This window comes from Nelumbo lutea, chromosome 1, assembly GCF_056320005.1.
Source record: "Nelumbo lutea isolate HS-2025 chromosome 1, American lotus-T2T, whole genome shotgun sequence".
Taxonomy (NCBI): Eukaryota; Viridiplantae; Streptophyta; class Magnoliopsida; order Proteales; family Nelumbonaceae; genus Nelumbo; species Nelumbo lutea.
This window is the reverse complement of record NC_142684.1, coordinates 23024777-23146349: the sequence shown is the minus strand read 5'-3', so window position 1 is coordinate 23146349 and position 121573 is coordinate 23024777. Positions and strand designations below refer to the sequence as shown.

Genomic DNA, 121573 nt, shown 5'->3' with positions numbered 1-121573 from the left:
AGACTTGCACGATGTGACGGGCGACCTCCTTCACAAGTGGGTCATGGTCTTTGATTCCTTTAGGATCACGTCGCCATGTTGATGGAACTAACTCCCGTCCCGCCCGCTTCAAAGGCAACTGGATAAGCATTATCACTTTATGTGGAGTCTGTCTCCAAGCGTGAAATCGCCTCCGAACAAGACAGGTCAGTGATCTCGAATGCATTATGTGAAGCCCACAAAAACCTGCACCTAAATAAAGGCGTCCCATTCCTCAGAAAAGGTACATGCAACATAGCACTCATAGCTCTCTTGCATTCTCGTTTTTTAGCTCTCATAACTCTTCATTGACTTAAGCATCAGAGTGCTCACCCCAAGTAAAGCAACACAGATACTCTGATATTCTTCTCTTGCAGCTCGGCCAAGCAACCTCACCAGCCCGGCCTCCGAGCTATCATCCAACAGGGAGTGACCAAATTGCGCAACACCAGTTGCAATGCAAATAAATTTATAATGATGCAAAACCATGGTAGTGCAAATGACTTAAGTGTAAATTCTGACCTATTTTTGTTTCAAATTTTACCTTATTTTGTTTGATTGCAGTGCAAATGAATTAAATTAAGACATGAAGCAGAATAAAGTAAAATCCAAAACAAAATTAAACAATAATTTGCATTTTTTTCATTTGCACTCCCATGCATTTGTACTAGTGCAAATAAATTTGCACTTCAACTAACACAACCTTAATTATGGGAGCTAGCCACTGAGTTGGGAAGGAATACATATCTGAGTTAGGGGAACTCAAAGTCTTTGATGATTTCAAATGTTTCTCATTAGAGGTGCAAGTCGGGCTGGGTTAGGTTGGGCTGTACTAGTGCAAATAACATGTCTTTCAGCCCGGCCTAGTCAACCCTAACCCAAGTCCTACCTAAAATCCCTCAACCATCAGGTTGGGCCAGGCCCAACCTGTCGATCATCCTATTAAAAATCTAGTAAAATCTTTGGTGAAATTCTCTTAGGCTGCGTTTGGTAGAGGTGTAAATGAGAACCAGGGTAAACTTTACACCCCGATTCAATTTTGTAGGCATTTGGTAAAGGTGTTAATATACCTCATCAATGGGTATAAAAGTTCTTTCTTGTCAGTATATTCATCGAAAACCAGTGGAAAGTTTATATCGATAAAATCGATGTAAAATTTACCTTCATCTTCCTCTGTCCAAAGGTTACCTCATGTCTCCTCTATCCAACGGCTGCATCTCTTTGTTCGATCGAAGAAGAGAGTGAACCAATGCGACGGCGGCAGCGTATTAGAGTTTCGTCCAGAGAGTGAACCAGCTCCGACGTATCAATGAGCGGTGAGCAAATCAGAGTTCGATCAAAGAAGAGAGTATCAGTGAGTGATGAGCAGAGGCAGTGCATCAGAGTTCAATCGAAGAAAAGAGTGAACCAGTGCGGCGGCGGCATATCTAGAGGTGTAAATGGGGCCAGGCCACCCGCGGCCCGACACGGCACGAAGGCCCACGAGCTATGCAAGGCTCAGCACGAAGGTCCGTACGGTGCTGGGCTAGGGTTCGAGGTACGGGCCAAGAGCGGTCTGCCCGGAATATAGCCATTCTCCTTGCCCCCAATAGCTATAAACAACCATATTAGGGGGTATTTGTGTATTTTCCTTATGGGGGGTTGAAAAAATAACATAAATTCCCCCCCAACAGCTATATAACAACTAGTTTAGGGGGCCTTTTTGGGTAAAGTTATAAATAACTTTACAATGACCAAAATACCCCTCCCAACAACTAAATAACTACTAGTTTTTTTGGGTATTTTGGGTAGTTGAATTATGTTCAATTCCTATAAATAGCCCTATCCTCCACCATTCTCATCACACCAACTCAACAATTCTCTTAATCTCTTATCTCTCTTTCATACTCATTCATTCTCAATTCTCTACAATCTGAGTAATTCAGATTAACTGATTGTTTGATTCTACATTCTCCAATTCTCAAGTCTCAACTTTATTAAAGTTTCAACTTTTAACAAGAAGAAGGCTTGCTCAACTAGCTCAAGTATCTCAATTTGGGAGGCTTGGACATTGAAATCAAGTTGGGATTTGAACCGGCAATCTAGGTAAGTCGAATTAGATTAATTTTTATCTTTTTAGAATTAAAAAAAATGGCCGGTTCTTCTGAAAACCGATTCCCCAACATGTTCACCATTGATGATATTCAATTGCATCATGATAGTGTTAGCATTGATGCGATTGATGTCGATGGAAGTGGAACTTTTACCCCTGGTACTAATACTAGGGAAAAAAGGAGGGCCTCTAAGTTGAGTAGCCCAGTTTGGAAAATTTTCAAAGTAGAGGATATTGAGGAGAAGGGGAAAAGGGTCGTTTGTCAAAAATGTAGGAAGGACTTCAGTTATTGTAGCAAGGGTGATATGGGTCATTTGAGCAAGCATTTGCTCACACATGAGAAAGAAGAAGATGAAGGGAGAGAAACAACCCAACACAGATTGGGAGGGGGAGTAGTTTTGGTACTTTTAAATATACACAAGAAAAAATGAGAGAAGAACTTGCTAAGTATATTGTACATAACAACCATTTATATTAGCTGAAGATCCAATGGTAGAAAAATGATTGTGTAGTTCTGTAAACCCACAATATAAAAAAGTTTCTAGGAATACTATAAGAACTGATGCTTTAAAAATTTTTTATTCATATAAACAAAATTTAATTTCTTTGTTAGCAAATCTTAATTCTAAAGTTACAATTACTTCGGATGTTTGGACATCCAAATTTAATATTAGTTATATTTGTGTTACGGCCATTTCATTGATGAAAATTGACTTTTGAATAAAAGAATTTTAAGTTTTACTAGGTTTGAATTGCCACATAGTGGCCCAGCTATTGTTGCAAGTATTTTAAATACTTTGCATGCTTATGGAATAGAAAATAAATTATTTTGTATTAATTTTGATAATGCCAGCAATAATGATTTTACAATAAATATTTTAAATTTTCAATTAAGACTATGCTTAAATGGTAAATTATTTCATACTAGGTGTGCATGAAACATCTTGAATTTATGTATTCAAGATGCCTTGAATATTATTTCTACTCATATTTCAAAAAATAGAAATTGTATTATATATATAAAAAGTTCAAGGGCAAGAAAAGAAGAATTTAAATATTTATGTCACAATTATGGTTTAAAATATAAACATTTTATATTAGATGTAAAGCATAGGTGGAATTCTACTTATGCTATGTTAGAAAGTTGTATATCTCATAAACAAATTCTTTTTTAATTTTATAATTCAAAAATGTCTAATGATATGATATTTGAGGAAGACTGGGAAATGGCCATCTGCATAAAAGATTTTTTAAAACATTTTTATGATACAACTAATGAATTATTTAGAATTTATTACCCAACTAGTTGTAATTTACCTTATCAATTAATGGTAATTAGTGATTGTTTTGCAAAATATAGAAATAATCCATAATTTCAATGTATTGTTGAAATAATGGAAAATAAATTTAAAAAATATTGGGAGAACATTTCTCCCCTTTATTGTTTAGGTCCAATATTAGACCCTAGGATTAGGAAAGATTGTTTAGACATTTTACTTGAATCATATTGTAAAAATATAAATATTGATATAATAAATAAGAAAAATAAATTAATAATGTATTATTTGAAATGTACAATTTGTATGAACCTGAAGTTGTAGGAAATATTCCTACAACTTGTTCATCATCGTCTTCTACTTCTGATCTTAAGCCTAGTAATAGAAGATAAAAAACTTTTTTATTTAATAAGTAGAAGGCAGAAATCTGCTAGTTCCACAACAAGTTCATTTATTGAACTTAATTTTTATTTACAAGCAAATTTTTCTAATTTAGGTGAAGGATGAAATAATTTTTATATTATAGTCTGGTGGAGTGAACATTCAAAAAATTATACAGTTCTTTCCACCATGGCAAGTGATCTACAAACCCCTCCAGTGTCTACAGTTCCATCGGAGTCTTGTTTTAGTGCAGGTACCAAGGTGCTAGATGACAAAAGAAGTTGCATGAATGGTGAAAGTATAGAGATGTGCATTTGCTTCAAGGATTGGATAAATGCAGAAGATAGATTACAAGACAAAGAAGGGCATGATACTACACCGGATATTTCACCCGAAGCAAATGATGATACTTATGAATTTGACTATTTCAAATTATTGTTCTTTTTTTATTTAATTTATTTGATATTTTTTAATTGTTTAACAATGTAATTTTGTATTTTCAATTTGTAACCATATTGTATTTTTTATATTTTATTAATTTATTCTATTTTCATATTTCATTCATCCAAATATCCAATGATCCAATCATTTTATTTGTAATTTGTACCATTCAAATTTAAATGAAATAAAATTCCTATTTTTCTTCCAAATTTTTATTCCATCATTCTTATTTCAATTTGGTTAAGTATTTTTTTTCATTAATGTGTTGGATAACTTAGATTTCTCATTTCTTAATTTTTAAATAGTTCCCAATTCCCAAAGTTCAAAGGAAAGTTAAATATTTTAGTTTTACAATTTTACTTAGAAAAGAAATCAAAATTTTCAAAAAAAAAAACAATGCTACCCAATTCAACCCAGGCCCAAGGCCTGCCCTGTGGCCCAGCCTAGCACGGCTCGGCCCAGGTCGGCAGCACAACACGGCACGGGACCGCCTTTTGAGTGGGTCGTGGGCCGTGCTGAGCCGACCCCCAAAATTTCCACCGAGGAGGGCGACACAGCCCATGACAGCCCGCAGGCCAGCACGGCACGTCCCGCCTTTTGAGTGGGTCGTAACAACCTGGCTCGGCCCGGACCACTTTACACCTCTAGGCGTATCGGAGTTCCATCCAGAGAACGAACCAGCTCTGGTGTATCAGTAAGTGTCAATGTATTAGTGAGCAGTGAGTGTATCAAAGTTCGATCAAAGAAGAGAGTATCATTAAGCGGTGAGTGTATGAGTGAGCAATGAGCAGCGGTGGCGTATCAGAGTTCGATCGAAGAAGAGAGTGAACCAGCTCTGGCATATAAGTGAACGGCGAGTGGCGTATTAGAGTTCCATCTAGACCCAGTTCCAACATATCAGAGTTCTGGTGATGGCGAGCAGCGTATCAGTGCAAATCTTGTCAGTGTACGCATTGAAGCACTACATAAGATTCACTGTGTAAGCATTGCTTGTTCACCTTTTCCCGTCGAGACAAAGTTTGAAAGTTTACACCATAGAAAACCAAACATGATCAGTGTAAATTTTCAAAATCAATCAGCCCCAATTTCCATCGATCACTAAACCGGTTCACATTTTTTCTTGGTGTAAATTTTGAATTTACACCTCAAACAAATGCAGCCTTAGTGACTTGCTCTTTGATTAAGAGGCCAAAGCTCAACTTTCATGATCATTTATTGATATTTTGTATTGGTATTTGCTTGTTTGATGTTATTATTGGTTATTTTTGTATAAAAGTGAAAAAGTAAGGAATATTTCAAATGATTAGTCTATTTGGCATATATATATATAGCTTTCTCTCGGTGTGAATTTCATTTGTAGTGGTGTAAATGCATGAGAGCGCAGCAGTGGTGTAAATGGATGAGAGTGCAAATAGGCTGAATGTATATTCTCATTTCCTTTTGCTTCAGATAAATTTTGTCTTATTTGTTTGTGATAAGTAAAATGAGAAGTCAAATGATATGGTCTCCACTTATATGAAAGAGAATGGAGGTATAGGAGGATTGGTTATTGATGTAGCCGTTTCTGGCCACGTACCAATGTTTTGTGATGTAAAAATTTTTTGGCTAAGTACCTCGTTATTTCACCCAGTGGTGACGTGCCTTAGTGATGAGCTACTTGGTGGCGAACTGCCTAGTGGCGAACTGCCTAGTGGAGAATTGTCTGGATGCGAACTACCTGGTGACAAACTGCCTGGTGGCGAACTGTCTAGTGGTGAACTGCCTGATGGCGAGCTCCCTAGTGGCGAGCTCCCTGGTGGAGAACTGCCTGGTGGTGAGCTCCCTAGTGGCGAACTGCCTGGTGGAGAGCTACCTAGTGGCGAACTCCCTACTAGGCGGCCTTTGACTTAGAGAATGGTGGAGCTCCCTAGTGCAGCGCAACCCGACTGCCCTCAGCATGAGGTGGTCTTCTTTCCTTTGTAGGTAGTGGGAGATAAGGGACCTGCGAGAACTCCATCTTTTCTTCCTCTTTGTAGGTGGCGGGAGCTGAGGGACCTGCGAGAACTCCATCTTTTCCTCCTCTTTGTAGGTGGCAGGAGCTCAGGGACTTGCGAGAACTCCATATTTTCCTCCTTTTTTGTATGCGGTGAGAGCTGAGGGACCTGCGAGAACTCCATATTTTCCTCCTCTTTGTAGGCGGCGGGAGCTGAGGGACCTGTGAGAGCTGAATCAGAGGACCCGGGGGTATTTTCCTGGCGGGGGCTCTCCGACGCTTAAGTTAGCACTCTGATTGTAGAGAGCTTTGAGGATAATACTGGAGAAACGAGAGAGCTAGAGAGTAGGGATTACCTCCACCCTTTTTCTCTCCTCCCTTCCCCTTTGGGGGTGAGGTCTTTATATATCGGAGTCCTCGCGGGTTAGGTGGGTGAAAAGCCTCCAAACGGTAAGACTCGTCACATCCCGTCAGAACTGGGGTACGATGGTGAACTCCTCGAGGTCGTCAGGCTAGTGTTTGTGTCAGGCGGCCAGGTCGGCGCCTGGGCCAGGTTGTCAAGGCGGCGCCTGCGTTAGTCAGTGGGTCGGTGTCTGGGCCAGGTTGTCAGGTTGGCGCCCGTGTCAGTTGGCAGGTCAGTGTCTGGGCCGGGTCGTCAAGCAAGAGATCTTCCTACGATACGCCAAACTACTCATGTACCAAGCTTCTCTACAAGTGACGAGCTGCCTATGGGGAGCTGCCTGTGGCAAGCTCTGGCAGCTGCCTGTGGTGAGCTGCCTATGGCAAGCTGCCTGTGGCAAGCTCTGGCAGCTGCCTATGGTGAGCTTCCTGTGGCGAGCTGCCTATGGCGAACTGCTGCCTGTGGCAAGCTACCCGTGGCAAGCTGCCTATGGCGAACTGCTTGTGGCGAGCTACCTATGGCGAGCTGCTGCCTGTGGCAAGCTACCTATGGCGAGCTGCTTGTGGTGAGCTGCCTGTGGCGAGCTACCTATTGCGAGCTACCTGTGGCGAGCTGCCTATGGCGAACTACCTGTGGCAAGCTGCCCGTGGCAAGCTGCCTATGGCGAGCTACCTGGAGGCCATACTTAGTTGGCACAAGGTTCCATGTGTCACAATTCCATTGGAGGGCCAAATCTGCCCTCATCAATTGCCCCCACTCCTAAGATGAGAGTAACTTAGCGAAGGGAGTAGATTTCTCTTGGCCCGTAAGTCGACAAGCTAGTAAGTGCTGATCCAACTTCTAGTGTGGCCCGTAGGCTTTGGGAGTGACTCGTAGTCTACTCTTCTTTGACTTTTGCCCATACCGGAGAGGCGACTGGGTCTTAAGCAGTAATGTGGCCCGTAGGCTTTGGAAGTGACTCGTAGTCTACTCTTCTTTGACTTTTGCCCATACCGGAGAGGCGACCGGGTCTTAAGTAGTAATGTGGCCCGTAGGCTTTGGAAGTGACTCGTAGTCTACTCTTTTTTGGCTTTGCCCGTGCCGGAGAGGTGACCGGGTCTTAAGTAGTAATGTGGCCCGTAGGCTTTGCTTGTGAGGTGTCGAGCTATGATTGTGTTGCATCAGCTTCGTAATGCCGGTCACCCACTCCTACAAGAAGCTACTAGGAGCTCGACCTTCGATGCCAGCACTACCAACTTTAGGTCGCCAGCTCACACGGGAGCCTTGGAAGGCTCGACCGGTAAGGACGCCTATGTAGTCGGTTGGCCGCCAACTCCCGCGGAAGCCACGAAGAGATCATCTTTGTAGGGGGGACCTTGCAGAGAGGACTGATGAGGCATTATCTGAATTGAAAGTAAAAGATGTAAGCTAACTTAGTCCGTTAGCTCCTTGCATAGTCTTTGAGTTCATAAAAGATGTAAACTATAAAGCGATAGCTTCGATTTCTAAAAAGTGAGGATTTAGCTTTCTGGGAGAAGAGGACTTAGCTTTTGTAAGATGAGAACTTAGCTTTTTGTAGCATTTTCCCATAAACGGCGTCAATTGATGTAGCCGTTTCTGGCCACGTACCAATGTTTTGTGATGTAAAATTTTTTTGGCTAAGTACCTCGTTATTTGACCCGGTGGTGATGTGCCTTAGTGATGAGCTACTTGGTGGTGAATTGCCTAGTGGCAAACTACCTGGTGGAGAACTGCCTGGTGGTGAGCTCCTTGGTGGTGAGCTCCCTGGTGGTGAACTGCCTGGTAGCGAATTGCCTGGTGGCGAGCTCTCTCGTGGCAAACAGCCTAGTGGCGAACTGCTTGGTGGAGAGCTACCTGGTGGCGAACTCCCTACTAGGCGGCCAGTGACTTAGAGAATGGTAGAGCTCCCTAGTGTAGCGCAACCCGACTGCCCTCAGCATGAGGTGGTGTTCTTTCCTTTGTAGGCAGTGGGAGCTGAGGGACCTGCGAGAACTCCATCTTTTCTTCCTCTTTGTAGGTGGCGGGAGCTGAGGGACCTGCGAGAACTCCATCTTTTCCTCCTCTTTGTAGGTGACAGGAGTTGAGGGACCTGCGAGAACTCCATCTTTTCCTCCTCTTTGTATGCAGCGGGAGCTGAGGGACCTGTGAGAAATCCATCTTTTCCTCCTCTTTATAGGCGGCGGGAGCTGAGGGACCTGTGAGAGCTGAATTAGAGGACCCGGGGGTATTTTCCTGGCGGGGGCTCTCCGACGCTTAAGTTAGCACTCTGATTGTAGAGAGCTTTGAGGATAATGTTGGAGAAACGAGAGAGCTAGAGAGTAGGGATTACCTCCACCCTTTTTCCCTCCTCCCTTCCCCTTTGGGGGTGAGGTCTTTATATATCGGAGTCCTCGCGGGTTAGGTGGGTGAAAAGCCTCCAAACGGTAAGACTCGTCACATCCCGTCAGAACCGGGGTACGGTGGTGAACTCCTCGAGGTCGTCAGGCTGGCGCTTGTGTCAGGCGGCCAAGTCGGCGCCTGGGCCAGGTTGTTAGGGCGGTGCCTGCGTCAGTCGGTGGGTTGGTGTCTAGGCCAGGTTGTCAGGTCGGCGCCCGTGTTAGTCAGCGAGTCAGTGTCTAGGCCGGGTTGTCAGGCAGGAGATCTTCCTACGATATGCCAAACTACTCCTGTACCGAGCTTCTCTACAAGTGACGAGCTGCCTATGGCGAGCTGCCCATGGCGAGTTGCCTGTGGTGAGCTGCCTATGGCGAGCTGCCTGTGGCAAGCTCTGGCAGCTGCCTGTGGTGAGCTACCTATGGCAAGTTGCCTATGGCGAGCTGCCTGGAGGCCATACTTAGTTGGCACGAGGTGCCCCGTGTCACAATTCCATTGGAGGGCCAAATCTGCCCTCATCAGTTATCTTATCTGTTTTGGAGTATGAAGCAAGATAATGTGGTCCCAACTATATATGAGATAAAATTGAGGTAAGATGGTGCAAATTTTGCTTCAGTTTTTGGAATGCAAAATTTGCAATCAATGAGTGCAAATGAGACAATAAGTATAAATTTTGTATCCCTAAGGGTGCAAATCATAGTTACAAACAAACAAATGCAAAACTAATCAAATGGAAAATGTGTATTCAATTCAGATTTGACTGCGAACACATGAGCCTGGTGAATTATGATAGATCTATTGAAAATATAAAATCATAAAATCAATAATAATAAAACATAAAGTTGATACAAAAATCACTAAGGATAAATAAAAATAAGTGTTTAGAAAATTGAACCAGACCAACCGGTTGAACCAATTGAATCATGACGAGGCATTGGCTAGTTCGGTTCGGCTGGTTTAACCAGAGAACTATATGAATTGAAATTTCAAAATGACAATGGCAAGACTTGAACTCTTGACTTCTTATTTATGTGTATTGCCTTGTTATCACTGTTTAGGAAATTAGATTGGACCAGCCGGTCGTACTGATCGAACCAGGTCCCTATCCAGTTCGCTCATACCCCTAAATCTGAAAGTCATAAAAACTGGCCAAAACTGTTGACCTAGCTGGGTCAACCAAAAAACTGCTCCCGGTTCTAAAAAACTGGGAGACTTTTTTGTTTATTTAAAACATAAATGTGCATACTTACCTTGCCAAACAAATGTCTTTTTGGACCTCAAATCTCAAGTTCTAAAATTAAAAAATCAAACTAAATAAGAATATATGTTATAGCAAAAATGCAAAATATAATTATATATTTTGAATATATGTATATAATTAATATTATTATATATATTTAAAACCTCTTTCCATGCCTGGCCTAATTGTCTGAGCATTGCAAGGAAGATCAGCCTATGATTTACAACCTATGTGAATCTGTTTTAGGTTTTTGACTGGTTTGGTTTGGCTAGAGAGAAATGTTTCATCCAGGGGAGGGTTTTGGCATCCCTAGGGTTTTGGATATCAGGAATCTAGTGGTTTAGATCCAATTCATGGTTCAGATGCCATGATATAAAGCTTCTATACTTACCAAAAGGAAATTTTTTTCGAACAGTAGTTAAAACGGTTGGGGTTATGATTGAAAATGGGCCTTACCTTACAAAGTACAAACAGTGGGCCTTTTCTTGTACACATGACCTGACACTGGATCCAACTTCCAAGTCTCAACTAACTGACCTCATAGCACAATAGCATAGGTTCACCCAAAACTGGATACCTAGATTTCGACTAGGGATATCAGTGGATCGGGTTAGGTGTAAATCTGCACTGAACCAACCCTATCGGGTCAACATTGGTCAGCCTTAATTGAGTTTTCGGGTTTGGGTTGAGGTTAGCCCGTGATAAACCCCAACCCATGGACATTGCAGCATTGAAATATTTGTAGATACTAGTAAAAGTGTATGCACGTTGCATGTGGCAATATCAAATGGTGATAATGATAATAGTCAGCAACCAAATGATCTTATTGGTTGAACTATTAAGCTATTTAACCAAGAAAATGGACTATGATTAAGACATTAATTCATTTTTTTTCTTTGTATTTTAGCCATTTATATTTTTACTAACAACAATTCTTATTTTTCAAACATATTTTTGTTTAATATGAAAAATATATAATGCTAATGCATGTTCAAATTTTTCTATAAAATTTATAAAAAAAATTATATTTATATTTTTTATTTAATTTATAAGATAATAAAAATTACCTATTTACCAAGAGGAAATGCAATTCCAATATATTGTTTGAATGTTGGTTTTAAATATTGTGGTCAAATTATATATATATATATATATATCATTTATATATAATATATATGTTATTTATATTGCATTTTGTAAACTTCTTATATGATGAAAATAGTTCCAAAAAATACTTATATTTTTTGCTTTTCTTTATTTCAACTATTATACTTTCTTTTTCTTTTAATATTTTTTTTAATTAAATTGGACCGCATCATATTCAAATACCCAACATCTTGATCGGATTCGAATTCGAATCAATATTTATGAGATCCGATCAAATCTTCGGATCGAATCAATATTTGTTATATATATTGTTATATTATATATATAGTATTTGTTACTTAGTTATGACATCATAGATTGACCCATTTGACCCGGAATGTTAGATCATTGACCTACCTACCATTTAGATATAGAAACTAGTTTTAAATTTTGCACTTCATTTATATCATTGATAAAATAATTATTGTTTATCATACTTATTTTTGTTTATATTATTAGTATATAATATTATAGATGTGCCCAAAATTGTTTCATTTTTTTGTACTATTCTATTTTAAAAAATTTATTTTATAGTTATAATATCATAGATTGACCCCTTTGACCCGAAATGTTAGATCATTGAACTACCTACCATCTAAATATGGAATTGGTTTCATTTCCAAACTAGTTTTAAATTTTTTCACTTCAGTTATATCATTGATAAAATAATTATTGTTTATCGTACTTATTTTTTTGTACTATTCTATTTTAAAAATTAGTTATGACATTATAGATTGACCCATTTGACTCGGAATGCTAGATCATTGACCTATCTACCATCTAGATATGGAATTGGTTTCATTTCCAAACTGATTTTAAATTTTGCATTTCATTTATATCATTGATAAAATAATTATTGGTTATCATACTTATTTTTGTTTATATTATTAGTAATATAATATTATAGATGTGCCCAAAATTGTGTCATTTTTTGTACTATTCTATTTTAAAAAGTTTATTTTTAATTATACATCATGGGTTAACCTATTTGACCTGAAAGGTTGAACCACTAAACCATCCCTACATAGGAAGATGGTTTAGTTTCCCGTCGGTTTTAAATTGTATATTTGATGTTCATCATTAATAAAATTATGTCTATTTTATCATACTTATTTTTTTAATATGAAAAGTATATAATAATAGAAATGTGTCCAATTTTTTTAAAATTATTTTTTCTATATTTTTTTATTTCTAAATTTGTATTATTTATTTATGGCATCGTGAAGTTATCCATTTAACCCAAATGGTTGAAGTACTTACTCACCACTTATATGGAAAATATGAATTCATTTTTAGGTTTATTTTGAAAATATAAAGTTTCATTCTATTAATAATTATTGTGCATGTATTTATTAGTGGAATTTGATGATAATAAATAAAAGTATTTTTTATATTTCTAAATTTGTATTATTTATTTATGACATCATGAAATTATCCATTTGACCCAAATGATTGAACTACTTACCCACCACCTAGATGAAAAATATGATTTCATTTCTATGTTTATTTTAAAAACATAAAATTTTATTCTATTAATAATTATTGTGTATGGATTTATTAGTGGAATTTAATGATGATAAACAAAAGTATAAATGTTAAATTCAATGAGGGAGAATGTTATTTATTTTAGGACTTAAATATAAGACTTAATGAGAGGTAATTGAATGTACTTAATGGCATTCTTTTACTTATATTTTCTGCTCTTTCAATGAAGACGAACTAAATTCAAGAGGAAAAGTATTTTAGTAAAGAAAAATTCCAGAAGTCAATACCTCCTTATTCGCACTTTTATTAGTATAGATAGGCTTAGGCCGCTTGGCTAAGTAATGTGTACTATACATGGGACGGGGCAGGTCAGGTATCCTTTCTTTATTTAGACCAACCCAAAACCAAAAATGGGCTAAGTAAGCAGGATCCGGGCTTAATGTGACCCGGCCCATCACAACCAGGCACTTTTCCCTCTCTAATATATATGTTTAACCTGGAATGCAAGAGAACAAAGTACGAATTTGTCCCAATAAAATAATGCTGATCTACAAACAAGAAAGGCACGGGAACTTTCCCTCCAACCATGTGGAATGAAAGGAACCTTCTTAGGCAACTATACCAAAACCACTTTTATCATATTCAATGCATAGAAGAAACCCACTTTTAGGGTTTGACCCATTCATTGGCCTAACCTCTCAAGTGCCCCAAGTCCTATGTGGGGCTACCTTCTTGACTAATAACCACAGACTGTCTAGAGTCTCTAGACCAATAAGCATGTAAGCCACTGGATATTGTGGAAAAAAAAAATCATGTTGTGGGCTATCACCTTGCAATCCATTGAGTATTACTATTATGTAATCAACCCATTTGATGTGTTTATCCCTAAAACATGCCAATGAAAGTCAGTGGCCTACTACTGGTCCGGCCAATTAATGGGTCGGGTCAAGGACATCCAGTGACCCGGACCCGGATACACAAGAACCCCATCTTTTCCCTCTGATGCAAATTAGTGCTGATTCACCAGCATGCCCATCTTAGAGGAAGCAAGGAATGATTCCCCGAGTAATAACAACTGTGCAAATGCATGACTTAGAGTTGTTAAAAAGCTTTTTTAGAACAATTGAAATCTGAAAACCCACTGAAAAAGACAAGAACAAGGGATTGAAAGAAAGCAAATCCCCTTCAAATTCTTGGTCAGCAAGTAAGAACCCATCTCTCTCTCTCTCCACCGCAGAGAACGAAGAATCTAAACCAAAACCATCCTAACGAAATTACAAAGTGGGTCACACACATCAACTCTTTTACACTTTTTCCCTTCTCTTCTTATATATAGTTGTTGACGACAAAACCCACGTAGACCAAATGATCTACAACGGAAAACAATACCGCGTACGAAGCGAGTAGCTCTCAGCTCTCTGCTCTCGCAGTCGCGCGCAGACGAAGCTTCCGAATCAAACGCGTCTTCTGTTTCCCATCCCAGGTATTCTCTCGCCATTTTATTTTAGAATTTATCAGTAGATAAACAGATTCTGACTTGTTTCTTGTTGTGTTGCATGAAGGAGCAGAGTGATCTTACTGCAACCCATCTTTAATTTTGGCGACAAGGAAGAGGTTTAGACTTTAGAGCAAGATGGAGACGAGAGGGAGGACAGTTTTGTTCTTGGTGCTGGGTTTGTTGGTTTTTTCTGCAACGTTTCAAGATTGCTCTGCAGCATTCAATCCGTTCAACTGGAGAAAGCAAACAAGATCAGATGAAGCGTCATCCAGCACCAAGCATGGAACCCAGAATCGTCTCTCCTCCGTTGTGTTTCCAGTTCGTGGGAATGTTTATCCTGATGGGTACGTGTTGAAAAGATAGACGAAATTGTTGATGGGCTTATATATTATTCATTGATTTTGCTATCTTAAATAACTTTGATCCTTGTGTTGCAGGTGGTCAGTTGTTTCTTCCCTAAATTTGTCGTGTTTGTTTTGCTGTTTGATCCTTCAACTGCACTAGGCTTCTGTAATTTTGGAAACTCATTTTAGTTCCTTTCTTTGTTTCTTCTAGAAATTTCAGTACCCATTTTATTATCTGTGTACTATTCCTATCTCATAGTATTAGAAGCTTCAGTAAACAGTACTCTACCCATTTCTCTTAAAACTTGATTTCTCTCTCTCTCTCTCTCTCTCTCTCTCTCTCTCTCTCTCTCTCTCTCTCTCTCTCTCTCTCTCTCTCTCTCTCTCTCTCTATTTAATTTAAGAATTTCAGTACAAATTCCACCTTTCTGAAACTTGGGGACCCATTTTCCATTAAATTTGCCTCTTTCAGTCATTAAATTTGATTGCTTCTCAATTTCTTCAATTTCCAAAAGTTTGTTAAAAGAAAAAAAAAAAAACTTCATTTGCCTTAAATTCGATTCCTTCTCAGTTTATTAAGAATGCCTTCACTGCTTGGTTAAATAAAAGAAAGCATTGTTTTTAAATATATGAATGATCCATTCTCTTATTGTTTGTTTATTAATTCCCTAAACTTGACCAGCTTCCTTTGCATTTGCTTCAAAAAGGATTTGATGACATAGTTTCTTATCTGCCCCCCGCATTGGAGTTCAATTTGTGGTTTAATCCGTCAAGCTTCTCACTCTGCAGTTTAATCTCCTTTGTGGTCTCTATACAATCAAAACTTAATCAAGTTTGTTTTCTAGCTCATCATCGTGCAGAGTGCAGGCCACAGAGATTTTTTATTTATCTATTTCAATAACTAGTCTGTTATTCTACCTTGCAGGTTGTACTATGTTACCCTTTTCATTGGCCAACCGCCCAAGCCTTACTTCCTTGATATTGATACAGGCAGTGATCTCACATGGCTCCAATGTGATGCCCCTTGTGTCAGGTGCTCAAAGGTAAGTACATACAGATTAAACACAACCATGAATTGGAATAACTTCTACCTTTAAGTTCTAATATTCCTTTTAGCAGGTACCTCATCCTCTGTACCGGCCCAAGAACAACCTAGTTTTTTGTCAGGATCCCATCTGTGCCTCCCTCCACCACCCTGGGAATTACAGATGTGATAGACCAACTGATCAATGCGACTACGATATTGAGTATGCTGATAGTGGTTCATCCCTTGGTGTCCTTTTGAAGGATGAGTTCCCACTCCGCCTCACCAATGGATCTCTTATTAAACCCCATTTGGTTTTTGGGTATGATACATCAAAAAATTCCTTGATTTGAGTTGTAATTTGTTATCCTTGTTCTATTTTGAATGTTCACAAAATTGGTTCTTGTGGATCTTTTGTTTATAGATGTGGATATGATCAAGAGTTCTCTTCTGAATCAGTTTCTCCTACGGATGGAATGCTAGGACTTGGAACTGGCAAATCTAGCTTCATATCTCAGTTCCAAGATCAAGGTCTATCAAGAAATGTTTTTGGTCATTGTTTCAGTGGACGGGGTGGTGGATTTCTATTCTTTGGTGATGATCTGGTCCCATCATCAGGGGTAGTTTGGACACCAATGTCAAAAGATTACTCGAGGTAAGCACTTCTGAACCCTTAACACTTCAATGCTTCTTATTGTGATTATTTATCTATTTACCACTTATCCAGCAAACACTACTCTCCTGGGCCTGCTGAACTATTACTTGGAGGGCACTCTACTGGTGTTAAGGATCTGAAGACAGTTTTTGACAGTGGGAGCTCCTACACTTACTTAAATAACAGGGCTTACCATGCCTTGATTTCTTCAGTGAGTTAAACAAATTAGAGAGAAGTTCTCAACCCTTCTATCATTTTCTGTTTGATCCATATTGTACAAAATGTCATTGATGCCATGGTATTTTCAGATGAAGGGGGATTTAGCTCGAAAACCATTGAAAGAAGTGCCTGATGAAACACTCCCAGTATGTTGGAAAGGTCCAAAACGATTCAAATCTATAAGTGATATTAAGAAATACTTCAAGCCCTTGGTACTAAGATTTTCAAATGGCAAGAATGCTCTAATGGAAATACAACCGGAATCTTATTTGATCATCAGTGTAAGAACTTCTTTAATCCGTTTATTTTTCCTCTCCTTCTCTTGGCTTCTTGAACAAGTGGAGAAAAGGGCACCTGAAAATGAAGACCACATAATCTCATCCCATTTCTTTCTTTCCAGCCGTATGGAAATGCCTGCTTGGGAATTTTGAATGGTGCTGAAGTAGGACTCCGAGATAGCGATCTTATTGGAGGTAATTCTTTAAGAACCAAAATGCAATACTGATGAGTGATGTTTTCCCCACAGATGATAACCATTCTCTTTCTTCTGTTGCTCTTCACAGATACGTTTTTGCGTGACAAAATGTTGATTTATGACAATGAGAAACAGCAGTTAGGGTGGATGCCTACAGATTGCAACAGAATTCCCAAGTCTGGAACAGACCTCTTCTGATTTTCTTCCTTATTTATGACTGTCCAAGGGGCATTCTGACTAGGCCACTCTTTTCTCTGTTTATTTAACAGCAAGGACCATGACAGTGAAGGCTTTTCTCGGCCTTACGGGATCAACTTCGGTATCTTATCAGATCAATATCCTGCAACTTAAGCTTTTCAGAGATGAAGTTGAATAGCAGAAAAACTACAATGTGTAAAATAAAATATCAAACTTGTAGTTGTATTCTCTTTTTATGTTACAAATACACAAGGCACTGGGCCCTCGGGGGGTGCGAAGGGAAGTTCCAGTATATGTATACATAACCATTAACAAATTAATGTAAATGTTTCAATGTTTCATACAGTTTACAAAAGAAATATGCATTTCAGTTCTTTGAAATTGTTGCAAGTTAGACATGAGAGGGGGATGCATCTACATCTCCCTCCCTGTAAATGCCTCTCTCTCTCTCTCTCCATGAGTAATGCATGAAGATAACTTTTAACAAATTGAATTCATTTGAAGTTGTTTGTTTCAAACAATAAAATTATATACACTACATTGTCTTGGATGAGATTTCAAATATGTTTAATATAATGAGACACCAAAGAAAAATAGTACAGCAATCAATGAGAAATCCCTCTGGAGTTTATTCCTCATTAGGAGCCAAATTAAAGGCAAAATGCGTTTAAGCGTAAAAGTTGTGTTTTTTTTTTTTTTTTTGGGTAAAATTCCCCATTAGTACCATGTACTTTGGGCCTAATGTCACTTTAGTTCACAAACTTTAAAATGCAACAATTCAGTACTCTAACTTTTAAAACGTGACAATCAAATACCTGATGTTAATCAGCCATTAAGTGGTATTTGAAAAGACACAAATGCCCCTCAAGTGTTGTTTAATTTTCTTTATCAACCATCTAAATGTTGACAAAAAATTAATAGTCCCAAATCTTTGCCTTTTCCATTCAAGAAAGTTGAGGTCATGTTTGAGTGGACATTCTGGTGACCAAACTTTCTTGAAAATTAGATGACACTCGAAGGGCATTTGTGTCTTTTTCAAATGCCACTTAACGGTTGATTAACAGCTAATTAACATCAGGTACTGGATTGTCATGTTTTGAAAGATTGAGTACTAAATTATCTCATTTTAAAGTTCAGGGGATCAAAGTGGCACTAGACCCAAAGTATAGGGTACTAATCGGGAATTTTCATTTTTTTTGGTATTCGGTGCCATGCACCATAAATGACTTCCCTTGACCTCCTTCTTCCCCAAAGTGCTGGTTGTGGGATTCGATTGCGCATCAATGCTAGAACAAACCAGCTAATACACCAACGACTCAGCTCTCAATTGGTAAGTTGTTTATTCTTATATTCCCTACAGATCATCTTACAATTTTTTTAAATTGTTTCTTTTTTGTTTTTGTGGGTTGGGGCGTTTAGGTAATTGGGTCTTTGAACCCAAAACGTTCAGCCTAGTCCACTCACGAGTCACAAGGGTAATTGGGCCTTTGCACCCCTAATTAAATAGTTAAGAAGAGGTGATTGCAATTACCAAACATCAAGGGAGATTTTAAAAATTTACACTATTTTTATCATTAATTCTTATTCTCTCTCATCTCATTGTCTTCTCCTCTTTCATTGACTCAATTAGATTCTCCTCATCAAGTTTATCATTAACTTTTGTTCTCTCTCTCCTCATTTGGTTCACATTCGTGTTTCTAATACATATATACCTTTATCTCTAATCATTTAGGACTTAAAATGAAGGGTCTATTTGGTTTCCAAGAAAAGGTACCTGGAATCAAAATCAGAATGGTTCATTCTAATTCTTATTGTTTGTTTGGCAGGAATGGGATTCTCCCATATGGAGGAATGGTCATTCTATATTCCCTAGGGGATGAGATCCCATTCCAAAGTCCGTCAAGAAGTAAATAACTCATGATAAAAAGCCCCCAAATCCTATTATTAATAAAATAATAAAATATTATTAAATTAATAATAAGATGGTAATAATAAATAATAATATATTATTCATAAAATAGTAAAAAATATTGATGAACTATTAACAAAGTATTAGTAAAATAGTAATAAAACCATAGTACTGTAATAAAATATTAATACAATATAATTAAAGTAATGATAAAATAATAATAATAATAAAACATTAATAATTAAATAATAAAATATTATGAAAATAGTAGTAAGATAATAATACTAATAATAAAATAAGATTATATTAATAATTAAAATACCAATAAAATATTCATAAAACATTAATACTATAATAAAACATTAATAAATTAATAATGAAAAGAAAATATATTATTTATTAAATAATAATAAATTATTAACAAAATATAATAATAAAAATATTATTAATGTAATAATAATATAATGATATATTAATAAAGTATTCATAGATTAATGATAAATCCTAATTCCTAAGATATCAATTATTAAATAATAATAAAAAATACTAACATATTAATTGTTTAATAATAATAAATTAATTTTAAAATAATAAAAATTAATAAACTAATATGAAAATAATAATAAAATAATAACATAAATTAATGATAAGATATTAATTATTAAATACTAATAAAATAATAAATAGACTAATACAAAATTGAAAAGTTTTAGTTGACTCCAACTCCAACCCCCAATGAACTAAGAAACAACAATCAAAATCCGATTCCAATTCCTAAATGAACCAAACATGCATTAGGAATAGGTGATTCCAATTCTAGGGGATTTTAAAGAGATCATTTTAGCACCCTTCATATCCTTTGTAGGTTTTCTTTTTAAAGTTTTAAAATCAATGTTTTCAACCCACCGTTGACTCGATCAATTGAACCGTTCAAACTGTCATCCAGTCGAGTTTCCAAATCCAATTTGAGTAAAACCTGAAGGTCAAAAAACCATTAACTTGATCAAAAAACCGTCTAACCCAAACAGTTGAACCATTGACCCGTTCGACCCAGAAACCAAGTCGTAGGTACGATGTATGCAAACATTAGGAAACCATAACTTTGGACTCCGATGTTCAATTGAGGTGTTTTGTTTATTTTGGGTAACTTTTCGAGATTTATGCATCCCAAGTAGGGATGTCCATGAAAAATCAAAAAAAAAAAAAAGAAAAACCGAACCGAACCAAAAAAAATCAAATCGAAAAATGCAATTAACCAAACCGATCGATATATATTTATATGTATATTTTATATATATTTTTAATATGTCACACGTTTTCTATATATTATATATAAATATATATTCATTATATATATATATATATATATATATATATATATATTATTTATAATAATCTATTTATAAATATACCATATATTATATATTTTATAATATATTATACATATATTTATATAATATATATTATAAATATAAAAACCAAAGAACCAAATTGATCAAAAATCAAAACTGATAGACCTATTAACCGGTGGTACTGGTTTGGTTTATAGAAAAATATATTCATTATATATAAATATATACACATACTATATTTATAATAATCTATACGTAAATATATTATATATCATTTATTATTTATAATATAATATTATACATATATTTATATAATATGTATTATAAATATAAAAAATCAAAAAAACTTAAGAATCAAACCAATAAAAACCAAAATCGATGGACCGGTTAACCAATAGTACCGGTTCGGTTTCAATTTGAAGAAATGGAAAAACCAACAATACTAGTTCGGTATGCAAAAATAGTCCATGGTTCAAGTAACTGAACCGTGGACACCCCTTCGTTATTTTTTTCAAAAAATAATCCCTTTTTGGCCTCAACTTGCAATTTTTAATATTTTTTTACAAATAAAAATTTTAAAATTGAATTAAAGAAACATAAATTAAACATAAAATCTTTTATATATTATATGTAAAACATAATTATACATAAAATACATGTTTATACATATCCACACCAACACACCCACCCACCCCCCCACACACACACACGTGGCTGACATGACATAATCTGACCTATCCAACCCGGCTGGTCAAACTGATAACCCACAACCCATAGATAAAAACGGTTCGGCCTCCAGGTCAATTTTTAAAACTGTCAAAATCACTTACTGGCCAGTGTGTAGTCGGTATCCATTGGCAAGAGAAAACCAAACCAGGGCTTTTGTGGGGTTAACTTTGCATGCACTCATCTGGTCCAGCTCACCTTTGCGTGCCATAGCAAGATAAGGTCAAAACTCACAAGTACGGCTTTAGTGGGTTCTTTACCCACATATATTTCGGTGAGACAGAAAAATGCCCCTCACCACTGGAATTCATTCATCAAAATGACATGGTTGGAATGTTGCGACTTGTGTGGGGCAATTGACAAAGGGAGCAAGGACATAGGATCTCCAACCTTCTCGATCTTAATCCACTGATCGTAGTGAATATGGCTTTAGAGAACATGCTTAATGTTGCTTGCAAGAAGGGCCATGGCTCAGTGAGGGAATGCTCACCGAATAGCTACCTTTTGGATAGAGCCATAAAGGGGAATGGCATTCTTAACCTCACACAACCATATTGATATCTTAAACACTGTTGAGCAACTTAAGCCTTCCGAGAAGACAAAATAGATGCAGAGTACCAACATGTACATATTACAAAATGAACAGAAGATAGACTAGGACTTTCTCCTTATACTTAAAATACATACATGTATGGGAACACCTTGTTTTTCCTTCTTTTCTGTCTCTCTACAAGAGAAGATAAAAGTTTGTCAACTAGTACAACCTTCGATTACAGAAATTGTTTGTTACAAATAAGATGTTGTCTTACCAAGCGTTGATGTTGCTTCAAATTGGATATATGATATAGGATGAAAATCATCTACATCTCCCTCCAAAAGTCTGATGGAAATTGACCGCCCAAACAAATTAATTACTATGTGCATGAATGTACAGAGGCATCTCGAGGATCATGAAATTTCCATAACCTGGAGTAACATTAACATTCATCAAACTGAAAAACAGAAGCGCCTGTAAACAGCCATTAAGGGATTAAATGAACCACATGTGCACAGTTGCACACAATGCATAGATGGCAATAGGTGAAGCAAGTGCAAAATCACATAATTTCTCTTCCTTTTAACTTCTAATTAAAAATGGAATTCAATCAAGAATCTGATCTGAGACAAATACCAATGGATTCAATGAATAGGTCCAAAGAAGAAAATTTAACAATTCATTTTCATCAATTTAATATTTTCTGCTGATACAAAGATACTAGGTATTTCATCATTAATATTAAACCATCTGAAACTAATTAACTCTTCCTCAAACCAGGATACGAATGTTCAGAGGAAAGTAAAAACAAGTAAAAAAAAAAGAAGAAAATAAACACAATTGCTGCTTTGCTCTGATAAGAAATCATCATATTAATAAGATATGGGTGATACAATGAACTCCTGACAGAATAATGGGGAAATAGGTTGATTCTGAGTTCAAGGTATTGACGGGAACATATGGCCGTCAAAATAGAGAAAAGGTTGGGTTGGGGAGATGCAGAGATGTAAAAACAGGTCGTGCTGGGCCGCCCACGTGTGGCCCACACAAAGTGTGGGCCGGGCCGTGCCTCCCTCCCTTGGTATATTTTGGGGGATCGGCCCGGCATGGCCCACGTGGGCCTGGTCCGTGGGCCAAGCCTTGGGCCAGGCCAAAGTTATTTACTTAAAAATTTGAAAAAAAAAACTTAAAATTTTAATTTTATATGAATTTTGATGTATACAATTGCTTATATATACAATGATTAAATAAAATAGTATAATAAAATTGAAAAAAATGTTTATTTTATTAATATATTATATACTATATATTATTATATAATTATGATTTATAAAATATATAAATATTGTATATTATATATATGGGCCATGCAAGGCCAGGCCGGGCCGGCCCGCGGGCCACGGGTGACACGGCACGACAACGCGGGCCTTGCCAACCCGCCCTGCTGACCTCAAACCCCATACCTGACACGGCCCATCGGCCCATACAAATCATGTCGAGCCGCAGCACAACCCGTGGACCATCAGGTCGGGCCAAGCCAGCTCAAAATCATGCCAAGTCGTGGGCGGCACATCCCAATTTACACCTCTAGGGGGATGATTTGAGAAAGCTATGGAACTGTAAATGAAAAAGGCCCATAGTAAGATCATGAGGACTCAAAAGGGCTTACATATTGGGTATAAGCAGGAGAATTAAGATCTAAGGTCAGAATAACAAGTATGGTCATGTTGCTTAACATTTAGGATAGGGAATTATGAGTTGAGATAGGCATCAGAAGACTGAATTCTTAACAAATATGTCAAGAGATCAAAATAGAATGACTAAAGAGAGGAGATAGAGAGATAGAGAGAGATTAAAAGTAGGGTAAGAAAGGAAAGGTAGAAGAAAAAGATGGTAGACAACATTTGTATCATATAACCATGTTCCTAGCAGACGAAGTTCATGAAAAATACACTCCAAATTAAGTTGGTCATGGAGTAGCAAAAAGTTTTCCCATAGGCTTAGTCCTTACGAGTTGTTACAAATGATGACACTAAGCAAGCAAAGACTAGTTTCTCCATCCTTCCAACATATAACCTGTTGCAGCTCAAGAAACAACTAAGTATGGTTGCATGATTCCTATGCCATCAGACTCTGGTGAGGTTTGAAGAAGAAAAAGAGGGAATCTTCAATGAAAAAAAGTAGATCCAAGTAGGAATTAATAGACACTGAAAAGATCAAAGTGGCATATTGGATGAAGACAATGGAAATTTGTCAAGATTTCTCAGTGAATGATATAATAAGAACATGGGCTGAAGTGGCACAATCTTCTAAGGAAAAAAGATGGTTATGGAATGGGAATCTCCACTAAGCAATAATTAAAGCTAAATTTGGATTGGATGGTAGGGGGTTTGTTCAGAGATTCCTCAGGAAGGTGGTGGCTATGTACTCAAGACCTATTGGAGTGGGATACTCTCTGAAAGCTGAATTCTACTCAGGAAGGGTGGTGACTATGTACTCAAGACCTAAGATTAGCAGAGCATACTTGGAGATGGAAGATGATGGATAGAACTTCCTGCTATCTCTCAATCTCCTTCTCCAATCTCCATTTTAGAAATCACTGTGAAGAAAGCTTCCATTTTACACCCAGGTTGCCAGCCCAAATCTATGAAGACTCTTCTACTGCTCAGGTAAACCTTTCTCCTCTTTGATCTCTGAAGTATTTTCTATTAAGTCTTGACTAGCATTGGTCTGCACGAATCCGGAGCTACAAAGTCTCGCCTAAGAGATGGTTTCAAGTCTTTTGACAAATATGAGATGCGCACTTTGATCTTTAGCTAATCAGGTATGTAGATTGAAATATTGAGATTTCCTCTTCATCTTCTAGGTTTTCAGCTGTTGGAATTGATTCATTAGTTTTTTAGTTTGTTTCTTTAATTGAAAAAACCAAACCAATTAACCAGTTAACCAGTCAGCTGGTTAACTGACTGATTCAGCTTGTTTTCAGTTTAAAATCTTAAAAACCAAGGTTTGCAATATGCTCACAGTTCAGTTAACCAAACCGTGACCATCCCTACTGGATGGAGACTCAAAACCAATCATCACTTGGGCAGAAGGCATTTGCCAAGCCACTTGGATATACAGTGATGTTTTCAGTGAAATAGAATGTCTCTCAAGGGAGTTAAACACCTCTTATAATTGGGTTAGAAGAACATCAAATGGGATAGCGAATTCACTAGCAAAACAATGGCTTAATAGACATCAATTGTTTTGGACTTTAGTGTGAATCTCATGTATTTCAGGAGTTCGGCTTCTGTCATGGAAAGTCGGTGCTTGCACCATTCGAGCAGCCCCTTGCAACCTTGCATTGGGAATATCTTCCATGAAAGGCTGCTGTAAAGGCAGTTGGAACGGGCTTTGCCCTGACCGAAGCCGGACATATTTCAGACTCTGTTGGAATATGCCAACCTGTTGTTATAAACTTATTTCATTTATTTAATAAATTCTTCTTACTGATCAAAAGGAGAAAGAGAGAGAGAGTGAAATGAATTTTTAATGCTGCAAAGCCCACCTTTGCATATTACTTCCCTCGTATAGTTTCACATGAGATCACATGTTACATGATAGCAGTAACTAATTTTGTTTACATGTCTCGCAGTGTACAGGTATCTAATAGGTGGGCCTCTTGCACTGGAAGGGGCATAGTAGTAACTTGGGCTGGGCTTCTTGTCTTTCAAGCCTGGTTCAGGGCTAGTGCAGTAGTAACTTGGGCTTGGGCCTTATCAGACTCCATAACTAAAAATTAATATGGAACAGGTAAGCTGAACTTTTTTTTACATAAGCAAATCCAAATCAAGTTAATCTAGTGGCATTTGAATCAGCTCATTTCAAAATTTATGTACACATGAAACTCAATTTCAGGCATGACACATAGTAAGGCCAAATTTATGTAGGAGATTTACTTTAAAAGAATGCTATAGTAGCTTCTTTAAATAAATGTTATAAAGCATTTTTCATAAGCTTTCTTTGCATAAAAATAATGAACAGTAAACATATAGTCACCCATATCTATGCATCAGTACCAATTGACAACCTATTCACAATGATTAAAAATCTAATACTAATAGTACTCTTGTCAAAATATTAACAAATCTTCGTTCCAGAAAAAAGATCTGAAATTCAAAAACCTGGTTATTTCCTTTTAAGTGTATTGTATATTTGTACTAATAATTATGTGGCAATACATATATGGTTGTTGTATTAATAACCAAGCACAAACACTATAAGAGAAGAATAAAAATGATTTGAGTTATAGCCTTGGGAATTGTTTAAGTCCATCAAGCTAATTACCTTTATATTTATGCTATTACTGCCTTTCATTTCAAATCATGTAGATTAGATACTACCGAAGGCACTGGAATGCTGATAAGGGGAGATTGTTCCAACGAGTTCCACCCCTATTGCAAAAGCCCTTTACCAGCAATTATAAGAGAAGCCCATGCACATTTATTGGTAGCATCCATTCCCAGCCAGAGGTGGTCATAAAGTGGTTTCCATAAGCAGTAAATTCCTCCTATCCAGTAAAGGAACACCAATTTTCTAACACCCATCCACTGGAAATAAGATGGTTAATGGTAAATATTTCTCCAACACTGTCAACATATCCGTAAAGACCTCAGCTTCCTCAATCCTCTTCTTGTTTTGCATGGGTAAACATCTTGCATCTTGACAAATATCAGTATATAGTAAAACATGGAGTAAGATCCTCCACTCAATGATACCAACAAATTTCCACAGACCCTCTGATTCCAATATAAGTCACGATCAATAAATCTCTAGCAGTCCAAAATATGCAGTGAATCTGCCCCCTCTCCCACAGGAAAAAGAAGAAATGAAGAGAAAAGAAAATATAAGAAAGGAAAATTGGCAAGACTTTTTAAACACACTGTTTAATAGTTGTGGCTTCAAGACGTAAACTTCTTCCATCCTTTAGAACATACACCCAAGTCGTTCAAATATAGATATATGTAGACATTGACCCTAAGCTAATGCATGTTTGCAAGAACTCACAGTAAATTTAACATTATAAAAGAGCAACAGAGTTTATCCCAAGTTGCCAAAAGAGTTCATGAGATCAACAAAGTACCTCAATGACCAGAATATTATGTTATTTTCCGAAGTATTTGAATGATGAAGAAACCTTGACATGCTATAGAATACGACTTGAACACTACATTGAAAGATAAACAATAAATAGTTAGCATACATGTGTAACTGCTAAGGTATCAAGCAAAAATAACTCATAGTAGAAGGAAATTTCTATCATTTTGTTGACGAGTAATTCTGTGTATGTATTGGTAACTGGGTATGCCAATGTGCTTTGCAAAAGATATACAAAAGGGGTCCAACCTATTACAGCACTTCATATCTAATCCAGCCCCAGTAGTGAATAAGATTACAGCACAAGTTTTATTTATTTTTTTTATTGCAACGCAAGTTTTATTTATACTACACAAGGGAAACTCTATGATGCTGAAAATACATAATACTGGAAGAGGTTGACCAATCAAAACCACCCAAATTTTGATAAATACCACCTGATTAGTTACCACTTCTATGAATTATGATATAGGTTCATTGATTACAAGTTTTCTGGTATAATAGTCAAACCCTACACAAAAACCAAGGGTTTTTTTTTCTGCTCCATGGGGCTACACAACAGGGGTGGTAACTTACCAACTGAACCAACATCAGTTGATCACAAAATCCAATGCATGAACTTAGGAAAAAAAAATGCTTGGGTGACACAGGCCATTGAAGCCAAGGTACTTTATAAGTCAGGGTAGACCACTAGTGTCAAGGTTGTTCCAAGGTTCAAAGTATCGATACGTATCGGACGATATGTATCATGCCAATGGCTTCCCGATACACCCCTCCAGGGGTTGTATCAGGTCAGCCACTGGTTCAGAGGGTAGCCGGGCCTTAAACCAACCCCTCTGAACCGGTTTCAAAATAAATAAATAAAACCTTAAAATAAGTACTGATACAGGCCGATACACCCTCAATACTTTGAACCTTGGGTTGATCATCATATCCTCTTAAATCCCAATATCTGCTAACTTGAATGCAAACAAGATTTCTGGAGTTCTTTGGTAGTAACTTTATTTGGAGAATGCCCCTCAACTCAATAGTAATAACAGCACTACCTTTTTTGTTATTTACTATACTTTCTTCCCCTTTTCTCCGTTTCTTTCTTTCTTTCAGTTTCTTTTTCTTTTCTTTTCTTTTCTTTTTTTTTTTTTGTGTGTGTGTGTGTGGTTGGGGGGAGGGGGGGGTCTTGTCTTTGGCCTTTTGTTAGGCATGGCTGGCGGAACCACTTCAGAAGACTTAACACTTTACACCATGTGTCTTTTGCATTTTCTTTTTTGCTTTCTGTTATAATTATTCAATATCAACCGAAAGCTGCTACCAATAATGTAACACTCACTCAGGGAAAAAATGTACGACTGTCCAGTATGCAATTCAATTACTGTGTACCATTATATGTTAGTCAGTTTTAGTCTGACAATGAAGTTGGTTCATCACCATAATACCATGCTTCCCCATTTGGATACTGAGCACCATAACATTTCCTTCAAAATGGATAGCAGTTCCTTTACTTCAATAAGTATGGCTTTTCCATTAATTTAGTCATTTTACATAGAAGTTGTATTTAGTCATAGATTGGGGATCATGTAATTGAGAAAGTTTAAGTTGCAAAGTTTATTTTCACTGTCACAAATAGCATTGCTCTTCTCAACCACTTCTGATCTAGCTTTTTGTCTTTTTTTATTTTGTTTTTCCCTTTTTAAGTGTTTGGTAGGTCTTTAAGATCACATTCACCAGCTCCTTTATTTTCTACAACAATTATTCATACAAGTAATGGTTTTACATTAAATTAAAGAACTATCTTTTTACATGATTTATCCATGTAGGACAAGTAAGACTCATATAGGAATCCTACAATCAGATTACAGAGAGCTACATTTATAGAGTAAAATACCAATTAAACTAATATTTAGCATAGAATAGTCTATTTAAGCATTTACGCTTGCCTGAATTTCCTGAAAATACCTAAAACTTAAAAGAAGAGCAAAAGTTCTGAAAGAGTAGCTGAACTTTGAATTACCACTCAGGTTACAAATAGGCTTGTAACTGTAAGCAGTAACAAAAGATAAATGCTAAGTTTAAGGGTGGTAGATTTGGATAAGAGAGATTTTTTGTAAGACGGGTAATGAGATTCACTAACTATCAAGAAGAACAAGAAGAGAACAAGGGACCTAGAAAAGAAAAGAACCCACATCATAAACCTAAAAGAAAAAATCACCTTTGCATGGCATATCTTGGTAATTGCCTCTACATGAAGGTTCTGAAGCTCTTCAAGAGCAGTGATATCCAGACCAACAAGGTTCTCACTCTGAAGTAAAAATCAATGGATATGTAAGCAATAAACTGGGGAATATACTTATCAAAATGATGGAGAATATGCTAGTCCTAAAGAGAGAAAGAGAGAGATTACATAAATTTGATAAAATGTTAAACCCGTAGAAGGGGAAGACTGCAATATAAGATCCCTACCTTTAATCTGGAAATAACATTTTCCAGTTCCTTGCATCTTCTTCTTTCTTTTGCATAGCAAGCTCTTACTTCTTCCAATGTACTCAATTCATCCATGCTGGCATAATTGTCATCTATTTTAGACATCTTACTTGTATGACCATTGGATGAAGGAAAGCCATTTATAATTCTTGGCGATACATCAGGTATGTGTGCCCCCTCAAGCGAGGCTTCCACAGAATTGATGTTACTCTTCTTCATCTTAGCAACAAGCACCCACATATTTGCAAGCTCATTTTCTAACTCCTCTTCCCGCTTTTTTGCCTCATTTAGTTTTTTATGCAGCTCCTCTTCTATGTGATCTCTCTCAGATAATGCAGCCTCCAAAGAAGCTTCTCTCTGACATCTTGCACTAAGCTCCTTTTGTAACTCCTCAACCAAAGCAACATCCTCTGTTTTTCGTGGACATGCATCAGGCCTTGCAACACCAATGTGATCTTGCTTACAGTCAAATGAGGTGTGCCTATGGCAAGCATGTGATCTGCACTGGGTTTCTTTTGCTGCAGCCAAGTCACCAGTTAACTTAGCATTTTCATAAGAAAGTTTAGTTACTTCTTCAGCTAAATTCCTAAGTTCAACAGCTGCAGCTGCAGCCAACTCCTTGGCATATGATGCTTCCTCAGCAAGCTTACGGCTTTGAATTTCAAGTCCATCCTTTTCTTCTGTCAATCTCACCTTCTCTTGCTTCAGATTCTCAATCTCAGCAGCCTAAATCAGATGGAACACATACATCAGTCCAATTGAGTTGATAAGTTATTGAAAATATAATTAACACTCATAAGTCATAAGTTGCTACTAGGAGTGTAAGCAAGTCGAGCCAACTCGTGAGCTACTCAGGTTCGGCTCGCTAAATACTTGAACTTGTCTCAAAGATTATTGAGTTGAGTCAAGTTTGACTCGAGTTGAGTAGTTAGTCGAGCCAAGTTCAAGCTTTGCAATACCCAACTTGAGTAGCTTGCGAGCCTAATCTAATAAAATATTATTTTTCCATATATTTTTATTTATAATATAAATAAATATTAATTTTTTATATTAATTTATTTATAATATAAATAAATAAATTTATAGTCAAGTTTCATAATATATTTTTATTTATAATATTTTAAATATTAATTTATTTATAAATTTTAATAGAAACTTATTTATAATTATCTCGAGCTGAGTCGAGCTTGAGTAGCTCACGAGTATCGACTCAAGTCAAGTTCAAATATGAAATTCAAAACTCAATCAAGCTCAAGTCAAATTTCAAGCTCTTAGTTTTTGAGTCGAGCTTGAGCTCGAGCTCAAGCCACCCAAAACTTGACTCGGCTCACATAGTTTTCAAGGCACCTAGGCGATGTTGGGCGACACTAGGGCGCCTAGTCACCTAGGCGATAAAAATTTTATAATATAAAAATATAAATTTTGGCTAGTTCCCTAGTTTTATGTACCATTCAGCATGTATATTAATTGAAAAAATAGCAATTCTCTTTATTAAGAACATTAAATTTCCTCTAAAAATGTGGCAAATCATCACATCTAAAAGATAAGCATCTTTTACATATATTAATTTAATTATTTTCAAAAATAATACTGTCATAATAAGGATTTAATAGAGACTTTCATACCAATAGTAGTTAAAGAAGGTCAACTTTATACGATAAATATTCAAGATGGAAAGTAAAATAGAAAAAAACAAGGATGGGGTTTCTGTTTTATTTAACTAGAGAGAGAAAAGAAAAAAAACATAACCTCTTTATAATTCTATTCTTTCTTTCCTCTTTCTTTCTTTTTCTCTCCTCAAAACCCTTTGATCTTTTAAATTTCAATAGTAAAACATTAAAACAAAGTATATTGATATATATAGCATATGATAAAATGTATTAACACATACATTAATAAGATACAACAATGTAAATGATATTATAAAATGCTCCCACCTTATCGTTTTTGTTGCCTAGGCGGGCACTTAGTCGCCTAGGCAGGCGCCTAGTTGCTAAAAGTCAAGGCGTTTGGGTGAGGCGCCATTAAAACAAAGTATGTTGATATATAGCATATGATAAAATGTATTAACACATACATTAATAAGATACAACAATGTAAATGATATCATAAAAAGCGCCCACCTTATCATTTTTGTTGCCTAGGCGGGCACTTAGTTGCCTAGGAAGGTGCCTGGTCACCTAGAAGGATGCCTAGTTGCTAAAAGTCAAGGCGTTTGGGTGAGGTGCCCAGACAAGGGCATCTAGTCGCCTAGGCAACACCTTGACAACTATGTTGGCTCGACTACACTCCTAGTTGTTACTCCAATATAATAAAGAAAACAATTTAAGCACCTGACCTGCATAAGAACTTGAGAATTCAAAGATGTATCACTTTTACACCCTCTGGAATCTTCTTCAGAGAATATGCCACTCAAGTTCATGACACTTGTGGGTGTACTCCCATCAAGGAAGGATTCTTCATATGTGCCGACCTTGTCCTTCAATCCACCATTTTCTTGTAATGGTTCATCAGAACAGTTCCTAAGCATGGTAGCCTCATTATCTGCAATTTGTTTTGGATGGCTAGAACTTCCATCTGCTAAAGAATTGAGTTGTCGCCTTAGCAAAAGAATTGTTTCTTGCATCTCACTGTTCTCAGAGATCTGATACACAATTTGGAAGGATTGTCAGTATACGATGCCAGTAAGCCAGTATTAAAAGGCACTGTCTGCTGATTATTTTTACCTTTATCTGCAGCTGCTCCTGAAGAATCCTATTATCTGCTGATTTAATCTTCAATATCCATTCCATAAAAATGTCAAAAAGGATATGTAAGAACAATATATCCATAATATGATTTTTATGTAGAGAAGAAGTTGCCAAGCAAATAGAACTAACAAACCTCAAGCTCAAATGTTTTTTCATTTAGTTGACTGGCAAGCTTTGACAAAGCCTACAAGAGAAAATTGACTCACCCATAAGACCACAAATCTGATATAAGAATAGATAACTGTATAATAATAGAAAACAAGGCATTCCTAGAATGCTAAATAGCCATGTCCTAACTGATACAGATCATTCTCTATCTCTTCTTATTTGCAATTCTAATAAACAAGTTCCTTTCTACCGCTTAGAATGAGTTGAGACCTAAACATTCCTCAAGGAATATAGTTACCCGAAACCCTTTTTTTATAGTTTAGTTACCTGAAACATTTCAATGCTATTTGATGTATTTGGAGTTGTCTCAATTGAACCAAGCATCCGTTGCTCAAGTACACGCATTTGAAGCTTCTTTTCACTGATTTCATCCTTCAACTTCTGCATATGCTCCTATTATAACAAACCCAATCATTAATTACTACCAGTAGTTTAAACTTATAGAAAGCATGAGAAATGAATAGAAATTTGAGGTCATTTGCATGCCTGAATATGTGTATCTTCAGGATTGCTGGCTGCTTGCTCTGACAATCTTTTCAAAGAGCTAGTACACAAGGCTACCTCCCCAGCTAACATTTTCACTTGCTCTCGGAGTAGATCCATTTGATCCGTAATAGTGGTCCCAGTCTGAATTAGAAGAAGACAAGCAATCACATCTATACTTCGATAGCTGAATATGATGAAACACCTATTTATATTGGTCTGATATCAGGTTTAAGTCACTGAACGCATACAACCTGCTGAATTGAACATACTAATTGTTTCACTTGTAAATGCAAATAAAATGTTGTTTTATCAGTAATGGAAAGAACCTTCATTAAGGATATAGTGGCATAGAAATATGTAGTAGAAGAAGTTGAAACAACCTCCAAAACTAAATAAAAAGTGCACAAGAATTAGATCCCCAAGGATATCATCCCAAATTTTCCCAAAATCAACCAGTTATCCTTCAGCATTAGCATCTAATCCGTAAGAAGCTAGACAAACTCTGCACAAAACCTCAGGACTCTTCCCAGAAAATTCGCAAGAGATGATCTTTTAATCCTGATGAGTAGTCCTCAATATATAGTAAACTGCCCAACTCTACTATCTTTCATAAAATACAAAAACAAGAACCTTGGCTCAACCAAGTCTCCCAGAATTCATGGGGCTCACAGGAACACTCCACCTCCATCTGAGTAAGAAAAGGAAGAATCCAAGACAATATCATCACATAACAATGAAGAAAAAGGTATTTGGCACTTTCTTCATCCTCAAAGTGCATGCCACAATAATTTAGCAGCGGAAGGCCAGCAGCATGCAAACAAAATCCTCCATCTTAGGGTATGCTTGCGCATCAGTACAGGCATGTGCCTTTTGAAAAAATGTGCATTTTTTTTCTTTTTTTTTTTTTGTGCTTAGCAGCTGGACCAGGAGCTCTGCTCCCGGACCCCCAACCAAGCCCCTTGAGGCAAGCCCAAACAAGTCCATATCAGGGTCCTAAATTCTCAATCCCTATAAAAAAGGTTTTATAACTTTAAAGTGATGCCATCAGCAAACAACATGCACCATGGAACCTCCTGAATGTGTTTAGTCAATTTATCCAAATTGGTAGTTCAAATACATCAATAAGTAGGTATATGCATCAAACGATATAACAAAAACAATAACCCACAATAAAAGAGTAAAACATGAGATTGACTTGATTCAATCATCTCAATAGTGAACATCCTTGAAAGACTTAGGGAAGTTAAATGAGTGATAAAAGATTAAGGTGAAAAGAGATACATGGGGACCCATGACAAGACCACTATTGTCTCTTTGCCACTTTCACTTATTCTACAACAATATGGGGACACTTTGTACATTTGTTTGATGTCAAATGGACATCACTTTCCAACATCCTCAAGCTTTTGGTGATTCTTTCCTATCCCCCTCCATAAAAAGAGGGAAGATTCTATTAGAGATGCATGGAAAGCAATTCTGTAATGCTAGAATCTTCTCAGACATGGACCCATCAAAGGAGGCATTTATTGACATCATCAGCATTGTACTGTCCATTAGGCTCAATTTGGAAAGAGTACAAATACAAATATGTAGAGTACAAAACCTTGCATTTTGTATTATTTTGTATGTGTATTCTTTCCAAACTGAGCCTTAGGAGCAACAATGGGCCAGGCCAGCCCGGATTGGGCTGGGCTTCTGGGCCTACAACTTCACAATATAGTAGCATTGTTATATTATATAATATGGTAAACTTAATAGTTAATACAAGGTTCAAATTTCGTAGTGTGTCGTATCAGTGGGTCACTGATACACAAAATAGAGGGAGTTTCAGAGTAAGACCTGTTTCAAGGGGTAGCCAGGCCTTTTACCCCCCCCCCCCCCGAACATGTTTGGAAAAGAAACTAGAAGAAATAAAAGCATGTTAATAAAAACCCAATACACCCAATTCGTCATATCAGACTGTACTGATACTTTGAACCTTGACTTAATATAATATAATAGCATATATGATATGTGTATTATATGTATTATATAGTAATATTTGTATATAATACATAATATAAATACGCACACATAATAAACATATGTTAGCAGGCCAGGCTGGGATAGAAATGATCGTCCCTACTGTCCATTAGATACATATGACACAGCATTATACTTTTTCGCTAGAAAGATTATGACAACTCACAAACTCCACATCAATTGTGTCAGCCTATGCAGAACCATTGGCACAGGATGCCCAACCAAAGAAGAGTCAAAAATTCAAAATCCTCTCACCAGGGTCTCTTTTGACGTTTTCACAAGGTGCCAAGCAGGTAGCAATGGAAGGCAATGGTGGTAGCTCAATGGTTCAGAGACTGTTCAGGGTCCACAACTCCAGCATCATCTCATCAGTGAAGCAAGATAGCATTCAGAACGAACATCTCATTTAACTGGATTTGGAGATTTGCCAAATCCTTTGCTAATAGTTTGCATGATATGTGGTGGGAAGATCCAAGATATATTGGGAAGCATCCATCTTGAGATGGTTCTTACCAGTTTGCTCTCCCACATAATGATATATTACCTTGTTCATTGGATTTCACCCCTATGATGAGGACGTTTTGTGTCAGTCCCAACTGTCTAAGATGATTCACATTCTTTTTTTTTTTAACTTCCATCACTACTATTTGATAAAACTCCCATTGATCTGCTATTACCTATCAAAAAAAGAGTTAAAGTAGATCCTATAATGACCAGAGAGAGTTGATGTTAAGTCCCTAATTTTGCTGGACTGGGAGCATGTTATTAAGTTACTCCCAATCACAGCTTAAAAAAGGAAAAAAAAGGGCTTTCTTTCCAACCTGACCTTTTAAGCCCAGTCAGTCCTATGGGTGGGCTGAAACAATTTAGGAAAGAAAGGGCATGCAGCCCAGTTTAATGAACAACAGGCCCTGATTTAATTGGACATTATTTATAGTGCAATAAGCATTTAATGAGCCTGTAATAAATCCCATTTAATGGGGCAACAAGCCCTAAAAAAATTAAATTTATGTTAATTAACAATCTTATGAGGTGACCCATTTATTTATAAAGGGGATTCCACTTGTCTTACTCTAACAAGAGGGCTATTTTCCCTCCTTTAGCCACTTGAAGTGGGGGGACAGATGTACCCTAAGGGAGAGTTATTTTCCCTCCTCTAACCACTTTAAGTGGGTGACACACATCACCCTAAGAAGAGGGAGTTATCTTCCCTCCTTAAACCACTTTAAGTGGGGAGCGGGGGGACACACTAGGAAGGAAGAGTTTTCTCCCTCCTTAACCCATTTTAAGTGGAGTGACACTTGGCATCCTAAGAAGAGGGGTGGGGAGTTAGTTAACCACCTCCCTCCTCTAATATAAACCCCTCTCCTACAAGGAGAGGGCCTAATGCCATTTTGTTGGCTAATACTACTTTATCTGCAGGATTTCAAGCACAAAGAAGCAAGTAGGAAGAGAAGAGAAGAAGATTGGTGTGAAGAGCATAAAAAAAAGGAAGAGGAAGGTAGGGAATTGGGTTTTCTTCCTACACCCCTTCACCATGATATTCTTTGTCCCTCCTACATAAGATGGAGGACTATATTCTTTCTATTCCTCTCACTCCTTTCTTTCTTCCCTTATTTTTTTCTTTCTTTTCTTCCTTGCCTCATTGAAACACATGTAAGGAGATAACCATCTACAGCCTTGTCTATGAAACTTGGTTGATTATGGTTCCTTACTCCATCTTAATGCATAAAATCGCTATTTTACATGTAAGAAGACAATCACCTACAGCCTTGTCCATGAAACTTGGCTAATTATGGTTTCATAGTTCATTTTGACCCTGAAAATTATGAGAAGCTAAAGAGGAGAAACAAGCACACAACAGATGAAGCTAGAGCTCTAGATAAAGTCATTATCAATTATATCTATCTGGGCAACACAACAGCTAAGAGCTCCAAACTACTTAATCGTCTCAGAGATTGGATGAGTGAGTGAGAGTGAATTCAGTGCAATCATTTTTGAGATTTTTCTTTCATGCTTTCTTTATTCTAAGAAAAGAATAGGAACTCTGCCCTTATTTTACTTCTATTCCAATGGCAAAAATACCCCTTTTTGTTCTACTTTTTTAGACATAAGCAATGCCTAGGCACGCCTAGGCAACCAAGCAACTAAGTGCTCCCCTGACGCCTAGGTTCACCTTGATGCCTTGAAAACTATGGTGTCATTAAATGTAACACTTAATCAAGGGCGAAATAAATTTGAAATTGAGAAGTGAGAGAAAATATTAAATTTGCATTGCATTGGCTGATACATATAGCATATACCATTTTGGGTCTATATCAGCCAATCCGAGCCCAATACAGGTCTGTATCAGCTCGATATTGACAAAAAGAAATGGAACATAAAAATTCTATATGCTCCTCATATCAAACCTTTAGTGAAGCACAACATATACAATCCGATATGTTACAAAATTTCAAACCTTGATTTCCTTGATTTCTTATAATGATCTTTTGAAGATATGTTAACTAATTTTCTTGACTTTTTAGATTTTCCAAATATCTTAGCAAAATTAGTGAAATATCTCCAAAATTTATTCAATTCTACATGGTGAAACATTCACCAATATCGAAATTACAAGCTATACTTGTGGCAATCAGAGCTTCAAAGCTTCTCAGGACCATCTCAATCCACTGCAACCTTCAAAACCAAGTTCTTCTTTCCACTGCTATCATATCTCACCACCACCCAAATCCAGTCTTCAACCTTTCCTTTTTGACCTTTCAAAATGCCTTTTCTTCTCATCAGGACAAACGCTTAAACTTGAAGCCTCTCCCTTTAATGACCTTTATTAAGACAACCATCATTCTTTAGTACCCTTTTTTTTTCAAAATTGAAGAGTGGTCCCCACTCCCAATCACTCAATGCCTTTTTCTCTTAATACCAACTGCCCAGTCAAAGCCTCTTTTAATTTCCCATCTTCCAAAACACAGCCATCTGAACCTTCCTCTCCATCTCCTTCCACATGCCTCTTAGTTAACACCTCAATCTCTCTCAAAATTACCTCATTACCCCTTAACCTTTCCCTCCCATCGTCTTCAACCTTCAAGCAACGATTCACTTTCTCCACATGAATTCTATTAACTATATTAGTCCATGGGACAAAAAGAAAGAAAGGAGGAAAAAAAACTTCATAAAGCCAAGCCCAACATCCACGACAATATGCAATGAGAAAACTAAAATGCATGAGTCTAATTTCACATATTAAATGAGGAAACACATCCATACCCAAATAATAATAATAATAATAATAATAAAATCAGGAGCATGTAAGATAGGAATATTAAATCTTTTTCCTCTTAGCATGCTTCTATCAATGCCACAATATGAAGTAATGGGAAAATAATATTTAGGAGTTATCTCTTACTGGTGGCAAACGGCGCCCTCTAACAGTTGCACTAAATAAGTCACCTGCTTGGGTTCTTTCTGGAAATGAATCAATAATTGGATGATCATCACCCCTTCTACTCACTGATTTTTTCCTCCCCTCTTTCATGTCCCCCAATTGAATTTTATGTTGTAATGGCCGTGATGATGCAGGTGATCCACTAGCAGAACTTTCACTATCAACAATAGGTGATAATCCATTAAGGGGCTCAGGCTTCTGCATTGTAAGCCATTGAATGTGCATAATTGCACATTCACAAGTTATATCAGTTGGAATTCATAAAAGTAAACCATTGCTTCAATAAGATGAAAAGGAAAAACATGATTTAGCATGACTACGAAAGCATTCTGAAAATACATTAATCACAACAACCCACAGGCTAAAAAAAACAAATAATTAAAGCCTTAATATATAGTGCAAATCAAAAGAAAATTTGGGGGAGGGGGAGTTTGCCTAATCACTTGGTCATATGTTCTTCTTAGCACAGATTACCAAATTCTTTGATTGGTAACTGTGTGATTTTATAAATTTCAATAGAGAATATTATGTACAACATGCCTCACATCCCCTGCTATTGGCTGGAAACCAACCTAACCCTTTCCATTAAAACTCACATAACCACCCAGGAAGCCATTCCCTATTAGTCCCTAACTTAGCTAGCATATCTGATGCACCATTTTCCATTGTTTTCATCAACTTAAATATTGCTTCCACCTCCTTTACAAGACATTTGATTTCCCTTATAGTTTGTCTACTATAGACACAAACTCCTTGACTTTTTCTCTTCTGCCAGCTTGCTAGAGTCTTGGAATCCCACTCTATCTTGATCTTCTTGAAGTTGTGTTGCTTGTAATACCGTTGGTATCTCTGCCTGTACCGAATCACCAATATCCACTTGATGTCGAGGCATTGTTGTCTTGTTTCACTCTTTATGGAGCCTGGCCAACTCTACTCTTTACTGTTAATTCATTAGTAAAGCTTCTGGCTATTAATTAGAAAGACTATAAATAAGATCACAAGGAGATGCCAGCTAGTATATACCTAAACTCCTTTTCCTATCCTTTCTTCTTTCAATTTCTATTATCTAACTCTTTTTTTTATAACTTCTGTTATCTAACTTTCCCATTTGCAACCCAAATTCCAAAAAAAAAAGGAAGAAAATTACCTTCAGCTTAAACCAGCCAAGCATTCCGCGCTTTCTATTCTTTCTGTCATCCTTAACCAACTCATCCAGATTACTGGCATCACATCTTCCTTCTGCTGAAAACTCTGAATCAAGGCTACCTGCATCATCATCAATCATGTATTCCCGTTTTCTATCTGGCAAATATGCAAGCTGCATAAAAGGCATAATTTAGTACAAAAGATAATCAATGAGAAAATATTAGCACTGACTGATTTAGTTAGGTTAAGATAGAAAAGACATCAAAATTGTCAAATATAGATAATATAGATAAATTTTTTTATCTATCGTACAGCTATTAGTTCAAAATATGAAAAAGCACAGACAAAGACCTCATCTTCTCCAAAGGAGTGCCTTCTTCTATGGCCAGCCTTCTCAGGAATACTTGATGATATTGTATTTTTTGTGGAAACCAATATTAGCTTTGTCAACCTTTGAATTCTTCCCATCAAAGCTGCCTTAGCTTGTTCCTCCTCTTCCAATCTGGACTGCAATTTGACTTGACCAGCTTCGAGCTTTTGGATCATTTAAAAAAAATACATAAAAATAAAGAATTTATCATGAATGTAATAAAGCAAATAACAATAGAAACCATATAATTCATACTGCTTGTTGCATATGTTCAAGATGGAGGTTTAGGGGTCAAGCTGAAAACATAAAGTACCACAAATAGTTACTGGACTATCATGAAAACTACATTGGATCTTGTATTGACCACTAAACTCATTTTCTTAGTCTTAGATACAACTTCAGCTCATTACAAAAAAATGTTAAAAGGGCCACCGCCCAATTTTAGCCCAAGCCATCAAGGGTCTTGGGAAGCATGCACTGAATACCGACCCCATCTTTGGCATTTTTTGCACAAAGTGGCCACTTTCAAACTCAAACCAGCATGCTCACCCTTGTCAGGCCAAAATTTTTCCACTGCACCAAGTAATGGCCCCTTAAAGATAAAAAATAAAAATAAAACTAAAAAAGCATCATCTGCTATCATTATTTGCACAAACCTGAAGCTTTAAATTAAGCAGATCTTCTTGGTTGGATGAAACCAAATATGGGTTTTCCATCATACCACGCTTTAATTGCTGGAGCTCTTGCTTTAAGCTGGAAATTTCCCGCTGATACTTCTTAATGAGAGACTTCTCATCCATAATCTAACAGTGCAAAATGTAGAAATTAATTAATCAATTGCCTTCACTCAAAACGCTATATTAATCTGCATACCTTACCTTATTTTGAGAAGCTTTAATCTCCACATGCTTGCACTTATGTGCAAATTTTAATGTATTGTGTGTCTCTTCACTATTACTAGATGCAGGTGTCACGGTACAGATAAGCTACAAAGGAGAAGTCAAAAAAAGACATTGTTAAAGAACATGTCTCATTAGATTTGACACATAACATCAGTTTTCATGAAAAAGAATTCAATGAAGAATGTCATTTTTGTTAATTGTTATATCTGCATCTCCACAAGAATTACTTGACTTGTGCTGTATCAGGTTTGTGTCATGGTTAGCAACTTAGCATCATCAAAATTCCTCTCCACAATCAACCTCCAAAGTCCATTTTGTTTAAGTTGATATAAACATTGTATTATGATTATTGAAAAATTATGGAAACTCTGAAAATCTATTATGATTGTATGAAATAATTAAATAAGCATCACCAGACACTTGGGCTCAGTCTGGGAGTACAAATACAAATATGTACAGTGCAAAACAAGGTTTAGAAATACAAAATACATGCTTTTGCACTGTACATATTTGTATTTGTACTCTACCGGAACTGAGCCTTAAGAACAAATAATATAATGAAAAGAAAAATTTATCATAAAATACAAGAATTCAATGGCAAGCAGCAAAAGCTTACACATCTGAAACTTTAAGGTCACAGTGAAACATAAATAAGATGACTTCTGTTCAATAAAAACCATTCATATGACATCCCAAAATTGAAGACCTTGCACTGAGTTCACCTAACACAGGTTGTGTAGAATAATTTTGATATTACATAATAATATACATACAGTGTTGTAAGTATATAGATCTAATTTTTACATGTGCATATATCTTGAGACTGGAGCCACAAGAAATAACCCCAAGCTGAAACCTTGCATCAAAAACATGTTTCTCATGGCAAATCACTGAATGGATCACACCTAAGAGATTGCAAAGGCCAAAATCAGCATGATTTGATAATTGCAACCTTTTACAATCACTATATTAATTTGGACTGCAAAAGAGAGAAGCCATACTGGATGCTCTAAAAGCCAAATCATTACAAAACATTTATGCTGATTTTTCCCAATCTCCTCAGTGAAAGTCAATTACCGGTGGACCCAAATTCATATAAATGAGACACGTTATACATTGTACAACTACCTCTTTATATTATTTTTAATCTTCTTATTTGGCTTAATTTCTAAAGGGAGTCCTTCTAACAAAATATAAATGATGATGTCTATTTTTAGCATAGCCTTGCAGGCAGGTCTTAAATAAGCAATCTTCCCACCTTATCCTTAAAACTATCTTCATGTCCAAGCAAGTTGTGCTTCCTTTCCTAGCTTTAAGTCGGGCAAGAAGGAAAGAACTAGAAGAAAAATAATGCAAATAATGCAAGCTCCCAAAATAAATATTTTCCTACACCAGATTCTTTCGTTTTTTTGGCCCTTTGTTCTTGTTTAGAAATAAATCTACAAACCAAAGTATTTGATTGTTCATGTCAGAACTGTGTAGTTTTTTCTTTTTTTATCAATAACAACAGCTTCATTAACAATAAGAAAAAAGTGAGATTATGGATACAAGAGGGGAGATAAAATATCTTAGCTCCCCATTAACAGAATACAATGAAAGAAAATTAAAAATTAGCCCAAAAGATCAACTCCCTATTCACCCCTTGCTTGGCCAACCCATCCGCAAAAAAACTACACAGTCAGAACTGTGTAGCTTGTGTATCAAATCTGTGACATTCTTCATTCAAACATACTCAAATGAACCAAACAAACAAAAAACCTATTAGCACTAATACATTAAGAAATCCAGGGAAGTTTTGCCTTAAGGCTTCAACCAAGATGTAAAACCATGATCATGTCCATGTCCATGGAGCTAAACATTGGACAACAGAAAGTTTCTTTTTCTATCTTTTCAATTCTCTATTTGTTCTGCAGGAACTAGTTAATTCCCATGACACAGAAAGATAAATCAAATGCAACTTGAAGCAGATAATTCCAGTGGCATTTTGGTTTACCAATATTTAAATATAGCCTTAACAAAATATACATACAGAAATCCTTCCGTGACCACTAAGAGAAGACTGTAGCAAACGGGTAAGTTTTGAATCTCGATAAGGAATATGTGTAGCCTTGCCATCTGTTAATTTAGAAATCACCTGCAAGAATGTACAATTAATAAATGACTGTTCATCAGGCTATAAGAGTGCTCAAGCTAATTCAATTAACAATGATCTCCAATACAACCCCATGGCAAGCAATACATGGTATTGCAAATACTAAATAGATAGTCAAGTAAAGGAGTGAGCATTTCAGATTAACCGAATAAACCAAAATTAAAAAGTGAAAACCAAACCAAAACCGAATTATAGGAAAACCAAAATTTTTTGTTCAGTTTTCGGTCATTTCGGTTAAAATCATATTTCATTAAAGGGCACATATGTCTCCGTACTTGTTTTTTACTTGAAGGAGTGAGCATTCGGTTCTCTTCCTTTTCTCCATTCTCTCTCTTCTTCTTTTCTTCTATCACAAATTCTTCCTTTCTTTCTTCTCTTTCTATAATTTTTTTATATTTCTGCTGATTTCTACTTGTTATCAAGTCCTAGTTAGGCTTTCTTGAAGCTGATTCATGCAGCCCTAGATCAGCCGACTGCATGAAGGAATAGAGAGCTGATTGATTATCTATAGATTGCCCAATTCTTGGATTTTTTTGTGGGATTCAGTCATCAGGAGGGTGATTTGTGATTTGGCATCAAAATCAGGAAGAACTAGAGTGAGGGGAAGAGTCCTAGTCAGGTTGGACTCTTTGTTTTTGACCTGGAGCTGGGTGCTAAGTACATTGAAGTTGATAGACACTTTATAAAATCGGAAACAACTGGAAAAGTCTGCCTACCATATGCCTCTTCTGATTCACAGATGGCTAATGTCTTTACCTAGGGAGTTACAAAGAGCAAGCTTGAACATGATCAAGGCAAGTTGGGAATGTGTGACATTTACTCCCAACTTGAGGGGGATGTTTAGGATTTTTTGTTGTTTTGCAATTAATAGCTTGTTTTTGCTTATTTGTTTAGTTAGCTTGTTGGGACCACAGTCTATTGGTTAGAAGTTACTTAAGCAGTAGTTCATCTCTCTTTTTTGAGTTGTCAGCACCAGCCACCCTATTGAGGGCATATATCTTTGTACTTGTTTTATATTTAAAATATAAAAGCTAATGGGAGAGGGCAGCCAGCATTATTGGCTTCTCTTCCTTTTTTCCATTCTTTCTCTTCTTCTTCTCTTCTCTCACAAATTCTTCCTTTCTTCTCTTTCTATAATTTTTTATATTTCTGCTTATTTCTACCAAAAACAATGGCTGGGATGCAGCTAAATCTGATCATCCATATGGCTATGGAGTATGGAGAGGGATCTACAAAGCTTATCCTCATTTTCTCAAGGGGATCAAATACAAGGTAGGGGCAGGTAACAGGTTGAAGCTTTGGAAAGACAATTGGTGCACAAACTTACCCTTTATGGAAGTTTTCCCAGATCTGCTTTCAATGGCTTCTGACAAAGGTTTCAGTGGCTGCTTCTTATGTTAGCCACAGTGACTCAGTGGCTGGATACCTTCTTTTAGAAGGAATTATCAGGAGGTGCCTCAAAAGGATATGCTGATCAGAAAAGGTTTGATCTTGCCTGACATCATGTGTGCTCCATGAAACAAAGAAACAGTCATTTAATCACTTGTTCATCCACTGTAGTGTCTCCACCAGAATCTGGTCACATTTTTTCTTCAAAGCTGCATGCTTAACTGGCTAACTCAGTCAAATACCATCTTGAAAGTTCAAAACTTGGACGAATGAATAAGGGGCGGATTCTATGGTCTGCTATTCCCATGCCTGTGCTATGGGGCGAAAGGAACAAGAGTATTTTCGACCAAAAACAGTCTCAGGAAGAGGTGCTGATCAATCAAATTGTTGAAGACCTCAGAGGATGGTTGAGCATCAACTTACATTTTAAAAACAACCTTTTTGTCTTCTTTTCTGGCCATTGACTTATTTGGGGGCTCTTAATTGTGTTCATATGTACAGAATCTTTTTGTAAAGTGAACTGACATACTTGTATACCTTTTTTTATTAATATAATTTTACTTTACCTCTCCAAAAAAAAAATCTGTGGTTGATAAATTGGACAAACAAGGGGTGAACAGCGCTCAACTTCTTTTTTTTACTTTTTGAGACAAGGTAAAGCAAGAATCATATCAAGAAAACCAAACATATACAACAAGATGATGTACACAGAGACTGATCAAAAAACTTCCCTGGCAGCACTATACCCCCCACCCTGTTTAAAATAAATAAAAAAAAAGATTTTCATATGCAAAAAGGGAACTGAAACTTGTATTCTTAAAGTGCAAATGGCCCATAAGCCAGGAATGCATTTTTCCCAAAATTTTCTGAAAAGCAGAATCTGAAGAGCTACTCATATTTTTGAAGATTCTTGTGTTCTCCCCTGCCATAAGCACCACTGCTGGGACTATGTTCCAGATCAATTTTCCTCTTTGCTCAGACCATCCACCCTCCAACCATTTATAAACTCCACTACTAATCCTTGACAACAGCTTTCCACCTCAAAAAGTTGAGCTACTCTGGACCATATTCATGGGAGACCAGGAGTAGTTGGGATGCTGGTGTATCACATTGGGCTACTTTAGCAGCACCTTGGGAAGCAATCCATAGCGTCCTTCCTCATTTCCTCAGGTTTATCAGGTATGATGTCTATTCAGGTAATTTAATTCGCTTCTGGGAAGACATTTGGTTGGGTGACCAGCCTCTAAAGGATTTGTTTCCTTCTCTATATTCCATCTCCTTGTACAAATTTTTTAACCCCTCCTGTTTTGCCTCTGGGTCATAAATGGGATTTTGGGTTTTGAAGGGGATTGAGGGATGAAGTCACCTATTTGTGAGAGCTTTTGTTGCTCTTGAAGAGTTTGCTTAGAGCCTCCAAATCTGGATAGAAGGGTTTGGTGCCCAAATTCTAAAGGTCTCCTTTCCTGTGCCTCTTTTTTTTAATCCTCTTTATCAGTCCCCTATCCCTCTTTCCTTTCCTACAAAGGAAGCTTGGTGTCAACCGATTCCTCCTAAAATTAATGCTTTTTGTTGGGAAGTGGCTCATGGGAAAGTTAATACTCTGGATTACTCCAAAAGAAGAGGCCTTTTTTGTGTATTTCTCCAAACTGGTGCACTCTATGTAAATCTGATGGTGAATCTTGTTACCACTTATTGATCTCTTGTTCCTTTGTTACAGATATTTGGGATTAGTTTTTCTCTTTGTTAGGGTGCAGGTGGAACATGCCAATGGAGATTAAGATACTGTTTGATCCATCTACCTTTGTGTGGCCAAAGAGAAGGGGAAGAATAATGTGGAGATGCACTAGAGCATCAGTGATTTAGACCTTATGGGACGAAAGAAATGCTAGGATCTTCCAAGAGAAGCAAAGAAGCAAACAAGAAATTATGGACTGTGTATTGACCAATGTTATACATTGGCTACTAACTTTGGATCTGTTTAGACAGTTCTCCTTTGATGATATTTGAAGGGACCAGTTGTCAGTGGCTTCTAATTAAGTACAAAACGCTAAAACAAGGTTGATATGGGTACCTCCCGGTGAAGGTTTCTTGAAATTAAAATTTTAATGGGAGTACTTCTGGAATTGGAGGGGTCATAAGAGATAGGGAAGGGAACCTGGTAGCACTTTTTTTCAGGACCGGTGGGGAATGAAAACTCCATAAGGGATGAACTGTTTGCAGTCCTACAAGGTGTTCAGATTGCAAAAGAGATGAACATGGAAAACCTGGTGATTGAAGGGGATTCCAAGGTGGTGGTGGGCTGGCTAAAAGACCTGGATTCAGTGATTTGGTGCTATCAAGACGAAATGAAGAGTTCAGATGGTTATTCATCAAAAAAAAAAAAAAAAAACACAGCAGATGAGTTTTGATTATACAATGGGTGGGGAGGGAGGCTAATGCTCTGGCTGATTCATTAGCTAAGCAATAGGTAACTAGGGATCAGTTGTGTTGAGCTCAGTTGTAATTCTCGTGCTGTTTTTTTCTTTATGAGTTAGGCTGCAGTTCTGCACCTTGTGCCTCCATCAGGGAAGCTTGTAACAGTTGCTTATCTTTACTGGTTTAATGAACCATTAAAGAATTTTACTTATCAAAAAAAAAACGACAATAAATAAAGATTATTTATTAATTTAGTTTTAAACATCCCATGCCGAAGTGTCAAGTGGTTGATTGGAAAGGTCTCCTGATGGTTGTAGTAGAGGCTTAGGATTGAATCCAGCTTACACTAGGGTTGGGGGGATTTATGGATTTGGGGGATGATCCCCTGGTTGTGTAGCAACTTTCTAATTTTCCCGTGCATCGCACGGGGCCCTGCTAGTTCTAGATTGTAAGATAACTGTGGAGCACAGGTTATCAGGAAGAAAAAACATAAGTAGCAAAAGTATCAACAACTTACAGTCCCTAGAGTAAGCAAGCTTTTGTTTATATATGAGCCTTCTTTTCTCCGCAATCCAGTAGTTTCAGTTTTAGAACTTTCAGACCCCGCAAGGTCAATTAAATTCTGCAAAAAAGGAAAGCAATCATACAAGGGACCAAATACACTATTCCCAAAGAAAACAAAAGAGAAAAAGAGAGTCAATAGTGTAAGCATGCACAAACACAAATAGTTGACATCATTAAACCCACTACCTCAATATTGAAATGTGAAGAAAAAGACAGACATATAGCAAGTAGTTTGTGGTATGAGAAACAATTACCAATTGAGACAAGGTCACATCTTCCTCCCCTTGATTTTCACCATGTGGGCTGCTTTCAATAGTCTGACGATAAAATATACCAGTACATTAATCTACATTTAGGTTAAGAAGCACCAAATTTGAAATCAAAATATCACAACGCATTCCCACACACACACACACACAAATATAGATAGACTGATTGATTCATACATACATCCATACATATATGTACATAGATATATATATATATATATATATATATATATATTAGGACATGTAAATAAATATCTTTTTCCCTTTCCTTTTTGCATCGATAACACAAAACCCCTCTACTGCATCTCTTCCCCACCTAGTCACCAATAGAAAACTTGAAAAAGATGTGGCATACATACCATCTATTAATGCTCTAAAAAGAATAGTATTGCTTAATACACATTGCATCTTAGAAAAAAAATTGAATTGGAGATGCATACTACAATAAAATCCAAGATTTAGGATGACAGCAGAGATGGATGCATCAATTTGATCAGGCTTTAGAAGACTAGAGCCACCCTTATAATTATAATTACTAAGAACTGGTTGTGAAGTTTCTTGATTCTACTGGATTGGGCAATAAAAAAACCCAAAACTAAACAGTCAATGCTATGAGAATCAGAACCTTTGTCATTGCTAAGCATGGAAAAATGGCATTTATTGAAATATGGTGATCAGGAATCATTACCAAAGTAAAAATAGTGTGGCTCCGACTGCTAAGTAAATTAAAGTTGTTAGAACCCACATGCCTGTGCTCTGCAAAAACATTACAAATCGCAAGTATGCTAGTAAATGTCAATGCACAACAAAAGAAAAGAAAGTTGGAAACTTGGAATAATATGAAGGTAACAAAACAAAGGGAATTGCAACTCAAAATAACAGCAGTGGTTCTTAGATTTATAGGTATATCTTGGGAGAAACATAACTGGTGGTAAAGGAGTTACGGGTAATATTTTCCTGGAGGTTGGGCCCAAAGATCAGCCAATAGCTTAGCTGATGCATTAGCTAGTCAAGGGATAAATAGGAGAGTTCTTATTGGGGTATCATGCCCCATAAAAATTGAAGGTAATTAGGAGATCTATATTGGGGTTAGGTAGTTGAAGCTAGCATATCACATTAAAGGGTGCTTGGCACATTTATATTGTACACCATTTCTTTATACACTAATAAATTTTGTGGTTACCAATTAAAAAAAGAATAAGATGCTTGAATTGTAATGTTGTAGTTTAATCCTAAGGTGCTTTCTGTTGGAGGTGCTTGGCTTGCAAAGCTTGTATGCTTCTTGTATACTTTCTTTTCTTTTTACGATTTTTTCTTTTATTATTAAAAACATTCAAGGAATGAGGCAGATAACCACAGAAAAAAATATGAGAGTATTTTCCAAAGAAACCTTAATGAACATTTTCATCTAGACAAATGTAACATTCCATCTTTGAGATAACAGACGAAGTTCAAGTACCTTCCCCAGATGCTATCAAAGAAAGGGCATGAGCAGGGGAGAGAACAACTTCCTCTTTAATGCCCTCAACGTAAGTTCCCTGCCCATCATAAACACTCCATACATTCAGAAAACAGGAAAACTAACAGAATTTGACATTTGAGAAATAGAAGGCTATAGACTAGGCACAGAAAAGAAAAAATAAGGACTCAGGGTGAGGGAGAGACCTAATAAGATATACTTGTCCAAAGTAAGGCCCACTCCAAATGCTTGTTTTAATGCCCAAGTCAGAAATAGATAAGGTATTAAAGGAGAAAAAGAAGATAAGAATAAAATTTTGCAGGATTTCTGTATGTGTGCACTCTTTGAAAAGCAAGTAGTGAAACGGTTTTCCACCTGCTAATCTCCCACCATTTTGCAGCAAGTATTTGGGGCTTTTTCTTTTCCCTGTTTGGCCCAGATGTACTCCATCAAATAATTTGATCAGCTTGTTTTGACCACTTAAGAGGAGAGACAGAATTTTGTGGAGGTGTGCTAGGGTAGCCATCAGTGCTTATGAGAGGAGACAAATGCACAAATCTTACATAAAAAAAGGCTGTTCAGTTGAAGTGATTATTGAAAATGGTAAGAGAAGTAATCCATTGGGTCATGACTTTAGAAGTCTTCAAACACTTCAAAACTGACGACATTATAACAAACTGGCAACAGGTGTCATGTTCCTCCGCATCTAGAACAGTGCAGAGTCTAATTTGGTCACCTCCAAACCCAAATTGAACCAAACTGAGTGTTGATGACTGTAGTATTAGCAACCCAGTCACATCTGGTATAGGAGGCATTTTTAGAAATTCGAGGGGAAGCAAATTGGCAGTTTATTCAGGACTTATAGCGACTGGTGATTCAAAAATGGCAGAAACCATGGCAGTAGTACAAGGGCTTCAGCTGGCCAAATCTCTGAACTTCAAGGATATTTTGATAGAAGGGGATGCACAGATTATTATAGGTGGTCGAAGAATGAGGAGATTGGAGCTTGGAGAAACAGTTATATGATGAGGGAGATAAAAAATCTAGCAGCAGAATTGAGAACTACATACATTCAGACTCCAAGGTCAGCAAACAATATGGCTGATGGATTAGAACAAATTAGGGGTTAATAAAATCAAAATTGGTTGTTTTGGGGGGATTCTAAGGGGTATGATATTATACACTGTAAATGTAAGAAGACTAGCTATCTTAGTGGATGTAAGTTCCATGATGTTCATATTGCCTAATTTCTTTAAAATGGAAAAGTGGCAACTCCTAACCTATATCTTGAGGTGCTTGGACCTCATGTACATATTCGTTCTTTTGATGGTAATTAATAAAATCCCACCTGTTACCAATCAAAAATTTAAAAAACATAAAAAAAAAAAAAACACCACCTATCACTTCCTTGCTCCTCTCAAGTCTCAAGATACCTTAACTGCCCAGCCTCCAACTTCAAAAATCACTGAAGCTTCTCCACCCTCTTCATGTCCATGAATAAATCAAGTTCTTAATTAATGCTATATTTCTAACTAAGAAAAGGAAGATGGAAATGAGAAATCATCAACTTGTTCTGTTTTATTGCCTCAATGACCATCCACACGCTTATGGATTCAGTCAAGTAGATATAATGCCCCATCTTCAACCAGGGGATGATATGTTATATGCATATAAAAAGAAGTACCTGAGCATCTTCCCGTATTCTTAGATTCTGCCCTGTGGGATCAAGCAAGTCATTAATAACCTGGAAAAAAGAATTAAACATTAAAGATTAAATAATAGTACATCCAGAGAACAAGCTAAATTAGTTGGGGTTGGGGTTGGGCCATGCCAAGATCAGCTTAAGCACATCCAGAGAGCAAGCTTACTTAGCCCAAACTGATCTAGCCTAACTCAATTCATTCCAATATAGTAATCTTAATCTAATTTATAATTCTGCACCTACCAAATATTTACCATTACAAATATTGTCATTACCATTCCCAAACTATGAGGAGATATTACCATTACCTATCAAAAATAACAATTCTACATTTCCCAAGGTCCTGGAAAGACATAAATCTCCAACAATATGATGCAGTGATGAACTTACAATTTATCTATAATTTTTGAGGACTTTAGCATGGATTTTTATGCCAGTTTTATTAATTTTTGCCTTAATTTAGCTTAATGCTAAGAATAAGTTCAGGGATAATTAATCCAAGAAAAGGAAGGAAAAAAGCAAGAAAAGAAGGTTCAAAAAGACCAATTTCAGTCCAACCCGGTTGTGGAAGCAAGAGAGAGCACTTCGGCCCAAGAAGAACAAGTGAATTTCTTGAGAAAACCCAAGAAAAGAAAGCCTAGCTATGAGTAGAATTCGGCCCAGCAAGGAAGGCCCATTCTCAGCCCAAAAGAGCAGCTCAATGTATAGCTATCATGTGCTAAGAGAGAGCCTAAGTGCAGCCCAAATAGCAGCCCTTAGGAGGCTTTCAAGAGAGCTCTAGAAAGTTCAAGAAAGGGGTGTAATACACCTCATTCTAGAGGCTTCAAGAAGGGGCAAGAGCCCCCTTGAAAAACTATATAAGGAGGCCTCTAGGAGGGGGGAGAGGTGTTCAATTGCTTGAGAGGAAGGCTCTCCCACTCTTAGAGGTTCGGCCACCTTGAGAGAAGAGAAGAGAAGAAGGCTAGGCGCAAGGAAGAAGAAGAAGAAGGGCTGAAGGAAGTTTAAGACAAGCAAGCTAGAAGAGAAGGTGAGTTCGAATTGAGGGTTTGTGATTCAAAGATCTTTTGTAATAAATCAATTGTAGTTTCATTCTCTTTTGATTCGAATTCAGTTTCTTTGTTATATTTTCTTTCTTCTTTCTCCTTTTTTTTTCCATTCTTCCTTGATGTATTTCAGCTTGTAAAATTTCAGTTCAGCAATCTAATTCTTTTTTATTCATTCAAATGGTCATGAATTGTACTTGAAGTTTCTTGAATAAGGGTGTTATTGTAGATTAATTCAGCCAACTAACCTTCAAAACTCAGATCTGAATTCTCAGATCTGAGATTGCAAGATCTGAATTGCTTGAAAGAGAATTCAGATCTGCAATTTTCAGATTGGCCGAATTAATCTACAGCTTGGAATTCCTAGAGTGCTTGAGAGAGACTCTAGGAATTCAGATCTACTATTCAAGAACTGAATTGAGTGCAAGGTTAGAGATAACTTGCACAATTCAGTTGGTGATCAATTCAGATTTGAATTGATGCCTTAGAAGTGTTTGAAGAAATGCATGCATGGGGATTAGATTCTTGCTAGAGATAGAAGAACCGTCACTCATGCATAGGATGAACATGCGCTTGAGAGAGGCTGTTCATGACCTTGGGGTTTCACCAAACCAAGGCTCAATCATGATTTATTCGAATGATCCAAATTGATAGATTGCTGAATTCTGAGATTGACATTTACTGCTTACTCTTCTAACCTGATTTGAAGGCAATTGGGCCAATGATTTAGATAGATTTTAATTTAGGATTTTTTTTAGCTTTCATTAAAGTTTTGATTATTTGTTGATCAGATAAGAAGTACTCAATTTAGTATTGGTAATTGTTTCCTAAATCCTTGTGGAAACGATACTTCACTCACTACTTTATTACTTGAACGGCTAGTGCACTTGCTAGTGTCACAATGAGCCACACATCATGCAGATATGCAATAAACATGTATTAAGTATGAGGAAATTGTAAATGAAAATGTGGCTATAATGTGGGCAAAAATCTGTTTCTTTAATGAAATGTCTACAAATGGAATCATAGCCAATAACTTATAACCATCATTTTGGATTTTCAGCTTTTATTAAACAACACCTTCCTTGTTCTTAACAGAAACAGAGAAATTCAATTGAATAGGAAGAAAACATGAGCTTTAAGCAAATAAATGCCACCAAGATCAAAATAGAAATGTACTGACATCATAACAAATTTATAGATGGGAAAAACAAGAAATGTGCTGACCTCATTGTATATTTCCAGATAAGAAACACGAAGAAGAAATTCCCGCCCAGGAGTCTAAGACATATGTCAACTTATGTTAGTTACAGAAGGGGAGGTGTAAAAACCATCATCTGTCCCATTAAAAATCACTCTACCTCTTGTATAATTCCAAAAACATCTTTCACCGCCAAGGGAATGATTCCAGGTGATTTTTGCTCTCCCTAAAAGTGCAAGAATACAAATATGAAATGCACATGGATTTCAAATTTCAAAGTTCCAAACATTTAAGTAGTAATGCAAAATCTGTAAGTGCAATACAGAAAGAGCTGATAAATTTTTCTACATGAATAATTAACTATCAGGCATGTAAAGTTGGGATCTTTTTTCTTTTCTTGATGAGTAATCAAGAATTTTATTAAGAAGTGCAATTATAGATATGTACAAAGACAGGGTAGCCAGGTCCCTAAGAAAGCTCCTAACCATACTAGCCTCTACATCCAAAACAGAAAGCAACATTTTTATCAGTAAACAGAGAGCAATTTAAGTAAAAAAATATCTCTTTCTAAAATTATTACTGTTTGATAACTGCTGAAGTTTTTGAACAAATGACTTATTACTTTGTCTTTTTAGAAGATAAGATTATTAAACAATAAAATATTCAAGGGTATAGTAATCTACCCAATTTCAGCTTCAGCCATTAAGAACCCACAGCTCTTAAAAACTTGTTCACTAAAGGACCAAGCAATGAGTTTTCATTTCACCCATTTCATCTGTTACCAAACGGCCCATTAATCTCTTTCTCATACTACAGAAATGAAACCACGTGATAGGGATCAATAAAAAGTCAGTACTATGTCAATAGAATGTGATTGTCTCATTTAGTATGCTAGAGAAAAATTTGAAGTATAGCAAGTTACCTGCATCAGGTTTTGAGGACAAAACTAACACGGACAAGTATAGATGATGATGATAACTGTCCAGATTGACCCCAGTTTTCAACAATCAGATCCTCTTATCCCAAGCAAAGCAGCATTTTGACAAATTGGCATATCAAGAGGAGATCAATGGAGGCAGAGGTTGCTGGTTTTATGGTTGCAAAAGGGAGACAAAGTTACTAAGTTCTCCCACAAAATTGTAAGTGCAAGGAGGGTAAACGCTATCAAAAGATTGAAGATGTGTTGAAGATATAGTCAGATTTGTGTTGTTCTAAGAGTAGCTGTTTTATGTTAATTGTTAGATAGGAAGTGAGGACCACAGCAGTTATGTGAGTCCAAATTTTATTATTTATTTGAGTCTTTTATGTGCTTTTTAATGTTTTTCCGCCCTATAAGGGCATAGTAGTCTTTGTACTCTTCTTATATTTCTAATATAAATATTAAGTGAAGGGGGCGGCCATATTATTGCTTCTTTTATTTCTCAAGTCCTCTTCTTCTCTCTTCCTTTTCGCTTCAAGAAAATTCTCTTTTCTTTCATATATTTTTTAATTCAGCAGATTCCTACTTGGTATCAAAACTTCGGCTAGGGTTCTTGAAGCATTCTCATGCAGCCCTAGATTGGCCGACTGCATGAAGTAATAAAAGGCTGATCGATCTATTGTAGATTGCCCAGTTCTTGGATTTTTTGGTGGGATCTAGTCATCAGGAAGGTGATCTTCATTTTGGCATCAAAATCAAGAAGATCTGGAATACAGGGAAGAGTCCTAAAAAAGCTGGACTCTTGGTTTTTAATCTGATCTTGGGCACTCAGATATCGTTAGATTTCTTTTTTTTTTCTGTAGAGGGTGGTTAGGTTTCTGGAGTTTTCTAGGCCTCTTGGAGTGTTATGGGCCCGCGAATAGGATCTCGTCACAGTCGGTCCACGGGGAAAACCTCCTGTTTTCCCTTGTTCCTCCCTTTCCTTGAAGAACCTATCTTGCCGCCCTAAAAGGTGATTTGTTCAAGAGATCACCTAACTCTCCTTTACTCTCTTTCTTAACTGAATATTCGATATCCTCATTCAATAATGGTGTCTCCTTAAATAGGAGATTACAAGAGTCCTAATCTTAGGGAGTCTCCTTGCCGAATAGGGAGACTTCCAATTCTATCTTGCTAAGGATAAGATAAGCTAATCCTAATCTGATAATAAGATAAACTAATCCTAATCTGATAACAAGATAAACTAGTCCTAATCTGATAATAAGATAAACTAATCCTAACCTGATAACTTACTAACAAAATAAGATAAGAGCAATAGAATAAGATAAGAACAAGCAAGATGATCTAATCTAATATGGCGGTGGGTCAGGTTCCTGTTGCTGTCGGCGGCGATGGTACGTCTTTCCAAGGAATGCGTCCATAACATTACTCCCCTCTTGGACCACGAGCTTGTCCTCAAGCTCGAACTCCGGATATGTGGCTTGGAACTCTGTCAATGGGATCCATGTGGCTTCGGCCGATGGTAAGCTACACTGTTTAACCAAGACTTCAAGAACTCCTTGATTGAAACGAGAGCGGATGACAACTTTAGGTTGGGGAATCAGTTTGCCATCTTGCAGGGGTGGCAGGGAGGGGACTTGGTCCGGAGGAACACCCGTAAATGGTTTCAGCAAGGCAATGTGGAGGACATCATGAATCCAGTTGGTCTCTAGCAGTTCCAGTTGGTAGGCCACACTGCCAATCCGTCGTAGAACCTTGAAGGGCCCATAGGACTTAGGGGCCAGTTTCGGGGCAACTATACTAGGACTAGTAATAGCTGCTCGGAGAAGATGTTGTTGCTATTGTTGATCATGTTGTTGCTTTTGCTGCTGCAGTTGTTGTTGTTGTTGGTTGTCTGGCTGCTGTGGCTGAGGGTGTTGCTGCTGCTGTGGACCAAGAAGAGTTTGTTGCTGCTGTTGTTGTTCACCAGACGGCTCCCGGACATCGTCTTTGACCTCACAAACCTCCCTGTTGGTTTCTACGAGCCTATGCTCTAGTTCGTGAACCCTGGATGATAGCTGCTGCAAATCTCCCATGACGAATGGCTCTGATACCAAATTGTTATGGGCCCGCGAATAGGATCTCGACACGATCGGTCCACGGGGAAAACCTCTTGTTTTCCCTTGTTCCTCCCTTTCCTTGAAGAACCTATCTTGTCGCCCTAAAAGGTGATTTGTTCAAGAGATCACCTAACTCTCCTTTACTCTCTTTCTTGACTGAATATTCGATATCCTCATTCAATAATGGTGTCTCCTTAAATAGGAGATTACAAGAGTCCTAATCTTAGGGAGTCTCCTTGCTGAATAGGGAGACTTCCAATTCTATCTTGCCAAGGATAAGATAAACTAATCCTAATCTGATAACAAGATAAACTAATCCTAATCTGATAATATGATAAACTAATCCTAATCTGATAACTTACTAACAAGATAAGACAAGAGCAATAGAATAAGATAAGAACAAGCAAGATGATCTAATCTAATCTGGCGGTGGGTCAGGTTCCTGTTGCTGCCGGCAGCGATGGTACGTCTTTCTGAGGAATGCGTCCATAACATGGAGTGGCCAATTCACTCTTCTCTCTGTTAGGAGACGTTGGGAGGAGAGAGATTTCTCTCCAGATAGGGTTTTCTTCTTGCAGAAGGGTTTGTTACTGTGTGTGGTTTTGAATTGTTCTTGGAGGCTCTCAACCTATTTCTTTCTTACTGTTAAATTGTTTGAAGTAAGATGGAGAGTTGGAGTACGGGGAAGAACTGGAATACGGGGAAGAGTCCTAGAAAAGCTAGACTCTTGGTTTTTAATCTGATCTTGGGCACTCAGATATCGTTAGATTTCTTTTTTTTTCTGTAGAGGGTGGTTAGGTTTCTGGAGTTTTCTAGGCCTCTTGGAGTGGCCGATTCACTCTTCTCTCTGTTGGGAGACGTTGGGAGGAGAGAGATTTCTCTCCAAATAGGGTTTTCTTCTTGCAGAAGGGTTTGTTACTGTGTGTGGTTTTGAATTGTTCTTGGAGGCTCTCAACCTATTTCTTTCTTACTATTAAATTGTTTGAAGTAAGATGGAGTGTTGGAGTACCGAGCTGAAATCCACCGGTACCATAGGACTAGGCATTGGAGATAGTAGTGATATTTTTTGGTCTGGAATCATTACTACAATAAAGCTTGATGGTACAAACTATTTAGAATGGGCACAATCAGCCAAACCATTGGTGCCCATGGAAAATTAGGGTACACCACTGGGGAGGAGAAGAAACCTAATATAGATTCTTCTCGATGGGTACAGGAGAATTACATGGTGATGTCCTGGCTATGTAATTCTATGTTACCTCATATTAGCAAAAATTTTCTATGGGCTAATACTGCAATGGAGATTTGGGATGGAGTGACTAAAACCTATTCTCAGAAGCAAAATGTAGCCAGAGCCTATCGGTTAAGGAATCAGGTGATTACTATAAAACAGGGAGATAAACCTCTTGCCATTTATTTCTCCATGTTGAAAACCCTTTGGCAGGAGATCGATCACTTTGAAACTATGATGTGGGAAAGTATAAATGATGCAGCAACTTATCAGAAACTGGTAAAGAAAAATAGGGTTTTGGGGTTCTTGGCAGGACTGAACCCTAAATTCGACATTACTAGGTAGCATATCCTTTCTAGGGAGAGTGTGACACTCTCTCAAGCCTATGCCTTTGTTTCTGGAGAAGAGAGCAGAAGGAATGTCATGTTGAGACAGCATGGGATTGACCAGTCTACTAGGGGTGGATTAGAGTCAAGCCAAGCCGAGTCGAATAGTACAAGGCTCGAGCTCAGCTCGAGACTATTCTACAAGGCTTGAGCTCGAGCTTGGCTCAAGTCAAAAACTCGTAAATTTGATCTCAACTTAGCTCGAGCTCAATTTTGAGAAAAAAATGTTTTATAAAATAAAAAATTATATATAAAAATATTTTTTATTTGATATTTAAAAAATTAAGAATTATAACATTTTTATTATATATATTATTCTCTATAATTTATATATTTTTTTCTATAATTTTTTATTTTATATATATATATATATATTCGAGTCGGCTCGCGAGCCGAGCTCTATTTGACTCGAGCTCAACTCGTTTCTTAATCGATCCTGTGAATTGGGCTCGAAGCTCGCTTGAAACCGAGCCGAACTCGAGTAACTCGTGAAGAGCTCGACTCGTTGCCACCCCTACAGTCTACTATGGTTACTACAACCAAACCTAAGTCGAATGGAGACAGGGGGAGCAGTGAGACTAGGAGGGAGGATAAGAAGGGACTTGGTGTGTGATTATTATAAGAAGCCTAAGCATACCAGACACTTGTTAGAATCTCCATCCACATCTCATGCCTACTCGAATCAAGAACAAGGAGGGAAATGCAAATGTGGCCACTACATGAGACTCTTCAGCACCCTTTTCCCAAACTTATTGGGAATCCATTGTAGTAGCAACAGTTAGAACAGAGTTGGAGAGGTTTGGACAACTTATGAGTAAGAAGATACAACTAGTTCTTGCCTTTCAGATGGACAACAGAGTGTAGGAGCCAACTACACCACTTCTTTTGCTCATATAGGTAGTTCATATGCAACTACAAATTTTGCATCCTCTTTAGGTAAGGAGGAACCTCCCTGGATTATAAACTTAGGAGCATCTAAGCACATGACCAATGTACCTACCCTTTTCAGTTCTTATTAGTTGTACTCTAGTAAAGACAGAGTCTCTATAGCAGATGGTTCACATATTCCCATTGCTGGGAAGGGGACAGTTAGAGTGACCGATGACATTACTTTATCCTCTGTCCTACATGTCCCTAGACTTCATACCAACCTACTTTATGTTAGTTCTTTAACAAAAAAATTGAATCGTTCGGTGACCTTTCTTCCTGGTAATTGTGTTTTGCAAGATCTGGAGTCAAAGAAAATGATTGGGAGTGGTCGTCAGGTGAGTGGAGTCAACCTTTTGGATGAGATTCCGAGACATCAGAGCCACCATGTTAGCAGCAACAATAGTAGTGGATCAGAGTCAGTGACAAATTATGCTCTAGCATAATCGGTTGGGTCATCTTTCTTTTAGTTCATTAAAATTTATTTTTCCAAAGCTGTTTGAGTTTGTCCAGTTATCTACCTTGGAGTGTGAGTGTTGTCAGTTGGGAAAACATTGTAGACATTTTTTTAAACCAATTAATAAAAGAAGTGCTTTTGCTTTTTATATTATTCACATTGATGTATGGGGACCATATCATATTCCTTCTATGGGTGGGTACTGTTATTTCCTCTTGTTTATGGATAATTATACATAGTATTCTTGGACATATTTGATGAGATCCTGGGATGAAGTTCCTAACTTGGTACACAATTCCACCAAATGGTTCTCACACAATTTGAAGTGAGAACTAAAGCCTTCAAATCAGATAATGCCAGAGTATTTTGAGAAGGATTTGACCACATATTTTTTGAAGCATGGTATAATTCATCAAAGCAGTTGTGCATATACACCACAATAGAATGGAGTAGCAAAGAGAAAAAATAGACACATTGTAGAGGTGGCAAGAAATCTTATGGTGTGTGCTTCAGTTCCTATCCGTTTCTGGGGAGATGAAATTCTTATAGTCGTACACTTAATTAACCATGTTCCTTCACGAACTTTGGGGTTTAAGGCCCCATCGCAAGAAATTGGATCCTAAGGCCAAGAAACGTGTTTTCCTTGGGTATGCTCAAAACCAAAAGGGGTATTGTTGTTATGACCCCATGTCGAGTAGATTTGTCACTATGCATGTTACTTTTTTTGAGTCCACCTTCTTTTTCTCGAGTTGTTCTCCTCAGGGGGAGAGTCTTGGGGAGAACTCACTGTCTGTTCCTCTTCATATTTCCTTTGTGCCCCCAGTTTTACCATCAGCACTTCCATCAATTTCATTACCTAAGCCACTACGGGCAGCCTCACAAAAATATTAGTGCCATCAGACGATGGTTGACTCCACACATGCTCAACCCACACCACTCTCCATCAGTCCTTCCAAGGCTCCAGATTCAACAGATACAATTCCAAGTATTCCCCTTGAGCCTGAGCCTGTTATTTTTTCTAATGATAATGTTCTTGTACCTAACATTATTTTTGCAGTTGATCCCACTGACCTTGATCTTCCCATTGCACTTCGCAAAGGGAAGAGAAAGTGTACAGCCCATTGCATTTCATACCATCTCTCCTACAATGCCTTATCACCCTCCTACCGAGCTTTCCTTTCTTCCCTAGATTCTGTGTTTATACCCAGGAATGTTACTGAGGCACTCTCTAAACCTGAGTGGAAAACAGCCATGTAAGAAGAGATGGAAGCCTTGGTTAAAAACCAAACTTGGGAAATAGTTGATCTTCCTCCAGACAAGGAGACAGTCAGATGTAGATGGGTGTTCATTGTGAAATACAGGTTCGATGGTAGGATAGAGAGGTACAAGGCAAGGTTGGTTGCAAAAGGGTATACTTAGACCTATGGTATTGATTATCTGGAAACCTTTGCACTGATAACTAAGACGAGTTCAATTCGTATCCTTTTATCTTTGACAGCCACCTATTCATGGCCCTTGTTTCAACTTGATGTCAAAAATGCTTTCCTCAATGGTGATTTATAGGAGGAGGTATATATGGACATTCCAGTAGGCTTTTATGAAAATGTTGGTATAGGAAAGGTGTGCAAACCCAGAAAATCTCTGTATGGCCTGAAACAATCACCTAGGGATTGGTTTGACAGGTTTAGAGGGGCACTTATCCGTTTTGGATACACTCAGTCTGATCACATCCTCTTTGTGAAGAGGAGAGGTGCTCTGGTGTCAATTCCAATTGTGTATGTGGATGATATAGTGATTATAGGAAATGATCCGAAGGAGATTGATGATCTCAAAAAATCACTACAACAAGAATTTGAGATTAAAGATCTTAGTGAGCTCAAATACTTCTTGGGGATTGAAGTTGCAAGATCCAAGCATGGGATCTTCATTTCTCAAAGAAAGTATGTACTTGACTTATGTACTTGACTTGCTGCAAGAGACTGAGAAGTTGGAGACCAAACCAGCCAACACTCCTATTGATTCAAATCATATAATTAATGCTATGGATTGTGAGTTGGTAAAAGATGTGGGGATATATCAAAGAATGGTGGGCCGATTGTTATATTTGTGTATGACACAACCAGAAATTTCCTATGCCATTAGTGTTGTGAGTCAATACATGCATGCACCTCAGGTTCAGCACTGGGAAACTATTAAGAGAATACTTGCATACCTAAAGAAGCACCCCTGCAGAGGTACCCTTTTCTCAAATCATGAAAATTTGAAGCTAGAATCCCATAAAAATGTAGACTGGCAGGTTGTTTAGATGATAGGAGATTTACATCAGGAGTGTGTACCTTTGTAGGTAGAAACTTGATCTCATTGAAGAGTAAAAAATAAGCAGGTGTGGCTAGGTCAAGTGCAGAGGCTGAGTACAGATCCATGGCTCATGGTGTCTCAGAACTACTCTGGGTTAAATCCCTATTAAGCGAGATTGGGGTAAAAGCAGAGGAACCTATGATGCTATACTGTGACAATCAAACTGCAATAAAGGTTCAAAATATCAATACGCCCGATACGCCCCTACCGGAGTATCGGGCGAATCGATACCTTTTCTTTTTACTTTTTTTTTCAAAACCGGTTCAGGAGGCCGGTTTAGGGCTCCTCCACCCCCTGAATCAGTCAGACCCCCGATACACCCACTATAGGGGCATATCGAAGAGGTCCCGAAATGATACGGATCGGCCAATACGTAACGATTTTTTGAACCTTGGCTGCAATCAATATTGCCCACAATCCAATTCACCATGACAGGACAAAACACATTTAAGTTGATAGGCACTTCATAAGAAAAAGGGTAACAACCAGAGAAGTTTGCTTGCCTTATGTCTCTTCAAAGTTGCAGTTGGCTGATGTCCTCACTAAAGGGGTTGCAAAGAACAAGCTTGAACATGATCTACGCAAATTGGAAATGTGTGACATTTACTCCCAACTTGTTGAAGATTTAGTCAATTTTGTATTGTTTTGAGTAGCTGTTTTATGTTAATTGTTAGATAGGAAGTGGGGACCACAGCAGTTATGTGAGTCCAAATTTTATTATTTATTTGAGTCTTTTATGTGTTTTTTAATCTTTTGTCACCCTATAAGGGCATGATAGTCTTTGTACTCATATTTCTAATATAAATATTAAGTGAAGGGGGCGGCCATATTGCTGGTCTCTTTTCTTTCTCAAGTCCTCTTCTTCTCTCTTCCTTCTCTCTTCAAGAAAATTCTCTTTTCTTTCGTACTTTTTTTAATTCAGCAGATTTCTACTAGATGAATGATGAAATTTTGGAGGATGAAGGGAGCATTAGGGAGACTATTGTGAAGTTCTAATCAAACCCCTATAAAGGAAAGTGGAAGAAAGGCCTAAACTGAATGACAGAGATTGGGAACATACTAATAAGCAAAAGATGGAACTATATAGAAGCTTCTCCAAGGAAGAGCTGCTAGAGGCTATTATGGGGACGGAGAGTGATAAAGCACCTGGGCCAGATGGTTTCACAATGGAATTATACACCAAATGTTGGGGTACTGTTAAAAATGATCTCATGAAAGTTTTTGAAGGTTTCCATGATAAAGCAGCCCTGGAAAGGAGCTTAAACTCAAAGGTGCTGGCTGTAAGAATGAGAATGGTGTTGGGTAGGATTACTATTGAAACTCAAGGAACTTGTACAGAGGGAAGACAAATGGTGGATGGGGTCTTCACAGCAAACGAGTTGATACACTCAAGATTGAGTAATGGGAGGGCAAGAATGCTGTGTAATAAATTGACTTGGGGAAGGCTTACAACCACCTAAATTTGCAGTTTTTGGATTATATCATAAAGAGTGAGTTTTGGCTCAAAATGGACGAACTGAGTGAAGGCATGTCTGAATACACCTTTCTCAGTCTTGGTGAAAGGAGTGGCATGTTTCACCAGCTCTAGAGTAATTAGACAAGGGACCAACTATCCCCTTATCTATTCATTTGTGTCAATAGAAGCACTAAGCAGGACGATAGAAAGGGCCATGGCTGGAGGTTTTGTGGAAGGCTTCAAAGTGAGGGATCCCCCCTAACCAAGTTGAAGTAGCCCTCCTACAGCTCACAGATGAGACTATTTTTTGCAAAGCTAGTTATGAGCTGCTAGACAATGTGGTGGCAATGATGAAATGGTTCGAGGTAGTATCAGGTCTCCATCTTAACAATTACAAATCTGAAGTGAAGGATGTGGGCTGAAGATTATGGGTGTAGGGTTGGAAAGCTGCCAGCTAGAAATCTGTGTTTGCCTTTGGATGCCAAATATACAAATAAATCCATTTGGGAACCAGTAATAGAAGACTGGAGAAAAGGCTGGCAACATGGAAGTCTAAATATCTCTCAGAAGGGGCAAAGCTAACATTGGTGAAAACTGCCCTATCTCTCTTCCATTATATCTCTTGTTTCTGTTCCCTATTCCGGCATCAATAGCAAATGCAACAGAAAGAACATTTCTGTGGAGGGGGTGGAAAGATGAAAGGAATCATATTGATCAAAACAAAAAGAGAGAGAAATGGAATTATCATTTGGTGAATTGAAGGAAGGTATTTACACCTAAAAAGGAATTGAGGTTTGGGGATTAGGAGGGTGAGGGAGGTAAAATGCTGCTCTATTAGGCAAGTAGTTTTGGAGGTTTAATAATCAACAGGGCAATCTTTGGAAGAGGATTATTAAAGTATGGATGCAGAAATATGGAGTGGGGCCCTGGTAAGGTGAGACAACCCTTTGACTGTGCTGTTTGGAAGGGAGTGGATAAGATCTAGTGATCTACAACAGTTAGTGTAAAGGTTTAAAGTACGTAGTAAGTAACAGACAGAAAATCAGGTTTGGAAGGACTGCTGGTGTGAGGAAAGACCTCAAAAGGACCTTTTCCTACTCAGTTTGATCTGGCTGTTGATAAGGAGGCAGCTGTTGCTGAGTTTCACCAAATGCAAAATGGTATTATAGTATGAAGCCCCACCTTCAGGAGAAATTTGAATAATTAATGATTGGGATGTGCCTCCAATGATGAACCTGCTTTAGAAACTCTTCAGCACTTTTTGTGCAATATTCATCAAAAAAAGAGTGGTGTGCAACCGTGCCTTCTAAGATAGCCTTCTTTGTAAGGTTGGCTGCTTTAGATACAATTTTGACTTAGATAATTTGGTTAGAAGAGGTATGCAGGTAGTCTATTTAGAGTGTGCTCTCTGTAAAGAAAGCTTGGAGATTGTCAGCCATCTACTGCTTGTCTAATTCGGTTTATTGTAAGTTCTCCCACAGAGTATGAACAAAATGGCAGGATTGTTTGCAGTTAGGGATGCTTCCCTGTCTCAATTGCAGATTTTTTAAAGGGTAGGTACTTGAGGGGATTGAGAAAGCATGGGAAAGTAGCTTGGAGTAATACATGCAGTAATGTTTTGGCCCTTGTGGAAGGAAAGAAACACCAGGATTTTTTAAAATAAATAAAGTACAGAAATACTAACAGAATTATGGGAAGTGTTAAGTTAGTGAACCACAAGTTGTTTAGAGGAAGGAATACTACCACTATTTTTTTAATACGAGACACTTTTTGTAATCAATCATGATCTGATTCCCTAGTGTAAAGTGAATAGTCTTGTATTTCCCCATGTACAGCAACCTGTTGTACAGGGTTTTTTTTATTTTGATATTAATTAAGCCACCAACTCAATTTTGAAATGAATGGTTGATTGATTTAACTTGTAACCCAATCAACTTTGAGGTAGACCTGATAATTGAGATTCTGTAGCTCTGATTGTGGGATATGTCATAACTCGTAACTCATAATCATGAACATAAATCCTATAATGCATTAGAGAAATTTTGTACCTTTCCTACTTTAATTGGATTTGTGAGCAAAAACATACTTGAGGAAACCATACTACCAAAGCATGTGTTTGTTAATGCCACTGTCACCAGAGAAATTTTGTCCTACATGCACTTATGTTTTTTAAATCAGTCACGTTCTTCTCTTCTTTGAAACAATTTCCATATGAAGAAAAAGAAGTTTCCTACTTATCAAAAAATAAAAGAAAAAAAGAAGCTTCCTGCATGTTTTGGCATAACAATTTACCATATTTAATTCTTAGATTTAGTAGTTACTTTCTGAGTTTCAAGTAACACTGTCATTTGGTTGATGGATTTTGATTAAAATGTGAATATGACATATTTGTGTTTGCCCTGGTTCAGCTGCTCCTGATTTCTACTTGTACAACAAAAAAAAAAAAACAAGGAATTCTATTATGTCTAAGATTTTTCTTATTGGAAACACATGTCCTAGAATTTATTCCCCAAAAGTTGATTGCCATCATGGAATTCCATTTTTAAGAGCCCTTGATATAGCCAAATAACTAGAGAAGGGACTTACATGCATTGTATGAGTCTTTCCACTGCTAGTAACACCATAAGCAAATACTGTGCCTACACAAAGAAATGAAATTGCCATTAGCAAAACCATAAACTGTTACAGAAAAACGCTAAGCAAATTTCTCCACACATTATGATGTATGAAACTCTATCTGCCTATGGCAGAAGAGAGCTAGAGAACATTGGCAGCAACAGCAGCCCAATATAACTTTAAAGTTCTCTTTTATTTTCTTATTTTTGTTGTAACAAATCACAAATGTAAAACTTAAGATTAAAATAAATCGAGTGCTTTAACTCCTAAATATAGAACAAGTACATGGTATCCATTACTCCAGTGACCCAGTCTGAGTTAAATCAAGTTCTTTGGAAGTTCAATATTCTCTTAAACAACATAGAAGATTTTTTTTTTGATGAATTAAAACAACATAGAAGATTCATATGTAATCTCACAAAGGTTTTAGAAACCAAACACAACAGATGGTACCAAAATCCATTCCAAAACCTCATTTTCCCAAGTTTTATTATCACTAAGGTCCTCGCAGATGACATGAGGAGTGGTTTGTCATGTTTGTATATTCAATCTATCTTTTTAGTTATCTAAGCAATGTTGTTAAAATCTTGCAACCTACGATATGATTCACAATTTGAATCATGAATCCCAAGGGTTTCGATTCAAATCTTATGTCTGAATCCTTTTCTGCAAAAATCTTAAAATTTTTGTTTGAGTCCTAGGATTTGATTCATAAATCTTACAATCCATACAACTCCTACAAAGGGTTCCTTGGAGGTATCTAAAAGTCAGGGGAAGTATTAACATTGTCAATAAAGTTGCATATAGTATTAGATAATTTCCCCTTACTTTTTGTTGACCTTAATTGTCTATCTATGTTACACTTGGACCTCTTTCTCACTTATCTTCATCAGTATATTTTCTTTCTTATTGTTGAGAGAAAAGAGAGTGAAAGATTTCCAATGCAGGAAATTTGGTACTGGCCAGTGCCACATAAAATTAGGGATTAGTGGCAGTTGTCCCCACTTGTATTCTCTCTTTGTTTGGCATTGGCAAGTGGAGAGTTGTCTTATCATCCAACAATCTTTTGCTCATCTGCTACTTCAATTTGGGAAAACCATCTTTTCTTTGTTTGGTTGCAGGTGGTCCACCCCTTTGGAAAGACTATATAAGACTTTTTTTTGCCCTATCAAGAAAAGGAGGGAGAACACTTTGGAGATATGGTAGAGCAGCTGCTTTTGGCCTACGTAGAAGGAGAGAAATGGAAAGATATTCTTGAATAAGGCAAGGCATAAAGAAGAGATTATGGAAAACAATCTGATTAAAGTTTGCCATTGGATCAGGATTCTAAAGTCCTTTGACAACTCCATGGAGAGTTGCAACAAATGTACAAATAGGGGCTAGGCTTAACACCAAGTCTTTTTAGGCTATAAATGTAAAATAAAATGGTGATACTACCATCTATTGGTATTGGGCTGCCTGGAGTGGTTTATAGTTAAATTTCATAATCAATGAAATTTGAAGTTACCAATAGTGAGAGAGAAAGAGATGCACTGGAATCTACATTAAAAAATTGCTGATGTAATGGATCAATTAAATGAATCTTCCTTATAACAAAATCAGCATATAAATCTTGAAGAAAAACAAAACTTTTTGTATGACAGCATCAAGAACGCAGAAACAATTTCTCTAACCACGTATACCATCTGAACTGTCAAATAGAAAACCAGAAGAATTTTATAAATGAGAATATAGCATGAAATTGCAGCGCTTAAGAATATGTTATGGCATAGTAGTCAAATAACACGAAACTCATGCAGGGTCTTTCATGATACCTCAAGCCTCTAAAAATAAATAAAAAATGAATTTATGATTTAATGGTACTTTAAATTTCATTTACTAGAACCTGATAAACCAAAACAAATAAAGATTACCATTTATTCCTTGCATGGCACCACTTACAACATGCTGAGCAGCAACATCATAAACATGGCGAGTCGTTGTTGCTGGTCCAAATACTCTATCTGCAAAACCAATAACATTTTTTTATGCTTGAAACAAAGACAGTAAGAAAGGAGCCAATACTTGGTGCAATGGTAAAATAACAGCCTGACAAGAGTGAGAACACATGTTCAAGTCTGAAAACAGCCATAAAATGCCAAAAATTAGGTCTGTATACAGCCACCCCTCCCAAGACCACAGATGGCCAGGACCAATATCAAGTAATGATCCTTTTAGAACAAAAAATAGCAATAACGGAATACCTTCAGAGAAATAAAATATTGTATCAAAGTTTGAAAAGATGTCCTTAAGCTTACAAGGACAAGTTTCCACAATATGCTAATGTAAAACAGTTGTGGATGGCTGCATGGTGTAACAGTTATGGATGACAAGGAATGTAGAGGTGGAGGAAAATATCCTTTTAGATGTGGCCATACCTATTCAGAAAGCCAAGTACATTCTATTAAGAAGACACAGAAGATTGTTCAATCTCTCATATGAGATGTGAAGGGCACCGCTGGTTGTGTTATGTTTCATCAGGTCAGTGACTTTAAACTTATCTAAGGTTTAGGACTCGAGGCAAGGCCTAAGGAAAAGACCCTAAGATTCACCCTTCAGGCTCACACCTTAACATGAAAGGGGCATGCTCACATGTTGATATGCTATATCAATGGTATTTCATGCATTAACAGAAGTAGGGATCTCATCACAAGACCGAGTTAAAGGCCACTTCTAAGTGTTCGATCTTTATGTGTGTCTGATCTGTTCAAATTAATTATTTAATTTTAACACCCATTTAAGGTTTTCTTTCACATTAATAGCTTTCTAATAGTCTTAAAGAGTGTTTAGAAGTGCAGTTAGTTTACACAAGGTATTAATGCTTTATACGCCTTCTTATAAGATTATTAATCCATTTATACATTTTCTTATGTAAAACCACATTCCTTTTGTGCATATATATGAATGTACATATGCATGTTAGGATTTATGCATTGAATCTCAAAGCAATTAAGTCTCTTTTGGGCAGTTCCCACTAGAAAGATAATACTATTATTCTTTGGGGGCTTTTCTTGTGGTACAAGGAAAAGGGTCCTAGTACATTTATGATTTGGGGGTATTTTTTAAGTGAGACTTAAGTCCTCCATAAGAGGTTCTCCAAAGAAAGTTCCTTGTTAGGTGTTTGGGTTCTAAATAATTCAGGTCCAGCATTTTAGATTCTTGGGCTTTTGGAGTAAGGATCCCTTTGTGAGATAGGGAACCGTGTTTTGATATCAAAAGAATGTGTCTCTTGAAAAGAACATTGATTTGGCGCAAGTGTTTCCGTTACCAAAGGAACTTCATTTTGGCTCTATGTTGGGTTTGACTTCCCATCAAATCATTTTTGAAGCTCTTGGCCCATGAACAAAGGCATCTCATCAAATCATGTAAACTTGTTTTCATGAAGGGTTTGTTCATTTTCAATTTTTCCCCGTATTATTCAGTGTTGCAGCCATGGATCAAAGTAGTGATACTCTAAATATGCAAAATTTGAGTATTGAGAGTTTCAAATGAACCAAAATCATATTTTTTTAATGTTTGGCCTGATATTTTGTCAGATCTGTTGTCACATCACATAATATCATCTAAAACAAACCAAATCCTTATACCTTTAGTATTTAGCGTATCAGCAACCTCAAGATACGATATGATACACCCAATATGGGGTGCATCATATCGATACTTTGAACCTTGGTTGCAGCAGACATGGGAGTTGAAATCCAATGCATGTACAAGAGTCTGGCTCAAGAAAGCGAAAAAATTTGGAGTTTAGACTTGCAGACGTGTCTACAGAAAAGTATATACTTATTAAAATAGTCCATATTCTTTGAATTCTAACATGATATGCCTACAGATAAAAGTCTAAGATGCTTTCTTCGTTATTAACTAGCATTTTATAGGAAAAAGTGTTATTCATCATGTACATTAGCTGTTCATTTGCGTCAAATAAACTAGCAGAAAAAGGATATTGTTTTTTTTTTTTTAGATGTAGCAGAAAAAGGATATTGTTACATGGAAGCACCCCTTAAGAATCAATGAAGTGTTGAAATCCAAGTATCCAACACATGTCACATACAAACACTTCATCCATTGAAATTCATGAGGACTGATAATCATGCATCCAGCCATCCACACAACAAATAGAATTAGAGATTTGAGGTTTGAGTGCAATTCCTATGGAGGCTTCAACCGCAAGGTTCAAGGTGGAGAAATAGCATAGTGATTTGTGCTTTAGATACAGGGACCCCAAGCTGGGGATGTTTCTATATTAGATAGTACAAGTAGGCCACCTTTCACAACATGGATATGAAATACATAGTTACAACAACAATTGTCTCAATTCATAAGAAAGGAATCTTCTGTCACACATACACACAGAAAGGTCAAACTACAGTAGCTATAACATCCATATAAGTATATCAAAAAAAATTGAGATCCAATATGTTCAGAGCAGAAACATTTTTTACAAGTTATCAGTATAACTATTCTATATCTAGGCCGGTAACTTAGCCTCCCATTTTTCTGCTGCGATATAAGCTCATTATATTGCATAGCACTCTCTCTCTTATACTCAAAAGCATCTCTTCAGTAATTTCATATAGCTGTTTTGGAAAATAAACAACCAAATAATCAAGTCACTCTCCAACACCTTTGTGTTATCAACCATGATAGAACTCTCTGGCTGCAGTAGTGCAGTTGAAAATTTTTCATTAAAAGAATATAAGGCTATTACAAGGAAACTTTTTTTATCAGCGCTATGACAAGGAAACGTTATAAGATATTACCGCCAACAAAAGAAAAACTGACAAAAACCCCTACACTGCCTAGAAATAACAAAACCCTGAAAATAAGCTCTCTCTCCCTTCTTTATACAATTTAGTTGTTTGCCTTTTTAAGTTGGGAAAGAAAAAGTTTTAAATATATAGTTTGTTGTTGTGCTCATTCATGTTCATTTTGAATTGAATCCTAGGGACTTAAACTCTACAGTGGATGGATTAGCCAGAAATGAGGTCAATAGGCAAAGGACTTGAAATGGAGTTAATTGCCACAGATGTTGTGCGCATTTATATAGCATTGATGGACCATCGTTTTTTTTTTTTTGTATAATGTCCATCTATCTTTCTTTTTTTTTTTGTTTTTTTTTTCTGTAACTTAACTCATATTTTAATAGAATTCTCTCTTTGATCATTGCCACTTAAAAAATGGCAAGCAAAGCATGCATTCCATCATCAGTTGCATTCTTCCTCTTGGTGCTGAGAAGTACCAATAAGGTTTCTAATCATCCTCCAAAAAGCATAGTTATTTCTCACAAAACTCGGCTGCCTCCTAATCAAATTGCCATGAGTAAATTTCTAGGAATAGAAGATGATGCATAGCACCATAGGGGTAGTGAACCGTTTCCACAGGAGTTGAACAAAATTGAGGAGGCTTCCATCTGTTTTGGTGGTGATTCAGATTGTCCAATAGTCAATTTGGAGGCATTAGAAAACATGATATATTTATCACTTTTTTGAAGAGTAAAAAGAAATTGCATTAATCAAAAGAAAAATTACAGTCAAGAGGTGACAAGATGGCACCTAACCGTACAAAACAGAATTAGAACCACAAACTGAAAACCGAGAGGCATTACAAATGAAATTCAGGAACATTCCAAAAATTCTCCCCCAGATCTGATTACCAACTTGAGCAAATTCTGGGAGCACCCAAGCCCAGTCCACTAGTTTGAGCAAATTCTGGGAGCACCCAAGCCCAGTCCACTAGTTTCCCACCATAGCCACAAGTGATTGAGTATTTTTAGATTTATCTTGAAAAACTCTTCTGTTCGTTTCATTCCAGAGGACCCAGCAAACAGAAAAAGGTATGCAATTCCATATTATCTTTGCTTAATTGCTCACTCCGATTCTTGGCCAGACTGAGAAAAGTTCTTCTGCTTATTCACCTATTTTTCTGCTACCTCCACTTCTTATATCCAAACACTCATCTTTCTGCTTATTCTCCTATTTTTCACATAAAGGTCTCTTCAGAAATTCACTGAAATGGAACCAAATTTGGAAGCATTTTTTTATAACCCTCTTGATCAGAAACACAGAATTTCATTCATTCATTAATAAAAAGAGAAACATTACAACCAGAAGTTGTGAAGAAACTTTCTAACACAATGCAAGACAAACCCATCCAGCTGTATAACAGCCTTTATTATAACTGAGCCCAGTACATCTTTTGTTTTATGTATTCCTTGTTTTGCTAAACTATTGGCAGATCTAACCCACTTGATTTTAATTATCATATCTCTTGAAATCCATTTGAAGCGCCTGTATTCATTTCTAAGCTTCCAGATCACCCCTTCACCTTTCTTTGACCACCCAACTACCAGTTTCTAGTTGCCTTCGAGAACCAATCTTTCTTCTCCCATGTCTTTGATCATTTTTACCCAAATACTGCAGCAAAAAATCCTGCAGTTACAGCATTACCTTGTACAATTGGACCTGAAAACAAAGCCCTTATAGTGCCTCTCTCATCTTTAATCACTCCTCCAATTCCAGACAGACCTGGATTGCCCAGACTACTACAATCAAAGTTCAATTTCAACCACCCGCCCATTGGGGGAGACAAGAGAAGTAAATCGAGCCGTGCCAGTTTGAGCCGGCATGGCATGATTGTATGGACATATATATACATATATACATATATATATTAATAAAATAAACAATTGTTTTCAATTTTATTATACTATCATATTTAATTATTGTATATATAAAAATTGTATACATCAAAATTCATATAAAATAAAAATTTTAAGATTTTTTTTCTATTTTTTAAATAAATAGCTTTGGCCCTGTCTACGGCTTGACCATAGACCAGCACGGCACAGGCCCGCGCAGGCTCGGGCCATGGGCCATGCTAGGCCGACCCCCCAAAATATCCTAGGGGAGGGAGGCATGGCCCGAGACAGCCCGCAAGCCACACGCCTGTTTTACAGCTCTAGGGGAGACTATACCTTAAGGGGCTTTTGTTTCCTGGAGGAGGACCTAGCAATTTCCCCCCAACACTTGAAGAAAGGAAGGATGCCTTTAATGGGGGAGACTAACACCATCAAAGCTCTCCCTCTTTATTTTGCCTTCTGAATTGGAAGCTCTATCAATTTTAAAAGGAAGGAGCTCTTTTAGTGGAGACTATCTCATTTTGGATGTAAGGAACTATATTAAATACTAACCGTAGGCACCAGGCATTGTATTAGAAAGTCGACTGAAAGTTTTCAGCATGGAGGGAAGTTGAATCTTGATTAACAATAGAGGGTTTCTTTTCCTGCCTAATAGAGGTTTATTTGATCTACATATAGTGTTCTTTCAGATAATTTAAAAATAAATAAATAAAATAATCTTCCCAAAACGTTCAAGCTAGATTTAGAGATTCATTTCATGATTGTGAAGTCCATGATTCCCTTGACATGCATCATATATTCACAGTTTCATATTTGTTTCTTATCCATTAGAACCATAATAAACACTTCTCTTTCCTATCAAAAAAATAGAGATGAAGAAAACAAAGCTTCCATAGGCAAACCAATTCACAAAGCGGTCATTCACAGGGAATGACAAACAGAACCTTTCAACAGAAATTAAAAGGATAAAGAAGGATATTGAACGGATATAAAAATATAATACTACCTATAAGGCAAAGTATCATAGCAAAAATCCACATCTCCAATCAAACAGGCGTTGGCAGAGCAATCATCATCATGATTGACCAAAAAAAGAAGAAAAGCAATCCTTCATCATTTCAGGAAAATAATCACTTGTGAATGGAAAGACTTCATGTACTCACCTATCAATCTAGAATTCTCACACTAAGAAATGGAATTAGCAATCTTCATCTTTCAAAAAAAATATATATTATCAAAAGGAAGTTCTTGTGCTAGGTAGCAGATTGATCTCATTTTAACTTCTCTAATATCTGCTTGCTATCCCATCGTATCATGCAAGAATTTTCCCCATCGTATTGCAGCTTCATTATTATGTTTTATTTGACTGCAACAATCTAAAATCTATAAACATTGCCGAGTGCTGACATTAAGATCAGCAAAATTAGTCTGATGAAATTAGTCCAGAATTTTGTGAGTAATGCAACTTTTTTTCTCCCCTTGCCATGTATGTTGTTTTGTGAAGGACAGGAAAACTCAAAACATGGCCCTTGTAGCAACTGCATCTCTACATAGGATTTTTGGACCAGGAATTATATCCTTAAACTGAACTTCGGAAAAAGCCCGTGATGAAGTAGACCCTCACTATGCAGACCCCAACACAGAAAAGGGTGGAAGGTGGACGTAAGTGGATGTGTTTGCAGTGTTCAATAAACCTTTATAAAGGAAGCCAATTGCAACCTCGTCAGTGTTCAATAAATCTCTTTCCTTCGGTATAAATGATCCCACCTTACTCGCCGAAGCCAGCATTCTTCAAATACCAAACAACCATTCAATGAAACAGAATGAAACGAGAAGAGAGCTGATACTGACCAAACCCATAAGCAACGGAAGAATTGTACTCGTTCCGAACAGTGTAATCTCCATCAGCATACCAAGCTATCTCGTCCCCCTTATTTATCTCCCGAGCACTGCTCAACGAAAATCAAAAACCCAGAAGTTTCAAAACCAAGCAAATGAGAAGTTGACAACACAACAAACATGACTAACACAACCATCTCCCATAACCCAAAGCTCAGAGAATGCACACGAGGAGTAAGTAAGACAAGAGAAGTCCAAATTCCAAACTACCTGAGAGGCCGAAACCTGACGGTGACAGTGACATTCTCCTTGGCTTTAGTAAAATCGGACCGGTCCAGCGTCGTCGTCGAGTTAATAGAAGTAGCAGGTGAGACCGAGAGCTTCGGCGGAGGCCGAGACGATGAAGGAGTAGTCGGCCTGCCGCCGCTCTTTGCTACAGACGGCACAGCTGGTGGCACCGCCGGTGACTTCCTGGACCGGAACGGCGAGACGCTGCTCGACGATCTCTGAGACCTTGAACTAGTCCCAGACATTGTCGCAGAGAGCGACGAAATTGTCAATTAGGGCTGATCAAGATTCAAGAGGAGGAAGAAAATTGAATAAAAATCAAAAAAGGTGGGAAGCAGAAGAAACCCAGTGGAGAGAGAGAGAGATTGAGAGTCAGATGGCGCTCACATGCCCGCCACTGCGGCCTTTGGTTCGGTTTCGGTCCCTCCAAAATGAGAATAAATCCGCTACGCCTGTGGGCGTAGCCTTGGGCTAAAACCGTGAAATCACGGCTTTCGATATATTTTATGGTCCCACCTTAACCTTCCTCCTATCCAATTTACGGTGGGCCATGGCAATACATCGAGGGCCGTGATTCACGGTTTTAGCTCAAGGCGGCGTAGCCCATGGCAAAAACGGTTTCCTTTTTCGTCTATTGGCTCCGAAAAGCGTGCAACGTAGAGTGTACTCATGAAATGTAGTTTTCTACGGTTAACCGGACTGAGCTGGTGTTGAAATTATGGAAATAGCCTTTGGTTTCTATCTTCGGGTTTTGATCTGAGGGAGAATGGGCCGTCCGGACGGTCGAACCAGAAAACTGACTAGCTGGGGTTGGCTATTAGTGGTGCGAAGATGGATCCACCGGGGACGAGTCAATAAGTCATATAGTAGTCGGGCCGACCTGGAAAACCCAACCTGGAGTGGATAAACACAGAGAAAAAACCGATTTTCTATTCGGGTCCCTCCACGGTATGGATGATCATGGGCCTGGCCGGGTCAGAGTTTTACAGAAGAGTAACAACAATTTCTGGGCTGCATGAACCTGGCCCGGCCTGCTACAATATGTCAGGGCTATCAGGATGGGTCTTGTATAAAATAATAAATTTATCTTTAAAATTTTATAATTCATCTAGGCTTATACTTAAAATTATATAAAATAAACTCGGGGTGCAATTTAGGCGGAAGAATTGACTACTTGTCCGAGCCTCAAGTATAAAATGATGACTTGGGCCATTCCGAATATCCTATATATAGTTGTAGATAATGAAACAACTATGAAGATATTTATATCTACATTTATATTTATATAAATATATTAAGCTGAAATGTGTATCTAAGAGTATTTTTTCTTTTTTTTCATAAAAATTATAAGAATGCCACTCTCTATCAATTCTCTCTTTTGTTTTTTTTCATTTTCAAATTACATGAATGACTCTCTCTCTCTCTCTCTCTCTCTCTCTCTCTCTCTTCTTTCAAATTACAAGAATATCTCTTTCCTACCAACTCTCTATCTCTTTCTGCAAATTACAAAAATACCATCTCTCTCTCCTTATAAATTACAAAATGCCACTCTCTTTCCAACTAAGGGAGACCTCAGTTTGGCATCTCGGCTACTAGGGGACCTATAATCAAAGGTAGTCGAGTTCGAGCCGAGCCGAGCTCGAACTTATGAGCTCAACCTCAAGTCTCTAATTTGAATCGAGCTTAAGCTAGACGACACCTCGACCACTAAGGGAGACCTCAGCTCAACACCTCAGTTACTGAGGAAGATCTCAGCTTAGCACCTCAACAACTGAGGAAAACCTCATCTCGACACCATATCAACTAAGGGAGACCTTAGCTCGATACCTTGCCTGCTAGGGAAACCTCAACTCAACACTTTAGCAGCTAGGGAGACCTTGATTTGGCAGTTCGGCAATTAAGGGAGACCTTGGCTCGGCACCTCAGCTGCTTGAGAGACCTGCAAGCAAAGGTAGCCAAACTTGAACTTTCGAGCTTTTGACTCGAGTCGAGCTCGAGCTCAAGCTCGAGCTTGATAGTTTATGAGTGAGCCCCTACAACGCAGGGCCCTCTCTCTTGTTGTTTTTCTTTCAAATTACAAGAATGCCTCTCTCCTACCAACTCTCTCTCTTTCTTACAAATTACAAGAATGCCATCTCTCTCCTTATAAATTACAAGAATGTCACTCTCTCTCCAACTAAGGGAGACCTCAGCTCGACATCTTGGCTGCTAAGGTACCTGCAATCAAAGGTAGTCGAGTTCGAGCTGAGTCGAGCTCGAACTTTTGAACTTAAGCTCAAGTCTCTAATTCGAATCGAGCGCAAGCTAGACCACACCTCGACCACTAAGGGTGGCCTCGACTCAACACCTTGGTCACTGAGGGAGATCTCAGCTCAGCACATCGACAACTAAGGGAGACCTCATCTTGGCACCTTGTCAACTAAGGGAGGCCTTAGCTTGACACCTCACTTGCTAGGGAAACCCTTGCTCAACACTTCAGCAACTGAGGGAGACCTCGATTTGGCACCTCGACAATTGAGGGAGACCTCAGCTTGGCACCTCGGTTGCTTTAGAGACCTGCAATCAAAGGTAGCCGAGCTCGAACATCCAAGCTTTTGACTCGAGTTGAGCTCGAGCTCGAGCTCAAGTCTCTAATTTGAATTAAGCTTGAGCCTAATAATTTATGAGTGAGCCCTTGCAATGTAGGGCCCCCTCTGCTAGTAAAATTATCAAGTTGAAATGTGTACAAGGAAAGTGAGAGAACTCATTAAGTGAATAGTAACTTTTGCCTTTTTTTCATTAGAAATTACAAGAATGCCACATAAAGACAAACCCCTTATGTGATTAACTTATAATTGCCCCTGTGTTATTCGAAAATTACATGACTACTGATGTAACCTTTTCCGGTCACGTATCATTTTTTCGTGATGTGTCAATTTTTTGGCTAAGTACCTTGTCATCTCGTCTACTCCCAAGTGGTCTGTGACTCAGAGGCTGAAGTGGAGCTCCCTGGTGGTGAGCTACCTAGTGGCGAACTGCCTGGTGCTGAGCTGCCTGGTGGTGAGTGGTGGTGAGCTTTGTTGCTCTTTTAGAAGCTTGCAAGGAACCAAATGTCAAAGGACCCAGGGTGGCTAACCCGGCGATGTCACTCCGATGCCTAAGTTAGCACTTAGTGGAGAGCTGAGAATGACATTAGAGAATGAGAGAGCTAGAGAGCAGAGGTTACCCATCCTCTTTTTGCATACCTTCGCCCCTGGGGGGTGAGGTCTTTATATACTAGAGTCCTCGTGGGTTAGGTGGAGCAGTTCCTGGATTCCCACTGTGAAGGGACCTGTTTTCATGTTAGGTGGGGATTTAGCCACCAACTGGTAAGATTGCCCATTTTCGCCTGACTCGGGGAGTGGGCGAGCTAATACAATCGTTACAAGTCATAATCCCGTAAAATGTGGGGTACGGTGGTGAGCTACCTTAATGAGTTGCTTGGTGGTAAGCTACCTTGATGAGCTGCCTGTAGCGAGCTACCTGTGGCGAGATGCCTAGTGGCGAACTGCCTGTAGCGAGCTGCTTGTGGTGAACTGCCTATGGTAAGCTGCCTGGTGGCGAGCTGCCTAGTTGTCAAGAGGCTACACTTAGTTGTCATAATGTCATTGGAGGGCCAAATCCGCCATAATCAACTACCATATATAAAACAAACCTTATAACTTGTAATTGCCTCTATGGTATTCAAAATTACAAGACTACCAAATATGAGACAAACCTTCCAATTTAATTGACTCTAAGGCATCCAAAAATTAAAGGAATGCCATATATAAGACAATTTTACTCTTTTTTACAGCAATGCCTCTATGATATTCGAAAATTACAATAATGCCATATATAATTGTTTATGATTATGCCATCATACAAAATAAAATGTCATCCCTCTTCTCTCTCGCTTAATTCTCTCTCCTCATATTCTTTATCTCAACTTTTATTTATTCATTTATTTTTTAATTATTGTCTAATCATTTATTTATTTAATAAAATTAAATAAATTATTTTAAATCAATAAAATAAAAGAGATTTGACATTGAGAGAAAGATTTTAATAGACATTTATTTATTTATCTATTTATTAAATTATTTATTATTATTATTATCTAAGAATTTATTTAGTTCATAAAAGTAAATAAATTATTTATAAATCAGTAAAACAAATGAGATTTGACATTGAAAGAAAGATTTAAATAGACATTTTATTTATTTATTTTACTAAATTACTTATTTATTTAGAAATAATTTACTAACAAATTATTCTCTCCCCTTTAGCCTAATATTTAGGTAGGGTTGTAAATGGATCAGGTCCAGCCCGACAGACCGATTTGATTAGGTCAGTTCTAGTTTTGATTTGGAACCAACTAGTCAATTTCGGGTCGTGATATAGGGTCCTAATTACTATCGGTTTAGAATATATATATATAGAATATTTAATATATATTATACATAAGTATTTATTTTTTATTTATTATAATCAGGTCTATTGGGTCAGACCTAGTTGTCTTGAGAACTAATTGGTTCAGTTAGGTTCCGATAAAAAAATTACAAACCCTATTGGGTCTAGGTCTAGATTCAGGTCATCAACATTTCATGTTGGGTCGGTTCCAATTCCAACTGATTCCGACCCATTGATAGTCCTATATTTACGGCTATCAATAGGTAGGTTTGAGCCCAATATTTATGGGGGGGGGGGGCAAAATGTAAGTGGAATGGGGGACCATGGCTTCCTTGGGTCCCCTTGGCTCTACCCCTGGGTTGGGATTAAGCATATCCACAGGTTACGTTGGGATGTGACATTTGACTTTATATCAATCGAACATATTCAAGTCCAAGTTTGAGCATGACCGGACCATCAGGCCTAGATCTTGAGCCCAAGCTCAAAGCTTGACCAAGAAATTGAGAAAAAAGATTTGTATTCTTTATTTAACAATAAAAATGATTTATTATATTAAATTGACTTCAAAAGTGAAAATTGTAATTAATTAATTATTGTTTTATTTTATTAAATTATATGTATTATTATCCCTAATTTTTATTTATTTAATTCAACATGCACCCAATATTTAGGGTTGTCAATGGGTCGGGTTTGACTCTAGATAACTTGGACCAGTCATGTCCCAATAATAAATAATTGATTTATTTATTTTACAAAATTAAGTAAATTATTATCCATAGACTTCTATCTATTTAAATTATCCAATTAGTTAATAATTCATTTTATTAGCAAATGATTTCTCTTTCTTCCTGAGCCTAATAATTATTATCTCTTTCTTCCTGAGCCTATCAATAGGTTAGGTCTGTATTGAGAAGGGGCAAAGGTAGGAATATTTTATTGGGAGGGGGGGGCTAAAATCTAAGTGGATTGGGGGGGGGGGTAATTTAGGGCTATCAATAGGTTAGGTTTGGGTTGGATAGGAGCAAAGCTAGGATTTTTTTTTTTTGAGTGGTGCTGAAATCTAAGTGAATTGGGGTGGGGGGTAGGGGGATTAAATATGGATGGCCATTGGGGGTGGGGGGGAACCATTGGGGTGGGGAGTGGGGGAGTGGGAAAATATACATGAAGAGTGGGGATTTGTTGGGCCATAGGGAGGCCATGGCTCCTTGGGGTCCCCCTGTCTCTACCCCGGGGTTGGGATTAAACCTATTCATAGGCCACACTACGCTTTGCCTTTATATCAATAGAACATATTCAGGCCAAAGCCTGAGTATGATCGGACCATAGAGCCTAGATCTTGAGTCCAAGCTCAACCCCCATATAAAGCCCAAAGCCCGGCTAGGAAATTGAGAAAAAAAAAGATTTGTATTATTTATTTAACAACAAAATTGATTTATTTATATTAAATTGACTTTAAAATTAAAAAATGTATTTATTTATTGTTTTATTTCATTAAATTAAATATATTATCATCCATAAATTTCTACTTATTTTTAATTAAATCCTTTTCCCTAAAAACTATTAATTTAAAAAATTACCTTTTGCAGATTCATATTTTCCTATACAATAGTTTAGCTTTTGCAAACCCCTACAACGCATGGGCCCTTTGCTAGTTATTATATTATTTATATTAAATTTTTGGGCTGGTTATGTTGTTTAGGTCTCAAATTTAGGGCTTAAGCCCTATCATGCGTGGGTTTCATTGAGGCCCAAGATTGGATGGGTAGGAAAGCCCAAAAATTTCATGATAGGCAAAGACCAGACAATGTGGACTAATATTTTCAAAACCAAACTAGACCAAAAAAAATAGGAACCGGTCACCTGACTAGTTCCTTTTCACCCCAAAACTGCTTTTTGACCAAAAAAAGTTGATTTGGTTAGCGAATCGCTGACTTGGGTAGTCGAAGTGCCAACTTAGACAATGGATTTTGGCTATTTTTTGTTTTTGTTTTTGTCAAAATGGGCCATCCATTTGGATCAAACGGACATACCATTCGCCCCGAAAACTGGTATCCAAAATAGTTCCATGTTCGATCTTGTTTTAAAAACCATGACGTGGATCGAGGAAGGAATGATCAACCCTACTCTAAGTTTAGAGGCCTAATCTATTTAGGACCATACACAAATCAGATTCCGGTTGAATCTGTGTAGCGGATTTTGACTAGACTTAGATCAGATTTGGATATTATATATGATTGATAAATAAAACTAAAAATGGCCAAATTATTATATTTTAATAATAATATCTTAATGGCATATAATATTAATATTATGGATTTTACAAAAAAATATTAATATTATGGGAAAATCTATAATGCGGGAACAACAAAATACCAAAAAGGCTTTGACCAATCAAAACCCCATGAATTTTGATGAAAACCCACCTGAATAGTTATAAGTTTATTTTCGGTATCATGTATTTCTCGCATCCTAACCCTAATATTATTGAACTCGGATTTTACTTGATCAAATTCATATAGATTGGTATGGATCCATATTTAGTCTAATTATAATTAGATTTGATTTTTTTAGATCCAAATCCAATTTAATCAAACCAAAAAATTGAATTTTGACTTGGATAATGGGGTATTGCTAAAATCCTTAAATTCCCTTTGAAACTCAAATTATATGTTCTATCACAGGGATGCAAATGGATAAGATATAATTTGAATAAGGGTATATCTAAATCCGACCCGATACTATTAATTGCATATCTGATCCAGTCCAAAGATCCAATTAGATCTCATAAACATGGATTTGAATTCAAATTCGATGAGATAGTCGGATCTTTAGATTTGATCGATTCGATTCGATTTTAAAAAATAAATAAGTTATTAAAAGAAAAATAAAATAAAACAATTTAAATAAAGAAAAAACAAAAAATACAAGTATCTTTTCAACTATATATATATATGTGTGTGTGTGTGTGTGTGTGTGAGAGAGAGAGAGAGAGAGAGAGAGAGAGAGAGAGAGACTTAAATAAAGAAAGAAATAAATAACATGCATATCAAATCAAATCTTCTCGGATCGGATAGGGGATGATCTAAATTCAATAAAATTTCTGATCAAATCCTACTACCTAATTCAATTAGATACAAAGATCCAAAATGGGGCTATCTGAATCCGAAAATATGGGATTGGACTTCAAATTAGATCATGATTCGATCCATTTACACCCCTACTCTTACTATACAACCCATTAGTCTTCAACATAATTGATATAGAGATCCCATCACCTCAAGCACTAACAATAATTTTCTTTGGGATAATGACAGTTCAGCCTAGGTCAGAATTTGTAGGCCCAAAGTACTGTTAGGGTAGGTGCCAGCTCGGAATTGGTGCTAATTCACAGCGGAAATTGATGCATAGAATGTGGGTTATTGACATTTTGAATATTTATAACTCTGCAGTGGAAATCAGAAATCTACATTGGGCCTACCCGTACTTTTCCGATCTTCTTTTTACCTTAATTATATTTTGGACCGGTGTCATGAGACTCAAACCGGATTAGACAAGTGAACTAGTGATCCAATGACCTTTTTGGGTCCTGATGAAATTATGGTTTTCAGGGTTTGAACCAATTAGCCATAAAAAACCATGACCGATGAGTATTTTGGTTATCATTCCGGTCCAGATATGGGTAAGGACCATATATTTTTTCATGTACTCCAAACCAGGCTTATTATGCCCATTGTTCTCTTGGAGTTTTGAACAATTTTTAGCTAGTTACCAAAAAAAGATTTGTTAGTTCATAACTTCTCTTGTTGATGGTTCAAAGTATCAATACAGTCGATATTAAAAATTCAGTATTTAGACATTAAATACATTGATATTTTACTTTATTAAATTTTATTCAATGCTCGTCTTGTAATTATTAATATATATGTCATTATTAACTAAAAGGATCTGTCATTAATTCTTAATATAATGTATATAGACAATCTCAAAAACTGATACATAATGTACAATACGGCTTGATCTGCATCGATATTTTGAACCTTGCTATTATCATGATTTCATACTCTCATTAGCTTGACCTTGTGCATAACAACCCTTTGTATGTATTTTCCTTTTGATTCATTGCCTCTAAGGTGGGGTTCCATTTCCTTTTGCTGGTTTACTAAATTGGGCTATGCAGGTTTACCCATTGCAGGCAGTTGTTTTGAAATACAAATGGAGTCTATTGTCTTTTATCTTTGGATTTTTAGAGGGAAGAATGGGATTGTTTGAACTGGCAAGACAGAACTGAAAAGCTTGATGTTGACTAACGACTTGGTCCAATGCCGAATGGTCCCCCTCAAGAGGGTTGCTATAATACTAAAGGAAGCAAGATACAAACGAAGATTGGTGTCAAAGGAAAATGACTGGATAGAGCCATAGAGGCAGGGATACTTTACATAATCTACAAAGTAAGGGCAACAATAGCTAACCCAAACAAGAAGGACCAGCGGCCGAACCTGGCCCGGTCCACATTCCACATTAGGACCAGGCATAGAATAATGCTAAAGACAAGGAATCTTCCATGTGGCAAATTGGTTTGGAGCCCAAAGGCTAAGAGCCATGATTTTTGGGCAGGTTTAATATTAAGGTAGTGAAACCCATGGCCATGGCCATCATTGGTTGTGAGAAAATTTGATAGAAGGTTGAATACAAGGCTGGCATGGACCGGAGGATTGATCAAGTGTCCCCTACCCCTGTGAGGCTATGTTAGGTTTGGGGAGAGAGAGAGAGAGAATTACTTAAGAGAAAGTTCTTAGGCTTATTCGTTTCCAGTGGAGTTTCATCTATGTTGATGCCAAAGTATGGAAGTGCATATGAGTTAGATTCCTGGGGTCTGTTTGGTTTTCTGTTAGAATCGGAATTGGAATGGTCTATTCCCATAGTCTGTTTGGTTCAAACAGGAATCGGAATAGGAATTAGAATCAGTTGGAATGGAATTTCATTTTCAAAGGAGGGGGAAGGAATGACCATTTCCTCAAATGGGGGATGTCATTCCACCAGGAATAGGAATGAGATTCCGATCCTGTTCAATCATTCTGATTCCGATTCCAAACCCCTATTTCTATAAACCAAACAGGAGTTTGGTTTATTTTGTTATAGGTTTCACTTTATTCTGTTTGTTTGTAGTTGAAGTAAAATGAAAATTAAATCATAATAATGAAAAAGTGGAAGCAAAAATAAACCAAACTTTGCAAGATTCTTATTTGCACTTCCACCCATTTGTACTAGTTCAAATAAAATTGCATTGCAAACAAACAGATCTTAATGACACAAAACTTCTCAAGAACTTTCCCTCAACTTTCTTTTTTTTTTTTCGTATTAATTGTCAAACCAAACGCAGTATAATTGTTGGATGGCTTGGATTGGCTACATCATACTTCATCTCGATATGATAGGTCACATACAGGGAACATCCCTACTTAACCCAATTAGGGAATCTCCTTCTAAATGTAATACATGCATGCAAATGCACATATAAGAAAATGCTTCCAAATGAGATCTTCCTACATCCATCATATAGTTTATTTTCACTCTTGAATGAATGGTGGACACAAGCCTTTGAGACCCGCTTCAGTCAGAGTAAATCCATGTCCACACCGTTCTAACAGCCTTTTTCAACTTTTATTGGGAATATCTCCCCATGAAATAAATCATATAAGTATGGAGATATTCTCAGTACAAGGCAGTAAAGGCTGCCCGAATAGAGTTTGCCCTTACTGAAGCCGAACCCCAAGCCTTTTGACACAATTCAGAAGGATTTTTGCATTCTTCATTGAAAGAGCAAAAATTTGTCATATTTATGCCACTTGGAGGAATTATTATGTGGCTTGTTAGAATTAGCGGTGCTACTCGGGCAGGTTTGGGTTGGGCTTTTGAAAAAAAACAAAGCAATGGCTCAACAAGTCTCTGCTTTTGCAACAACTATGAGCTCCATGGCCTGGTATATCAACTCAAATACATCCATGTCTTCTCCACCCAAAATATAACAAGTATCAAAGTTTAGAATTGGGTGATACTCAAATTTTAAAAATCATCTGTGTTGATACTTTGAACCAAGCTCTCTAAGAAACAACATTTTGATGTAGTTGCTGATTAAATGACCATGCAACCAAGTTCCCTGAGACTTGAACTGCATTGTACCGTCTGAATAATTTTGATATGCAGGTACAGACCGAATTTTGGGTGCAATAAGAAGTTGCAACTTGGATCCCCAATTGCTTCTTATGTTTTCGTTTGTACTTTATCCCTTCTTGTCCTTGCTTATTTTCTCTCAACCATAAGCATGCAGATAGGTCTGATTATGGTTTTTTTTTAACCTGATTTTCATCTCTGGAACTGTTGGATAGCGTTGCAAGGCTCTCTGAAAGATATGGTTCAGGCTTTCAGGATGTAAAGATGAAATGTGGACCTTTCCATTTAGAAGGATTAGGATTTCAAACACCACTCTACTTCTCGCTGGGTGCTTATTCCATTTTAACCCCTCAGACTTGATTGTGCTACCAGCTACCAAGTACTCTCAAAGTCTCAATCCCTCTGGATTCACAATGTCCCTACTAAAAACCCAGCAATAACATTCTGTTGTATGTGCATAAACAATACAATTGATTCACTAAAAATGGGTTTCTTGAAATAGGTGTAAGAAATAGCATTCCGCAAAAAGCTGCGTTCTATCAGCTTCCCACTCGGGTCACTCCATTCTTCCCAAGTACCCAAAAAAGGAAGATTAAGAATAAACAAATAAAAAAAGCAAAAAAGAAAAAAAAAAAAGAGTATAAGACCTAACCACCAGTTGCTGAGCCTGAATAATGACACTCTGGGAACTCTTGGAGGCCGTTTTATAACAGCTTAAGTGGCTGAACTGAATAGCTTATTGATTTGTCTTTTAGTGAATAAGTTATTAAGGAGGTTGTAAACTCCTTAATTATTAAAACTGAAAATGGGTTGATTATTCTACATTGGAACATTTTATTATTTAGTTACTTTATCTACTAAATGACAAAGCAATAAATCATTCAATTCAGCCATTTCAGCTGTTATTAAAAAGCCCCTCTGCAACTTAATTAACATTTACATTTAACCTCAGCAGCACAATCTCTAACAGCTACAAAAATGGGCATCGCAGAAATAATACTTACAAACAAATAACCTAACCAACTTACAGATTGGGATGGGAATATTATATCCCCGCTGCCCATATTTTTGAAAAGCTTTCTGAACTAACCATTTCTGTGTATAAGTGTATAAGTAGAAATGCAGACTACTCAATTTACATGTTCTCATTTGATGTCCTATTAGACCAGATGATCTCGATTTCTAATGTCCGAGAAGATCCATCCTTGTTGTTATCATGGTTAAGGCTGAAGAACCCACTGTATACTCCCTCTGTAACCACTTTGTCTATCTGGATTGTCACTCTCCCAAGAGTTGTCTGCAAAACATCACCCACTCAACATTGTGAGCAACCCGGTTTCTAGGAATTGGAAAGCAAAAGCATATATAAGAATATCCACCTACCTTCCCGAATGTATTTTTGTTTTTACAAATGATGTGAAGCTTTTGGCCTTTTGGAGGTACATCAAAGGCCCAAGTAAACCCTTCTTTCCATTCTGGACATGTATTATGGCTAACTACCTAATAGCCATTATTCGAGTGTGTTAGTATCAAACATAAATGAAAAACAGATGCTGAAAGACCAATATCTAGTGAGCACCGTATAGAACCTCAGACAAATACACAAAACATTATGGATAACAAGCAACATCATGAAGCCTCTTTTAAGAACTGATACTGGGAACTTCTTCCAAGAAATTGGTACTTCTTAATTTGCAATATACTTCATGGAGATATCATTAGAATTTTCACATATTGTTAGTGCTGACCTTTTTTCTTCTATTTTTAATAGCATTTTTTAGCAAGTCCATGGGGCTTACCATTTCTTGGGTTGTTTTTAAAACTTCAGTAAACATTTATAGGTTTACCATCTCTATATTGAGCAACTCTGCAAGTTTTTTTCTGGTAGTGTAAACAACCAGGAATCTTTCACATAACAGGATAGTTGGGTGTTCAAAAGCCACTTATATGCTCCTCTTGTGCCTTCTACTCACCAGGAAAATTTAGGCCCCAAACCCTTGCCACTAAGTCTTTTTTGTGGGATTTTTTTTCTAAAGAATTAATACGGATCTAATATTACTTAAGGAGAAGTCAATCCAACGTGGGGATATGGATGATGTGACCCAGAGGAGGATGAATGTGTGGCAATGCAGATGGATTCTATTCATGACTGTTTAAAACAACAAAAATACTACATTTGGCAGACATCTTCAAGGTGCCAGCTAGCTTGCTGGCAAAGTCTCAGGTTGGCTGTAGTTGAGACGTAGGATCAAACCCCACCTTCACCAAGGTTGGCAGGTTTGGGGCAGGGCTACCCCTATTATGTAGTCCATTATATGTAGGTCGAGTATAACATGGAGGAATCTTCAGGCAACCAATACCATAATTTGCACATACGTATTTAGCAGAAGTACAATATGGAAAAGTTCAAGTACAATTTCAGTTTCAAGAATTGGCAAAAAAAAAAAAAAAAAAAACAATGGAAGTTTGGACAAACACATGGTGTGGTAAAAAAGATAATTAAAAATGACATTTAATATTTTTATAAAAATATGGAATTGAAAACTTCAGAATATTTTACATGTAAATGTGTGCATGTGCAATAAAAGCATGCATATTTATAAATAGTCATAATTTTACATGATAAGATATATTAAAAAAATAAAGTATCCCTGTGTTTTCTATGCCATATTTTTGAAAACCTGTATTCGCATATTGTACATCTAAGAAAAATTCCCTTATTTCTCGTTCTTCAGCTACTTTGGTATCTAATATGTTTTAGTCAAAATTCAAAATCAGAATCATACTTGTATTTACTATGACCCAGACCATACATCAGATAGGGAACTTTGGATTAGCTTTGTTCAATCCAACAGCAAACACTAGCCTATACCTCATGTTCTCACCTTGTATTGGAGTGCTGCTGGAGTAATACCAGCCATCCAAAATTCTAATACTTCTAAGTTACGAAATGGCCACAAGAAAGGTTCATCTTGAATACATGGCAGGGTTTTTAGGCCAAAATTTACCCTACTTGTAAAGCTTATTGGTCATGAAAACAAGTGCTGCATGGAAGATTCCTTGGTCAGTAAGGCTTCTCAAAAAGGCCCAACTAGCAGACCCATTATGTATACAATCTAAGGGCAAGCACCAAATAGTTGGGAACCAAACTGGACCAGCTACAAGCACAAGGGTGGGCCAAAATTGGGAACCAAGCCAGTATTATAAGCAGGATCTCTATAGTCTATACTGGAGATTTACCTTTGTCTGACGTGGAGGACCATTTCCTATAGTCAACCGGCAGAAGGCATTTGTGCTTCCCATGGTTTGCTTTAAGTTATTACCACGTTTAATGGTCACTGTTAAACATCCAGGCAAGCAATGCAATAGGCTGTCTACTCTCTTGTGGAAGCTTGGTGGGCAAGTTTTCATCAGCAATTGCAAGACAGGAATAGCTTCAGCAGCAATCATAGCTTGTGCTTTAGCAATGTCTATTGGCATGGTTGCCCATGACTGTTTCAATAAACACAGTGTGTCCAGTACAGATTCCTGAGCTGCCTCACTGCCAGCCTTGAGCGCTCCTACCAAATGGGGGATGCACAGGGTAGCTGCCTCAGAAATATGAAGCTTAGAGAAGTTGCTGAATATCACATTTATGGTTCTGAGGACCTCTTCATTGATAGTTGCTGTTGACCACAATTCTTTCTCTAATGCAGCTGCATGACACATCAAATAGGAATTTAATTGCATAACTGGTATAGATATGCATGAAAGGAATGTCTGTGTTTGTATGTGAAAATAAGTGCATAAAATACACAAAAAAGTTTCCTGCTATCCAAATCACATCTTGGCTGAAATAAAAAGGAAGATAATATTCCAAGCACCCATTTTTCTGGTGATAGTGGTGGAGCCTGTGCTCAAATCCATGAACTCATTTTAGAGCTAACAAAATAACATTAGGCTTGAACCCTGCGGAAATGGCTGAACTGAATAATTACCTATTGTTTTATCTTTTAGTAGATAAAATAATAAAATATTCAAGGTTGTGGTAATCAACCCAACTTCAGCTTCAGCCATTAAGGCGCTTGCAGCAAACCGAATAACTTATTCGCTAAAAGACCAAGTAATAAGTCATTCAGTTCAGCTACTTCAACTGTTATCAAACAACCACTAAGTATAATTGATAATGATGTAATAATGCTTTCACAAATAAGCCTCTCAAAACAATTGGGCAAACCCAACAATCTGATCTGAACAGATAATAACAGATCAGTGACTATTACATGTGCAGTTTGGTCTGCCTGATAACCTGATTGTTTGATAGCTTTATTCTTATTCTATGGATCTGTGTATTAATTTAGGTCTAGGATCTATACATTAATTTAATTAGACTAGAAGTTCAGGACTGTTATCAGTCTTGAACCCTAATGAATCTCAGGATCGAAGATAAGCAGAAAGAAAGAGGAGAGAAGAGAAAGAGGGAGAAGAAGCAGTAGAACACAAGGGTTGAAAGGAGGAGCAGAAGCTTCATGTTCTGCCGCCGCCACTTTAATTAATATTTATAAGTTATGCTCATTACATGGAAAGGACAGATCTGCCCTTAGTCTTTACATAACAAATAGAGTAAAACAAAGACTGAAATAAATAACTGAAACAACTAAATGACCAATAGCTAACCCTAGGCAGACTAGAATATCTTCTACCCTACGAACACAGTGGGACCGTAGCTGTGGGGCCCACTTTAGTGTTCTCTACACTCCCCCTCAAGTTGGGAATAAATGTTTATCATTCCCAACTTGGATAGATCTGCCTCTAGCTTCTTCCGTGATACAGCGTTAGTGAGGATATCTGCCAGTTGCATATTGGAGGTGATGTATGGGAAACATACTTCTTGTGATGAGACCCTCTCTCGTACAAAGTGTCGATCAACTTCAATATGTTTAGTCCTGTCATGCTGCACTGGGTTGTGTGTTATATTAATAGCCGCTTGATTATCACAATACAGCATCCGGGGCTTCTCATACTCAACACCCAACTCCTCAAGTAGTGATCTCAGCCAAAGAATTTCAGCCACTCCATTAGCCATTAACCTATACTTAGCTTCAGCACTAGATCGAGAGACAACACTTTGTTTCTTACTCCGCCAAGAAACCAGGTTACCTCCCACAAGAGCACAATATCCAGAGGTAGACCTTCTGTCATCAACACTCCCAGCCCAATCGGCATCTGTATAGACTTCCACCTTCATGTGGTCATTGTTCTTGAACAGTATACCTCTACCTTTGCATCTCTTCAAATATGCTAGTATTCTTTCTACTGCTAGAAGGTGTGTGGTTATAGGAGAATGCATGTACTGACTGATAACACTAACGGCATAACTGATGTCTGGTCGGGTAAGGCATAGATATAGGAGCTTTCCCACTAACCGCTGGAACATAACTTTGTCTTCAAGCAGCTCCCCGCTCTCTGCATTAATCCTGTGGTTCTGTTCAATAGGTGTATCTGCAGGTTTGACACCTAGCTTTCCAGTTTCAGCCAAGAGATCTAACACATATTTCCTCTGAGAGACAAAGATCCCCTGCTTAGATCTAGCAACCTCAATACCCAAAAAAATACCGTAGTGTACCCAGATCTTTCACCTCAAACTCTTGATGAAGAAGCTGTTTGAGGGACTCAATCTCATGGTTGTCGTTTCCTGTGACCACAATATCATCAACATAAACTGCAAGTAGTGTCAGTGACGACTCCACCCTCTTGATGAATAATGTATGATCTTACTGGGCCTGTACATAACCGAACTTCCCAAGGGCTAGTCTGAATCTGTCGAACCAAGCTCTAGGTGACTGCTTCAAACCATACAAAGCCTTATTGAGCCGACAAACTTTCTTACCTGCCTCTGTATCATAGAATCCAGGAGGCAACTGCATGTAGACCTCTTCCTGCAAGTCCCCGTTCAGGAAAGCATTCTTAACATCCATTTGGTACAAAGGCCAAGTGTAGCTTGCTGCAAGAGATAATAGAACCCGAATGGTGGTCATCTTGGCTACCGGGGCAAATGTCTCCAAGTAATCTATACCATAAGTTTGAGTGAACCCCTTTGCAACTAGCCGAGCTTTGTACCTCTCAATGGAACCATCCGCATTATGCTTCACAGTAAATACCCACCTGCATCCAACTGGTTTCTTTCCTTTGGGCAAGTCAACTAGCTCCCAGGTATTATTTTTCAACAGGGCATCCATTTCAACTTGCATTGCACCTCTCCACTCCGGGACTGATAGGGCTTCTTGCACTGTTCTCGGAATAGGGACATCAGCAACAGAGGTGAGATAGGACCTGTAGGAGGGAGATAGGCGATCATAGGACAAAAACTGGGAGATGCAATGGGCTGTAGATGTGGTACAATGCCGTTTTCCTTTACAGAGGGCAATGGGAAGGTCAAGGTCATCTGCAGAGGGTGAAGTAGCAACAATGGAAGGAGTCTCTGTGGGCCCTGGGACTGTAATATTTGGACTTGGAGCCGCAGAAGAGATTGTAGCTGGCTGGGACTGCTGATGACTAGGATCAATCTGCCTATATCGCCTATGATAGACTCTCAACTCCCGATCCCTTTGACCACCCTTGCTACTACAACCCTCATCATCAACTGGAATAGGTAAGGGAACAGCCCCATAGGTATTAACCCTGTCCTCATTGCACTCCTCCTCCCCCTGAAGAAAAAGACCCAAATCTCCACGCTCACTACTCTCCCCCTGAGGAGAGACCCGAGAATAGTAGGGTGTCTCCTCAAAGAAAGTGACATCCATGGATACAAACTTCTTCCCTGAGACAGGATCATAACAACAATAATTCTTTTGAGTTTGTGCATAACCAAGAAAGATGCATTTGGAGGCCTTGGGTTGAAACTTGGAGTGATTGGGACCAAGAAGCTGAACAAAACAAGTACAACCAAATGTCTTGAGGGGAATAGTGAACAACTCCTCATTGGGGTATAGAAGGGAAAAAGGAAGTTTCATATCAAGAACTCGAGAAGGAATCCGATTAATAAGATATACCGCCGTAAGGATAGCATCACCCCATAAGCGAATAGGGACATTGGAGGTAAACATAATACTTCTAGCCACCTCCAAGATGTGCCTATTCTTCCTCTCTGCAACCCCATTCTGCTGAGGTGTATGAAGACACGTGCTCTGGTGGATAACCCCATGATTAAGGAGGTACGATGCCAATGGCTTAGCAAAGTATTCATTTGCATTATCAGATCTAAGTACTTTTATCCTGGCATCAAATTGTGTTAGGATCATTTGGTGGAAGTTTTGGGTCAGGACAGGCACCTCATCTCGTGATCGCATAAGATAAACCCATGAAAAACGGGTGTGGTCATCAACAAATAGCAAAAAATACCTGTACCCCCCCCCCCCATAGAAGGAATGTGATATGGCCCCCAAACATCAGTATGCACAATATCAAAAGAACTATTACTCCTTTTATTACTCAATGAATAAGAGTTTCTACAATGTTTAGCCAACTCACAACTTTCACACTTCAACTGAGATGACTCAACAGACTCAACAGACTCAAACAAAGTAGGAAACAAACTCTTCAAGGACCGAAAAGATAAATGACCCAATCGGTTATGCCACAACATAACCGGACTCACAACTTGAGAAACAAGTAACTTCTTATCCACTGACTCTTCCCGACGAGAACTCTCCCCGAGCAGATAGATTCCATTCGTCTCACAACCAGTCCCAATCACCTTCTTCGTCTCCATGTCCTGAAAAACACATCGGTCAGGAAAGAAAGTTACTGAGTAGTTCAAATGTTTGGTAATGCTACTGACGGAAAGGAGGTTAGTATCCAGTTTAGGAACATGCAAGACAGAGGACAAGGATATAGTATCTGACAGTTTGATGTCACCCTTGCCAGAAATAGGGACAAGAGAGCCATCAGCTATAGATACTTTATCCCTACCAGAAGATAAGTGATAAGTAGTAAACAGAGAAGGCAAGCTGGTCATATGGTCAGATGCACCTGAATCTATTAACCAACACGGTTCAGTAGTACCTGGAGCGGAGGCATGGTAGGCTGAGGCTCGAGTACCTGAGTGTGCAAAGGCCGATGTAGCTGGAGCTGATGATGACTGCGGTAACTGAGCTGAACTGCCAACTTCCTTCTCCAATTGTATTAGAGCTGCCCGAACTGCAGCTAAGGTCTCTAATGGTGTGCCTCTCGTGCCAGATGAGGATGTTGAATCAGTAGTCGTAGCCACATGAGCATTACTCCTTTTATTTCTCAACTTTGCCGGGACCAAATGTGGATGCAGCTTCCAACATGTTTCTTTTGTGTGTTTAGGTTTCTTGCAATGCTCACACACCACATCCCTTTTATCTTCATTCTTTTTGTCCCTCTCTGAATCACCCTCTGTTTTGGGTTTGACAGCTACCAAGGCAGGTGTAAGCAGCTGAGGCTGCATCATGACTTTCCTCCTGGTCTCTTCACTGTGCACTAAGGAGTATGCTTGAGAGAGGGTCACACTATCTCTGGTCAAGATCTACTGCCTCACAATATCATATTCTGAATCCAATCCTGCCAGAAACTCAAACACTCTGTTTGTCTCAATGTGCTTTCTATGTATCTGAACATCTTTGGGGCTCTCCCACTCAAGAGTCTCTAAGTGATCAATCTCATGCCACAAGGACTACAAGTTAGAGAAATAGACCGACACCGGTTTCTCTCCTTGTTTAAGGGCATTCACCTCACATTTCAACTCATATGCTCTGGCAACATTAAGGGGTTGGGAGTAAGTCTCTTTCATCACATTCCATATCTCCTTGGCTGTCTTTGCCCATAAGTAATTTCGGTTGATAAGGTGCTGCATTGAATTACAGAGCCATGTCATAACCAAGTAGTTTTCTTGGACCCACTTGGTATACGTAGGGTCTCCCTCGGAAGGTTCTGCTACATCTCCCAAGAGATACCCTACTTTGCCCCTTCCCCCAATAGCCATCATGGCTGATTGGGCCCATTTCAAGTAGTTTGATCCATCAAACTTTACGGTTGTAATCTGAAAACCTGTCTCAGAACCACCACCATAACTGCTGTTCCCAAAACTGCCTTCTGCCTGATTCTTAAGCTCCATTTCAGTCAAGAACCAGAAGTATCAAAGATTATGGTTACTACAGTCAAAACCGGCACTAGAAGTCCCAACAACAGTCACAAAATCAGTAGAGAACCAATCTGTACTCACGATAGATGTGCATGAAATACATATAAGACTGATCTGAAATCAATAACCACACACAACAGCAACAGTCTGAACTGTTTTCACCCCTTCAAAAGTGTTTGAAACCCCAAAAGAAGACTGAAACACAGTTTGAAGGGCAATCTGATATGCTGAAGCCAATTCGAGGTTTTAACCAGTCCTAAGAGCCTTACGGATAAGGTTTGTATTAGGGTTAATATGAAACCCTAAAACTGATCAATGTTGAGGAGAATTCTAGGGTTTGCCGCAGGAATAAGATCACAAGTTTCAGCCTAATACTAGGGTTTGTCGTAGGGATAGGACAAAACCCTAGAGAAACCCTAGAGAATAGAGAGATAAAACCCTAGAGTAGTTCGGCCACCCTTACTGGATAGGTCCAACCTATCTTTTCTGATGTTACTTCTCTTAGAAAGTAAAAAACTTACAGTAGAATGCAGTTCGCTGCCTACCAAGGTTACCCGAACCCTAGCCTTCTCTGATTCTTCCTGATCACCAACTTGCTACAACTGTGATACTTCTTCAAACAGTTGCTAATCCTCTAGAGATCTCCAAGAACCAGTCAACGAACTCTGCTTTCTCAGTCTTCCAGCCTTAGATGGTTCTCATGTGGTCGGCTGGACTAGACTCACATGAGAGAACTTGGCTCTGATACCAACTAGAAGTTCAGGACTGTTATCTTTCTTGAACCCTAATGAATCTCAGGATCGAAGATAAGTAGAAAGAAAGAGGAGAGAAGAGAAAGAGGGAGAAGAAGCAGTAGAACACAAGGGTTGAAAGGAGGAGCAGAAGCTTCATGTTCTGCCGCCGCCACTTTAATTAATATTTATAAGTTATGCTCATTACATGGAAAGGACAGATCTGCCCTTAGTCTTTACATAACAAATAGAGTAAAACAAAGACTGAAATAAATAACAACTGAAACAACTAAATGACCAATAGCTAACCCTAGGCAGACTAGAATATCTTCTACCCTACGAACACAGTGGGACCGTAGCTGTGGGGCCCACTTCAGTGTTCTCTACAATTAGTTTACCAGTTAAATTTTTTTTTTCTAATGAAGTCCAATTTTTATATTTCTCCCCTCCTTTCTCTATTCTCTCTCTCCTCTTGGATATATGGCTTCTCTCTCATTTCTCTCTCCAACATTTTCCTAATGAAGTCTAACTTTTATGTTTCTCTCTCATCTCTCTTGTCTTGTTTTTCTCCTTTAGATCCTTTCTCCTCTTGGTTTTGTGGCTTCTCTCTCTTTTATGTTCTTTCTCTCTCTATCCTTTCCTAATGAAGTCCTGTTTTGTTGTTTCTCTCTCCTGTCTCTCCTTCAGATTCTCTCTCCTCTTGTCTATGTGATTTTTCTCCCCTTTAATCCCTTTCTCTCTCTAACTTTTATCTGATGAACTCCAATTTCTATGTTTGGATTGAACCGATTAAGTATGGATATGTGGCACTATAAGAGAAAACCAAATCTTTTCTTTTTCTTATTAGATGGTTTACATAATTTTAAATATTGAAATGGCTCAACATAGGTGGGTTAGGTTGGGTTGCAAACCCATGTGGGTTGCAAACCCATCCATTTTCCATCTATAATTCCATACTGATAGCATTGGTATCAATTTGATGTAGTATTGCCTGCTCTAGTACCAATTTGATGTAGGACCTGAATGAATAAAGAATGAGTCTAAGAGGGTTAGGATGGGTTTACAGGTGAATAAGGATCAAAATATTGCAACATATTGGCTGATATTATTCATAAAAAAAAACATATTGGCTGATATCTGTCATATCAGTGACCCTCTGATACACCTCTACACCTTGTGTTTTGGGGTCCCACCTATTTCAGAGGGGTAGATGGGCCTTAAACTGACCCCCTTGAACGAGTTTGAAAAAAAAAGCTAAGAAAAATAAAAGGTGACCTAAGATAGAGGCCAATACACCCCGGTGTATCGACATTTTGATCCTTGCAGGTGATTTTAGGACTGAAGGTAGAGATTGGTTAGGTTAGGAAGAGTCTTGAGGTTTAACAGCACTAAGCGCATGTTTGTCCTAACATTGTGAAAAGTTTCAAATAGAGGAAAAGAAAAAGAGAAAAGTAGCATTACCCAGATTGACCAAATCCAGCCCCAATACACCCAAATAAACTAGAATCAGTTTATATAATTATCAGAAAAAAAAAGAATCAGTTATATGATATTCATCATCATCTATTCTTGTCCCAACTATAATATGAGACCAGCTAATCTGTTATATGACATTAAGAACATTATTAAATATTTTTAATATTATAATGGGAAAAAGTGGAAAATAGTAAGATTTATAATTCATTGAGATAGGCTTGAGCATAATGTGACAATAGCTATGATCTTTGTCTGAAAATATTATTCATGACTGATGGACATATGTGGCCAATTTGGTGAGAATAGATTGTGCTGTTCCTTGAATTTACAGTGAGTATTCTTCCTCTATCAATTACTTGTTTGAATTTATTTATAGTATTGCCAATGGTCTAAAGGACAAATAAAAAGTATAGGGAGTTTATACTATGGATTAATATAACCATGCACATAATATATTGTACGGATAATTTTAACAAACAGGATGTCAAACAGATGCAAGCAACAGTTTAACAGTAATACAAAAATAGATGAAAAAGAGGTTAGATTAAGCTGTTTCAATGATTGCTTACCTGTCAAAGATCTGATGAGTTCATTTGATACATATTCTTGAAGTGTGTGATTAGAAAATAGGAATTTGATCAGCAATGCTGCTTGAGCAGCAACTTCTGAATTTGGAGAAAGTAGAAGTTCCTGAATTACCAATATGCCACCTGCTTCTGCAACAGCTCGCCTATTTGTCCTGCTGTGCATAACCAAGTTTTGTAATGCACAGATGGCCACCATTTTCATGTCTTCAGTTGGTTGGTCTTCAAGCAAGCTTATTAGAGCACGGCATGCAGACACAGAGTCACTGGCTCTAGCAAGTTCTTCATGCTGGAAGAGATCACCCAGAGCAAGAGCTGCAAGAAGCCTTCCTTGCTGTGATCTGGTTTGTGGATCCAAAAGATATTGAGATAAAGGAACTATGGCATACTTAGTAATTTTCATTTCTCGCACCCTAACATTGTTAAATAAGGCTTCAAGTAGTCTTCCAGATGCTTCTTCACACTGATGAGATCTTAGAAGGTCCAGTAATGCATCTATTGCACCAGCCTCAGCCATCAGTTCAGCACTGGAAGCATCATTCCTCTCTTGAACAGTTAGGGCATTTAGAGCAACTGTAATAGTGCTCTCCAATGTCGAATGCAACAGTCTCACCAGGACCACTAGAGGAACTTTGAAGTAGTACTCAGCATTTATCCGTAAAACATTTGATAGGACCAATGAAGCTGATTCCCACAATGCATGTGGTGGTTGAGGGTCGTCTTGAATAATAACTTTAGAGAGCTCAAAAATACCCCCGGCATCAGCAACTGCCTTGGGCCAGCTGGTAGAGATACTTTCTAATGCCTTTATAGCAGTTTGCTGTAAGTTCAAAATTCCAATTCCTGCAAGCTGCACAAGAGGCACTATTGCATTTTGTGTTGTGATGTCTTGTTGGAAATGCTCCTGTGCTAGAAGATGAGACAACAGCTCACTGCCTAACTGCTGGATGGCTTGAGATGGGGATTCCAAGAATGTAATCAGAGGTTCAATTACTTGGCTAGGGGTAAGCTTCAAAGTTGCAAGGCTTTGCGGTTTCTCCAAAATATTGACAAGGGTTTGCAAGGCACTGTGCTGTCCCCACATACTTAAATCTGGACGGAGTAAAACCAAGAAAAGAGGCTCTACCATTCTCGCAGCAGCTGAGCTTTTTGAAATCCCACTGTTGTTTGTTAAGATGCGGAACAATTCAGCAATTGAGGAACATAATGAATCAGATGAGGAAGGGAGTAACTCAAGACAATTTTCAATAATCCCAGCTTTGACCATATCCAATTTGCAGTTAGTACGGTCCTTCCCCAACTTTATGAGAGCATTGATGCTAGCCTCAGTAAGCTGATTGTTTGACCCAGTGACCAAGCCAACAAGAAGATTCACAACATCATATGCTGCAGCAAGTTCAACTTGTTTTTCATCATCCAACAGCTTCTCAAAAGCATATACCCCAGCTTCCACTGCTGCACTTGTACTTGACTGCATGAGTGATATGAGGGGCTCTATACACTCAGTGGCAATTGGCATTGCTCGCATTTTTGAATTACCAAACAGAACATGACAGAGTTGTGCAGCATTTTTCTTCAACTCCAGTGAGTAAGAAGATGCCAAAATCTTGTACAGGGTCTCAAGTGGATTTCCTTCAACATCTGTCAGATATGATACCTTTGAAACATTTCCTGATGTCAACTTTATCAGTGCAACAAGAGCTGCCTGTTGCTCTCTCTCTGATCCAGCATTAAGCATGTCAACCAATGGTTGAATGGCTTGCCTGGCTAATTCAGTGTCTCTGATATTGTCAGAATCAAAAAGTTCATGCAGAGCCCTGGTAGCACTGAACCTAGCACTTCTTGATCCTAAACGCAGAACGGCTATGAGTTGATTCAAAGAACTAAGTGAGACTTCATAGCGAAGAAGATCAGGGCTGCTATATAAGATTCTCAATAGTTCAGATATAGTCGTCTCAGTTGTGTCTTGGGGGCTCAGAGACAGGTATCTTGTTAAAGCATCCAGAGCTCCAGCTTCTGCCATAGCCAGTTTGTTGGCATCACTACCATCTGCAAGATGGGTCAAAAGGCATACAGCAATTGGAGGGGCACCGGGCCTATCTGGCATTGGTCTCAAGAGATCTACTAACAAAGGTATTGATTTGCGTGCAGTAGAGCCATTTCTTACATCTTCAATTTCAAACAGGTGGTCCAGAACAACTTGATCAGGGTTACATGGCAAAGAAAATTCTTCTGATAGAGCAACAAGATTTGGCATATCCGATTCTATGTACCCAATTAGAGTTATTAACCCTGTAACTGCACCTGAATTTGCAATGCTGAGTTGAATACCTTTACTTCCATTACAAACAAGACTAGCCATTGCCTGAGCTGCAAAGTATCTATCAATCACTTCATCAGACCTGAACAGAAGGGCAAGTGAAGGTATAATCCTCATGCTGGACGGAGAAAGTATAACATTCGCATCCTGGAACAAAAGAGCCAAAAGCAGGGCACTAATCCATATACCTTCATTATCCTCTGCCTGTAATCACACAACCTTTTAAGCTCAGATACCAAAACTTCAAACTTTACAGAATAAACTTCATTTTTTGAAAGAAAAAAAAAATCTTTACAGAATAAACTTGAGTTGCATCTAGATGAACATGTCAAGAACTCAGACTATAAATAATAACCACCTCAAAGATAAAAGGACACCTAAGAAGGGGTTAAATCAAGCCCATACCTGTGGATTGGCTGTATAATTTGCAAGCTTATCAGAGAGAGCCTCCAGTCCTCCAGCTTCCATAACAGTAATTTTATTCATTGCATGAAATGAAGAAATTATTGAAAGCAACCACAAAGCAACTACCCTACTACCCAAGACAGTGACTTGATCAGGAGCCCCAAATTCATGCCCTTCCTGGAATACGGTCCTTTCCATATAACCCCTATGTATTCTTACTTTAATTTCTAAAGAGCAGCTAGAATTACACTTGATCATTTCAACTAGAGCATAAATGAGTGGCTTTAGAAAATCTGACCCTTCGAGTGCATCCATTGACTGCTGTTTGTGTTCCTTTGCAGCACAAATGAGTAATGCAGTCCCTCCAACTCTTGCTTCTAGACTGGATGAGTTCATTACTCTATTAGCTAGTGAAACAATAGATCTTGGTTTTGCAACCAACATATCACCTAGCAAAACTGGTTGATCACCACATAACCTAGACAGAATTTCTATTGCCTTGTCTTGTGCAGGAGGAAGTCCATCAGCCAAGCAGCATAACAGTGGCTCTATGCTGGAGGGAACTTCAGTAAGTGCAGCCCATGGGGGATAAGTAAAGTTCATATCCAGCTTTGTTCTAGCCAACAATGCAACTACTTCTAGAGCATCAGTGGAATCAGTACCATCCATGTCCATTCCAGTCAATGAATCAACAAGTGCAAGAACTACAAAGCGGCACTGAGCATCTCCTGTGAGAACATCTCCCACTGGAAAATGATTTAATAACTGACAAAGGGCACGTGATGCATTCTTCTTTCCTTCTAAACTCCCTTCTCCTAGTACCCTTGTCAAAGATGAGACAACATCTTCTGCCAAAGCTTCAGCAGCTACCTGGGGATCAGAGAGAAGATTGGCTAGTGCAGCCAAGGCAGTCTCAGCAGCATCGATAGAAGATGTTTTTGCTAGCTCAATTAGAGGCTTGACATCACCTTCAGCAATATAAGACATCTTGTTTGTTGACTTAACCTTGGTTGGACGGGACAGAGCACTCAAAGCTCGAGCTGATTGTTTTGCAATAACTTGAGTCTTGCTGGTCAAAAGATTCATGCAAGGGCGGACAATCTCATTAGTTGCAAGACTATCACAGATATCTTGTCTATCGATAAACAGATCAGCAAGAACTGAAGCTGCATATTCTTGAGTCTCCTCATTTGAGGAATTGAGAACCTGGACAAGAGACCTAAGACCTTTATTAGCAGGAGCTCCCTTCTGCACAAGGTCTCTGTGGGATGCCATAGTAAGTACATGGCCCAATACCCTAATAATGTAGGTCTTTGAGCTTGGAGATTCTGCCAGTAGCAAAGCCAAAAGCTGATTAATGGTGGCAGAATCAGCATATCGAATAATCTTCGTAAGTGCCATTGCTGAAGCTTCTTGTCCCTTAGGCCCACCACTTTTTAATAGCCATAGGAATGCTGGGACAGCTCCAGCACTTTCAACACAGGCACGTATATCTTCACTGTGACAGCATAAATTCCACAACAAATGTGCTGCATCTTCCCTTGCCTTCTGTGATCCCATCTCTAATAATTGCACCAGTAGTGGAATGCCACCAGCTGCAGTTATAGCCCACTTGCTGTCATCAACATGGTCTGCCAAAATAGCAAGTAATGCAACAGTATACTCTTGATGCTGTTCAGTAGACAAACCTAGCAGCGATATCAATAACTGAACACCCTCTCTCTTTCCAATTGCCTCCCAGAGGCCCACGCTGTTGCAGCATAGTCTAGTTAGAGAGAGAATCAGGTATTCTTGCATATTGGCTGATGCCATGGTTATCAATCCAATGAGCACTTTCTTTGCAACAGCATGATTGATCCATCTTGAGAGACATGTGTTTCCATAGAGACTGGCCAGGGCCTCAAGGACACGCTCTTGAATCAGACTATTATCTCGGCGCTTTAATAACATTACTAGGATATCTTCTACCTGTCTCACATCAAATGGCTCTTCAACACTAGATGCCTGTTCAAAGACCATTAATGAGTAGGCAAGTGTTCCAATTACATCAGAAACTGGAGCAGCCAAGTGGGACGAATGGGACAGTTCTCCAAGATAAAGTATAAGAGAAGACATCCCTCCACAAATGTTTGCCAAAGCACGTATTGCATGTCCTTGTAGAGCCTGGCCGCACTCCCCTTGCATACACTCTTTAGAAGGTGCCACTACAGCCCCAATGAGAATGGGTATGCCATCTGCATCCACCACTGCTTTCTTAGCCCTTGTCGAATTGGATGAAAGAGCCTCTAAAGCATCAGCGGCACTTGCACGAACAGAAATATCATTTTTCCTACCCACAAGTTGAAGCAGTGCATCAACAGAACCAGCATCTATAACTTTGGGGATGCTGTCACTGACAGCTAACATCAAACGAGCTAATAGAGAGGCTGCATTGGACTGAGCAGCAGCATTATCAGAAGAAAGAAGTGCAACAATAATATCTACTCCCCCAGCCTCAAGTGTAGCCCTCCAGTACCCATCCTTGTCTGCACAAAGATTCCTCAAGGCTCCTATCACAAAACCTTCAACCACTTTGTCCTGTTTGTTCTTGAGCTGGTCCCAAAGGGTGGGAACTACATCTTCTGTGACAAATATTTTCATACCCACATGGTCATCTGATAGTCCACCGGAGGAAACTTCATAGATTGCCTCTGCAGCTGCCTTCCTCCCTTCAGTTGATTCAGACCTCAGAAGTGACAGCAATGGTGGTATGCACCCTCCCAGCAGGACCTTCACCCGTAAGTCTTCTTCCTTACAGAGAGCACTCAGAGTTGCAGCAACATTCACTTTGGCCATAGGTGCACCACTCCTGAGGATGGATATAAATAACGGCATTGCCTGTGAGTGGGAACCAATAAGTATCCTTGCCTCTTTTCTTGCTTTAGAAAGATCAAGCAGTTGTGCTGTAATAAGCTCTTTTTCATGAGGTGGTGACATGTTGGAACGTAGCTGCTCAATGAAATGAGCAACAGTGGACATGGTACTTTCTGAATCATCCATTCCTGCTGTTCCATTTGTTTCCCTGAGAAGTAAACAGTGGATTCCTCATCAGGGGTTATAACTTACAATTAACTACCTTGAAGATATCTAGATCAGTCTACAAACTCTAAGGGAAGTTCCAGACTGACTTCCAATGACTTAAAAGCAACATATTCGAGAAACCAACTGAAAGATGTCAAGTAAAACATTTTTTTTTCTAATAAATTGGTATAATGTAGTTTGATCTCAAGAGAAGCTGTATATAATCAGCAATATAAAGACTATATTCTAGAGCTAAAACCATTCATCATAGTAAAGACTAACAGATCAAACAAAGAGACCAATACTAACCTAGGCTGAGAAATAGATGAGGATATCAGTTCTTGAGGTTCAGGGGAGGGAGACTCTGGCATTTGATCCTAGCCCTCACTGTGGCCACCTGCATACCAAAGACATTAAGCAAGTCCAATGACAATGCCAATGACCAATTTTCAACTCCCCCACTCCCCAAAAGATAAAATCAAGGTTACAATGAAAAAACAAACTTAAACTTCCTAAAATTCCAATATAATCATTACATGACCAGAAACCGAGAAAACCCAATCCAAATTTTCCCAAATGCAGCGGAAGCCTAGATCCAATTCATTGTCAACAGCTATAGCCCCCTAATATTAACCTCAACTTATAAAACCACATTCTAGAAAATCCTCAAAAATGTAGAACAAATATGAATTGAATAATGCATTAATATATAAAACAAATCACTCATCACATGAACTAAGCCACCCCAAAATCTACATGGAGAGATCATACTAAATTAAAGTACCTGGGCACCGCTGAAAATGAAAATTCCGAAGAACCCCCGTCTTGTAACTGATCCAGCTCTTCCTCTTCCCCCTCCACCAGAGAAGCATACCAGCTTAGCTACTCTAACCAATCGTCCATTGATTCAACCAAAACAAGGGAAGCACATAGGGGCAAAGCTCAGTACAGTGAGCCCTAACTCCCCAACTTCAAACGACCCACCGCTACAGCACCGACAACAACTCAAACATCATCAATGGCGACGACCCAGATCTTCAAAAGCAAAATTCGAAACAATTACGCAAATTCCACCATAAATAATGCCAACAAAAAGTTCGATTGCAAATGGCAGAAACAGTTGCAACAAAAACTAAAAACAAAAAAAAAAGTAAATTAAATAACAGTACGGAGATCAGATCAGGAGAACATTACAGAATCTAGGGCAAGAGCCGTCATTTTCTTAATTAACTTAAACAAAAACACGCAAGAACAAAAACCCATACCTCGAAACTGGGTTGTCTCTTTTCTTCTTCTGCAGAATCTTTTACTTGTGCCAAAGCAGAAACTGGAGAAAGAAATGGAGTGGGAGGGAGAGAGGAGGTTGCTGTGTGAGTGTTTCTTTCCCTTTCTCTTTCCCTCCCTCCCCCCTCTCTCTCTTCTTTATTTTCTCTTTCCTCTAATTAATTAATTCTTTTGTTTGGCTGTCGGAGAAGAACTGCCGCTGATTCGGTGGGAGTGTCAAGTGTGAAGGTTAATGAGGCAAATCTGTGGCTCTGTAGTATACTCTCCCACTTTAATTACCTTCTTTTCTTCTTTCCTTGTTTTTTTTTTTCTTTTTCTGGTCATGGATTCTGAGCAAGTGTTTCTCTGGACGGGCTTGTCCAGTCTTTTTTTTTTTCTCCCTTTGAAAAGATGACGTGGTAAGTTGAATTCATCGCCCACGTCACCTTAATGCTTAGGTGGCAAGTAAAAGGGTTCCATACATTCCTAAAAGCTAAAAAGCATGTGAATACACTGAAACTGAGAGCATCAGAACACAAAATCCGACCACACATCAAGAATATTTAAATGACTGGATTTCAATTCAAGTGCTCTCACCATGTCCGCACACTTTTTACTTTGATGAGATCCGGGCTCATCTACATCTTGTCAAGGGGACAACTTTCATGCCTATTGGCAAGAGGACACGTGGCAAATAGGCTCGTAGTCAACAGGTTTGGTAGCGTGGGGAATGGGATCTAGACGACCCATCTAGGAAATTTTAGTCAGTATGGATTTCGTGATCCCTTGACAAATCATCTCTCACAGTTATATCTCCTATAATGAAGGATATGACCCATCACTATCTTATTAAATTGGACCAACCCAAGAATCAATCCACTCATCTACCACCAATTTCCTGAATTTACTACAAAAGGGATTCTCTATTTGTTTATTACAGAGATTAGTTAAAAAACAAATAGTAGTTTGTCTGTCACATCCTATTTTATTTGCTTTTCAACTATCTTATATATCGTTTAATAATAATCTACAATAATGCATGTGTTCCTATGCATTAATTATGTAATTTTGAATATTTTGTATGGTGAAGAGTGATTTCATTTGAAGGTCTTTTCAAAGTGGTTTGCAGGTGTTTCAGAACAAGTCAAGGTCAGATCTCACCTAAATAAGGTTTCAAAGTATCGATCTTAAAATTTATTGATATATTAAACATAGAGAGAAGGTTTAAATATTAATAAACATCTTAGTATATCCAGACTAGGGTAAAAAATAATTAAGTACTGTGGTGCTGTATTTTTGACTCGAGTGTATTTGGTTGGACAGATTTAACTTAAAAATGTCACACCACACTTTGTATTAGGTTATGTGCATGGCTTACGGGGTGTTTGGGGAAACGTCAAAAAAGAATTATATTTTCACGGGGAGGTGGGCGTTTCCACTTGGGCTGTCTTATGGGTGTTTGAAACTATAATAAATTATCGTGCGACATGTTTTGTGTCAAAACATCTTAGTTTCTCATGGGGTGTTTGGGAAACGTCAAAAAAGGATTTTATTTCTACAGGGAGGTGGGCGTTTCCACTTCGGTTGTCTCATGGGTGTTTGAAACTATAATAAATTATCGTGTGACGTGTTTTGTGTCAAAACAACTTAGTTTCTAGGTTTTCGTTGTCATAATTTAAGTTCAAATGTTGTGACTTGAAACACCATGGCACCAACTACCAAAAACCCTTTGAGCTTGCAATACTGTAAAATGAGCCTGAGAATTATTAGCTAGGGGATGTTTAAGTGTTAAATTCAACCCAATTAATGGAGATGGCTGTATGAAACCACTATCTTCACATCTGCATATGTTTAGAATGAATGAGACATGTCTCAGACATAATAAGATGGTAAAAAGTGGGTCAGCCCAAAGACCTTCATCACTGACAGGGCTGATTGGTGGTTAGGGGTCAAGAGTTGTTGCTCACTCTGAGTAGGGCCTCAACCTTCTTGTCTCTAAGTTGAAGTATATACCATAAGGCAGTAATAGTACTGTGTGGTTTCTCTAAAACTACTTTCTGCAGGTGATGGAGAATGTATAATCTGCTCTGATCATCTCCTTTTATTCTCCTCACTGTTGTAAATCTTTGAGATATGCAGAGGCAGAAGCACCACAGATCATGTCTTTAGGTTGGTTAGATACCTTTGCTCTCTAAGATGTGGTCAAGAAGACTGTCACTTTCCACATTGAAAGCATAAGGAGGCTATGCCAACCGCATTGTACAACAGCATTACTAGGCCGGTGCATTACTGCACTGGGCAGTGGGCAGAGGCCATGGTGATGCAATAATGGCAATGTGGTTCCCCTACCACAACAGATTGGATTGGTCGAAGCACAACCGAAAACCTACCATTACCGATCAATGAATCAACCATTATAGAGGTGTTGCTTGCTACACCCAACATGGCCTGTTAGTTAGATTTATGAGGCTGCCTGTGGATCTGTGGTACATCAGCATTACTAGGCTGGTGCATCACTGGAATGGGGTTCCCCAATCACAGTGGATTGGTTGATCGATCGATGAATCGACGGCGATGGAAGCATTGCTAGACCCAACATGGTCTGGTACATGCATGAGGCAGTCAGACCTGTGGGACATCTAACAGCTTAGTCTGAAGGTTCAACATGAGTGAATTGACAAAGGAAGCTTGGGGTTTCATGATGATGTATCTTTTTTTGTCATGGCCTGGTGCTTGCTTGTAAAAGCTGAACAGTGCAAAAGGTTATTTGCTTTCTTAGGATCCCTTTTGTGGGAGAAGGAGAAGAGGTTATATTGAAATGATTGTGTTTGTGGAGCCTGGAAAGAAAAAGACTGAAAGTGAAAGATGAGAGGTTATGGGTCAGAAAAAAAGATGCTTCTTTTCCAGAGATGTGTGTAAACAAAAGAGAATAATTTCTAGACTTGCTTTTACCAGAAAAGGAACCATTAACTTGAAGGCCCCTTGGGGGCAAAGATTGAACAAATATATATAGATGGGTAAAGGTTAGGGTTAAGATATATGGTTCAGGGTTTGGAATCAAAATTGCTTGTTAATTACTGACCCAACACTCAATTAAGGCTGAACAAAAACCCATCATACAAGGTCAACTCAAGGTGGGTGATAACACTTTGATGGCAGGAAAGAATCATATGATGATATAAAAAAAAATGGAGTTTCTGACAATATGTGGTGATTTATAAAATAAAATCAATTAAAATATGAATTAATTGTTTTTGTTATTAAAATTTGTTAATCCCACATGATTTGTGTCTTAAATTTATGGATCTTAGTTCTTATGCCATTCTCATAGATCTAGTATATTATTTTTAAATTAAGACTATATATGTTTTCCTATAATTGCTAAGAAATCATTTAATTTAAAATATAACATATTAATAATTTAATAAATGTAGTAATTGGTAAAAAGTTATACGATTAGCTAAATTGACTTTTTTTAATTTGGGTTTAAATTGGACAAATTAACGAATTATTTACAAATTACTTGTATTTATTTATGTTTGCCAATAATTTAATGCTTCATGTGTATAAATATTTATTAATTACTTTTTTGTACATATTAGTTTGTAATTATTTCATGGCTTTGGGTGTTTTGAGTATTTATTTTATAATATTTTATCATCATATTTAGGGAGTCATATTGAATTTTCAGTAAACTGAGAGTTGAGACATTGATTAATGTAGTATTGGTGAAGCTATTTTTCATTGCAAAATACCTAATATCCATATATCTCATATGCTGATTGTACTATTACATTATGTGTTTATGCCTTATTTATAATCACTTGAGACTTAGGTTTAGGGACCATTTGATGACGGCTGAAATGGCTGAATTGATGGTTTCTTGCTTTGTCTTTTAGGGGACAAGATAGTTAAATAATAAATAATCTTGGTACATTAGTAAACACAACTTTAGAGCTATGAATGGATCGGATAGGATTCCATAATAGGGGTGTCAATGGTATTCGAAAATCAGATTTTGAATTCGATATTTGACATAATCGAATCGAATTCGGATAATTTGAATATTTAATCGGTTAAATTCGGATATCCTATTCTTATCGAATAGTTAATCGGATTCGAATTTGGATATGTCCTGATTCGATTCGATAAATATCTGAATTCGACCTATTATTTAATTATTATATATAATATATAAAATATGTTATATAATTTATATATAATAATTAAGTTATATAAATAATTTATATACTTTATATACTTTATATCAATAAAATATTTATTTTATATATTTATTAATTATTAATTAATCAAATTCGAATCAAATCGGATATTCGAATATTTAATCAGATTCAAGTTTGGATATTAATTTTTAATATCCGTCGGTTATCGAATCGAATTCGGATATCGGATTTTCTAATCGGATTCGGATTTGGATATTGCATGATCCGATTCGAATTTGGTCCATTTACACCTCTATTCTATAAGGGTATATCCGATCTGAATCATTAAGAAAATCTGATTGATCTGAATTCGATAAGAATTATATTTATATTATGTAATATAAATAATATATTATATTATTTATATAATATAATAATATATTAAAATATATAATATATAATTATATAAATAATGTATAGAATATACATATATAATATATAAATAAAATATAATATATAGTATTTCATAATTAATGGATCAGATTGGGTCACTCGAATATTTAATCAGATTCAAGTTTGGATATTAATTTTTAATATCCGTCGGTTATCGAATCGAATTCGGATATCGGATTTTCTAATCGGATTCGGATTTGGATATTGCATGATCCGATTCGAATTTGGTCCATTTACACCTCTATTCTATAAGGGTATATCCGATCTGAATCATTAAGAAAATCTGATTGATCTGAATTCGATAAGAATTATATTTATATTATGTAATATAAATAATATATTATATTATTTATATAATATAATAATATATTAAAATATATAATATATAATTATATAAATAATGTATAGAATATACATATATAATATATAAATAAAATATAATATATAGTATTTCATAATTAATGGATCAGATTGGGTCACAACAAATCAGATTAGCCAATATCCGAATTTGATTCGTTAAGTTAATGGATCAGCCTTTTTCGATCCGATCCGATTTGTTAGAACCAGGAGGAATATCCAAATTTTCCTCTTAACGGATCTGTTTCGGATTCAGATCAGATCTGATCCGACTTATTTGCAGCCCTACCCAACTTCAGCTTCAGTTATGGGTGTTCAAATTTATTATCAAACCAAAAACTGAACTGAATAAACCCATTCGGTATGGTTATTTCGGTTTTTGGTTCGGCTCAGTTTTATGAATTTAGAAATTTCAATTTTCGGTTTTGGGTTTAATTTGAGAAAAAATTCAACCGAACCGAACCAAAAACCGAATTAACCAAAATAAATACATATATTTATATTTTAGTTATAAATATCAATACTAATTAATATATATTAATATTACTATTTGTATTAATAATAATATATAATATGTGTTTTAATTATAAATATTGATATATTTTACTAATAATTATTAATATAAATATAAAATACACTGATATTTTAACTAACCAAATTAACCAAATTAAAATTGAACCAAACTAAGTTAAATTCGGTCTGGTTTGGTTCAGTTCCAAGTCTAATTCAGTTTGGTTTGATTGGTTCAGTTCCAAGTCTAATTCGATTTGGTTTGATTTATGAAAATGGCCTAACCGAAATGTCAGTTAGGTTCTACTTCTGAACCGAACCAAACTGATCAAATGAACACCCCTGGCTTCGGCCATTAAGGAGCTTGTAACTTCTTGGAGAGAGTATTGATCACGAATAAATCTATGATGCCATAAAGGTATATGACATTGGAAGAACTTTGACCAATCAAAACGCCCCATGAATTTTGGATAAATCTATGCTAAAAGAAAGGTATGATATGGAAAGAGCTTTGATCAATCAAAGTTGAATCCATTGACTAAAAGACAGAATAATAAGTTGTTCAATTCAAACACTTCAATTGTTATTAAATAACCCCCTTATGATGTGTTTGGTTTGATAAAAAACAAGAGAGAAACAAAAATTTTAGGGAAAGTTATTGATGAATTTCACAAAAATTCATAAGTACTTTCTCTCAACTTTTTGTTTCTCTTTCATTTTCTATCAAAGCAAACACAACATTGTTAATGATGTATTTATGGGATTTATGTCAGTTTCCTTAATGTGTTTGTATATATCAGAACCATTCAGTCGTACCCATGTGTTTCCTAAGCATACAATATTGTGTCTCTTAAATAAATCATCTTTCTTATACTCTCTCTCTATGATACCAATAAGTTGAACCTCACCTATAAATGCAAGCCTGTCTAAATATGCGTCTATTTAGTTGTATTACACATGTGCATGTAAAATGATGATGATGATGATGACACTAATTAAAGTGCCTTCTATCCTTACTCTACCAGATACCTTTTAGATATATCAGTATAAATATATTGCATGTGATAATTTCAAATAAAATAATAATAATAATAATAATAATAATAATAATAAATAGACCATGTGACATTTTTATGAAGTTGGTTGATATCAAGATTTAATGTGTTCTAAATACTTAAGAACTTCAACTTTATGTCTCTCTCTCTCTTAATTTGTTATATTTTCTTCGGAATAAGTTAACCAACATTTCTCATAGTGCTTGATAAGCATGCCAATCTTTTTCTCTAAATCCTATTTAGATACACTAGCGGAGGGGCCCCTTCTTCATAAGGGCTGAAATTGTAACATTGTTATTTGTCACATTAAAAAAGATAATAGTTTTTTAATAAGAAACTTTCAATTATAAATATTCAAGTATTGAAATTCATATAAAGACTTAAAAGAGATCATCACGTGTTCATTTTTTAAATATTGTTTTAGTAAAGCATATCATATAAAAGAATTAATACGATCATACAATGATAGTTTTGAGTTCTACTTCATAGCTGTCCTTTGTTTCACATCGAGAACTCCTAGTTGATCCGGATAGTAGGACCGTTCGGCTTGAGAACTGTCCAGGCAACCGGCTCCATTTTACCCCAAACTCGGTCCCTGGCAAAAAATTGTTGAATTAGTCAATAACGCGTTGACCTAGGCAGTCGACCCCCCATTCAACGGTTTTGGCCATTTTTTATTTTTAATTATTTTTTATTTTTTGTTGTCAAAACGGGCCATCCATTCGAACCAGACGGTCAAACCGTCGACCTGAAAATCGGTGGCCAGAATGGTTCCATTTCTAGGTCATTTTTTTTCTAGATGTCAATAATTAAACAAAATAACTTTGTAGTCATAGTCATGGGAAGGGTGAACATTGCAAGTGATTCGAAAACCTTGAAAGATAAATCCAAAGTGACCTTAAACACAAAAAAAATTGGCGGTAAATCCACCAAACTGAAAAACCCAAAGAAAGAAAATCAGAAAATCGAGTTCAAAGTTTCGCTTTGAAATAGAGCTAAACATACATGCAATCAAAGAAAGAGACAAAGCATATCGTTTTGTAAGAGAAAAAAAAAACATTGCACAAGAAAACCCAAAGAAAAAGCAAAAGGGAAGAAATAAAATGGTGGTAAACCCTAGACTGTTTTGAATGATCTTGAAGAAGAAGACCAAACACACAAAAAAAAAGCAGAAAATGAAAAAAAAAAGGAGCTTACTGCACATGCTCGAATAAAGCCAACCGTAGAGGAAACCTTTGAATAGTGAAAGTCGAAAAGCACAAAAAACCATGGTTTTCGAATCGTCGTTGACATGGATAGAAAGACATTTCGGCCTGGGAACCGTCCAAGCAACTGGTTTCATTTTACCCCAACCCTGGTCCCTGGCCAAAAACCGTTGAATCAATCAACGACCCATTGACCCATTCAATGGTTTTTGGAAGCTTTTATTTATTTATTATTTTTTTTAAATTTTGTTGTCAGAACGGGTCGTCCGTTGAGCCAGACGATCGAATCACCATTTTTTTTAAATTTTTAATTGGGAACCGTCCAAGCAACTGGTTCCATTTTACCCCAATCCCAGTCCCTGGCCAAAAATCATTGAATTGGTCAATGACTCATTTATCCGAGCGGTTGAACCGTTGACCTGCTCAATGGTTTTTGTATGTTTTTTATTTTTATTTTTAAATTTTTGTTGTCTGAATGGGCCATCCGTCGAACCGGACGATTGAATCACCGTTTTTTATTTTTTTAATTGGGAACTGTCCAAGCAAGCAGTTCTGTTTTACCCCAATCCCGTTCCTTGGAAAAAAATCGTTGAATTGGTCAACGACCCATTGACCCGAGCAGTCGAACTGTCGACCCATTCAATGGTTTTTGGTCATTTTTATTTTTTAATTTTTGTTGTCAGAACGGGTCGTCTATCCATTTGAACCGGATGGTTGAATCGTTGTCCCAAAAATTGGTGGCCAGAATTTGTTTTTGGGTCATATGAGTCATACATTCGAATGACATAATACATATGATACTATTTAATGGACCCCACACACTCAATTTTTTCACTATAATTTTTGTTATTAGAACGAATCGTCTGTTCGAACATCAACCTGAAACCAGTGACATATATATAAGAGCTGCCATTTGGCGAAAGGGAAGACCACCCCTATCCCATATATATAAGAATACAAGGTCAAACAAATTCAAAATTTCTTGTGTAATGTTAATAACCACCCATATTGAGTATGAGACAATTATATCTTGGGACCATGAAGTCAAAAAAAAAAAAAATCTTGGGACCTATTATCATATGGTAAATTAATGATAAATTTGGGTTAAGTTTTTTATTTGATTTTGAAGACGGGGTTGATTTATAATTATCAACGCAATTTATTTGAAAGACTATGATCAACAATGACATATTGAAAGCCTTTCTGTTGAGTTTTTTATTTGACCAAATATTATAAAGCTTTCAGTAACATATTTAATCCGAGTCAAAATTTATTAATCCCTTTTTCTTTTTCTACGAGGGAGGTTAGTCATGTGCTTGAAGGATAAGGCCTCTTGTATATGAGCTTAACTTTATAATATATTTATATAGATTGTCTTTTTTCCTTTTGGCCCTAAGCACTTGCTAGGTTGCTCTTAAAGGAGAAAAAACTGTTTTTTCCAATGTGGAACCGAGTCAAATAACTTCTTGTAATTCTTAGAACTATGGACTCAGTTTGTTTGTAGTGCAAATGAAACTGATGTAAATGCATTGAATATAATAGGGTTGGGCCAAGCTTGATTCTGGGTCTATGATTCTTTAATTAATATAATAGGTGTTATATTATAATATTTATATATAATACGTAGCTGGGCTACGTTCAAGCTTGATACTTTAACGTTATATGTGAGCCTTTAAGAACTTATAAGCAGAAATGGTAATTTTGGATTCTCAAACTTTCTTATGTTGGAGTTTAGAGAATAAATTGATGCTAGTTGATGCGACGCAATCTGGCTGTTCCTAGCTGGAGATGATCTGGCTTCCAGTAGATGATGGACTTTGTGGATCTGCACAGGAAGAATCAGAGAACCCGGGGATGCTTATCCGGTGAGGTCGCTCCGATGCTTAAGTCAGTAATGTGCGAGTTGAAAGTAATTAGAAAGCAAGAGAGCTAGTAAGCAGGGATTGCACGTTCCTTTGCCCCCAAAGGGTTGGGGTCTTTATATACTGGAGTCCTTGTGGGTTTGTTTGGGGGTTTCGGGATTCCTATCGTGATGAGGTCCGTTACCGTATTAATAGGAGATAACATTGCCAGCCGATAAGGCATATCGCTGCCGTCCGAATTGGTCGGAGGAGATAAGGCCAGCTGTCACGAGGCGTGATCCTGTGAAACGTGGAATCCGGTGACGAGATCTTCGGGGTCAACATGTGGAGGCCGGTCAATATTATCCGAACTGATGCCCCCCGGGTCCGACCTGTTACGAACGCCGAGGTTCCTGATAGCCGAGGTGATCTTGATGCAATCGTGCCCTGAAGTGAACTTGTACCGAAGTGGATTTGCTTCCAAGGTGATCCTGCCTCAAGGTGGTTCGGTTATTCGAGCTCGGTCCATTACGGGCTTGAGTACATCGGGATGAGCTGTCATCCTGTCAGTTGGGTCATGTCCACGTGTCCCTCTATTATTAGGTCGGGCCAAATCACCCTACATCAATTGCCTCCCACTCCCTGGGCTAGGGGTCCTGACCTGGTGCGGGGAGTTCATGACGAGCCAAGTGGATTTGGTCCGAGGATCGGGCAACTAGTCAGATGACTCACGAGTCGGACTTGTTTGGCCACCCGGCTCAACCAGGAACATACAGGTCACATCTGGCTTATGTGCGGACGTCACACGAATTATAAACTCCACGAACGTCAAAAAATGCACTAAACTGAATTTACCTTTGGGGGTCGTGCAACCGGTTTTCCTAGGAGTCGTTGGATTGCTTCGATCTCAACCGTTAGTTCTCGGACATAGCAGCTATAAATAGAAGGGTCCGCGACTCATTTCTTGCCACAAATTCTGCGATTGAGCTCTCCCGAGGTTGCGTCGGAGTCTTCCAGCTTAGTTTTCTTTCCGTTTCCCACTTTCGTTCTTTGTTTTCGGTAAGTCTCCCTTGCTTAGCTTTTTCCCTGTTTTCCAATTATATCGAACTCCAGAATAGATAGGCTTGTAGATAACGTTAGCGAGGTTGAGGACACCATTATTCTTGCCGAGGAAGTCAGCCCACGGCAGGGTGCCTCCCCTTACCGGTTTGCAGAGGGAACCTTTGACCCCGAAGTTGGGCCATCTCGGCTCGGGGAGACCGAAGCCCAGGAAGAAGGTTCGTGCTCCAAGTCAGAGGCCCCGACTTCTTCTCGAGGTCGAAAGCCTGATGACTTCGGGCCTTCCAAATTGTCTTCAAATAGGTTACTGTATTTAGCATCTCGCTATCGTTTTCCTGACAACTTGGTCTTCAGTCTTCCACTAGGTCAGTACCCTTGGGCTCACGACCATAACGAGCTCGCTGTTTTTGAGAGCAGCTCGTGGCAGGGCTGTGTTTCCCTCTTTACCCTTTTCTGATAGAAGTAGTCAAATTTTACAACATCACCATTGACCAATTTCATCTGAACTCTATTCGAAACATAGTTGGTACCATTTCTTTGTTCCATGCCTATAATCGACCTTTAACCCTTGACATCTTTAGCTCGATCTGCACGATCAAGCAAAACTCAGCCTATCTGCATGGGGACGTACGATAGAGCTATTACATCTCTCCTAGGCCTGGATCCAAAATCCTGTCCGGCTACCCGAACAAGGTTCCGGCCTGGAAAAGATGGTACCTCATCATCCGTAACCCGGAAGGGTGGTCTTTTCCAACCCACTGGAGGGTGGCTACCTAGGACCCTGGGGTGATCTTGGATGCAGAGACCAGAGCGGTGATTAACTCTTGGAGGGACCTCGGCCTCGAGATGAAGAGCTTCTTGGCCGAGGAGGCGCTGGTGCGAGCTAGTTTGAGCCCTCCTGGTAGGTTTCCTTTCAGATACTTGCTCAAAGCACACTTTAAGTTTTTTTTTTCTTTTGACTAACTGTCTATTTTTTGCAGCTACGATGCCAGAGGTTGATGTAGGGAGCCTTTTGATGAGCTCCCGGAAGGGGAAGAAGCAAAAAACTGTGAAGAGACCTCGTCGAGAAATCGAGCCTTCGACTTCTGGAGCAACCGAGGCCCAGGCCTTGGAGCTGATCTCCACCAAACCCCCAAGGCAGGAGGCCCGTCCTGCGGACCCCGAAGTGGTCGCAATGGAGGGCCACGGGGAGGAGGTTCATCCTCAAGAACCGGAGGGTGCATCAGCTTCAGAGGAGCCTGTTGTTGAGCCAAAGCTTGCCCTTGCTAACGAGGAAGAGAGCATATGGAACCACGTGCTCGCAATGCATAAGAGCCGGGATGCTGTCTTTCTGAAAGAGGTCGCGTGGTGGGATAACATGCTTCCGAATCGACTTCTGGGGCTAGCTTCCGACCACTGCATGGTGGTAAGCATTCTGTCTTCGGCTTCGCTCTCTCTCTCTTTTTTTTTGTACTTACCTCGATTTGCTTTTGATAGGTCTACTCTGCCCTTCATGCGTTGGCTTGTCAGTTCGCGATCCACTCAAAGCAGGCTCGGGACACCAAGGTGGAGGCACGAAAGCTTCATCACGAGCTAGACTTAGCCCGGGGTGAGGTGCTTCGGGCAAAGAAGGGAGTTGAGTGCCAAAAGCAACTAATTCTGGACCAGGAGGGGCAGATCTCCTCGTTGATTGAGGAGAATGCCAAGCACAAGGAGCAGATTTCTGCGATTGCCGCGAAGGAAGAGGAGTTGATGCGAAAATGACCGAGGAGAAGGCATGGTTTCAATGAGAAATCGAAAATCTTGAAGCAATGGTCCAAGAGCAAACTCAGATCTTCGAGATCACCATCGAGGAGGCACGGTCAGAAGAGAGAACTAAGGCTGTTGAACGCTTCAAGGAGTCCTCGGAATTCCACACTCTACAGGTCGAATACGGTTCAAGCTCCTACTGCTCCAGGTTCAAACTATGCAGATATCTAGTCCGGCAGAAGTTCCCTGATCTCGACCTTAGTGCCATCACAACAGCGGGCTTAGCTCTAGAAGTGGCTATGCCAGCGAACGAGGAACCTGACTCGTTAGAGGAGGAGAGCGATGACGAGGTCGAAGTAGTGGACCCCTCGGACGCGGCTGGTAGTCCTCCTGCCTGATAGTCTTCCCTAACGGGTTCAACCTATTGTTATATGCCGAAGTGGGCTAGACATCATAGGGCTTATACTCGATCTGTCTATGCCTTAAACATTTAGAGGTATCTTGCCTATGCTGAAGAGGCGACTAAGACTTATATGCCCATGCTAAAGAGGCGACTGGGTCTTGGGTGCCCATGCCGAGGAGGCGACTGTGACTTATATAGTGATGAGTCCGTCAATTCGGTACCTTAGCCGTTAGGCCTTGGGGGCGACTTATTGTCCACCCTTCTTGATTTTGCCCATGCCGAAGAGGCGACTGGAGTTTATACAATGCCGAGGTCTCTCAACACTTTTAGTCCTTAGACTTATGGGAGTGACTTACAGTCCTCTCTCCAATTAGACCATTACAGATAGTACCACCTTAGGTTGCTGACGTTCCACACCGAAGGCACTTGTTTCCCTTCTAAGGTTTTGAGCTCGTACGAACTTTCCCCGAGCACCCGCTTTACTTAGTAGGGTCCTTCCCAATTCGGTCTGAGCTTACCAACACTGGACTCAAGCGTCCTGATTTTACGAAGCATTAGGTCTCCAACACGGAAGTTCCACTTCTTGACTCTGGCATTGTTGTACCGAGCCACTCTCTGCTGGTAGGCCGCGGTCCAGATGTATGCGAGGTCCCATACCTCTTCAACTAGGTTGAGGTTGGTGAGTAGCTCATCATCATTTGCCTCTTTGTCATATACCTCCAAGCATAGCATGGGAACCTCGATCTTGGCTGGGATCATTGCCTCCGTGCCATAGGTGAGGTTGAAGGGGGTTTCACCCATGGCGGTCTTCACGATGGTTCGATAAGCCCACAGTACACTAGGCAGTTCGTCTACCCATAGTCCTTTAGCTTGAGCTAGGAGTGCTTTCTATCCACGGAGAATGGCCCTGTTTGTAAATTCCACTTGACCATTCGCCTGGGGGTGTGCCACTGAGGTGAAATTCTACTATATCCCCATTTGGTTGCACCAATTATGAAACTTGATGTTTTCGAATTGTTTGTTGTTGTCATATATAAGCACTCGAGGTAGTCTGAAGTGACACACTATGCTCCTCCAAAAGAAGTTTTGCGCGCTTCGTGCTGTGATCGTCGCAAGAGGTTCGACCTCCACCCACTTTGTGAAGTAGTCCACATTGCGCGAAGGGTCATGAGCTAGTGAGATACTTCAAGTCAGCAACAGGCTGGTGGTGGACGTTGGCGTGCCTCTAACACCTGTCGTATTTTTTGACGAGTTCTATTGCATATGCCTTCATCGTTGGCCAGTAGTAACCCTGTCGTAGCGCTTTTTGGGCGAGAGCCCTACCCCCCAAGTGTCCGCCACACAGACCTTCATGAGTGTCGTAGAGAATGAGCTCGACTTTTGAGGGTCGCAAGCAGCGCAGGTAGGGGAGCGTGTAGGTTCTTCGGTATAGCTGTCTGTCTATTATGACGTATTTGGCTGCCTGTCGCTCTACCCTTCTAGCTGCATTATGATCTGCAGGGGGTCCTATGAAGTAGGTGGCTCGCGAGTGGATCGATCTAGCCTAGCTCTGCTTGTGCAATAGGAGTGACCTCTTCTGCCCCCCCTCCCCCCCGAGAATGCTAGGCTGAGGTAGGTTCTCTATGTACACAGTCCTCATGGTATTGTCGCTTGTGCAGGCTAACCGGGACAAGACACCGACCTCAGCGTTCTCAGATCTCGATATCTGTTTGATGAAGTGTGACTGGAAATTGCGCAGAGCCTCTCTGACTTTGGCTAAGTAGGCGACAATGGTTGGCTCGCGAGCTTCATACTCGCCGGTGACCTGGTTGACCACAAGCTGGGCATCGCTGTAGATAATGATATGCTTGACCCTTACTTCGTTTGCTAGGGCAAGCCCGACTATCAATGCCTCGTACTCCGCCTCATTATTGGACGCGATGAACTCGAAGCGAAGTGCATACTCCAGCTTCACCCCGCTTGGCCCGTACAGAATGATACCAGCTCCGCTACCTTGTTGATTTGACGAGCAGTCCACATGGTCGATCCAGGGCTCCTCCTCCTAGGTTGGCGCTGCTCTAACCGAGGGAGGTGCCGCACTGGTTGAAGCTTCTCCTCTATGCTCGGGTTCAATCGCTTCAGGAACTGTAGTGTTGAAGGTACATTCTGCGACAAAGTCAGCCAAGGCTTGGGCCTTGATTGCTGTCCGAGGCTCGTACTGGATGTTGTACTCGCTGAGTTCAATGGCCCACTTCGTCAACCTACCGGAGACCTCGGGCTTGAGTAAGACTTGTCTCATGGGTTTGTTAGTGAGGACGATAACAGTATGAGCTTGGAAGTACAGTCGAAGCTTCCGAGCTGTGGTGACTAGCGCGTATGCCAGCTTTTTGATCTTTGGATATCTTGTCTCTACATCCTAAAAAACTTTACTAACATAGTAGATGGGTCGTTACCCGATCTACTTCTTTTATTAGTACCGATCTGACCACCTCGTCACTTACGGAGAGGTACAACTTCAAAATATCTCCTTCATCGGGTCGGGTAAGAACCAGGATACTGTCAGATATTTTTTGAGCTCGTCAAAGACGAGCTAGCACTCTTCGGTCCATTCAAAGTCTTTGCTCTTTTTAATCGCCTTGAAGAAAGGCAGGCAGTGATCTGCCGACTTAGACATGAAGCGACTCAGAGCGGCTATGCAGCCATTCAACCTCTGAACCTCTTTCAATTTATGGGGTGGTCTCATATCTAGGATGGCCCTGATTTTGTCGGGATTGGCTTTGATGCCACATCTGTTAACTATGTAACCCAGGAATTCCCAAGGTAACACCGAAGACACACTTGTTAGGGTTTAATTTCATGTTAAACTTGCGCAAAATTTCAAAAACACAATGTAAATCTTTTAATAAATCATTTGAAGACTGAGTTTTGACGACCATGTTGTCTACATAACATTCTACTTTTTTGCCGATCAGCGACTCAAACAGTCAGTTTACAAGTCTTTGGAATGTTGCCCCGGCATTTTCAGTCCAAAGGGCATGACCTTGTAACAATACAGGCCTAGCTCGGTTATGAAGGCCATTTTTTCCTCATCGGTAGGTTCCATTCTGATCTAGTTGTAGCCTGAATAAGCATCTAGAAAGCTCAGCAACTCATGCCCTGAGGTCACATCCACCAGACAGTCGATCTTGGGAAGTGGGAAGCAGTCCTTCGGGCAAGCTCGATTCAGGTCGGTATAGTCGATGCATATGTGCCATCTACCGTTGGCCTTTTTTACCCGAACGGGGTTAGCCACCCAGCTCGGGTAATGGACCTCCCTGATGAAATCAGCTGCGAGAAGTTTCCCAACTTCCTCATCGACTGCTCTCCAACGCTCTGGGGCTTGGTTGCGTTTCTTCTGTGTAACGGGCCTAACTACAGGATCAATGTTCAACTTGTGAGTGATTATTCTAGGGTCTATGTCGAGCATCTCTTCTGCGGACCATGCAAACACATTTAAAATTTGAAGTAAGATGCTTACCAGCTGAGAACATAAAGGCTCCTTAATTGACACGCTGATTTGGAGAGTCTTGGCTGGATCTTTTGTCGAAACAGGTATAGGGACCGTTTCCTCTATTGGTGAAGCTCGCTCCTCATTGTATTCCGTAGGTTGCTCTAACTTGAGGTCATCTACTGCCTTGGCTTTCCCTTTGAGGGCGACGACGTAGAATTTGCGAGACTCGGGCTGGTCGCCTCGCGCTACCCCTATTCCGAAGTCCGTGGGGAACTTAATGGCCAGATAATAGGTGGACACCACTGCGCGAAGAGCGTGGGTTATAGGCCAGCCTATTATGGCGTTGTACGGGGAGAGAGTTGCGACCACTAGGAAAGTGTGGTCGAACCTCGCAATACTAGGCCATGTACCGACCTCTGCAGGTACTGTAACTCATCCTAGGGGCCTGACTTCCTCTCCGCTGAAGCCTACTAAGGGAGTGTTTGTAGGCTTGATGTCGCTTTCCTGGAGTTGTAGCTTGTCGAATGCATTCTTGAATAATATGTCTGCCGAGCTGCCTGAGTCAACCAAGACACACTTCACCTCAAAATCATTGATCCTTATCTTTATGATGAGCACATCATCATGGGGGTACTGGACTCCGTGCACATCATCTTCGATGAAGAATATGGGCTCTTCTATCCTTGGCCGCTTCTGAGGATTCTGCTCTTCTCTTTCCATCTCACGAGATGATGTCTTCACCGTGGCTAAGGTGCAGCCCGTGACAATCGATTCGCCGATGATCATGTGAATTATTCCTCGAACCGGCCTCTCTTCGGGAAGTTGTCTCTGCGACTGTTCGTTCTGCCTGGTGCTGGATTCGGGAGCATCTCTACCTTGCTTTCCCTGCCGATCTATTTGATTTTTATTTTCATTTAATACAAAATTTTTCAGATATCCGCGACGGATGAGCTCTTCTATCTCATCGCAGAGGTTCTTACAGTTCTCGGTGCTATGACCGTGGTCTCTGTGGAAGTGGCAGTATACATTCCTTTTGCTGGTATTCGGATCCCCTCTCATTCGAGGTGGCCACTTCACGTAAGAAGCGTCCTTGATCGCCATAAGGATCTCTGCTCGCTTCACGTTCAAGGGCATGTAATTTGTTCTTTCAACAGGAGGAGCTCGGAAAGGCTGATCCGGTTTACTTCCTCCTCGAGCTGGTTCATCCTTCTTTTGCTTGTTATCCCCGTTATTTGAGGTCTCACCTTCTCTCTTCCTCTTTTCTGGTGCACTCTCGCTTATCTGGTTCATCTCTTCTTCTCTTCCGATGAACTGGTCGGCATGCTTGAGGAACTCAGTAACATCTTTAGGCTTGTTGGCAACCACGTGCCACTTCAACTCTTTATGGGTGATGCCTCTTTTGGTAGTTGTGAGTCTCATGGCAGGGTCTAGATCGGGGATCTGCAAGCATGCATCATTGAACCTTTTGATGTAGCTCAAGATTGATTCTTCCTCCCTCTGGACTATGCCGAGTAGGCTTTCCTAGGAGCTTGGGCACCTCTTGCTTGTGATGAAGTGCGAGGTGAAGATCTGCACGAACTTCGCCCAACTCTTGATTGTCCCGGGCGCGAGGTTTCTATACCAAGTGTGAGCTACTCTTTTAAAGGTTGT

The 121573-nt window shown here is 38.3% G+C and overlaps 4 protein-coding genes across 8 annotated transcripts; 1 reads left to right on the top strand and 3 right to left on the bottom strand.

Moving 5' to 3' along the window:
- Positions 1-14169: 14169 nt before the first annotated feature.
- LOC148873942 (aspartic proteinase Asp1-like) lies at positions 14170-17619 on the top strand. 2 transcript variants are annotated; one of them, XM_088982518.1, is made up of 10 exons: positions 14170-14308; positions 14388-14667; positions 15593-15710; positions 15787-16013; positions 16116-16346; positions 16419-16557; positions 16655-16846; positions 16966-17038; positions 17129-17216; positions 17310-17619. In XM_088982518.1, exons 2-10 carry the CDS (start codon positions 14459-14461, stop codon positions 17389-17391), a joined length of 1359 nt encoding a protein of 452 aa, XP_088838644.1. In that variant the 5' UTR covers positions 14170-14308; positions 14388-14458; the 3' UTR covers positions 17392-17619. The 2 variants fall into 2 exon arrangements, with proteins under 2 accessions (XP_088838644.1, XP_088838649.1); XM_088982523.1 differs by having other exon boundaries at positions 14172-14308; positions 14394-14667.
- A 4178-nt stretch (positions 17620-21797) lies between these two features.
- Positions 21798-74528, bottom strand: LOC148873941 (P-loop containing nucleoside triphosphate hydrolases superfamily protein). 3 transcript variants are annotated; one of them, XM_088965626.1, is made up of 27 exons: positions 74098-74528; positions 73840-73937; positions 67223-67312; positions 65280-65332; positions 53021-53086; positions 52887-52940; positions 50599-50658; positions 48915-48993; positions 48144-48211; positions 47441-47503; positions 47140-47244; positions 42696-42800; positions 40643-40750; positions 40421-40567; positions 39746-39928; positions 39396-39566; positions 38210-38446; positions 32782-32922; positions 32563-32688; positions 32261-32311; positions 32104-32151; positions 31716-32021; positions 29357-30103; positions 29106-29195; positions 26886-26969; positions 26090-26600; positions 21798-22191 (listed from the first exon to the last, which is right to left on the bottom strand). In XM_088965626.1, the coding sequence occupies exons 1-25, from the start codon at positions 74358-74360 to the stop codon at positions 26949-26951; spliced, it is 3480 nt and encodes a 1159-aa protein (XP_088821752.1). In that variant the 5' UTR covers positions 74361-74528; the 3' UTR covers positions 21798-22191; positions 26090-26600; positions 26886-26948. The 3 variants fall into 3 exon arrangements, with proteins under 3 accessions (XP_088821752.1, XP_088821753.1, XP_088821751.1); XM_088965627.1 differs by lacking the exon at positions 26090-26600 and having other exon boundaries at positions 21798-22234; XM_088965625.1 differs by lacking the exon at positions 26090-26600.
- Positions 74529-85615: 11087 nt separating this feature from the next.
- Positions 85616-103973, bottom strand: LOC148873940 (protein CELLULOSE SYNTHASE INTERACTIVE 3-like). Of its 2 annotated transcripts, XM_088964399.1 has the most exons (8): positions 103683-103973; positions 103202-103452; positions 102727-102814; positions 99358-102418; positions 96618-99156; positions 87937-88391; positions 86080-86196; positions 85616-85993 (listed from the first exon to the last, which is right to left on the bottom strand). In XM_088964399.1, the coding sequence occupies exons 3-8, from the start codon at positions 102786-102788 to the stop codon at positions 85832-85834; spliced, it is 6396 nt and encodes a 2131-aa protein (XP_088820525.1). In that variant the 5' UTR covers positions 102789-102814; positions 103202-103452; positions 103683-103973; the 3' UTR covers positions 85616-85831. The 2 variants fall into 2 exon arrangements, with proteins under 2 accessions (XP_088820525.1, XP_088820526.1); XM_088964400.1 differs by lacking the exon at positions 102727-102814 and having other exon boundaries at positions 103683-103946.
- A 12964-nt stretch (positions 103974-116937) lies between these two features.
- Positions 116938-117255, bottom strand: LOC148873939 (uncharacterized). The gene has a single exon (XM_088948606.1). The coding sequence runs from the start codon at positions 117253-117255 to the stop codon at positions 116938-116940; it is 318 nt and encodes a 105-aa protein (XP_088804732.1).
- Positions 117256-121573: the final 4318 nt, after the last annotated feature.

Excerpts from the sequence above, each read along its gene's own strand:
- LOC148873942 (XM_088982518.1), top strand. The coding sequence starts at position 14,459 with ATGGAGACGAGAGGGAGGACAGTTTTGTTCTTGGTGCTGGGTTTGTTG. Across the intron at positions 14,668-15,592 it reads GGGAATGTTTATCCTGATGG|GTTGTACTATGTTACCCTTT; the intron begins GTACGTGTTGAA and ends TCTACCTTGCAG. Across the intron at positions 16,347-16,418 it reads ATGTCAAAAGATTACTCGAG|CAAACACTACTCTCCTGGGC; the intron begins GTAAGCACTTCT and ends CCACTTATCCAG.
- LOC148873941 (XM_088965626.1), bottom strand. The coding sequence starts at position 74,360 with ATGTCTGGGACTAGTTCAAGGTCTCAGAGATCGTCGAGCAGCGTCTCG. Across the intron at positions 32,312-32,562 it reads ATAGCATTGAAATGTTTCAG|GCTTTGTCAAAGCTTGCCAG; the intron begins GTAACTAAACTA and ends TTTCTCTTGTAG. Across the intron at positions 32,152-32,260 it reads AAAAAACATTTGAGCTTGAG|ATTAAATCAGCAGATAATAG; the intron begins GTTTGTTAGTTC and ends TGGATATTGAAG.
- LOC148873940 (XM_088964399.1), bottom strand. The coding sequence starts at position 102,788 with ATGCCAGAGTCTCCCTCCCCTGAACCTCAAGAACTGATATCCTCATCT. Across the intron at positions 99,157-99,357 it reads ATTATACAGCCAATCCACAG|GCAGAGGATAATGAAGGTAT; the intron begins GTATGGGCTTGA and ends GTGTGATTACAG. Across the intron at positions 86,197-87,936 it reads GTCCTCCACGTCAGACAAAG|GTAGTTAGCCATAATACATG; the intron begins GTAAATCTCCAG and ends AATGGCTATTAG.
- LOC148873939 (XM_088948606.1), bottom strand. The coding sequence starts at position 117,255 with ATGGGTGAAACCCCCTTCAACCTCACCTATGGCACGGAGGCAATGATC.